Source organism: Rattus norvegicus, chromosome X (assembly GCF_036323735.1).
Source record: "Rattus norvegicus strain BN/NHsdMcwi chromosome X, GRCr8, whole genome shotgun sequence".
Lineage (NCBI taxonomy): Eukaryota > Metazoa > Chordata > Mammalia > Rodentia > Muridae > Rattus > Rattus norvegicus.
The window spans coordinates 152,233,828-152,351,687 of record NC_086039.1 but is presented as its reverse complement, the minus strand read 5'-3'; the positions used below and the strand labels follow the sequence as shown (position 1 = coordinate 152,351,687).

Below are 117,860 nucleotides of genomic sequence, written 5' to 3'. Positions count from 1 at the left end.
ATAGAAATTGGTACCAGGAGTGGGGTATTGCTGTGATAGGCCTCTGACCATGCCTTTGTTTGGAAGAATGCATGTTTGAGGACTTTAGAGCTTGGAAACTGCAGAATATTTTAAGTGGAGCTTCATGAGCCACTCTAGTAGAAATATAGAAGACTATTGCTGTGAGTGATTTGAGCATGCAGAACTGGCCCAAGGGGCTTCAGTGGAGAAGAATTTCAGTACATGGCCTACAGACTATTTCTGTAATATTTGGGTGAAGAGTATGGCTTCATTTTGCCCTTGTCTGGAGTATACCTGGGGCTAGGGTAAAGAGATTTATACTAATTGCATTAACAAAGGAAGTCCCTGAAATGCCCAATAGACTTTGTTCTCTGGTTAAGTCTCATGAAGAGTACTTTAAATAAGCATAGCAAGCTGAGAAAGTAAAATATGAAATATATATTTCAAGTATTAAAAGGGCACCAGGAAGTGAAATGGAGCTGAATCCTGTGTTCAAGGATATTAAATTGAATTAAGGGAGTAATAACCTTGGGGCAAGATCCCACCCATCTTTGTTTAGGTCCAGGTATCATGGAACACACCTTTAATCCCAGGAGACAAAGCCAAGCAGATCTCTGAGTTGAAGACCAGCCTAAGAAAGAACAAGTTCTATGTGGAGAAAAGCTTAAGTCCAGGCATAGTGGTACATGAGATTGGGAGAAGGAGATCTCTGAGTTCAGGGTCAGCCTGGGACAAAGCAAGTCCCAGATCCAGTTGTGGTGGTACACACCTTAATCTGAGCCACATACCTTCTGCTGGAGGCCTACCTAAAGACACTGGAAGAAGGAAGATTCTCACTTTTGCAACTGCTGATGTAGGACTCAAAGTGAGTCTTAACTACCAGGAGATACCACCACCCCCCACCACTGCCAGGTGAAACAGGAGAATGGAGTTCGATGCAAATGCAAGAGGTTTATTTTCAGGCGAGTTGGGATCAACCCTTAATCAGCCCCTTGTGGCGAGTGACTAGAAGGCAACCCCAAATGGCTATAACAAGCAGCAGTTTTTATATTTTTTTAGGGGTATAGGTTACATCAGCAAGGTTATAGTTTAAACTTGTTGGCCAACCATATTGACCTTTGAATCTATTGGCTAGCAAGCATGAACAGATTATAACATGCATTTGAACTCTATCTGAGACCAGAGAGTGAGGTGACTATCATTCAGTACATTCTGCAATTTTTCAAGAATGTTCCTGTTCCTACTGAGAACTTTGGGTAGAGAATGGAACGTGGCCTAGCCTTAACCTGTGTAGATGTAAGGCTGGCAAAATCCTCTAGGGTCTTTCATTCCCCCCTTTTTCTTGTACAAGCTCCAAACTTGAAGCTACACTCAGGGGTCTCTGGTGACTAACTCATATTCTTCAGGTCCTATCCTCAGGGTCTCATATTGTTGTCACAGGACCATAAGCTGTACTGCACCTATTCTCTCTTTTATGAAGGCTATAAGCTTGTTCAATATGCAGGGTCCAAAGGTCAACAATAGCAGGAAAACAGGATATGGATTTATCCAAGGTGGATATGACGGTAGTTAATCAAGGGGAGGAGTTAAGCCAGACTTGAATCAGCCCTAACTCTGCTCTTTCTCTCTTCCTTTTGGCTGGCCCTTCTCTCACCTTGGTCATCTTTACACCCCAATTTGTACAACCTGAGTCCCCAAGTTTTTCCCTTTAGCCATTCTGTTGCTTCTTTGCCTTTCTGAGTAAATCTGATTATTATTGGGTTAAAGGTGGTGTTTATACAGAAGGTATCCCAATACCGTTGGTCTCCCTGTTAGGGCCCCTCAGTGGTATAATTCCTTTTTACTGTGATCAACTCCCAAGAGGAGAAAGGGCTCCAGTAGGTGTCTCCTGTTTTCCTATTTCCCCAGACAGCTCAATAAAACTGATCTGGTCTGGACCCCTGAATCATTGAACTTCTGTCCGGTTTCTTCCAACTCGAGGGCAAATGTAAATGGGGGTCTCCCGCAGGTAATACCTCCATGCAGGGAATGCACATCCTATCTCCCCTGGCAGCCCACCAGAGCCCAGAGCCCTCATTTGCCATATGAACAGTTTGTTTCCTCCAGTACTCCCATCATGGGCGCTGCCACCAGCTGGAAAAGCAAGGTCAAAAGTGAGGTTGGGCCACCAGTTGTTGAGGGGTTTAGAGGCCATCAGGGAGGTGACCTCATATCCAGTTACAGTGGAAACTACAGTCCAGGTTTGACAACAGCAGGGGTTCCCAGGGAACAGGGCGACTGCAGGTTTCACCTGGAACACATGCACCCAGGCTACAATACTGTCCACCTTAAGAACTGTGGGATGGTTAACAGCACCAGAAGGGGTCCCTTCCACCAGGGTTCCAGCAACTGGGCCCAATGTCTCCAATGTAGACCCAGTCACCAGTCTGGAAACAGTGAAGGGTCTCTGGCATTCCTGGAGCATAAGGCAGACAGTTTGGGCCAAATTTCTTGTATTGACTGAAGGGCTTGGAGCCTCAAGAAGAGGTTCCTATTAGTGAGTTGGGATACCTCCAGGGAGGGCCCAGTGAACACCAAGGGAGTTGGGGAACCAAACAGGATCTCAAAAGGGGTTAGGTTAAAATGATAGGGGATGTTCTGGCCTAGAAACAGGGCCAGGGAAAGACCACCACCCAGTCAGCACCAGTTTCCAATGTCAATTTAGTTATGGTCTATTTTAGGGTTCTGTTCATTCTCTATACCTGCCCTGAGCTCTGGGGATAGTATGCACAATGGAGCCTCCAATTAGTCCCCAGTATCTTTTCCAATCCCTGACTTACCTTAGAGACAAAAGCAGGACTCTTGTCCAATCCAATTACCTTGCGTACTCTGAACCTTGGGAAATTTTTTTCTTATATCTTCTTGGCTGCCACAATAGCTGTTTCCTGCTTGGTGGGCAAAGCCTCAACCCATCCAGAGAAAGTATCTACAAACACTAGGAGATATTTGTAACCGTATTTTCTTGACTTGACTTCTATGAAATCTATCTTCCAATATACCCCAAATCGTTCACCCCTAGGTCTCTTGCCCTGTTTGCTCTTAGCTGCATAAGCATTTACATGCTGCCATACATTACACTGATTTACTGTCTCTCTGGCTAAAAGCCCAAGGTCTATTACATATACCCTACATCCCATGACTGCTTGGATGAGCTTCCTATCCCCTAAATGATTCCATTTGTGCATTTAGCCAAGTGAGTCTTTTGCTTGTTCCCTGGGGAATATAGTTTTCCCCTCTTGAGTGTGCCAGTCCTTCCTCCTCTTTAGTAATAGTTGGTGGGGTGGCTAGCAATTTGGGCTTTTTCTTCTGCTATATATTCTAAGTGAGACCATCTCTTAGTTTAATCCCATTTCCCAACGGGTGTCTCTTGCAGGCCCATAACTGGGATAAGTTCCTGCATAGCCATTTCTCCAGCCCCCGGATCTGCCTGGTTATTGCCCCAGGCCACTGAGTCTCTTCCTTTCTGATGCCCTGGGCAATGAATAATATTCACAGTTGCTGGCTTCATCAGGGCATCCAAAAGATCTGAGATTTCCTGTTTGTTTTTTATTTCTTATCCCCCTTATGTGAGCAGTCCTCTTTCTTGGTATATAGCTCGTTAGACACAGGCTATGGCAAAGGCATACCTGCTATCTGTGTAGATGTTAATTTTCTTTCTGATCCCAAGTCCCAAGGCTTCAGTTAGGGCAATTAGCTCTACTTTTTGCACTGATGTACTGGGAGATAGAGGTTCAGCCCAGATGACAACTGTGTCCCATGGTAGCACCTGCTCATCTCTGACCTTCATGAAGAAAACTGTTCCTGTCTATAAACCAGGTAGCCTCAGCTTCTGCCAGTATTTGACACTTGTGCTGTGGTGACTTGAAGTCTAGATCGGGCAGCAAGATGGCCCATTTGAGCCAAACTCGTGGAGTATCTGGTCTATGTCAGTTGACTGATGGTCCCATCCTTTGGGTTTTTCCATTCAAAGACTAAATATTCTTGAATTTTGGATACCAAGGTTAGGCAGAAGAAGCATTTTTCAAGTCTAAGACTATACCAAATTCTGGAAGGTGGTGAAGAACTCAACAGAGTGTAGGGGTTAGGCACAGTATGTCAGCCACTCTACTTACAGTTTACCTCTCTTAAGTTCTGTGTGATAATTGTTAGTGCCCAGCTTCTTAACTGGCAGGAGCAGTGTGTCCCAGGCTGAATGGCACTAAGCAACACCCCAAAGTGGAGGAGCCTGGAGATGTGTGGCTTCATTCCTTCTCCTGACTCACTCAACATCAGGTACTGGAGCACTGAGACAGGATTAGCCTGGGTCTTAAACTCCACATACACATATTGCATGGCCTGGTTGCAATCCTTATCTATAGGCCTGTAAGCTCAGAGGGAGAGGGCCACTGTTGTATCACATGTAGTAGCCCTTTTGCTCTGGGTCCCCATGGCCTATCCAGGTTCTGAGGGTCCCTCCCCACCCTCCCCCCTTGCTGGAGCCAGAGGAAGAGGGTGTAAAGGGACACTAGATGAGGGCTCAAGGGATATCCTTGAGGAGGGTCTATAGGAACTGGGGCCATGGTAGCGGGATAAGGGGGTGGAGGATCCATCAGTATCAGATCCACTGTGGAAGGGTCCTAGAGGATGTCCTTTACAGACTTGTTGGTCTCTACAGGGTTCTTCTCCTTGATGGCCAGGACCTGTGAGAATCTCAGAGACAAAAAGTCTTTTATCTAAGAGGAGGGGTCCTCCACTAGATCCCTCCAGGTAATTATATAGGACAATTGGTCTGGATGCCTGAGGAATCCTGATCAAAAAATTCCTTCTTTTACTCTTTGATCCCCTGCAAATCAAGGGTCCCTACAGGTGGCCACCCTACTCTGAAGGTGGGCCATTTGGAGGAGCAGAGAGTAACTAACCTGCCCTTCTTTACTACTATTGACAAGTTTTCTTCTTTTTTCCTAACTTCCCTCCAGTGGTTAACTAGGATGTTCAATGGAGTAGATTCAGTCTGTCCCATGTCCAAATAATGTCAGTCCAAGTTCAAGAACGCAGAGAAAGACAATCAACACATAGACAGTTCACCCCCACCACAGGCACAGAGCAAGACTCTGTCTGCTCCTAACAATAACTGAAGTCCAAGAACAGAGAGAAAAATAATCAACACACAGACAGCTTGCCCCTGCGACCAGCACAGAAACCAGGTAATCAGGCAACTTGCAGGTATCAAGTTTAACAGGTTCTAAAAGGAGTGGAGTTCTCTCTACTTCCTCTAGAGGGCCTGAAGTGTCCTCCGGACTCCCTGCAGTCACAACGTCTGCCCACCACAATTGACCACACCAGACCAGAGGCTCTTTCAACCTTACAGACACTCACAAGCAAGCCAAAACAAGATAGGCATCACAGCAACATGGATATAGACAACCAAGGTTCCTGGCATCAAGCTGTACCTCAGACCATCATTTCTTGAGATCTCATGGGGTGGGGGTCTGGCTTCTTCTTACATTTGGGGTCTACACACCAAATGTAAGACTCAAACTGAGTCTTAAGTACCAGGAGACACCCCCCCCAAGTGAAACAGGAGAATGGATTTCGATGCAAACACAAGAGGTTTATTTTCAGGTGAGTTGGGGTCGACCCTCAATCAACCCCTTGTGGCAAGCAACTAGAAGGTGACCCCAAATGGCTATAACAAGCACTTTTTGTAATTTTTAGGGGTACAGGTTATATCAGCAAGGTTAGAGTTTAAACTTGTTGGCAAACCATATTGACCTTTGAATCTATTGGCTAGCAAGCATGGGCAGATTATGGCATGAATTCGCACTCTATCTGAGACCAGAGGGTCAGGTGACTATCATTCAGTACATTCTGTAGTTTTTCAAAAATGTTCCTGTTTCTCCAGAGAACTGTGGATGGAGAATGGAACTTGCTCTAGCCTTGACCCGAGGCAGGAAGCTGGAACTTGGCCTAGTCTTGACCTGAGGTGGGTGGGTGTAAGGATAGTGAAAGTCCCTAGGATCCTTCACTAGCACATCTGTTGGAACTTCTAGAGAAGATTAACAACTCTCTTTTCTTTTCTTCTTTTTTTTTGGATATTTTATGTATTTACATTTCAAATGTTATCCTCTTTCCAGGTTTCCCCTCTGGAGCCCCCTATCTCATCCCCCTCTCCCTGCTTCTATGAGGGTGTTCCCCTCTCACCTACCCACTCCTACCTCACTGCCCTGGAATTCCCCTACATTGGGGAATTGAGCCTTCACAGGACTAAGGGTCTCTCCTTCTATTGATGCCAGACAAGGTCATTCTCTGCTACATATGCAGCTGGAGCCATGGGTCCCCTTACGTGTACTCTTTGGTTGGTGGTTTAGTCCTTGGGAGATCTGGGGTTCTGGTTGGTTGATATTGTTGGTCTTCTTATGGGAGCAAAACCTCTCAGGTACCTCAGTCCTTTCTCTAAGTCCTCCATTGGTCATCCTGTGCTCAGTCCAATGATTGGCTGTGAGCATCTGCCTCTGTATTTGTCAGGCTCTGGCAGAGCTTCTCAGGAGATAGGTATATCAGGCTTCTGTCAGCAAGCAATTCTTGGCATCCACAACAGTGTCTGGATTTGGTGTCTGTATATGGGATGGATTCCCTCTTACAAGCAAAAATGTTTAATTGGGGCTTGTTTATAGTTTCAGAGGTTAGTCTATTAGCCTAGTAGGGAGCATGGCTTGAAAGCAAGGCTGCATACAGATAGGCATGATATTAGAGTTAACTTAGAGTTCTACATCAATACTCACACGCAGCTGTGAGAGTGACACTGGGCCTGGCTTAAGTATCTGAAACCTCAAAGCCTACCCCCAGAGACACAGTATCTCTAACAATGCCATACCTATGCTAACAAGGCCATACCTCCTAATAGTGTCACTTCCTGGTGACCAAGAATTCAACTCTATGAGTCTATTGGGGGCCATTCTTATTCAAACTATGACACAACTATAACAGAATCTTATAAATTACCAGATATAAATTAAAAATTAGTCACTGGTTTTCCTTTCTTTCTATTGTGGTCAGCTTTCAATCACTATGATAATATACTGAAGAAAATCACCTTAATGAAGGAGAAATTTTTTTTCATTTATGATTTCAGAGATTTCATCCTGTAGTTGACTGCAGTGGTTTGAATAAGAAAGACCCATTGGCTCATATATTTTAATTCCAATTACCAGGGTGTGGCACTATTGGAAAGGATCAGAAAAATGAGGACATGTGGCTTTGTTGGAGGAAATATTGACATTGAGATTTCAAGAGCCCATACAGAGCCCAGTGTCTCTGCATGCTATGTATCAGGAAGTAGCTCTTACTTACTGCTCCAGCATCTGCTTACATGTCACTATGCTTCCTGCTATGATATTAATGAACTAAACTTCTGAGATTGTAAACAACTCCCCAGTTAAATGCTTTCTTTTATAAGAGATGTGTTGGTCATTGTGTCTCTTCACAACAATAGAATAGTGACCATGACAATAGCTAATTGCTTTCAAGAATTTGGTAAGGAATTTAAATGACAGCATGTGGTTGAGCAAAATTGCTTACTTTATAGCAGCCAGGAAACAGAGAAAATGAAAAGAAAGATACAAAGACAAATTTCACTGTTCCATATAATGGTAATAGGCTAAACCCCTTTGGCTCTCAGTGAGTTGAATGCATGTACCCACCCAGGAGATACCTCAATTGGAGAATCAAAAAGGCACACAAACACACACACACACACACACACACACACACACACACACTCCAGTTAATTTTAATGTGCCTTCCTTGACTAGCTCAAAGGCTGAACAGTTCTTATCCTTCCCACTGTTAACAAACACAAACTCCAGTACTTTAAGCTAACATTTCATCTCTGCTAACACAAACACAATTGAGAAAGTAGCCAGTGGGGCCACTTTCCCTGATTTTCACGTGTCAGCATTTCAGTGGGCCTTTAGTTCTGGTCTTTCTTCTTCCCTGTCATGGCAATCTCTCCCTTCCCTCTCCCCTTGTTCCTAGCCCATACAAATCCCCAGGTCCTGCCTCAGTCTACCTGCCCAGCCATTGGCTGTATAGCAATTCTTTATTGCCAATCAAATCCAATTAGGGGCAGAGACCCTCAGGGTTGTCCTTTGGGTACTGAATTGAGTTAAGACAGCATTAGAACCAACCCCTAACATTTCTAGGCATCACCCCCAATAACCTACTTCTCCAACTAGGCCTCAGCCCCCAATAGTTGCACTCCATATGAACACTGTGGTAGTTTGAATGAAAATGGTCCCCATAGGTTCATATGGAGTGCAACTATTGGGAGGTGTGGTCTTGGTGTCATAGGTATGTCATTGTTGGAGGTAACGTATCACTGGAGGTGGGCTTAGAGGTTTCAGATGCTCAAGCCAGGACCCATATCACTCTCTCTTCCTGATGCTTGAGGATCCAGATGTAGAACTCTCAGCTATTTCTCTAGTACCATGTCTGTCTGCCTGCATGCTGCTATGCTTCCACTATGACAATAATGGACTAAACTTATGAACTATATAAGCCAGCCCCAATTAAATGTTTTCCTTTATAAGAGGTGCCTTATTCATGGTATCTCTTCATAGCAATAAAACCCTAAGATGTGTGTATACCCACAAAAACCAAATTAAATAAAAATAATTTTAAAAAATTCCAGTAACATAAGTGGGTTACTTCTTTTATAGGTGTTGGGCTGTAGGGTCTTGTGGACTCTAAATGTCTCAGACTATTTCAAATAGTTTTGGTTACCCTCCAGAAGTTGAAAGTAAGACCCTATTGTTAAAAATATCACATACTTGAGTAAAACATGAAGAAATCAAGCTGGTACTGACCTGAAAGCTTTATTTCTGCTGGCTAGCTTTCAAGATGCTAGAAAATGTTAAAATGTTATGTCCATTACTAGAGAAGAAGAGGAATCATCAATTTTACCCAACTGTGAACTGAACATACTACCGTAATGACTTAGCCTGCCAGCTGGTACAAGTATTGCACGGAGCCATATTGGATTTGGGCCTAGCCGCTTTTTGACTGCATGGTTCAAAGTGACTCTGGGCTGTTTGGCCACAGAGACTCACCCCTAAGATGACTGCCATAAGTCTTAAGATTGTTGGACAAAGCCTCTCTCATGAATTTACGGCACAGGAAACATAGATACACAAGATAACATTCAAGGGATGCCTCAGCTCGAGCAGATACCAGTGATCTCCTCAGTCAACACCCAGTGTCTCCACCACCTGACCTCATCGCCTGACCTCTTTGCCTCCAGCTATCACTGCCTATACCCTCATCTCCCCCCTCCTTCATATTTCACAAAGGTCACTCCCCCTACCTGAAAGCCTTAAAAGCTGTAACGTTCATCCCAATAAACGAGACCTTGACAACAGAGTCTTGCTTGGTCTCCTTCTTCTCTCGCCCCCCATTTAGGCCCAAGGGTAGTGCCCCTTCGGGACCCTGAATAACTGGGTCCCCACTGGCGGGGACAAAGTATGACACAGATATCATAAGAATGACCAATCACTTTCTGATTGGATTTAAGGCTCACTCCACAAGATAAAAGCCATACCTGGCACCATTACCAGACTAAGAACCTATAGCTAGTCAGGTTCTACATTCTAAGAGAAAACCTAGTACTAATATTCTGCTGAATTGATATGGTATTAAACTGAGCCCTGGAGTGGAGAGATGGCTCAGTGGTTAAGAGCACTAACTACTCTTCCAGAGGTCCTGAGTTCAAATCCAGCAACCAAATGGTGGCTCACAACCATCTGTAAATGAGATCTGATAGCCTCTTCTGGTGTGTCTGAAAACAGCTACAGTGTACTCATATATAATAAATAAATATTTTTAAAAAAATAAAAAAATAAACCAAGCCCTAATGACACGTAGACTAATGTATCAACTCTCATCAGAGAAACTTCTTTATATAGTAGATAGTGATACACAACTAGATACACAGATACAGAGATACACAACTAGCCAAGGTACAGAAAGTAAAAGACTTCAGACTGATTTTGCCTTAATGTATTACTTATACTGCAACCCCTCCCCGACACACACACACACACACACACACACACACACACACACACACACACATACAAAGGCTTAGGGGAGTATTGTGGAAGAGAAAGGAAGAGCTGTAAGGAGACAGTGGATGGTTACAAAGAACAATGTCAGCTAAATACATCAGGACAGAGCAGGGAAGCTGCACATATAAACGCACAGCAGTTATGACAGCATGGAAAAGGCCTCATTCAAGCTCAAGCCAGACCAAATCCAACATGGAGAGGGGAGGTAGACATGAAATCCTCCCTCTAGGTGAGGAGCTAAAGGCAGCTCTCAGCAGCTGGTAGAGGGGGGATCGGTTTTCTCTAAGAGTGTTGCCTTTGATAAGTTGACTATATGCCAGTGGAAGGCCACACATCCATATGGGCAGCACAAACTGGTCTTGATAGAAAAAGAGGACACGGAGTTGGGTGGGTGGGTGGGTAAGTAAGGGGACGTAGCTCTGGGAAGAGTTGAGGGTGGGAACATGACTGTAGCGGCTTGTGTTCTCAGGCTAATTATGTTATCCAAAAACCTGTTTGCAGTGTCCTACTTGTAGGACTGAAACTGGTCAATAAAGTTACCTGCAGCCAATGGCTAGGCAAAGAGACAGCAGCAGGACTTTTTAAGACACCTGGGAGGGACCTAAGAAGGAGGAAGTGGGGATTCTGTCATGACAAGGGCTTAGGAGATGGACCATGCAAAAGGTGCAGGAGGGAGAGACAGCCTACATGTAGGTAGTTACAGGGGGAAAGCAGTCTAAGCAGGGCTGCCCAGCAGGGTTCAGGGTAGCAAAGATGAAATATAGATTTAATAATTGTTAACTCAGGAATATCATAGGGGAATGTGTACTAGCAGAGAGGAGTTAGGGAGCAGCCCAACCATTGAGCTGGTTAGGACATACTAAAAATAAGGCTGCTTGTGTGTATGACTGCCATTCTGGAATCCAGAGTATTTGGTGGTAGCGAGAAGCATGCCGCTGGTGGGAATTCAGAGCAGAACAACAAACTACTATTTCACATGAATATGAGAAAGAACATGTATAAAATGCTCAAAGGACTAATAAAAATAAATGAAATTTAAAATTAATAAAAGTATTATAGTGTAAGCCTGTAATCCCAGCACATGGAAGAGAGAGGCAGAGAGACCATAAATTAAAGGTCATCATTTGTCCTAGTAAATAGAGGACAGAATGGGATATGTAAGAGACTATCTTAAAAAATACAGTTGAGGACTGGTCCTAGAGTTCAGTGATAGAGCATTTTTGTAAAATGCTGAGTTCAGTTCCCAGCATCACCAAAAGAAAAGGAAAATGTCTAAGTAAAGAAAATGAGAATGAAGAGTGCTTGTCATGAATGAAGCCGAAGAGAGACCAGGATGAACTAAAAGATCTGACAGATGAAAGATTTTTGATTCATATAAAAAATTTTGGATGTGGGGTACACAGAGAACATGGACTTGGGTAATTCTTTTGTAAGAGATTTATTAGAAGAGTTGTTAATGCCACAGACTGACAGAAATATGGCAGGGACATGGAAGAGAAATAGGCTCACATGGCAGAGTGGCAGAGTGAGTTAGGGTCCAGTAGAATTTTAGAGGTAGGGGAACATGATGCAGATTGAAAAGTTTTCTCCACCTATCTGTTGTTGGAATAATCAGTGAGCAGTCAGTGAAAGAGTGTTTAGTGATGATACACATCTTTCTTGGCAGGCCATTACCATCAGTCCGCAGGGCAAGAACCTAGACAAACAAGTTACTTTAGTTGTAGAAACCAGATGACTTACTTCTACTTGCAGGAATTGTCACAGTTCATCCAAGACCACATAGCAGTGGCTTACAGCTTTATAGCTTTACAAAATGGATTGGCCCTGGCTAACATCAGGCATGGTAATTTAAAAACAAACAAACAGAAGTCCCACACCCGCGGATCCCGTCCCGCAGCAGCTCTCTGCTCCCAGACCCGGTGAGAGAGAGACCCAACCGCCTGGTCAGGTGGGCACTCCTGAGGCTGCAGAGCGGAAGAGACCACCAACACTGCTCACCCCTGCCCACATCCCTGGCCCAAGAGGAAACTGTATAAGGCCTCTGGGCTCCCGTGGGGGAGGGCCCAGGAGCGGCAGGACCCCTGCCACAGACACCGCCGGACCCTGAAGGAAACAGACCGGATAAACAGTTCTCTGCACCCAAATCCCGTGGGAGGGAGAGCTAAACCTTCAGAGAGGCAGACAGGCCTGGGAAACCAGAAGAGACTGCTCCCTGCACACACATCTCGGACGCCAGAGGAAAAAGCCAAAGACCGTCTGGAACCCTGGTGAACTGAAGCTCCCGGAAGGGGCGGCACAGGTCTTCCTGGTTGCTGCCGCTGCAGAGAGCCCCTGGACAGCACCCCACGAGCAAACCTGAGCCTCGGGACCACAGGTAAGACCAAATTTTCTGCTGCAAGAAAGCTGCCTGGTGAGCTTGGGACACACGGAAGCAGAATTTCTCTAGAACCGGGCACATTCTGTGTTTACCGGAAGTCCCACACCCGCGGATCCCGGCCCGCAGCAGCTCTCTGCTCCCAGACCAGGTGAGAGAGAGACCCAACTGCCTGGTCAGGTGGGCACTCCTGAGGCTGCAGAGCGGAAGAGACCACCAACACTGCTCACCCCTGCCCACATCCCTGGCCCAAGAGGAAACTGTATAAGGCCTCTGGGCTCCCGTGGGGGAGGGCCCAGGAGCGGCAGGACCCCTGCCAGAGACACCGCCGGACCCTGAAGGAAACAGACCGGATAAACAGTTCTCTGCACCCAAATCCCGTGGGAGGGAGAGCTAAACTTTCAGAGAGGCAGACAGGCCTGGGAAACCAGAAGAGACTGCTCCCTGCACACACATCTCGGACGCCAGAGGAAAAAGCCAAAGACCATCTGGAACCCTGGTGCACTGAAGCTCCCGGAAGGGGCGGCACAGGTCTTCCTGGTTGCTGCCGCTGCAGAGAGCCCCTGGACAGCACCCCACGAGCAAACCTGAGCCTCGGGACCACAGGTAAGACCAAATTTTCTGCTGCAAGAAAGCTGCCTGGTGAACTCAAGACACAGGCCCACAGGAACAGCTGAAGACCTGTAGAGAGGAAAAACTACACGCCCGAAAGCAGAACACTCTGTCCCCATAACTGACTGAAAGAGAGGAAAACAGGTCTACAGCACTCCTGACACACAGGCTTATAGGACAGTCTAGCCACTGTCAGAAATAGCAGAACAAAGTAACACTAGAGATAATCTGATGGCGAGAGGCAAGCGCAGGAACCCAAGCAAAAGAAACCAAGACTACATGCCATCATCGGAGCCCAATTCTCCCACCAAAACAAACATGGAATATCCAAACACACCAGAAAAGCAAGATCTAGTTTCAAAATCATATTTGATCATGATGCTGGAGGACTTCAGGAAAGACCTGAACACACTTAGGGAAGCACAGGAAAACATTAATAAACAAGTAAAAGCCTACAGAGAGGAATCGCAAAAATCCCTGAAAGAATTCCAGGAAAACACAATCAAACAGTTGAAGGAATTAAAAATGGAAATAGAAGCAATCAAGAAAGAACACATGGAAACAACCCTGGATATAGAAAACCAAAAGAAGAGACAAGGAGCTGTAGATACAAGCTTCACCAACAGAATACAAGAGATGGAAGAGAGAATCTCAGGAGCAGAAGATTCCATAGAAATCATTGACTCAACTGTCAAAGATAATGTAAAGCGGAAAAAGCTACTGGTCCAAAACATACAGGAAATCCAGGACTCAATGAGAAGATCAAACCTAAGGATAATAGGTATAGAAGAGAGTGAAGACTCCCAGCTCAAAGGACCAGTAAATATCTTCAACAAAATCATAGAAGAAAACTTCCCTAACCTAAAAAAAGAGATACCCATAGACATACAGGAAGCCTACAGAACTCCAAATAGATTGGACCAGAAAAGAAACACCTCCTGTCACATAATTGTCAAAACACCAAACGCACAAAATAAAGAAAGAATATTAAAAGCAGTAAGGGAAAAAGGTCAAGTAACATATAAAGGGAGACCTATCAGAATCACACCAGACTTCTCGCCAGAAACTATGAAGGCCAGAAGATCCTGGACTGATGTTATACAGACCCTAAGAGAACACAAATGCCAGCCCAGATTACTGTATCCAGGAAAACTCTCAATTAACATTGATGGAGAAACCAAGATATTCCATGACAAAACCAAATTTACACAATATCTTTCTACAAATCCAGCACTACAAAGGATAATAAATGGTAAAGCCCAACATAAGGAGGCAAGCTATACCCTAGAAGAAGCAAGAAACTAATCGTCTTGGCAACAAAACAAAGAGAATGAAAGCACACAAACATAACCTCACATCAAATATGAATATAACAGGAAGCAATAATCACTATTCCTTAATATCTCTCAATATCAATGGCCTCAACTCCCCAATAAAAAGACATAGATTAACAAACTGGATACGCAACGAGGACCCTGCATTCTGCTGCCTACAGGAAACACACCTCAGAGACAAAGACAGACACTACCTCAGAGTGAAAGGCTGGAAAACAACTTTCCAAGCAAATGGTCAGAAGAAGCAAGCTGGAGTAGCCATTCTAATATCAAATAAAATCAATTTCCAACTAAAAGTCATCAAAAAAAGATAAGGAAGGACACTTCATATTCATCAAAGGAAAAATCCACCAAGATGAACTCTCAATCCTAAATATCTATGCCCCAAATACAAGGGCACCTACATATGTAAAAGAAACCTTACTAAAGCTCAAAACACACATTGCACCTCACACAATAATAGTGGGAGATTTCAACACCCCACTCTCATCAATGGACAGATCATGGAAACAGAAATTAAACAGTGATGTCGACAGACTAAGAGAAGTCATGAGCCAAATGGACTTAACGGATATTTATAGAACATTCTATCCTAAAGCAAAAGGATATACCTTCTTCTCAGCTCCTCATGGTACTTTCTCCAAAATTGACCATATAATTGGTCAAAAAACGGCCTCAACAGGTACAGAAAGATAGAAATAATCCCATGCGTGCTATCGGACCACCACGGCCTAAAACTGGTCTTCAATAACAATAAGGGAAGAATGCCCACATATACGTGGAAATTGAACAATGCTCTACTCAATGATAACCTGGTCAAGGAAGAAATAAAGAAAGAAATTAAAAACTTTTTAGAATTTAATGAAAATGAAGATACAACATACCCAAACTTATGGGACACAATGAAAGCTGTGCTAAGAGGAAAACTCATAGCGCTGAGTGCCTGCAGAAAGAAACAGGAAAGAGCATATGTCAGCAGCTTGACAGCACACCTAAAAGCTCTAGAACAAAAAGAAGCAAATACACCCAGGAGGAGTAGAAGGCAGGAAATAATCAAACTCAGAGCTGAAATCAACCAAGTAGAAACAAAAAGGACCATAGAAAGAATCAACAGAACCAAAAGTTGGTTCTTTGAGAAAATCAACAAGATAGATAAACCCTTAGCCAGACTAACGAGAGGACACAGAGAGTGTGTCCAAATTAACAAAATCAGAAATGAAAAGGGAGACATAACTACAGATTCGGAGGAAATTCAAAAAATCATCAGATCTTACTATAAAAACCTATATTCAACAAAATTTGAAAATCTTCAGGAAATGGACAATTTCCTAGACAGATACCAGGTATCGAAGTTAAATCAGGAACAGATAAACCAGTTAAACAACCCCATAACTCCTAAGGAAATAGAAGCAGTCATTAAAGGTCTCCCAACCAAAAAGAGCCCAGGTCCAGACGGGTTTAGTGCAGAATTCTATCAAACCTTCATAGAAGACCTCATACCAATATTATCCAAACTATTCCACAAAATTGAAACAGATGGAGCCCTACCGAATTCCTTCTATGAAGCCACAATTACTCTTATACCTAAACCACACAAAGACACAACAAAGAAAGAGAACTTCAGACCAATTTCCCTTATGAATATCGACGCAAAAATACTCAATAAAATTCTGGCAAACCGAATTCAAGAGCACATCAAAACAATCATCCACCATGATCAAGTAGGCTTCATCCCAGGCATGCAGGGATGGTTTAATATACGGAAAACCATCAACGTGATCCATTATATAAACAAACTGAAAGAACAGAACCACATGATCATTTCATTAGATGCTGAGAAAGCATTTGACAAAATTCAACACCCCTTCATGATAAAAGTCCTGGAAAGAAAAGGAATTCAAGGCCCATACCTAAACATAGTAAAAGCCATATACAGCAAACCAGTTGCTAACATTAAACTAAATGGAGAGAAACTTGAAGCAATCCCACTAAAATCAGGGACTAGACAAGGCTGCCCACTCTCTCCCTACTTATTCAATATAGTTCTTGAAGTTCTAGCCAGAGCAATCAGACAACAAAAGGAGATCAAAGGGATACAGATCGGAAAAGAAGAGGTCAAAATATCACTATTTGCAGATGACATGATAGTATATTTAAGTGATTCCAAAAGTTCCACCAGAGAACTACTAAAGCTGATAAACAACTTCAGCAAAGTGGCTGGGTATAAAATTAACTCAAATAAATCAGTTGCCTTCCTCTATACAAAAGAGAAACAAGCCGAGAAAGAAATTAGGGAAACGACACCCTTCATAATAGACCCAAATAATATAAAGTACCTCGGTGTGACTTTAACCAAGCAAGTAAAAGATCTGTACAATAAGAACTTCAAGACACTGAGGAAAGAAATTGAAGAAGACCTCAGAAGATGGAAAGATCTCCCATGCTCATGGATTGGCAGGATTAATATGGTAAAAATGGCCATTTTACCAAAAGCAATCTACAGATTCAATGCAATCCCCATCAAAATACCAATCCAATTCTTCAAAGAGTTAGACAGAACAATTTGCAAATTCATCTGGAATAACAAAAAACCCAGGATAGCTAAAGCTATCCTCAACAATAAAAGGACTTCAGGGGGAATCACTATCCCTGAACTCAAGCAGTATTACAGAGCAATAGTGATAAAAACTGCATGGTATTGGTACAGAGACAGACAGATAGACCAATGGAATAGAATTGAAGACCCAGAAATGAACCCACACACCTATGGTCACTTGATTTTTGACAAAGGAGCCAAAACCATCCAATGGAAAAAAGATAGTATTTTCAGCAAATGGTGCTGGTTCAACTGGAGGGCAACATGTAGAAGAATGCAGATCGATCCATCCTTATCACCCTGTACAAAGCTTAAGTCCAAGTGGATCAAGGACCTCCACATCAAACCAGACACACTCAAACTAATAGAAGAAAAACTAGGGAAGCATCTGGAACACATGGGCACTGGAAAAAATTTCCTGAACAAAACACCAATGGCTTATGCTCTAAGATCAAGAATCGACAAATGGGATCTCATAAAACTGCAAAGCTTCTGTAAGGCAAAGGACACTGTGGTTAGGACAAAACGGCAACCAACAGATTGGGAAAAGATCTTTACCAATCCTACAACAGATAGAGGCCTTATTTCCAAAATATACAAAGAACTCAAGAAGTTAGACCGCAGGGAAACAAATAACCCTATTAAAAAATGGGGTTCAGAGCTAAACAAAGAATTCACAGCTGAGGAATGCCGAATGGCTGAGAAACACCTAAAGAAATGTTCAACATCTTTAGTCATAAGGGAAATGCAAATCAAAACAACCCTGAGATTTCACCTCACACCAGTGCGATTGGCTAAGATCAAAAACTCAGGTGACAGCAGATGCTGGCGAGGATGTGGAGAAAGAGGAACACTCCTCCATTGTTGGTGGGATTGCAGACTGGTAAAACCATTCTGGAAATCAGTCTGGAGGTTCCTCAGAAAATTGGACATTGAACTGCCTGAGGATCCAGCTATACCTCTCTTGGGCATATACCCAAAAGATGCCTCAACATATAAAAGAGACACGTGCTCCACTATGTTCATCGCAGCCTTATTTATAATAGCCAGAAGCTGGAAAGAACCCAGATGCCCTTCAACAGAGGAATGGATACAGAAAATGTGGTACATCTACACAATGGAATATTACTCAGCTATCAAAAACAACGAGTTTATGAAATTCGTAGGCAAATGGTTGGAACTGGAAAATATCATCCTGAGTGAGCTAACCCAATCACAGAAAGACATACATGGTATGCACTCATTGATAAGTGGCTATTAGCCCAAATGCTTGAATTACCCTAGATCCCTAGAACAAACGAAACTCAAGACGGATGATCAAAATGTTAATGCTTCACTCCTTCTTTAAATGAGGAAAAAGAATACCCTTGGCAGGGAAGGGAGAGGCAAAGATTAAAACAGAGACTGAAGGAACACCCATTCAGAGCCTGCCCCACATGTGGCCCATACATATACAGCCACCCAATTAGACAAGATGGATGAAGCAAAGAAGTGCAGACCGACAGGAGCCGGATGTAGATCGCTCCTGAGAGACACAGCCAGAATACAGCAAATACAGAGGCGAATGCCAGCAGCAAACCACTGAACTGAGAATAGGTCCCCTATTGAAGGAATCAGAGAAAGAACTGGAAGAGCTTGAAGGGGCTCGAGACCCCAAAAGTACAACAATGCCAAGCAACCAGAGCTTCCAGGGACTAAGCCACTACCTAAAGACTATACATGGACTGACCCTGGACTCTGACCCCATAGGTAGCAATGAATATCCTAGTAAGAGCACCAGTGGAAGGGGAAGCCCTGGGTCCTGCTAAGACTGAACCCACAGTGAACTAGTCTATGGGGGGAGGGCGGCAATGGGGGGAGGGTTGGGAGGGGAACACCCATAAGGAAGGGGAGGGGGGAGGGGGATGTTTGCCCGGAAACCGGGAAAGGGAATAACACTCGAAATGTATATAAGAAATACTCAAGTTAATAAAAAAAAAAAATAAAAACAAACAAACAAACAAAAAGAAACAAAACAAAACAAACTAAAACCCCAAATATTCTACCATACTTAGAAGTATTTCTAAATTAAACTTTAATAATCATTTCCTACTAAAGGATGCCTTCCTTTCCTTTGTGATACCTTCAACTCAACTCTTTTTGATTCTATATTACTTATACCCAATTAGACTTTGCATGTTAAATTTGCTTAAAAATTCTTCTCGAGCCCATCTTTCTCTCTTGTCCCTGTATCAATAGTCCTAGATCAGAGCTGTGTTACTTCTCCTATATAGAAAAGTTTCCTTAATCTCCTACCCAATTTGTGATTTACTAGTTATAGTAAGTTTCTCTTCCCACCCTGACTTATGCATCTCTACTTGAATTACTCATAAGCACTTAAGATTGCTAACAGCCAAACTTTAATGATTGTTCACCAAAAACTCTACACTTTTCCACTGCCCTCTATGTCTGCCATGTGTAATACAGCTTGCTCAAGTGAAGAATCTGACTCTTTCTCAATTACTCTAAATACTTCAAAGCCCACTGTTGAATCAATGAAACTTCTGTCTCTCAAACTACCCCAAGTGGTGAGTTTCAGGTACTATCTTGGCTAAAACATAGAGCCTTGTTATTTTTCCAGACATTAGCCTCTGTGCTACTTGAAGGTATTTTCTAGATTTTTTTAAAAAAAAATCTACAATCGACTTTAATTAAAGAAAACTACTCTGCCTTTTCTAATTTCTTAGAAAACCTTAAGAGCAAAACTCATGTTTCATTTCACACATCACATTAAATTCATCACACTAAAAAATGAAAAAGTATTATACCTTAAGCAATCCTAATCTGGTTGTAAATTACACTTGATGTTGCAATGCTTAAATACTTCTTCCTGGGTTAGCTGTGGAGAAATCTGACTGAGGAATGACAGCCCTCATCTATCACACTGTTTGCACTGCCTCCTGCTTCTCATTCCCTCTACCATACCGAGGCTTTTATAAACAGATAGCAAAGCAAATCTAATTGTGTTAGTCCCTTTTTAATGCCTCTCCACAGGAGGTAATCACCCTCATTGTGTGGTTACAGCAGGGAAGACAAAGACACAGCGACCTCAGATAGAGCATCAATAGACCAGAGAAAGGAATCCACCCAATCATCCTGGAATACAAAGAGTTTCCTCTGTTTACTTAAGGGAGCAATAACAATACAAAAGGAGCTCTACTGTGGGATCTGGGTGTGGGTGTCCTCCACTAGCTCAACCTCTGACAGCAATGCTACAGAACATTCCCAACTTCCAGTAAATCTTCCACCTCCAGGACTTACTAGCACTCCCAAGAATACTTGCAGCTGGGGCAGGATCAAGGGGTGACCAGAAACTTCCCAGAAACACTTTTAACAGCCTCATTTGCATTATCAAAGGCCTAACTACCAGCCGCATTGTTCTGCTTATTTTGTTGGAGGAGAGACTAGGTGTTCTCTTAGCTCCAAGTTACTCCTTATCCTTAATGGTGATGGCCTCAGCGAGCTGGTCAAAAGTAGCTACAAAACAGTCCTGGTGATTCACATATCTTTACCTCGTTTATAAGAACTCAGCATTGGCTACTTTCTTATTCCTTCAGATGTCTATGCCAAAGTTCCAGAGACTGATAATCCTACCTCCACCTTTTCTTACACTTTCCCCTCCTTTTGATTTAGCTAAATTTGCCTCTTCAAGACTCAAACATCTGTCTCCAACCCTAAAAATAGGTTCAATGCCCTTCACATACTTTCCCCAAAGATCTGGCATCTAATGATTAATAGTTATTGACTATGAAAAAAGAATACATAGTCATTTTAAGGAAAGCTATGTTCAATGGTTGCCAACTTTTCTGTTCACTGGGAGCCTTTTCAAGACACTGTATTTTAAAGTAGTCCTAATCCAGCTGGCAGCTTTTGTGCCTATTGAGTTGAAATACCTGCTTTCAATGATTGCAATTATAGTAATCATTACCGCAGCACCTTAGGGGATTCCAATCTGATAAGAGAAACCAGAAGGTACAGGGTTGCAGGAAGAAGCTTGATTATGTGGTTTTTTTGTTTTTTGTTTTTGTTTTTCTGTTGTTGTTATTGTTGTTGTTGTAGTTGTTGTTGTTGTGGTGGTGGTGGTGGTGGTGGTGGTGGTGGTGGTGGTGGTGGTGGTGGTGGTGGTGATAAATGGAATTTCTGGTGAGAGTCCTAAATTATTTCAAGTTTATAATTGAAGGGAGAGTGGCCATAAGCAAATGTTAATTGTGTTGGAATTTTTGACTCTCAGTTGGTAAAAAAGCTTCACCCAGACTTTGCTATACCAGTTCTTCATTCTTCCTTTAAATGTCTTTCTTTTATGCATTCCCATTGGATCTTCCTTGTAAGCTTTTAGTCTCATACGCAGGGAAGTTTTTATTGGAGTCTGACAGAATTCAGCAAGATAGGCAAGTAGGGAAGAGATTTATGCTGTGTGTGTGTGTGTGTGTGTGTGTGTGTGTGTGTGTGTGTGTGTGTGTGTGTGTTTTATTATTGTTGTTTTGTTCATCTGTCTTTTGAGACAAGGTTATATATATCCCAGGTTAGTTCCCTCAGCCCTCATTCCAAAGTCAGACTGACTGTGTCTCAAGTTTGTCTAAAATGTTTGTAGAAAGATGATGGAGCTAAAAAACCCTAAGTGATTAATTAGCCCTTATACGTAGCTTCCTGGCAGGGCCAACACAATCCCTTCCAATTCATGAATAGAATATATGTTTCAGGTTCCCTAGGAAAAAATGGTTATATACAAGGAGACAAAGCTAGTACCTGGTACCTATTTGAGTGACTGTTACAGCAAAAATGAAACATTTTGGAGCCCAACATTTTGGTACCAAAAAATGTTAATGCAAAAACTCCACTCTTCCTTCAAAGGGAATAGACATACTTTATTTTGGAGGCAAATATGAGCAACCCAGGAACACAGATTCAGATTACCTAAAAATACCTTTTTTCAGTGTGGTAATAACTCCACGAGGTTTTATAATAGTAGGACAAAGATAGACATAAATAAAGTCACCTTTAAAGTATATTGATAGAAAGATCAGGCAGGCAGATAACAACAAAGGGAGAAATCTCTATTTCCAGCTTCACATCCTTTCTGACTACGCTCTTTATTGTTGGTTCAGTGAAAGGTAGGGGTCTGTTTGTACATTCCAAGATGATTACCAGAAAGCACAAAGACAGAGTTAGGCAGTGAATGGAGTCAAAGATAATTTGGCTCAAAATATACATTTATGGGAGTTCTAAGAATCCTGAGAACTGGTGTGACTTTTTTCCTGGGCACTTCAGTTCATAACACTAATTGTATTTCACTGACTAGAGATAATGTCCCAGGCACCATGTTAGCATTATGTTAATCCTCCATAAACTTTGAGATAACAGCTAACATCTGTATTTGTGACAAAACTGAGGTTCAGCAACTTTGCATGGCTTGCATAAGGTTAAAATTGTATGAACTGGTAGCTAATGATCCTCTCCATGTGCACCGAAGGCAGTGAGTCTGACCCTCTCAACATCAAATGCATTGCTTATGCTATAAAACACTCAATGGCTGCCAAAAATGCCATGCTTTCAGGATATTTGAAGAAAATACATTTCTAATAACAAAAAGTGGCAGGGAGGAGGAAGGGAGGGACTGGGGATCTACTGAATCTCTATAAAGTCCTGATGACAAATCAAGGTTCAATTCCACAAGGTTCCCCTTGGGGAGCCAGTGAATTTACTAGGCTGATTTACAGAGCATGGGTGAGGGGTTATGAACAGGAGCTTTGGTGATCCTATAGCAATTGTACTATAAGGGATGTACCAAGACCCAGATGGAACGTGCTTTTCATAGTTTTTTTTCCAGCCGACATATTTTAGCCCCTCCCTGAGATCCCGAAAATACTTGCAGTTAGGGCAAATTTGCACACAATTGATTGGAAAGAGTACTCCAGTGTGGGTTCAATGACCTTCTCCACATCCTCTTCCTTTGATTGATGTGAGAGAGCCCAGACCACTGTGGGTGGTACCATCCTCTGGGCTGGGTGTCCTGGGTTCTTAAGAAAGCAGGCTGAGCAAGCCAGTAAGCAGTACCCCTCCATGGCCTCTGCATCAGCTCTTATGTCCAGGTTCCTGCACTGAGTTCCTGTTCTGATTTCCTTAAGTGATGGACTACAATATGGAAGTAAGTGTAAGCCAAATAAATCCTTTCCTTCTCAACTTGCTTTGACAATACTGCAGTTCTATAACAGCAATAGCAACCCAAAATAGGACAGGGGGCAGAACGAATACAGGACTTAGTGAATGGCTAACAGTGTTGTGAAATGCTGCCTTTAGGACATGGTATAACCATGCACACATAAGCTCATAGCATCTATGATCGAGACAGCAAATAATTTTGGCATGGATGGCAAGGGGCTCCCAAGAACAGACAGCTAAGGAGATGTTGGCAAGTGATAGCTACTTCAGGAATGAAATCCCCCTTTGCTTTGGGGATGTTGCCACTGGTAGGTTCTCCGTCCCTAGTGGATGACTCCATAATCATGCACACACGGGTATCATCGGTTAGACTGAGTGGCTTTTAAAAAGGAAGACCTGAGTTTGGAAGGGAGATATGATAGGGAGACTTGAGAAAAATTGAAGAGGAGGGAGAGATGGATGTAACCAAGATACAGAGTATACGTGTTTGAAATGGTTAAAAAAAAAACAAAACAAAACACATTTTTTCAGTTTTTAAAATTTAAAGGTTTTAAACGTTTACATTATTTTTCCTTCCCTTCCCTCCCTCCCGCTCATTCCATGTACTCCCCTTGCTTCCTCTCAAATTGATGGTCTCTGTGGTAATTTGAGTAAAAATGGCCCCCATGGGCTCATATATTCACCAGGGAGTAGAAATTTTTGATAACATTAGAAGGATTAGGAGGTGTAGCCTTGTCAGATTAGGTGTGGTCTTGATGGAGGAAATGTGTCCCTGGCAATAGGTTTCAAAGTTTTAAAAATGCAATGCCAGCCTTAGTACTTGTCAAGCAGGATGCAGTTTCTAGCTATTTCTCTAGCACCAAGCCTGCTTGCCACCAGGATCCTTGTCATGATAATGGACTAAGCCTCCCAGTTAAATGCCTTCTTTTATAAGAGTTTCCTTGGCCAAGATCTCTTTACAGCAATAGAACATTGACTAAGACATTCTCTTTTTCTTTAACTATCATTGCATCTGTCTGACTGTCTGTCTGAATGTCAGTCAATCTATCTATCTATCTATCTATCTATCTATCTATCTATCTATCTATCTATCTATCTATCTATCTAAAATGACGACTCTATTTAGTGTTGCTTGTGTGTATATATTTTTATGGCTGACCACTTGGTATTGAATAACCAAATAGAGGATTTTGCCTGACTGATTCTCCCTCTCTGAGTGGTTAGTTGCTCATAGCTCTTTGCCAAAAGGTGGGCCCCCATGAGATTTTCCCCGTCCACAATAGCATGTCTCCTAGCATTGTACAGGTCTTTAGGCAGTCATATTGTTGAGGTCTCATGGGTGTAGCTTCCCTATCATTACTAGGAGACATGATTTCATAGTAGGTTTCCTAGTCTTATGGCTTCTTTTGTGATGTTCCCTGAGCCTTAGAGATAGTCAATACAGAAGAGAGTTGGGGTGAAGAAAAAATAATTTTAAGGCTGCTTGAAAGAAATAAGGACTTCTTTCGTTACCATTTGCATAACCATGTGATAATCTATAGACCTAGAGAAGCGAGGTAGCAAGGAGGGCTCAAGAGGGGGACACATGACTCTCCCTGGGAAGGGGAAATAGAGTAGGCATCTGGAGGGTGGAGGGGTTGGTGGGCTGTGGAAGGGAATGTGAATAAGAAGGATCAGGTGAGGAGAGGATGGAGGCAGAGAGTACTGGGGGAGACAACTTTAATTGGTGGGCATCTTGGGGATAAGATCAAAACCTAGTGCAATGGAAACTCCAAGGAATATATGAAAATGATCCTAGATAAGACTCCTAGCAATGGAGGATACAGAGCCTGAACCAGATATCACCTTGTAAGTAGGCAAGACTTACAGAGGAGGGATTGGGACACCAACCTAGTCACAAGACCTTAAACCTACAATCTGTCCTACCTACAAGATGTGTTGTGGTAAAGGTGGATCAGAAATTGTGAGTGGCCAACCAGTTGACTAATATAGAATTAAACTCATGCCCCTGGAGTAAGCCCACTCCTGACATGGTCTTGTGTCCAGGATCCAGAGGCTGGATAGCCTGACTAAGGATAGAACCAAACATGACTGGCTCAAAGCTCCTCAATGAACTGATTTCTAATGATATTCTGCTATATTCATAGACTGGTACCTATAGTCCAATTGTCATCAGAGAGGCTTTGTCCAGCAACTGATGAAAAGAGATGCAGAGCGCGGGGAATCCTGCAGAAGAGGAGGAGGAAGGAGCCAGAGGGGTAGAGGATACCACAAGAAAACCCACAGAATCAACTAATCTGGTGTCATTAGGGGCTCACTGAACCTGAACTAATAACCAGCAAGTCTGCATGGGATTGACCTAGGCCCTCTGCATATGTTATGTTTGTGTGTTTTCTTGTGTGACTCCTAACAGTGGGAGCAGGGGCTGTCTCTGACTCTTTTTCAGGCTTCTGGACCCCTTTCCTCCTACTGGATTGCCTTGTCCAGTCTTAATACAAGAGGAGGTGCCTAGTCTTACTGCAACTTGATATGCCATGCTTGGATAATATCTGTGGAAGGGCTGCCTGTTTCTGAAGAGAAATGGAGGAAGAGTGCATGTGGGGGAAAGGACTGGGAAGACAAGGGAGGGGAAAATGTGATCAGGATTTAAAATAATAAAATAGAAACATAAAAATAAAATGTCATGAAGAAATCATATCATTTTTTATTTACATATACGTGTGCGCGTGTGTGTGTGTTCCCAACTATTTTTGGATTAAATGAAGTTATACCACTTAGGCTGACAATGCTACTCCCACAAACCATAGACTAACAAAAGCCCTAATACTAGGCATGAAAATGTCCCTCTCAAGTTGTTGGTCAGGAAGTCTAAGAGACTCCCCAAACAAAACAGGCTACTGCTTTGCCCATGGTTACCTCCTAGAAGTTAAGGTAAGTTCCTATTGCTGTACAGACCATCTACAGGTGGACACAGGATCAAGTTAGATCTGACCTGAAAGTCTCCTCCCTGAAGACTAGCTTTCATAGTACCAGAAGATACTTTACATGCTTCCAAGGGAGGGAAGCAACCAATAGTGTCACCTGCAGACTGTAACAATGGGGGTGGGATATCCTTCAATGTGAAATAGTAGCACTCTTATTTTGGCCAGTAACCAAGAATAATCTAATTGAACTGGTAGCCCACTCAACAGGAGGCGTGTGGATCTGAATCCCCTAAGCACCCAATTCAAAACCAGTTGCACTCACATTTCTCACATTTGCTCCTTCCTCACAGGTCAGCTGCCTAGCTAATCAGTCAGGCAAAAGTAAATCATGCACGAAAGAAGTGATTTTCAACCTTCCTAATACTGTGACCCTTTATGTAATGTATTCCCTGTGTTGTGGTGACTCCCAACCATAAAATTATTTTCACTGCTACTTTTGCTACTCAATGTCTTAGTTCCTAAGACCACTGGAAATAATGTTTTCTGATGGTTGTGACCCACAGGTTGAGGACTGTTGCTTTAAAGCCATAGGCTTCACTTACTTCATAGGTGTAAGATCTTCATCATATAACAAAATCAAACCTCAAGAGTGCAGTGTCCATGTCTAGAAACCCAATGCCCTGTTAAGTTTATTGCAGCCCCACAAACCATGACTTACTCTCCTACAAAGACCTGTGGGTGGCACACACTGCCCAAGTGTCAACTCAAAGTTTAGGTTGCATTGGCTGTTTCAGTGGAAGTAGGGGCTGAAAGTGGGATCTTTTCCTACCGCTATTATTTTTTTTTTCCTAAGGATTTCAAGGGCTGGCAGCCTTGTAAAGGAGCGACAAAGGGTTAAATTATTTCAACCTACCTCCTGTGTTAACCTTTCCAAAGTCTCTGCCTAGTAATGTCATAAACATGTTCACCAGAAATTTTATCTCACATTTATTTGCGATGGTTTTATATACTCTAGACTGACCTCAAACTTTTCCTCCTGCCTTCACTTCCTGAGAGCTGGCTTCTAGTTGTGTACCATACCCAGTTCATGCAGTATTGGGAGAGAGAACTCAGAATATCCTGAAATGCTAGGTAAGCACTCCACCAACCAAGTGCCTCTCTGTGCCCTCATTTTCATATATTGCCACCAGTCCTGTAAGGGTACTCATTTATGCAAGGTATGGTTCTGTTTGATCCCTTCTATAGTTTCCAAAGGACAAGTAATAAATAGTTTGTACCAGTTAGGCATCTTCTGAAAATTAGTGGGTTAAAGCAAACCACATAGCATATATAAGAAATGAAGGTTTAATGAGGACATCTTATTAGAAAAGGGTCAGAAGGAAGAAGCACATGGATTCATTCCATTCTTCCATGCCAACTCAAAGGCTTATCTGGCTACATCTGTACCCCAAGAGTGCTTCTTTATGAGTATCTGTCCACAGCACAAGGCCTGCCTTGTAATATGAAGATTCAAATTGGGGCTTACATGTCAATCAGCCTGAGTCTAGATGACTGCTTTCAGCAGTTGTTTGTGAACACCAGCTGCTAGCAATTGTAACCTTGGGTGTCAGAGTGCACTGCAGGACACTTAAATTGGCCTAGGATTTGGGCAAAGCCCTGTTGGCAATCAAGACTGTCATTCCTTTTGAACTCCCACACTTACCTGCAAATCTGATTGTTTACAGTTCTACAAAGGCTTTCCTCACATTCAACTTCAGTTTGGCTTTTTATATCCTTAACAGTATCTCCTCACTTTGAAATTTAAATGCCTTAGTTATACCAAACTTGAAATTTTCCTGAAAATACTGGGTTTTCAATGTATAAATAAATACTACAGGCAAACCTGTTTCTCTTGCCTTTTTCACTGACTCCATGCCAGTCCTGTTTGGATTGTGGCCCTCTTATGTGGTTCATCTAATTCTGTGTGACTTGGCAGTGAACAATATACAAGGGATATGTACAGTCCATTAATTCAATAACTTTCCCATCATAATTTTATCTTTAAGCTTTCTCCACATAAAATGTTAATGTCCAATACAGAGGTTAATGATAGCAGCAAACCACTGAACTGAGAATAGGACCCCTTGGGGGCAATTAGAGGAAGGATTGAAAGAGTTGAAGGAGCTTGCAACCCCCTAAGAACAACAATACCAACAAACCAGAGCTTCCAGGGACTAAACCACTACCCAAAGACTATACATGGACTGACCCAGGGCTCCAACTGCATATGTAGCAGAGAATAGCCTTGTTGGGGCACCAGTGGAAGGGAAAGCCCTTGGTCATGCCAAGGGTGGAACCCCCCAGTGCAGGGGAATATGGGGGAGGGCAATAAGGGGGATGTATAGGGGGAATACCCATATGAGGGAGGGAGAGGGGAGGGGAGGGAATGGGGGCTTATGGACAGGAAACCTGGAAGGGGAATAACCTTTGAAATATAAAATAAAAAATTAAAAAAAAAAACCGTCGCACTGATAAACAGGCTGGGAGGGATGGCTCAGCAGCTAAGAGCACTTACTCCTCTTCTATAAGATCTGGGTTCAGTTTCCAGCACCTACATGGTAGCTGACAGCAACCTATATCTTGAGTTTCAGAGGATCTGACTCCCTCTTCTGATCTCTGCACACACACGCATGCATGCACGCACGCACACACGCACGCACGAAAAAAAGGACCATGTAAAATGATCATTTGCTTTGAATGATAAGTATCTCCTCCAATCCCAACACATTATTTTTGTCATTTGTGCCGAAATTTAAAACCGGAGCAAACATCTGTCACACTAGTATTTTGCTTTTTCATAAGTGCAACTTTTTAATAAAAATTTACATCTAGATAAGATAAACAATCTCCAGATTTTTGAAACTTTAATAAGATTTTAAAAACATGACTTTGAACTGAAAAACATACACATTTTGCACACAAATATTGTAATATGAATCAACTCCAACTCCATTTGAAAACATGTGAATCAAATTACAGTTTTAGAAGTTAGTAATTCACATTTAAGCAAGTTAGCGCCTTGCTGAATTCAGCCTTTGTAAAAAAGAGACTTAGTGCATATTTTAACCGGTACATTGTGACTGTGTACCAATTGTTGATATTTCACCTTATTAAACAAGATTACGATCTTGAAAGTTGGTAAATAACGGCTAATCTCCTATGACATGTGAAATTTCCAATGGTAACAGTTACATTTTGTAACAGAACACTTTCTATAGATTTCTTTCCTATCTTAAAATTTTTAAAAGCAATCATTGTAAAGATTGCATCAACATCAATTTAGCAGAGGAAGATCAAACTTTATTGAAACTGCTTGCATACAAAATATATTGCACTATAACCAAACAAATGTCAACATAAAATCCAATCTGTTGTCGCTAATATGTACAGAGAATATTGCCCAAGAGCAGTTACATTACAAGGTCATTCTACCTTGGTTAATTATCTACAGTATTTTAAACTGAACAGCTTACAGATGATGTGTGCAAGGTACCAATTTCTGTTTTCAAATACTATACATTCCCAGAATAAATAACTAGAAATCAACATTAAATGTTTGGCAATACTTTTTAAAAGACATTTTAATATTTGTGAAATCATGTGCAGTTTGTTGCCATTTTATATGCTTATTTGTATGCAAGGAAAACTAAATGAAAAATGAAAAATTCAAAGAAACAAATTCACAAAGTACATCAGAGGCAGAACTTCGGTTTGTACGGCTCTGTACAGTTTCAGTGGTACCCCTACTCGGAGTTATTTTTTAAGAAAAATATAACATCTCAGAGTGAAGGTCCTTCACATATTTTTCTTCAGTAAATTTCATTCATTAAAAAGAGAAAAAAAACAAAAAATAAGACTTGACACATCAAAAGGAAAAAAATGAATTATTTTTAACTAATTGTAGGCCTGTTTTTCAGTTCTGCTTATACATTAGACTTCGTATTTCAAAGCTACAAAACATTTAACCTGCTTTCAATGTTTCTCAAACAAAGTACCTATATACTTTTGAGGGTTATTATGTATTTATGAAGATGACCTTCATATCTCCCCAAAATAAGCTTTAATGTAAAATATGAATGAAAAACTTGACAAAACTTGGGGAGGACAAAAGAAAAAGGTTCTAAGTTGAAATTCGTCATCAGGCCAAAGAGCAGGCATATCCTACTAACTTTCGACCAGGAAGATTTGCAAGTAGCTGAAAACATCTTTAGCCTCTCCCAAACGAAAAGATAGTTATTTCTTTTCCTGTCTATACAGAAAAATTACACATCCCTTCCAATAACACTATTTGTCATACTTCAGTGCAACAAAACAAAAACGAAAAACAAGTCCTATTCTTTATACTGCCTAAGCTGATGTTTATGTAAGGAAAAAAATATGGAAAGCATGCATTCTTCTATAAAGTACTAATGTTTGACAGGGTTTGCTACATCTTTAACATTTAGTGTTTCCAACTTATCTTCCCTGAACTCTGCATCCAAATATAATATTCCTACCTGCCAAGATATAAAAAAGGCACAGATCATACAACTTTTTTGCTAACAAAAATAACAAATGTCACATCACACACATTTCAGGGTCCACTAAAATACTGGAAAAGCGGACCAAAACATAAACTGACACAGGACATGAAATGGCACAGCACTTCATGGAGACTTTAAATGGGACTGAAGACAGAGATCTAGTATGATTACCACAAATGTGATTTACCCAGAAAGACTGAAACGTACTGCTGAGTTATATAGCCCAATGCAGGAAAATGGTCCTAGTTAATAAAGATCACTGCTTAGTATTTTTAAAAAATAAAGTAAAATCCTGCCCTGAAGTGTTAAGTGTACTTAAAAGTTATGCTTCAAATTTCAAGATCTTTTTGTGCAAACTTGGAAGATTGTTGATTATGGCCAATATCCAAAAAATTCTTTGCAGAATTTGTGTTCACCTCATGCCCTGTGCCATCTTGCCTACTATTTGTCTTTGGCCTAATAAAGTTTTCTAAAATGGAGTAAGAATTACGGAAACAGTAGAGGAAATATAACTTCAGAATTATGTAGTTTAGGGTACTCCATTCACGAGTGGTTGCAGCCCATCCACGCTGTCTGGCTTTTCCTTCTTCTGGTTCCGATCTTTCCCGGTGCGCAGCCGGCTCCCTTCACTGGAGGTGCTCTGTAATGGTTTAGTAGGGACATTATTGCAGTTAACTCTGACCTAAAACAAGTCATAGCTGTCATATATACATACACACCAGATGCTACATAAATGGCCTCACAAGAAATAGTAAGCCTGAAATACACATTCCACCTGATAAAGGGGGAAACTGAGGCAGCTGGATCTCTGAGTTCTAGGCCACTCAGTGCTATATAAGTGGAATCCTGTCTCAAAAAAAAGGGGTGGAATGCAGATGAAAATAGAACTATAAGGAATTAAAGCAAGGTAGGCTCTTCATGGGTTTAAGTTTTTAAAACAGTATTATTTAGCTTGAAAACAAAACAGTAGCTATCTCAGTGTGTCTAATCTATAAGAAAAAATTCACTTTGTATTCTCCAACCTTATATTCTAAACAAATAAAAGTGAGATTATTCAAAACAAATTCCTATTATTGGCTAATAGAAGATATATATGCTATAGGGAAAGTATACAGCATACCATAAGGATACTACACATGCACACACTCAGAGCACACATCACAAGAACATATTTCAAAAAGAATGACTTATTCTGCAACAACTGTAAAATCCAAGAGAGACAAAAAATATTGTCTTCCTAAATTGAAGAAGACCTTAGAAGATGGAAAGATCTCCCATGCTCATGGATTGGCAGGATTAATATAGTAAAAATGGCCATTTTACCAAAAGCGATCTACAGATTCAATGCAATCCCCATAAAAATACCAATCCAATTCTTCAAAGAGTTAGACAGAACAATTTGCAAATTCATCTGGAATAACAAAAAACCCAGGATAGCTAAAACTATCCTCAACAATAAAAGGACTTCAGGGGGAATCACTATCCCTGAACTCAAGCACTATTACAGAGCAATAGTGATAAAAACTGCATGGTATTGGTACAGAGACAGACAGATAGACCAATGGAACAGAATTGAAGAACCAGAAATGAACCCACACACCTATGGGCACTTGATTTTTGACAAAGGAGCCAAAACCATCCAATGGAAACAAGATAGCATTTTCAGCAAATGGTGCTGGTTCAACTGGAGGTCAGCATGTAGAAGAATGCAAATCCATCCATGCTTATCACCCTGTACAAAGCTTAAGTCCAAGTGGATCAAGGACTTCCACATCAAACCAGATACACTCAAACTAATAGAAGAAAAACTAGGGCAGCATCTCGAACACATGGGCACTGGAAAAAATTTCCTGAACAAAACACCAATGGCTTATGCTCTAGGATCAAGAATCGACAAATGGGATCTCATAAAACTGCAAAGCTTCTGTAAGGCAAAGGATACTGTGGTTAGGACAAAACGGCAACCAACAGATTGGGAAAAGATCCTTACCAATCCTACAACAGATAGAGGGCTTATATCCAAAATATACAAAGAACCCAAGAAGTTAGACTGCAGGGAGACAAATAACCCTATTAAAAAATGGGGTTCAGAACTAAACAAAGAATTCACAGCTGAGGAATGCCGAATGGCTGAGAAACACCTAAAGAAATGTTCAACATCTTTAGTCATAAGGGAAATGCAAATCAAAACAACCCTGAGATTTCACCTCACACCAGTGAGAATGGCTAAGATCAAAAACTCAGGTGACAACAAATGCTGGCGAGGATGTGGAGAAAGAGGGACACTCCTCCATTGTTGGTGGGATTGCAGACTGGTACAACCATTCTGGAAATCAGTCTGGAGGTTCCTCAGAAAACTGGACATTGAACTGCCTGAGGATCCAGCTATACCTCCCTTGGGCACATACCCAAAAGATGCCCCAACACATAACAAAGACACGTGCTCCACTATGTTCATAGCAGCCTTATTTATAATAGCCAGAAGCTGGAAAGAACCCAGATGCCCTTCAACAGAGGAATGGATACAGAAAATGTGGTACATCTGCACAATGGAATATTACTCAGCTATCAAAAACAATGCCTTTATGAAATTCGTAGGCAAATGGTTGGAACTGGAAAATATCATCCTGAGTGAGGTAACCCAATCACAGAAAAACACACATGGTATGCACTCATTGATAAGTGGCTATTAGCCCAAATGCTTGAATTACCCTAGATGCATAGAACATATGAAACTCAAGACGGATGATCAAAATGTGAATGCTTCACTCCTTCTTTAAAAGGGGAACAAGAATACCCTTGGCAGGGAATAGAGAGGCAAAGATTAAAACAGACACAGAAGGAACACCCATTCAGAGCCTGCCCCACATGTGGCCCATACATATACAGCCACCCAATTAGACAAGATGGATGAAGCAAAGAAGTGCAGGCCGACAGGAGCCGGATGTAGATCTCTCCTGAGAGACACAGCCAGAATACAACAAATACAGAGGCGAATGCCAGCAGCAAACCACTGAACTGAGAATAGGACCCCCGTTGAAGGAATCAGAGAAAGAACTGGAAGAGCTTGAAGGGGCTCGAGAGACCCCTTATGAACAACAATGCCAAACAACCAGAGCTTCCAGGGACTAAGCCACTACCTAAAGACTATACATAGACTGACCCTGGGCTCCAACCTCATAGGTAGCAATGAACAGCCTAGTAAGAGCACCAGTGGAAGGGGAAGCCCTTGGTCCTGCCAAGACTGAACCCCCAGTGAACGTGATTGTTGGGGAGAGGGCAGCAATGGGGAAAGGATTGGGAGGGGAACACCCGTAAAGAAGGGGAGGGGGAGGGATTAGGGGGATGTTTGCCCGGAAACCCGGAAAGGAAATAACATTTGAAATGTAAATAAGAAATACTCAAGTTAATAAAAAAAAATATTGTCTTCCTATGACAGCTTCACCTGAATGAAAACTCAACTAACCATTTCAAAAGCTAACCTTTAGTTCCCACCTTTACATGCATCATGGTATCAGTAAGTTTTCCTATACTAAAAGTTCCACCCGATCCTTTAGAAATCTCTTTTATAGCCGCTTCAAAGTCTAAATAGTAGGGGCTGGGAAGATGGCTCAGCAGTTCAGAGCCCCTGTTGTTCCAGAGGATCTGGGTTCAGTTCCCATGTGCCCACATGGTGGCTCACAATCACCTCTTAACTCCAGTTTCAGAGGATCCAATGCCTGATGTACCTACACACTCATACACATAAAATACATACATAAAAAAAAAAAGCAAAAAGACATTGAAATTCCAAATAATGTTCTAGCATAAATTTTTGATCTTAGTTTGTATCGGTCTAGGAACCTGTACTTCAGTAAGAAGAGTCAGATGGTCCTCTAATTTGAATAACTTGAATTGTGAGGAACAGAATGCCAAGGGGAAATCTGGGAACAATGATTTGTAGAACTAAAATCCCAGGAAGGTTTGAAGATTAACGTAATTTAAAAATAACATTCTAAGGGGTATAAACTATTTTAAGTTGTCAGTGGTGAACACTATTTGCCTTTTTAATCTGGTCCTTCAGAAAGGACCATGTCATGAAGTTAAAGACTCTCTTAGAGTTGGGATGGATTCAGAAGATTCTACTTTAACATTTTTGAGTTAAAATTAGCTAATCATGTGTGTTGGTTTCTAGGCAGAAGGAAACACTTATTACTTGCTTTAAAAATTCAGAGTTAACATTACCAATAAAGTGAATGAGAACATGAGTTTTGAGACGCAGATACCAATGTTTGAATGGCTATCACTGCACCACATGCTAGCTAAGTAACTGTGGACACTGAACTGCAGCCTCTGCTTACTCACCTATAAATTGGATATAAAACTTCTTACCTCAGTGGATTACTGTAAGATTAGGTGAGATAAAATACACATGAAGCTCTTAGTAAAGGTGCCTGGATATATTCAGGGAATAAATCTGAAATTACTTAACTATTTAAGCACTGACAATAACTGATTTGAGAAGGGATCCTCAGACTAGATTGTGCATGTAAATAAACAGCAGACCTAAAGGGTATGGATACGAGCTGGACACCATAAGCCCTATCTTACCATGAATACAAGACAGATGAGGAAAACAGGCTATCCCTGCAATTAAAGGGAGAGGGTAGCACATTTCATTCAGCATATTTTGTTTGCTGTAAATGTAATGCTGTAGAAAAGGTATTTCATATAGTATGAATTTATGAAATCTTTGAACATGCTGAAAAATAAAGCAAAGTAACCTCTCTACTCTCAAATGGCCATATTCAAACTACTTAGACAGAAAGAATCACATAAGCTTTACCTGCAGGGATCCATCAGTTGTTCTTCCTTTAGTCTCTCTTGGATTACGTGGACGATTATCTGTTCGGGAATGATCGTCATTTCCTATATATTTTAAAAAATGTTTTAACAGTTACTGACTCTAAAACATTTGCTCAAAATTCTCTAGACCCATCAGACCAACAATAGAAGCTAAGATGTAGGAAAGCGCCTATCAATTCCAACTATCCAAGTTAATAATCTAGTCTGGTAACAAGAAACAAAACATTTGGAAAGTAAAGCTTATGAATCAACATGTCAATCTGGATTAACAATTGGATACCGGTTAGGTACTGCAAAGAAAGTAAATTAGTTATCTCTAGTTATTCATAGTTTCCATAAGTCATAAGGAAGCCTGTCTAATATTCTGTCATACAAATGAAAAAGGAATCATTTGTATGATGATAAGCATAAAACAGTACCTAGCACCAAGATTTTTCACTTGGCTTCAAACAGCTAACAGTTTACTTTTAATCTTTCTCTCTCTTTAAAAACACTGCTGCATTTTTATTATTTGGGGGTGTATCTGTGTAGAGGCACATATCCCACAGCTCATGTATAGGCCAGAATCTAAGTAGTAGGAGTCACTGCACTCTTTTCACCATGTGGGTCCTGGAGATTGAACTAGGGTTTCAGGATTGGCAGTCAGTACCTTTATCCACTGAGCCATCTTACTGGCCCTTAACCTTTACTTCTCAGATATACCTTTGAAACCTCCTCCTCTTCCTCTTCCTCCTTGTCCTCTTCCGCCTCCTCCACGCCGCCGTCCGTCTCCTCTGCGCAGGAAGCTCTCCCTCTCTTCCTCTGTTGGAGCTAATGACCAATCACTGAGTTCGTCTCTGTGGTCAGATTCTGTTTCAGAAGCATTTGATGCTTCAGAATTAGTTCCTATCGAGAGTTAAAAGTTATATACCATTGTCTGATATAAAAAAAAAAGGTTAACAGAAGCTTCCAGAGATGAAGTTTCAGGGGTGATTCAATATTCTATTTAGAAGCCTACCAAAGAATATACTCATCCGTGTTTTAAAACAAGTAATTTTAAATTCAAAGTGAAGGGCTCGCCATATTTGAAGTAATTTTTGTTATACATTTTTCAAAAGGTGTTTTGTTAGCTGCCTAAGTTCAGATCTGAATGTGCCATATCTTTAAATAGCTGTTATCAATAGAGGAAAAATTGTCTATAATAATGTAATACTTTGATAATCAAAACTTCTATAATGAGAGCTTTTAGTAGACACAGGGACACATTTTTGCCAACTGTAAAAGCACCCAATAAAGGCCACCATGATTGTTGTGTCTCAGGGAAGAGGCTCTTGTGGGATTATCCCCAATGAAAGGGGATATGCATTCCTGATGCATGGCCCACAATCTCCCTCCCACTCCCAGTGGAATGACTGAACAAAGAATCACTATAAGACAACTGTTTATGTCTGAGGGGGTTAATGATATAGGGGATGGGAGTGGGGGAAAAGAGCTCCATAGTGTGGTGGAAATTCATTGGTCAAAAGAACAAACTGATGGGAGGAGGGTTAAGGGTTAGGTTCAAAGTTGGCCTTTTGAGTAGGTGTCTTTCCCCACTCTGGAATATCACCTCTACTACCTCTCTCTTCCTCTGTTGGAGCTAATGAGCAATTATAGCTTCACCATTATAGCGTCACTCCTGTGGATCTTGAAGGCTTTTCCATCTTAAAGAGTTCCCTTTTGAAATGCAAATATTTGTGAGATGGATTATACCTTATACCATCATTAGCAAGTTACATAGTAGATACATAGTTGAGCAAGAAAGACAGTAGGAACTCGTAGCTGGGCACTGGTTTCACTGAAAGTTACTGGGAGAAAAGAAAGAAGCACGGATAGAAGAGCTGGGAAGGCAAAGAGACACTTCGCCTACTTCTTGACTGTGCCTATGGCTGACTTTGGCCATGCCACTCAAAATCATCTTATGAGCCATAGGATGCAGACCCCTGATTTACACAGTCCATCCAGCAAGTATGACCAGCACATGCCTGACAAAAAATGAGCCACAGTACACAAATGAAAAAAGTTTTGGCTATACAGTAATAAAATCAGGAGAATTCTTAAGTCATCAACACACAAGGGCTTAAGCGGATTTATCCCCAATTAGAATATGGACAGAACTTACAACTGCCCTGTGAACTATGTGTGTCATTAACGGGCTTTTACTCTACATGTCTCTTAAAACACAATTTGACCCACTGTGAGTTGGAAACCATGTAGTGAGAAATTGTTATAATGGAGTATTCTAATGAATATTAGAGATTAGCAGCTATTAAGTCTAGGAACAGATAAAGTTACTGAGGAAAATGCTTAGTTTGTACCTGAAGTATATCCAGGACCGCGTCTGCCGTGCCCCCTATTTCTGTAAGGTCTACTACCTCGACCCATTCCTTGACCATCATCAGTCACATAGCCTTTTTCCTTATCTGTACGATTTGGTGGTGGTCTAGAACTAGCTCCAATTTGTCGCAACTGCTCATCAATTTGTAATCTCTCCAAACGCAACTGGTCTACTTCCTATTTAAAATATACAAGATAACAGTAAAAATAATTTGACATTTTACTTAGTAATACCTTTCTCCTTTTCATCAGATAAAAAGTATACTGGAAATATGTCAATTTCAGTTCTAAATTTATAGTAAACACTGTTAACACAGAATTATTAGGAAATTGAATGGTCTCCTCAAAAAGAAAAATTACTGTAGATACACTTACTGATGTCAATACTTAGAAATATAACAAAAACACTCAGTTTTAAAGTTATATTGAGTAAATTTGAGTGATTTGGCACTGCTATTCAATTAGTCTATGGATAAGGCAGAGATACATTAGTTTGGGGACTTTTTGATATAAGATTGACTAAAACAATACTAAAAAGTATAAAAATACAGATAAATGACAGACATTTAAGGTTCAATCAACTAACCTTAAAAAAAAATCACACATAAATGAGCTCAATGAAATTATTTTGTCAGTTAATATTCTAATTTACTACGTATTGTGCTTGGGATATATTTTTAAAAGAATATGTACTATTTTGGATATAATTATATAATTATGGATCACTTATTTTCAATGGATTAAGCATGCTAATATTCCTTTCTATGAAGGGGAGGAAATCTCTAGGTTTCACATCAAAATACCTAGCTCTTCCATCACACCTTGAAAAACTCTTAAAATATTAAAAATATTAAAACTCTGCTTAAACAAGTATTGCAAACAAAATATACTGGGTTGAACAAAATATATCAACTCCAGGATCCACTGATAGACCCTTATACAAAGTATGTACAATAACATGGGATCTGTCAAATCCAGATGAAACTTCCCCTTTAATCCTTGCCTTTCTAGCATATCCATGAGCATCCCACTTATTAGCTACCGGGAATGAGATCTGTAACTATAGCAAATATTCAGTGTGTCTGTCAAGAAAAGGTCATTGAAACTAAGTTGTCAAAATCTTGGTTCTGACATGTGGGGGAAAAATGGTCAGACTGCAAATTCAGAGAACTTTACTTGCTCTCTAAACCAGAATCTATAATAAACTGGGTAGGAAAAAGGAAAGACTAGCTGAATGAGTGGCTTCCTGCAAATGTATATTTCTAGATAATAAAATGTGTTATCTAGATATTGCATAAGAGAATGGTATTCCAGTTATTCTACTTAGGCAAAGCGGTAAGTTTGGTGAGATGCTAGACCCAACCGAAAGATGATTTGGTGATGATAAGAATGGCAACGGAACAGCTGCCAGTAACAGACAAAATATTCAATAGAGAAAAATAAATCAAAATATCTAAGAAAAAGCATTAATTGAAAGACAAGGAACATGATATAATGTAGCCCTGTCTATCTAGGTCACAATAATTATTTTTAGTGAAGATTATAAAGGAAAACATACAACAGATTGCACATAAAACACTGTCCAACAAAAAAATAAATAAGCAAATCAAAGTGGCATCCTACCCATGCAAACCTTGCTGGATGAAACCTTCTCACTTTTATTTATTAACTGACCACTATTAAGAATGAACGAAATGACCAGGTACTGCACCATCTTTTCCTTTCACTCTCACTTACTAGCAGACTGATTCACATTTTATTCTTTAAATGAGCAAACATATCTTAAATTAGTATCATAAATAAGATAGATCTTAGATTATTTTGTAGACTTTTTAAAAAGACCTATAGAATAATTCTGGTGTATATTTTAACAAATAAGACATTGTAACAATGAAAACAATTAAGATTTCATTCCATTAAATTTTATATTTGGGCCAAAGAGAAATTGAAAAAGCATTTAGTGTAGGGCAGTGACTAGCCTAGAATCAAGCTACTTCATAGATGTATTGCCAATCCCATGCTCTTTTTACTAATAGCCTCTGGGTTCCTACTTCCCAGCTTGCAAGCTAAAGGAGGCATAACAATGAATTCAGTAAGATGAGCTTATACAAGAAAGCACAAGTAGTTTATATTTTGATTAACAATATAGAGAAAAGTATGAAGAGTAAATATTTAAACAGAAGACTTCACAAAATGCCAGAATTTCCTTGATAAATAACATAGGAGGGACAACAAAGGCAAGTACACACAAAATTTAGATTGGAAAACACCCATAAAAGCTAGAAGTTTCAAATATGTACATGCATATATGTATATATATATATATGTATATGTACATATAACAATCATTAATTGACTCTAAGGGTTTAACATAAGTATAACTATAAATATAGGAATGTATTGAGAATTGGGATATTACCCCTAGGGTGCACAATTAAAAATTAAGTTTTTAGAAGAAATAAACTAAAACAATGTATTTTATCTATTATTTTTACAAGGTCATATACTGTTATGCACAGCTTAAAAGGATCCTAGTTTTGGAAGGATTTACTATACAGTTTTTAATAATTAAGCACAAGAAGATTATAAGTTAAAAGTCATCCTGTCCTCACCTTTAAGTAGTTCAGGTGATAATCCAAAAGAACAGTGGCATTAGCGATGCTGTCTTTTGTTCCCACAAAAACAAATGGTACCATCCCCTGAAAAAGAAATCGTAACAGTGAACCTAAAGAACTAGTGATGGTTAATCTGAAAACAAAAACAAAACCCTAATGACTAAATCCCTAGCACAGGGTCTGCTGAGCAATGAAGTATATTTCTCTAAAATATAAATCAATATGCAAAATGAAGGGCAGATCAATATAGTGATTTCTTAAATATCATATTGTTTAAAGACTACCATTTAATGTTGGCAACATAATAAATACTCAACTAAAAATTAGGCAAGTTTTATCATGGTAAGTAAGATGAATAGTTATGCTTTAATTCACTGACTGTTAAGATTTACCTAAATCAAATTAAGTTTAAAATCAGATACCAAGGATACAAATCTAAAAACTCAATTTTGCCAACCAAATTAGCAGAATTCATATCATGAACAAAAATTAAAATTTAAATTAAAATATACTTGAGTACTTTGTATAAGAACAAAAATCAAGGCAAAATCATAAGCATAATATTTAATAAGTGTAGAAAATTTCAAAAATATACTAGAAAAATCTTACAAAGTTCAATCATAAAAACTTTGATCTTCTATGAATACCACTTTAATATAGTGGTTATTTAAAAGGTACAATCTAATTATTTGTATTTCTCATCAGCATAAGAGAAGGAAAAAAACCCAAACCATTCCATATCACAACCAGTAGGGAAGTCTAGCCACAGTGTACAAAGAGGGGACAGATAAGACACAATCTAGGCTGAGAATAGTTTAATCATTTTGCTATCGAAGAAATACATAGTTATTGATACTCACACACAACTAATAAAAAGTGTTACAAGTGATTGGCAAGGTGTAGGAGACCGAGAAGCTGTCCCTTGAGCAAAGTGTCACTCTTTCCTAAAGAACATTTCCTAGAACATGTAACTATTGTCGGGATGCTTTCCCTGGTTATATTCAGTATACAGTAGGCTCAGAATAGGAAGGAAAGGACACAGGATTTTCTATATCCTTGTACAAGAATGTTACTTTGATGAAGAATAAAACTGAACCACCCGAAAATATTGCTTATACGGTAGGCAAGGCACTGCTTCCTAGTAGCAGTGACTATCTGAACTACCAGGTGCTGAAGAGAACTTTTCTTTTTTGCACTACAATATAAAAAGTGCCCCCCCCAATATCATTCTTTTTCTCCCTAACATAGTCACCAACACAATAACTGTACTATTTCCACATGCTAACTATCAAGTCATAGAATACTACCTGCTTTCCAAGAAATCACCAAAATAAGCTTTTAATTCTGTGCTGTAGATTTAATTAGGCTGAATTTGAAGAACATCATTTAAACCTACTTTCTCTTATAGCATGGTACAAACTATTAGAGTATCCAGGGACAACTCAAGTGTCTAATCAGAAGATCTAAATAAACTGGAAATATAGAATACCAATATTAAGACAAAGTGATTCTCTTTTTCAAGATGACAACAGGAATGCCCAACAGAAAGGAGTATCCAATTCACTTGCAGTTTTAGTTCTTTGTATAAAATGAGATTTTTGCTTTTAGTCTTTTCTGAGTTATACCATCCCTAATTTAAGCAATTCTCATATACCAGGCAAGGGACCCTGACATCAAGGAGCTTACAATGTGGTTGAAGAGACCAACAAGAAAACATCTAAAAACATGCTCTTGGGTGAGCACACAGGAAGGTGGAGCAGGTGGGAGACCTGTGGTAGGTACACAAGGAAAGCTTCACACACAACAGGGTCAAAATGATAAGGCAAATGCAGGAAAAAACCAGTCTGGGTAGAATAAACCCACACTTGGGTTTCTAGTGTGCACATCTAGATAGCAGCAAAGCTGATAAGTTTTAGAGAATTCCAAAAACTTCAGTAGGGATTAAACTTCCTAGAAGACACAGCGGGAAGACTGGTAGAAAATGACACTGGACATGTAAGGGAAGAACTTCTAAGTGGAATGATTGAGATTTAGCTCAGGGCTGTGGATTCAAATACCCACAAACACTCCTCCACCAGCCCCCAACCATGAGGCTCATTTTTAGTCTTTCTTAACAAGGGGAATAAACATTAAAATATCAACTTAAAATGTATTTTTCAAGGAATGGTTTCCTACCTGCCAAGCCTTGGGTTCAGGTTTCTGGGGTCCCCCTGCTACAATTGATGAAACCACTAACACCTAAAGTAGTATAAGGAATGCAAGTGATGTGATTAACTATTATGAATGAAACACAGAAGCCTGAACGCAGGACTTTCACTGCAGGACTTCTAAATCCATTTCTAAATAGTTAGGTTAGTTCAAATAGTGAAAACCACTTTCTAAAATATGGCTTTAAGAAGTAACTAACATATCTAATAGAAGGTACACTTTGAGTTATAACACCTGCAAAATTTAAGGAGTTATAGCATGAAAAAAAAGTCCACCCTCAACAGAAAAAAAATGACCCCATTAGGTTTATAGCTTAAGATTTGTCACTGTGAATAAATTGAAAAATTACTTGTTTTGTAATCTCATATGGTATCAATCCTATGTGAAAACCTAGAGTAAGAGTAGCCTACAAATCTAACCAGAGAGAAGAGCCCAAATAACAAATGTGGAGTCTCTGTCAAAGAAATTACTCTCGGTGTGGTTAGAGGTGACAAGTTAATTCTTACCCTCTGGACTTTTGTACTGTTAGGTTGAGAAAAATGGGTGTTTTCCTTTGTATCTAAATGTTTCTTTTCTTCAGAGGAATTAGATCCAACCCTTGAATTATTGGAAGGTAGGGAACTTGGTGGCAAATTTTCCTTGATAAAAAATATAAAACACAAAAACAATTCCAATTTTATGAGTATTTAGTTCTATTACCATGTCAATGACGGGTTTTGTTAAGCATAGCCACTTAAATATTTATAAAGAAATCTGATAATTCTACATATTAGGAACAAACAGTTTAAAATTCACATTTTCCATTAACAATGATGTTTAAGAATATACTTTACTAGAAAGTATTTTGACATATATAAAGCTACAGGGCATAAAAATTATGTAATTAAAAAACAAGTCAGGGGGTAGAGAAAGATGGCTTTTAGTAGAGGTTAAGGGAATACACTGTTCTTGCAGTGGAACCAAGTTTGGTTTCTAGTACTTGTTGCAGGCAGCTTACAACCAAGTGTGCTAGCGCTCTCTCGCTCGCTCTCTCTCTCTCTCTCTCTCTCTCTCTCTCTCTCTTTCTCTCTCTCTCTCTCTCTCACACACACACACACACACACACACACACACACACACACACACACTTTACTGAATAAAAAATAAACCTTAAAAAAACACTAAATGGATTTAACTTCAATGAAAAGACTGCTAGTTGATATGAAAATTAAGCTTGTGCATGGACAGTACTTTCAGAGTACAATTGCATCCAGGGTTATGCTGTGCCTTTCCACACTCCATACAAGTACTTAAAAGGTTACAACAATAAGCATATGTCCAGATAGATAGGGTTACAGAAGTCATGTCGGGGGAAGCAATCTTATATGCAAAAAAGGCACACACAGAATGAAAACACTTATCACATAACCCTTAAACAAAAGCATTTATAAAGGTTGTCTATGCATGCTTTTTGTCATTAATTGCTGAACCAGGGATATACACTTTATAGTAGCAAACTCATGACTATCCATAATAAGATCACAAATACAGGTTAAAATTACCCATCTAAAGCCCAGCCTTACAAACGTATAGTAACTGGGTGGTAGTATACACTTTTCGTCCCAAAACTTGTGAAGCAGAGGTAGGTAGTTCTCTGAATTCGAGGTCAGCCTGGTCTACAGAGTGAGTTTCAGGATAGCCAGGGCTACACAGAAAATTTGTTTTGAAAAACAAAAAGCCAAGCCAAACCAAAACAGATAGTCTAGTATCCATAGTATTAGGCATGTCCAATAATTTGAACAATTATCAATAGTAGTAGAGTACATGCCCAGTAGGCTCAACATCCTGGATTTGATTCCAAGTATCACAAAAAGAAAAAAAAAACACATGCACCATTACAGGAGCCTCTGTATTAATACATTAAAAAAATAAAGTCAAGCAAACAAAACTCTTTCCTCTTAGATAAACCAGAAAAATAAGCACCATTACATACCTCTTCTTGTGGGACACTTTTCTCATTTTCAGCTTCGATCCTCACCCTCACAACTCCTGACTTGTCCACAATCTCTTGAATCAGTTTTCCATTTTTTCCTATTACTTTGCCTAAAATAAATAATTCACATTTGGCTCTAAGACATCACTTAAATCCGACAAGCACACTCCACCATGAACCATCCTACACATACACATACGCATTCTGGATTATAAGATTCAAAACAGAAGCTTTTTAGGAAGATAGTTTAATTATAAATTAGTCTCATTGATTAGGTCATTATTTAAACTTGTTTCGTCTGATACTATAGCGGATTAGTACTTGTGAACTGATGGAGTAATTTTGAAATTTTAAAGGTAATTCAAAGAAAACCCTTTGTCTCACATAAGAGTGTATACTTTAAACTCACTGGTACTATGGTATTTGGCACTCTATAAAGCTCTATAAAAGGAATTAAGGAAAAGAAGGCTAATAAAAGTATTTGCTTATTTGACAATTTCAATTCTCATCTAGCTCTTACTCACATTCCCTCATTTATACATACAACCTATTATTAGAATTATGCACGACATATTTGCAAATGATGGTCTTAAAAGTTTCAAAGGAGCTTAGAAAGCTATCTAAATATCTAAAAGGAACAAAAATTCTTCAGGCCAATGTTACTATCAGAGTATTATTTCTATGTATTAGTCACAATATAGAACAGCATGTTCATAGGTAAAGCATACTTTCAGATAACTCAAAACTACAATGAAAAGGCTTGTACGTATTCTTTAGTAAACACCTGTTGAAACTCAGAAAAAAAAATCTAGTAGTAGTAACTGTCTCACTGTAAAAAAAAATCAGTTATATATAAAACTAGGAGATGGCTGCTTTCACAGCCACCATTATGTATGAGTGTAAAGCAAGAATTTACAAATTAAGCGCTACTAATTCTAGAAACCTACACACAAGGCATACCAGATTCTAAGGGGAACCTAAATCACTTATATGAGCCATAGCTGAAATGCTGCTATATTCTTATTTTGCCTCACTGGAGGCAAAATTGGTGAAAAGGGAAAAGTTGCTTCCTAGCTATTTTAAATAAAACACTAGCAAAAGATCTTGCAGAAGGATTCATAGTTCTTATAATTAGAGCCACAGTTTTGACATTATTGCTGTGTATGGCTTCCTTACTCTTTTACCTTGAGCTCTTTTTTCTGGTCAGTGGTAGAGAACAAAACTCATGCTACTAAACCAGGATTTCTAATCTAAAATCTGTGATTATTCTGTTATTATTTCTGCTCTACTCTTCTTCAAATGAAATGTAAGTACATACAAAAAAAACCTACCTGAAGTCTTCCCAATTTTTTTTTCTGTAAAATCCATACATCCTCATGACAGTTGATTTTAATAAAGGTGTAAATTAGCATAAAGAAAAGTAGGATTTTGGTATGCTTCTATTAAGATAGTATCTTAACTACCCTAAGTACTTGTGTCATTGTCAAAGTGTAGAAAGAACAAGCAAATTTTTCAGGAAGATAAACTGGTGTACATACTGAAAAAGGCTTGTGATTACTGTTTGGATCAGTCAGTAGGTGAGACTCGAGAACACTCAAGTAACAGTGATTAAGATATCACCCTGAACTCCTTCCTGACAAACCTTACAAAAACTGATTTCTGAACAAGCCCAGTACTCTTAGTGTTGCAGCATGTCTCATCAAGCCAGAGTTCTCTTGTTTTACTAAGTATAAACTAAAGAAAACTCAATTGGACTGATTGACTGCAATGGGCTTTTTTTTTGGTGTAAAGTAACCTTAAACACCCTCTACATTTAATCCAAGTTCTTCTTTGGTAATTTAATCTAATCTTATATATTGCAGTTACTTCCAAATTCCAACAGAACAATTTACTCTAAGTCTGCTGTAATAAAATAAAGAAGTTATGAATAAATGAAAGAGAACATGGAGTTTCCTTCTGTGCCCAGAATTGTGCTAAGTACTACAAATAACAACACCTCATTAAGCAACTAGACCATGAATTACCACATTGATATACATATTAAGTGAAGGGAAAATATTCTTCTCTCAAGAGCTAAATCAGTCACCCAAAGTCACAATGGTACCAAATATGTATAAACATTTTCACCTACTATAGTACCATCAAAATAAATTTTAACGTACATACATGTTTTTGCCACAATTGTCAGTTCATTCTGTGTTATGTATGTACCATCTATACAATGAGTAGTGTGTTGATAACATTACATTCACATTCTTGTGTTGTAGCATACATGTAAATTAGTTTCACTAGCATTTGTACTTATTAATGGTAAAAAAAGAATACCATGACTCTTGGACACATTTTGGAGTGAGGATCTTGCTATGCCTAACCCATGCTATCCTTGAATTTGTGATCTTTGTGCATCTGCCTCTGTTTCCAGAATGCTGGGCTATTGGCTCGTAATTTTAAATGACATGCTGGAAGATATTACAATTCTATTTTGACAAAATATAGCCTATGAATGTTTTAAGCTATATACATAAAATACATAGAAAGTTTGTTCATTTTATTCTTTTATAAGTGAATTAAGAATGTACCCCCAAATCATTTATAAATTCAAAACATATTTTTAAAAGTACACCTGTGCCTGTTTTTAGTTTGTTCTACTAAAGACAACTGAATAATTTGGGAATGTTAATACTATGTCTAAGCAAGTCATATCCAGATCTTGAGTTCAGAGATAACTGACACAAATGCTATTATTTTATCAAATATCACCAAACTATAAGGAAAACATTCAATGCTATGATAAAAAAAAAGTATGGTTTGAGGCTAGGTAAAAATGATCCTTTCAGACATTTATAAGTCTGAGCTAACAAAGTATTTCTTGTATATCTTCTGAAAAACTATAATCTTGGAGTATATATTTTCTATATACTGTAAGAACAGGCTACATTTCCAAGACTGCTTCAATCAGATTACACTTTTCAGTGATGAAAAGAAATTTAGTATAGAAGTTGTGTACTAGAATTTTATTTTTTGTGGTATATATCAATAGTTATTTTTGACTTACCTACTAAATTTCGTGGAACTTGTATGACATCTTCAGCAAATTCCAGAAAGCTTCTAGCCTTTTTGACTGCATCTTGATCCTAATAAAGAAGGGTGAGTGGGTGTAGTATCAAGGCAAAAAAAAATTGGCATTTGAAATACTGTTTATTTGCTTCTCTGAGGGGGCGGCAATTGGATTTTATAGTGAAATATTTACCTCTCCATAAATATGAAATGTGCAGGTATCCTCATCTAAATCAATAGCAGTGACCCCAGGTACTTTTCTAGCTTGCTGAATATTAGCACCATGAGTACCAATAGCTAGACCCATCAGATCTTCTCGTACGATAAACTGTTCATGAAATCTTGAGGCAAGCTGCCTTGAACTCTGAAGAGAAATGCACAAGTGATTAACTTGTTTTACCAATTATTAAGTCAATTTCATTTAGGCCAGCCATGTAAATTATCTTGACCCTATATATCAGGGTCCTATAAATTGTTACAATAGAAAAACTAATTTTAGAATCATACATAAGTTCTTTTGAGGCTACTGAAGGTCTATGCCATTTAAAAGGTTTTATTGTTGTTGTTATTAACAGAAAAGAGCTTATTGACAGTTTTTCAAGGTTATGTTTGTAAACCTATTTGCAAGGCTGCCTTTGTTAATCAATGATATCCACAATGTAATAATTAAGGAGCAGACAAAATATTCCCAATTAAAAATAGCTCACCTGGTCTGACAGACTCAATTTAATTTAAGTAACAAATAAAAATGTATCTTAAATAAAAAAAATATTTACTGCACTTACAATGGATATATAAATACTTTTTCTAGAAATGGTGACATTTTCATAATATGTTACCAGGTATGGTGGATCTAAACATCCTTCTGTTGAAATGTGGCATTAAGACAACACCCCCGTACTCCCCAAACACAAGGAAAAAAAATCCTAAAACTTTGTGGTTTAGCAGTTAAGAGAACAATCCCAGAATATCGAAATCGCAATTTTTCATTACTTATATGTTCAGAGTCTGTAAGACTTTGTGATCTGAATCCATAAAAGCTTGATGAACTCTTTAATATTCAGCAATGACAAAACGAAGTTCCAATGATACCTCACATATGTGGATAATCACTGTCTTTAAGAAGCATATCAAAATTGAATGTTTAGTTCTAGCATGCCATTAATGAAAACTAAACAGATTAGTGGCTCATGTTGAAAAATGGGTATTTTTTATAAGGATTTATGAACCTCTTTAATATTAGTAGTGAAGAAAATAGGCATGCACATATCATTATTCAACACACCAGATAATTTGAATGAATGAATATATCTAATGTAAACAAGTTTAAAAGAATAATAATTGTTTTAAAGGTAATGGTAGTAAGTACACAAAATCTTCTAGGATTTTCCAAGAAGTCACATTTTTAGATCTTGATTCATTACCCTGCTTCCTTCTTCCCATTGCTAATTTATGGATACATGTAAACCAAAGGTATAGCAAAGGATATTCAAGAAGAATTAGATGCTTAAGAAGAGGTATATGAGTTCATAATACTCACAATGAAATTAAGAAGGCTGCTGTGGCCTAAAAGTTATGAGAAAATCACTAAACCACAAAAGTGTGAACATGGGGGACATCAAGAAAGAATGAGATCAAAAACAAATAAACAAACAAACACCAATCAAACAGACCTCAACAGCCATTTGGCATACAAGTAAAATTTTCCTTTTCTGTTAAGAGTTCATCAATCACACAACAAGTTGAAAAGTGGCAATTTTCACAGTCTTGACTACCTTTTTTCTTAAATAGAAATCTGAAACTGCCCCTTTCTTTTGCTATAGCAACTGATGATTTCCCCTAATGAATAAATATGAGGGACTCTTCAAATTGACAGTAACCTACTTGAGTTGGTACATTAAAACAAAACCTATTTAGTTTCTATGGTAATGAATGGAAGTACTAGATAGTTATCAATGAAAGTAAATGCATGGTGATGACAATTATTGGAGAATTAATAAAAGTAGATAAAATGCACCTTAAGAGACGAAATAGTAAGTTAGGGAAATAGCCTCTGGCAGGAATCTGAAGACAGGAGTTTTAAAGAGTGACAACCAATTAGAATGAAGAAGTTCTATACCCTTTTAAACAGAGATAAACATACATAATGAAAGGAATAAGATTAGATATTTAAATACTCTCTAGTACTTTAATGATAACATGTTACATAGAAGCATTGTCTCACTTTATAGCAGCTTTGACACACTTTTAGTAAAAATGAATGTCCAAAATTTCCTTAAAATATATGACTGCTCTGTAATTTCAAAACATCAGGCATGAAAATTTTAGTATGCTTATATTTTGTACAATTTAAATTTCCAAATTAGAGGAAAATAGGAAATAGTAAATAAACAAGCTGTCCATACTTAAATTTGAGAACCATACAGTTATTTCTGGACAGCCTTACCAGCAGTGCTAGGGAAAGGAACATACCTCCAGTTGTTTACTGGCTTCTTCATTTCTCAGTATAAGAGACAACTTGGTGCGCAGACTTCGAAAGTGCATGTCAATTAACATGTGGGCTCGCTTTGAGGTGACTTCATTGATGGACTGAGTGATTTAAAGTTAACAAGATTATTACCAAAGCAAATGCCCCAAATGAAATAAACTCAACTAGACAAAAAACACTCACCAAAATTACCAGCTGATAATTTTCTGGATCATAAGTTACAGAGAAGGCACCAACTGCCTTTTTAAAATCCTTATGTGCCGATTCTTTGGCACACCTAGAAATAATACATATTCATTATTAACATGAATGATCACCAATCGCTAGCACAAATATATGCAGATAAAATTATGTACTAAGAACCTAGGATTTATACTAAATTTCTTTTATTGTAAAATACTAGCTCTATTTACAAGGTATGTTCTTTTACTGCACATCTTTGAAATAGTTAAAGCAAACATTTGATACAATAAAGGTTAAAAAAGCAGCTAATTAAAACAATTTTATTTTTTTGGAAAATTTTATGCATGAACACTCCTTCCATATACCCTCCCATCTCCTGTGTCTCTCTAGCTATTTTTACCATTTATTTACCCATGTGTTTCTATGTGTACACATGTATGATGTTATTCTAGATTAGCCTTAAACTCAATTACACAACCAAAGCTGGCCTTTGCCTCTCAAGTGTTGAGACAAGAGACATGTATCACATCTGGCTAAACAGTTATGCTCTTAAGGAATCACTATTAGGGCTAGATTACTGAAGAAGCTACATTTATAGGAATCACTCTTTTCTGTATAATTCTTGATTTTGTTTATGTATATGTCAATATATTTTTGTGGGCAATCTGAAAACTTATGGAGATAAGCTACAAGGTATCTGAATTCTCCTTTTTCTTTTAAAGAGCAGCTATGCCTGTTGAAAGAGATGAAAACATAAAGATGACTTGTATACATCACCTCTAGAATTAAAAATAGAATTTTTATGTATTCTGAACTATATGACATTTATCTAGGGTGGTAGTCCACATCAGACTTACTATACCTTGAAAAATTAACCTCTTATCTGAAGTGTTTATCATCATTACAGATAAAAGATTACAGACAGGGCTTTTCCAAGCCTCTTCAGCTCTAACTTAATATGTATTTTTCTGAAAATATTGTATCTAAAAGGGAAAACATCAGGAGAAAACTTTGTAGTCTACAATGTGACTTTTGATAGAATTATCATTTTGTCATTTTCAAAATCTTAGAACCTTATGAAAAAAATCTGTTTATAGAACTCAATGTAGGTTTACACACTATAGCCATATATCAAGTAAGTTTAAACAAATACAGGACTTGCTTGATTATATAACAAGGAAAAATAATTTTTTCTTCACTACTGCAAAGAAACTACTTCTGCTAAAGTTAAGATACAAAACATTACTATTTTAAAATTTACATTCTGAATTAGTAACCCATATCAATATCCTAATTTATATGTATGTAGGAAACAGTATATAATATTTTAATTTATATATGCATAGGTATGTGTATATAAAACTGTATATTTGTCAGAACACACGCCCTTGCATGTTGCCAGAATTTCTTCATATAGCAGTATTTGTATATCAACTCACATTTGTCGTAAATCTTCTGGCACTTCCAGCTTGATCTTATGGAAAGTATCTTTTGTAGCAGGTTTGTTGGGATTAACAGATCGTAGACGCTCAATTGTGACAATTTCATTGTATGTAGCATCACATGCTGCATATTCTATCACATAAAACTGAGAGAAATAAACAAGTCATTCTTAGCAATATTTTTAAAAGAACGGAAACCTATATAATTTTTCCTATTTTTTTTTTTTTGGGATAGGATCTCACAATAGCCAGACTAGCCTAGTACTTACTATATAGCCATGGATGACCTTGAACCCCGATCTTTGTGACTCAGCCACTGAGTACTGGGATTAAGAGCATGCATCACCATGCCCAGCTCCTATCATTTAAAATATAAACTCTTGGGGGGGGGGCTTTAATCAACAGAAACACATAGCATATAGTAAACCTATAATGAAAACATTTTTATAAAATGACTTAAAATTAGGCAGTAATTAAAAATAGATGTCAAAATTAAAATGTGAGTTTAGAAACTGTAAATAGTATGAACAAATATGCATTTTCCTACCTCACCCTTTATCATCCTCACTTTAGCTAACCACCAACAGCAAGGCTCTTTTTCATTTGCTCTGGAATAAACCTACACAAAAATTATAAAACAGAATATTTATGGTTAACATAATTTAGAAGCAACAGACATTAGACACTGAGGAAATCTTAAAAAGTCCATATGTATCTTTAAAATTGTATGTCATATGACTTTAATCAAACTGTACATATATGCTGACTTAGACAAAGATACATAATTGGAAACAACTTGAGAACTCACGGTTAAAAGCACTTTGCTTACTTCTCTGATCTATGTCAGAAATACTTAGCACTCTTGACATGGACACTTGAGAAAAGCTGTTATCCATAATATGGCTAGATTTTCTTCTGTAGGTATTCAATAAAAATGTATCTGAAATCATGTAAGCATCATTTTATTTTATCATAACAAGGAAAACCAACCTAAAGTTACTGACAAAGGCAACAACTATGTATTCACTAAGCAAATACGTTCATTGACCACTCAGCTTACTAGGGTCCTGGCCCTCATCTCTTCTGATGGCTACTCTGCTTTTCTGGCGCCTCCTTTGAAAAAGAACAAATCTATTCTGGCAATCTTCTGTATACCACTTTTCTGACTTTCAGACACTGCTCTAATAACTATCTCTTAGAAAACCACTCCAAGTTCATTTGCAATGTGTAACATGCAATCTTTTGTGAAGACATAACAAATAAGTATTAATAGAACACAAGCGCCATGATCTGCTATGCCATCTCACTAAGCTTCTGAGGTAAGTTTTCTGATGCATCTTATTGGGCTTCAACTGCTGTGCAACTTAATAACAAACAAACTTATAAGCTGGCCTTTACACAGCAAGAAGCCCACAGGAAAGGAGATACCAGAGGGTTTTAAAAACGAACAAATACATGTATTTACTTGGTGATGTTATGGGTGCACATGCGGTGGTCAGGGGGCAATCCCCAGGTATCTGCTTTCTCCTTCTATCATATCAGCTCTGGGGATCTAACTCAGCTCATCTGCCCTGGGAACAAGTACCCGTATCTACTGAGCCATATCAGCAGCTTAAAGGCCTGTAGAGATTTAGATAACAACTGTATTTACAATTAAGATCTCTTGCAAGACCAAACCCAGAATACAGTAAATACAGTTTTAGGCTAACAAGTAATATGTTATTCCTCATTTAAATTGCAGCGAAAAGAACAAAGGTTTGAACATTCAGAGACCTCCAACTAAACTCTGACATGTCATTGCTGCCCCTGTATTATCTTCCACTTAGCTTTCTCTTCCTTCATATGACTTTCACCTGTCATGACATTAGCTATCCCAGCTAGAATGTAACCTTATCAAAGGGAAAAGACTGTCCTATTTTTATGTACTTGGTATCCAGAGCAGAAAATTAGCATTTAAAGACCTAATTTCACATTGCTTACCTCTAACAAGTACCTATTTATTTGCTTTGTTCATACAACAAGTATGCATGAAACCATAAAAAGTAATGCATTATACTAAGCCCTGCAGAATTTTTAAAAAGAGCTAAAAATGAGGCTTGGGAAGTAGGAGGTAAAAAGAGACTACAAAATTGTAAGATAAATTGTAAGATAAGTAAGACTATAAGGCAAAAGTATATCACAAAACCAATTTTCAATGAGTAGAGAATCACAAATACAATGATTTTGATCAAGTTTCAATAGCACCTTTTATTCCAAGAGCTCATTGGTAGATGAGCAGGTAGTTTACAGTTATGCCCTGTAAAAGGACATTTGGATTATATATGTGATATAAAAGATATATATAATATATATATATATATATATATATATATGAGATACTGCTACTAAAATAAATTTTAGATTAATACTCAATTAAATAAAATTATTTCTTTTTGCTTTTTGAAACATGGTCTCTCTATGTAGACTTGGTTGTCTAAGAACTCAGTTCTGTAGACCTGGTGGGCCTCAAACTCTTAGAGGTTCACATGCCTGTTTCCTGAGTACTGGATATAAAAGCCATGTGCCTCCATACCTGGCTCTAGAATTCTTAAAATAATTTCTTTTATTGGTAAGGCTCTCATTTATGAAGAACTGGCCTCTAACTTGCTATGTAGCCTCCACCTTCCACCTCATAACAGCTGAGATCATAGGCATATATCATATTCATGTTTTGTTAGAATTATTACTTTCCTTTGTAAAACTATTTTTTCCAAATTCATTTTGCATAAAAAGTGACTATAATAGTAACACATAAAAAAGTATTACCTACACAAAGATTTAGAGATGGGGCAAGGGTCTACTAATGAGGTAAAGGAACTTGGGATAATAACAAGATATTCCCTGAGTGTGGTTGAATAGCCAGTATAAGTACTACATAACATTTCAAATCATTAACTCAAAGGAATACTCAAAACAATATGTCCATTTCAACTTTAACACTCAAGGCAGTTTACATACTGTTAAAAAGCAAGGTATATTTTAAAAGTCAAACAAAAGATGCCCTCAGTCCTTGGTTATTTCATGGCTTGGGAACTCACCTCAACTTCATCACTTTCGTTTATATCTTTATTATAACCTACAGGTGGTGGGAATCTCACATCATGGAAAGGAATCTGTCTCTCTGGCTGCCAGCTGCAAATAAACAAAATATTATTTGACATGCTTCTGGTGTTTAATGCAAATAGTGAACATGCTGCAATCAACTTTGGTTAAGTGTGACTCTTGGTTTAAAGAAGCAAATGCCTTCAAATGGCCATTTTTTTTTGTGCATAATGGCAATGTAGAGACATTTAAAGGAAGTCTACATGCAGCATAGCAACCTAGGCTTCCGCATAGTTTTTCTAAAGACAACAGATCAAAACTATTACTCAAAAGGTTTTTCTTCTAATAATATTAACTCTGAGACTTTAAAAACTCAAGTTTACAATGGAAATTCCTTTGATGCTTAAATTAGTATTGACAATTGTTAGTAATATCATCAACATATTTCTACTTGCAAAATAGTTCTGATTACATTCCATCAACCACAGTAACTATCCTCTACTTCCCAAAGCAAAATGGCAGTCAGCACATTAGCAATTCTCGACTCACTTTTCCCCCTTTAAATTTTAGATCCCACGAGGTAGTCAATTCTTGCCATAGGTAGCTGGATGCTGATCTACTGGTATGATGTATCAGCATGGACAGGGTTGGTGGGGGGTCTCCTAAACCATAGAAACCCAATAGAGACAGCCTACAGGAGTTCAATTAAGTTATCTAATTTTCTTAATTTAAAATATTGAATAGCTTTAAAACACCATATTTTTTTTTACTTACAAAGACATAAAATACTAAGTAACAAATTTTATAAAGACACTAGATGATTTAATCACTTAGAACAGTCATTTTTTCCATTAAGAAAACAGATCTGTTTTGTGTAAAAACTTCTGTGCCTGTGTGTCTGTTAATGTGCATGGACAGAGGCCAGAAGAGATTCAGATAGCCTGGAACTAGTTTCAGGTGCTAAGAACTGAATTCCAGTCATCTGTAAGAACAGTAAGTATCCTTAACTGCTGAATAATCTTTCTAGCCTCATAAAATGTCTCTATTTTGATATAGGAAATTCTAATAAAACACTATTGAGGAATACTTATTTGTCTTTTTTTCTGTTCTATTGTACATGAGGACAAATAAGTCAGAATTTGTGGAAATCTGTTGAATGATGAAATTAGACTGACTCCCCCACTATGACGTATGAATGCATTTGAAAAGAGTATAACTAGAATAAAGCAGAATGGCTTTTCTATACTCATTGATTACTAGTGATTTTTAACATGTTACATACAAACTGACTGGTACATTTCACTTGTAAGGCATACAATGAAAAATATAAATTTCTTGGTTCCAAAGAAATGACAATGACTTTAACTCTAAGTACCAATTCAAAGATGTTAAACATAGGTTAAAAACTAAATCACGGGTTGGGGATTTAGCTCAGCGGTAGAGCGCTTGCCTAGCAGGCACAAGGCCCTGGGTTCGATCCCCAGCTCCGGAGGGGGGAAAAAAAAAACTAAATCACCCTAACTGAGCTATTCTTTCTAAATGAAAGAATCCTATCCTATAAAATACTGTGTTTTCTTTCACACATTACTGATCAATCTACCCGTCTTTTAGATGGAAAGCCAAAAGGTAAGCACAGAAAATACAAAGATTCTGTTTAACAGTTTACAGGAGAAGCTAAGATAGTGAATCAAAACGCCCATTTTTGAAAACAGTGTTTTACTAGTGAAGGAAATAAGCAGATAAAATTATAATTGCAACAAAGGTAGAAGCATGGCTAGCCATTAAATAATGCTTACAATGGACCTGAGTTGGTTCTCAGCACCCTTGTTGGGCAATTTACAACTGCTTCTAATTTGAGCTCCAGAGATTTGATACCTCTAACATCCATCAACATTTTCACTCTTGTTGCACATACTCACATACATTCATGTACATAATTAAAAGTAAAAAAAATAGAGTTTAAATACAAAAAAGATGAACCACCAAATTATCCATGATACCTTCATTAGAGATGTGATATTATAGTTGTCTATTGTTTAATGATGAAAACTTAAAGTAAAAAGGCAATTATGGAACTTTTGTCTTTACACATTCAGGCAAAGATATTCTAGTATTTAAACTTGTAAACTAACATTATTAGTCTAGAGCATGGAACAGGGTTCAATATTCTGTTAGTCCTTTCATCTATATCCTTCTAAGTGTGTAATAGGCATCAAAAGTTACTACTTTGTCCTGTCAGTAGCTTAAAGAATCTAAGTTTACAGTCTAACTTCAGATTTTTCTGAATTGTAGTGAATTGCAGGTCTACACTTAATATTTTAGAAGCAATGTATTTGTTTTTAGTGTTTAGTATCTCTGTGTCGCAGACTGCAGTTTGAAAGATTTACTGAGATATTCACAATTCAATAGTGTGTAGTATGTTCTCAGATAATATATAATTATTGTTAGTGAACTGTAGTATATTTTTATCTCCACAACAGGAAGTATTTTACACTTTAGATATGGCCTTTCTCTCATACCCCTAACAAGTCTAAGCAATCACTATACTACTTTCTTTTTTATTTTTACACTCCAGATTTTATTCCCTTCCTGGTCCACCCTCCAACTGTTCCTTTTTATTCCATTTTTAATCTACAGATTTTCAGTTTGCCTTGGACGTACTATTATTATGGTAGAGAAAAGCTAAATGTTATAACTGTCATGTACCACAGTTTAGTAAAAATCTTTTTTTTTTTTTGGTTCTTTTTTTCAGAGCTGGGGACTGAACCCAGGGCCTTGCGCTTCCTAGGCAAGCGCTCTACCACTGAGCTAAATCCCCAACCCCTAGTAAAAATCTTAATACTGATACTAAACTTATGTGTACTTCAGAGTATCAAATGGCTACCTAAAAGAATGGCCTTTATTAATACTCAATGAATTTAGTGACTAGACTTTTCTTCCCCCAAAGAAATGATAATATTTAGACTATTGACTTTTTCAGACAGCCATATTACTAGATTTTTAAGTACTGTTTTATGATCTAGAAACAAAAAGCAGTAAAGATTACCTGTCATTATTATTAAAAATATATGAAAAATAAAAATAACCTAATGAGGAAACATAATTTCTTCTGGTAAAATAAACCATATAATTAAAATCACTACAACCATTTTTATTGTAAACACCCATAAATTTCCACATTTTCAACTTTTAATAAAATTACAAACTAAACTTTCAACTCATTGAGAAAAATGTGTCTTTTGTTTTTATAATCAAATGGACTTAAAGATCAAGATTATATAGTAAGGACCTCTGAAGTAGCAAAAGAGAGCCTTCCAATGATTTAATACTGAGATCTCTGGGAACTTTGTTTTGTAATAGGAAAAAACACTCAAAACAGACTTCAATTTAAAAAAATGAGGAAAAAGGGAATGGGTATAAAATATTAAAGGCCTTCAACATTAAGATTATATAGTGAAAAACTTACTTGTTTTCAAAAGCAACTGTTATAGAATCTTCATGGACATCTTTTACAAATGCCTGCAAGAAAAACCACAACAAATTAACTTTTAAGCTTCAAGATCATTTAAATTAAACTTTAAAAATATTTAAGGATAAAACGGAATTTTGAATGAAAATCAGTTTCTTTTTTTTTTTTTTTTTTGAAAATCAGTTTCTGATGTTCCCATCTTCACTAAATCTATTTTGCCAGGTACTATAGATTAGGCTTTAGGAATACAAATAATTACAACACTAAATAAGAAAAACTGACTCAGAGTTTAGCATCTCATAATTCAGTGTTGAGAATGAAGTTAAAGGTACACTTTAGGCTACATTATTAAAAATTAAGAAACTTATTCTAGAACCAGATGCCTAGCAGTAAAGATAAGCCTGTAACTTATTCATAAATGATCTATTGTCCTTTCCCTCTTTTCATTTACCTATCTTCTACTTGCTTTTTAGGCTTCAATTCAGGTAGAAACTACAACTAAGTTAAATTTAGTTAATGTACTATTATCTTGGAATACTTAGAATAAATTCAATGAACATCTAAGTGGACTGTTGCCTAAGATGTTCCTCTCCTAGCTCTGGTTAAGGTCTGGTTTTTGGTAGTGTTGTTGCTTTCAAAAGGGAAGATATACTGGAAAGGTGAAGTTTCTATTGACCTTTAAAGAAAAGGATGAATTAGCCAAAGACAGTAGAGGATGGAGAAGCAAGAATAAAAACATAGACAACAAAAAGCAACTTGAGATTGCAAAACAAAAAAATCAATAAGAAAGCTGAGACAATGAATGAAGAATATAATTTTAACCCCATGATGTGTGTGTGTGTGTGTGTGTGTGTGTGTGTGTGTGTGTGTCCCCATATGGGGGTTGGATGGATATCTCTACAACTCAAGCAATAAATATTCCTTTGAGAAGACAGCAGCATCAGGGAGCCTATTTCATAAGGAAGCATGTGTCCAGTGTGCTCAGGTATTATTTGTTCTATTCAACAACAAATGTACCTGATTTTGAATGAAAAGTTGTGGGAACTGGATCTTGGTTTTATATACTATGGAATAAAATTGAGGAATAGGGGAAGATGTCCTTTGTCCTCACAGAGTAGCTAATACCAAGTTAATAATGTATTTCTGGGGGAGATTATTAGATTGCCAACCAAAATCAAGACTTCCATTATCCTTCATTTACTAAGAAAAGGAAAAGGTAACTACTCTCCTCATCCTCATGAAAGTTGTATGCTGTTTGCATTCCTTGGCAACAGCACAAGAGTGTACATAACAGCACTAGCTCTTTACAGTACATAAAATATTGAAAAAGCTAAACTCTTTAGTCAGCAAACTGAACTTTGGTACAGCTGGGTGGAAAATTGTCCTTTGTAAAGCAAAGTCTTTCAAAAGCTGGTCTTTGCTGTTTGTATTGTCTGTGGTAACCAGAAGTGACCTATGGCTATTTACATTAAAATTAATTACAATTAAATTCACCTGCCACATTTTGAGTGTTCAAGAGCTATGGATGGATCAATGGCTATTGTAGGGTACTATTGATTTAAAACATTTAGAAACATTAAGAGTTCTCAAACTAACCATAAGAAAACACTCTAGAAGTCAGCCTTAGTCTTCTGACTATATGGCTATATTCTTATTTCTCCCTACTTGCCTAAATTATTATCTAGTTTAATCATATGCATTCAGTGCATTTGCCTATTTCCTAAAAATGAAGTGTTCTTTCAAAGGAGAGCTGTAAATGGTATAACTAAAAAAGAGAAGACAGCAAAAAAGCCAAAAAATAAAAGAGGCAAAAAGAAATGTTTTCACAGTCCTAGAATGTAATTCGGGATGAAAACTGTCAAAAATAGTTTGAGTAATCATCACATCCCAACAGGGCCACTGCCTCTCAGTTAATGAGGCTTATCTATGTATAGATATTTGCATGATTGTTTCAAAATCAGTCATTTTAGTAACTATTTATACACTAACTGATATAGAAAGCATTTAATACCTTCTGGTTACTGCTTTACTAAGTAAATAAAAGAATCTAATCTGTGGACTCTGCCCTGCACACACAATAAGGACAATACATCCTGTCAGCTCTAAAACCTTTTAGCAAAACTTCTCCACAGGATTCATCTTTCCATGTGTTCTCATCATACTTCTTCCAATGATGCTTTTTAAAAATCTCTGACTCTCTCTTAACTCATGCACTAGGTTCCTCCAGAGAGCTATCACCTCATCTACCAACTTGAAATACTTCATTTTGCTATGATTCGTTCCTATCCTGCTAAGTTGATGTAAAAACAAGAGACTGAGATGATTTCTGTGACATATTCAAAGGCAGATTAGATGAATGCCCAAAGAGCGTCACTGCACCTGACAGGTAGGGTTGTTAATGGGATCAGAGAACTTAGAAGTTGAATTTTGTTATGAATTAAATATAGGCTCAGAAATCTTGGCTCTATAATATAATAGCTGCAGGATTTGGGAACCTCAGATTCCTCATTTTTAAGTGAGGACTTAGACTAGCCTTTTAAGGTTGTAATTTAACTATATACATATATAATTTTCATAAAAGATTCAAAACAATAAATGCCTTTGTATTTCAAAATGTTAGATTCTCCCTCTCTATTTTAAAAAGGGCTTTAATGGGGCTATCAAAGTAGAAGCTCTTAAGGGCACAACTGAAAATTCCAGTTCTCCACAGGATGTCAGTCACTCCAAAGTGCTAATGTTTTCCTAAGGAGAGATGAGACTTATCCACTCACAATCATGACAGATCCAAAGACTGTTATCTAGAAAACTAAATGAAAAGTCTTAATGGTCAAATAAAAGCTTAAAAAGTAAGATAGAACAAAATAGGGATAGTCCTACAAAATTACTAAATAATAAAGGTTATTTTTACTCTGGGAAGAAAAAAAAGGCTTTAGGGTTTGAAAAAAGTGATAAAAAAATAAAGCAGTGACCAAACACACTAAGGTTGTTTTGGGGAAAAACAGAAATTTTAAGTCATCATAGCATCCCCCTTTTAAAGACAATTAGGCCAAGTCATAGTCTTGAGGATATATAATAACCAGAACTATCTAATGCAAACACTGCTTTATTAAATCAGTGCAAAGGACAAAAAGCCCAGTCCTGTTTGGGTAAACTTTTATTCCCCTATTACGACTTCTCCACATATCTTAAGTTTTAACATATCTAACTAGGGGTGAGGAAACCTAGCACCTACATTCCAGCTCACAACAATCTGTACATCTCTACCCAGGGAACCTGATACCCTCTTCTATCACTTCCTTGGTTCACATACATACATGCAGGTAGAACACTTATACATGTAAAATAAATTAAAACTTTCCTCCTAGAGATAAATTATAGGAACATATAAGATGTATGATTCAAACCCAAGGTTTCATATATACAGCATGTTTTTATTCTCCTCATTTCACATGTAGGCGCTAGCAATATAAAAGAATGAATAACAAAACAGCAACAGTTCATCCACAAATTCTAAGAAAAATATGATTCACTCTGACCAAAGACAACAGGTACAAAGAAAACAGCATCCACTGACTTGTTTTCCTGATGTTTACATACTGTTCATATAAGTTACACTTTTTCAGGTTTAGAGAGTTCCTACAGTAACTAACAAAAGCAATCTCCACAGCAGAGTCAAAGATTTGTAACTTTACTTTCATTAGTAAGAATTTATAGGAAAATATTTCAAACCAGAGGGTTAATAAAAAGAACACCGATACATAAACTGGAGATTAATGACATCTTTGTGTCCACAGTTAAAAAAAGATAATACAGGGGTTGGGGATTTAGCTCAGTGGTAGAGCACTTGCCTAGCAAGCGCAAGGCCCTGGGTTCGGTCCCCAGCTCCGAAAAGAAAAGAAAAGAAAAAAAAAAAGATAATACAACAATTGTAGTTATAGGATGCTAAGGTAATGTCATAGTAACAAATATGAACAAAGATTATAATGAAATTGAAAAGTGGGCAACAAGTAGAATCAACTTTATTTCTTCAAACTGAATTTTATCATTTCATTGTCAAAAGTCTGATTTCCAATCCCAGATCCAAATCTTTCAGCATGCTGACAAGCATTAGTAATTATTTATCGCATCTCCCAATATATCAATACCCCTTATATAAATTAAAACGGCAGGAGGAAGTTAATAGAGGCAAAGTAATGTCTAAGACTCTACACCTGGGAATTATTACCATAACCATAATCCCAACCATCTTCCAGAGTGGGCCAGAATCTGAACTCCCAAGTACCACACTGGACAAAATTTTGCACAAAATTAGTAATTTTGGGGTTATCAGAATACAAGTATGGAACTGGAATTGCACATTTCCAAGGTGGGGTGTTACATCCACAAGGACACTAAATCTTACAAAGGGTTTGTAGATTTGGGAGGATAAAATGTGGTAATTTACATCATTCATTTCTTTAACATGTGAGTTAACACCCATACTTGAAGATTGCTGGATTTCAGAGAAAACCATGAATATGAGTTTATTTAAATTCTATGTAGGCTTAAAAATTTCTTTTTTTTTTCTTTTTTTTTTCTTTTTTTGGGGCTGGGGATCGAACCCAGGACCTTGCGCTTCCTAGGCAAGCGCTCTACCACTGAGCCAAATCCCCAACATCCGGCTTAAAAATTTCTAAAGCTTGTGAAAGTTTGTGGTAAAACATCTATTTCTATAAGCCAATGTAACTAAAATGATATATATGACGGGCACTAAAGACTTTGTTAACCCCCTACGCCCCTGCTTTTAAAGATAGGGTCTCACTATGTAGCCTGCATTTAACTCAAGAGATCCAACAGCCTCTGCCTCACAGGTGTGATCCACCAAACCTGGCATTATAAAACTTCTTGACTGTATATTAATAAACTACTATATATGGTAACAATATTCAGCTAAAGGGAGTCTATTCTCAGATGCCGAGTTTAAAACTAAGATGACAATATATTTGTGAATTTGCATAATTATACACACTTAGATATTAGCCATTATAGTTTGAAATTTAAAAGTTTTATGTATGTCTCTAACATGGTTTACTATTTTTGATTCTAGAATACCTAGAAATCTTTGCATATGGAGTACCCACACATCTGAATGGCACACATTCTACATAAAAATGACCTTAATGCATTATCATTCTCAACATACCCAAATTGCAATACACAAAGAAAAACTACATGGAGCAGATGCACCTTGAATAAAGATGTATAGCAGTGTTTTGCAACATTACTGGTTTAAGCAGTGCTTTTTAAAGATCATGTGAGATACAAATCAAAGTTTCTTCAGATTTTAAACATAACTTGTCTGAAGGGCTCAAAAACTAGTTAGTACGTGTTACCAACTTTTTCCAGGTTAAAGAAAAAAAAAAAACTAAAAGTAGTCACAAGGGGGTTGATGGAAAGGAGGTATGGGATGGGGAACAGTGTGGGGCTTTGGGGGTGGAGAAGACAGGGAGGTCAATAAAGTCTAACTGTCCAAAAAGAATTAAAGAATAAAAATTTTTAAAAATTAAAAAAAGTAGTCACAAATCTAATAGTTTTAAAAATTAAACAATAAAAGAAAAAATCCAAATCAGAACTGGTTGGCTCTTACCATGCCAGAAGCATGATTTGTGAATCTGAAATCTTCAATTTATTGATGTTTTAGAGAAAGAATCAAATCATTCCTAATATGTGTTCTATATAGTTATTCTGCAAACTTAATGTGCTCAGGGAATGTACAACTACCCTTTACAATACAGTAGTTCTAGTAAGCAAATCAAAAGCTGAATTCAATTATACTGAATTTGACTTACTTCGCTTTAAATTTTTACTTCTACCAATTTAATGAACAGGGTTCCCAGTGTTTCCATAATGGTCTTTACTTCTCATCTTTGTCATCAATCTCACCAGAAAAGGACTCAGCATGCTTCCACTTTATTTTCTCCTGTTCACAGTCAATATTCTAAGTGATGTAAAATTTAAACTTCTTTCAGTATAGCCAGTACCCTTCCTTTAATATAGACCAGTTGAAACTTAAAAAAAAACCAAAAAACAAAAATAAACTTAAACACAATAGCAATTCTTCAACACACACTTTAAAAGAGTACTACATGTCCCCTCAGGGAATCAAAGGATAATTCAAAGTCTATTCATTTTCGTTCATCTTCAAATTAAGAAGTTGTTGAAAAACAAAGCCAAGAAAAAAGCAAGGGGATTAATAGTGGAAACAGTGCACTTTTTAAAAAATATTCCAGTCAGTTTGCAAGCAAAATTACTGGGGCCAATAAATCCTTCAAGAGTAGGATGCACTACTTGCCCTCAATGGCAAGCCAACTTCATTAAAAGCAACTAACAGTGGACTCAAATCTAAGCTGGTATTAGAGATGAACAAAAATACTACTTAACTATTATCCCTTGCTCATCTGTGTCTCAGTGCCCCAACTCTAGCAATTAAAACTGTCATTCTAGAAACTAGAAACCTTCTAATGCAAAATAACCAAAACTAGAAACCTTCTAATGCAAAATAACCAAAACTAACTGGAACATTTTTTTATTACAGCAAATTGAAAAAACTGCACTGATAGAATTAGCAACAAAAATGCTGCATTCTTTCTGTCTCCCATGCTACAACAAAAGGGTATTTTTAGTATAAATTAGTATTTTACAAATTTCCCTCATTCATGAAATTTATCTTCCACTAAATGTCTCCATAGACTTGATAAAAGCATAATTTATCTTCTACTAAATGTCTCCATAGACTTGATAAAAGCATAATTTACAAAAGTCACTTTCCTGAGCTTAGCCTAGTACGTCCCATTTGAAATGCTCAAGTTCTTCTACAATAAACTTAAAACGGTTGGACAATGGCAAAAGCTATTTTCCATGCTTCCTTCCACGTGCAGCTTCTGTTACTAAAATATTCTACTGAGGTGGGGCCTTACAGAGCTTGTAAACATTAAAAAAAGAGACTTTATAATATTGCTAGATCTACATCTATGCAGTATCAGGAATCATACCACATTACATGTATTTTAAGGTTCCTTTAAAAAAATATACGTTATCTGATATTCAATGGTATAAAAAAAACCCCTCAGTAGTTCCATGAATGCTTATTTAAAACCTCAAGAACATAGCCCACTGCAACACCGCAAAAGTCAAAGCGAATATACTCAAGTTTATGCACTTCAGAGCACAAAACAAACATTCCAAACCGTCCTGGTAAAAATTCAGTAGCAATCAGACAGTCCCCGTTAATTTCCTGAAGTTCTGTGGCACAAATTCGGGTCCTTGAGAACTTAAACACAAAGGAAAATTTAAAATAAGCAGACTTGGTAATATTTTTAGAAGTCGCGACATGTTTATCCCTGAATTTCCCCCAGTTACAGAGGGTAGGAGGCCATGGATATCAGCTTTGGCTAGCGTTTTAAATGGCTCTCTCAGATGTCATGGTCTTTCAGAAACTTTTAGGTCTAAAACCCTCCTTCGAAATTCACAAAGAGGCCACTAAAGAGCAGTTGCCATTGTGATTCCGGACTGCCAAGGGCTTCTTAGAACTCGCTCCACTCCGCTCGCCCAGAACAGGGGAGCTCTCCAAAGTCTGGACTGTGGGCCGACAACCCGGAGCCCAAGACTCCGAACCGCCGTCCGGCAGGGCAGGAGGCGGCGGGGCTGAGGCGCCCCCGGTTCCCTCACGGCTCCCCGCGTGTCAGGCCCCGAACCCACTAGGAGAGGATTATTTGGGAAAGCAGGACTAAGCCGCTGCCGCCACTTCACGCGGCACCGGCCCTATGGCCAGATCTACTGTCCTCGCATTCCCGCTTCCCTGACTGAACTCGGCCGCTCAACCACCCTCAGCTCCCGCGCTCCTTTCGCGTTCCGCCGGGCGCCGGGGCCTCAGGCGGGAGTCAGAGCGCTGAGGCGGGCTCTAGGCCCTGAGTCCGCCGCTCCCTCACGACCTACCGCCCGCCGCTCCCGCCGCGCCCGAGGGGCCCGCCCGCCGCCCGGGACACAAGGGAGGGAGGGAGGCCGAGGACCCGGCCTGTCCGGTAGCCCGTTACCTTGTAGAAAGCGCCATTGGAGCCCCGCACTTCCACCACCAGCTCCTCCATCTTCTCGTCCTTCCTCGCGCCGGGAGCCCGCCTCCGAGAGGTGGGCTGCAGGCGCTCGAGGCCCAGCCGTCGCCGCCGCCGCCGCGTTACCGCACGCCCCCCGGCAGCGGCGCCGCCGTCACTGACACCGCCCGCGCTCGCCGTCCGTTGGCTTCACTGCCCGCCCTCTCAGGCGCGGCCCCTCACCGGAAGTGAAACCGAAACGCTCCCCAGCGCAAGACTGACTGAGGCCGAGGGCTCTGCCGCGCCTCCTGTAAACAGTCAAACGACACCACGTGACCCTGGCGGCCCCTCCCCCATGGGCTCCGCCCCCTTCGCTCCGCCCTCTCTCTTGGGCAGCTGAGCACGCGCATGCGCCGTCGTGGGTACCTGCCTTGGGGTAACTGGGCAGATACTTTGGCGCGCGCGCTGGGTGAACGGCGGGAAAGCGCAAAGGGTAGTAACAGGTCGTGCTGCCTATGGCCAGCCGTGGGGACTAGAGGCCTTTTTTGTACAGGAGGAAGCGAGGACGTGGGAAAAGGCCTCCAGTTTTTGAAAATGGGGCCCAACCAGAAGTGGAGGGGCTTTGGGTACATTTTTCACTGCGCTGGCGTGGGACCTGATTGAACTGGAAGTCGCGGCGGGAGGGGAAGTTAAAGTGATAACTTCGATTGGAGAACACTTTGATGTAGGAACAGTTATAACTACACTGACCCTGACTTCTGGGACTTTTATGGCCAGAGTGCAAAATAAATCGCTATACTACCTAGCGATTTGGGGAAGCATTGTGGGAACTTTTGAGTACTTTTTAAGGGCCAATGGAGTGTGCCAGACCTTCAGGAAATGTTAGCCCTTTCTCAGACAATGCTGTCCCGCACACTTTCCTTTCATACTTTTACTTGGATTTCGTAATAAAGAGAGCTCACTGAAAGAGGGAGAGACAATGAATGTGTTAAACAGTTGTTAATTTCCTTACAGTTGGCTTTTGCCTCTTCTATGTGCACCCTATACCAGAGAGAGGGCATCAGGAAAGCAGTCATGGAACCTGTCTATGCACATCATTGTGTCCACTCCATGCAGCTCTTTTCCTGTGCCTTCCACAGCAGAACCAAGTCTAGCCTTTCACACCTCCTCCCCCTTGGCCTCTCTACTGGGCTCCTATCCAGCCTGACCCATGCTCCCTTAATCCAGAAGGCTTGCATCCAACTGAGAAGTTCATTAAATGCCTACCATGTGCCAAGCACCATACTAAGTACTAGTGAATCCTTGGTGAGGTAGCAATAAAAAGACTGTCATTGTTGACATTGGAACCTACAGGAGTAGATGGGCAAAATTCAACCTCTCAAGACTATACATATGGGACTGGAGAAGTGGCTGGCTGTAGTGGGTAAAGCATTTGCTATGCGAGCATGAAATTCTGAATTTTTGAATTCTTAGAATTCATATAAAGCTTGGCTTAAGTGCCTAAATAATCACTCCCCCAAAGTTGATTCTCCAGAAGTTCACAGTTCAGTGTGACTTATCCAGCTTCGAACAACAAAAAGACTGTCTCTGGGTAGAAGGCAAGGACTGCATTGGAAGAAGTTGTCCTTCGACCTCCACACATATCCTGTGGCATTTGTGTGCGGATACTCTCACACATGGATTCATATACACCCATACACACATGAAGAAACATATAAATCTGTAATTGCTACTGTGAAGTCTATAAAGTGTAAATATATCTTTCACAGTTGGATATGAATCTGTCTGTGGCATGGGATAAGTGAGGACAGAAGCAAGATGAGTCCAGGTGGAATGGCACAAAGAAGACTTATTTGGAAGTGTGCACTTGGAAGACAAAGGGTGAGGTGCCCCAGGCAGGTGGCATAGGATAAAGAGTACTTTAGGCTTCCAGTTCCCAGACTGCCCCAGCCAGGACAATCTCAGTGCACTTGGAACTCCAGCTTTAAGACAGTGGATCAAGGGCCATATTCCTTGAGGCTATAGTAAACAGAAATGACCCATTGAACTAGGGTCTTTGGAGTAGCCACAACATATTAAGAATCCAGTAGGGCCCACTACAAATCTCACCATAGACTAGGGGGCATAACATTAGCTTTAACTTTGAAAGCTCAGGGCTTTCAAACATTTCAGTACTTCACAAAGTCACTATCCTTAGACATAGTTTCATGATTTTCATGATGTTCATGATTTTCTTTCCCTTTAAAGTTATTAGGTAGTTTTTCCTATTGTGTAGTTATTTCACTTCAGGTACACATGTTTGAGTGAGCATTTCTTTCAATTCTCAGCATGCTCACCATTAGTTCTTACATGGCCCCTCTTTGCTCATATTATTGTATTTGTTATTGGTCTCATTCTTCTAGAAACCAGTTGTAATGTTTGACATATCATTAATAGTTTAAGATAGTGTTTTTAAGGACAGATTTTCTTGTATGGCAGGGTGGCCAGAACTCACAATTAGTACAGCCTATCTTTGAGTTCCCTATTCTTCTAGAGTGCTGTTATAAAAGACATGTCCCATCAAGTGAGCCACAAGATAAATAGTATATGTGCATGGCTTTTGCATGTGCAGAGATGCTACTGGACTACACATCTGCTTCTCATTACTACCATTAATTTTTTTACTTTTAAAGTTTATTTTGAGACAATGTCTTAGTATTCAGCCTCGACGGGCCTTGAACACATGGTGATCTGTTTCCGTCTGTCACCTAGCTACTGGGAATAAAGGCATGTGCCACCATTCCCGGGATCATGAAAACTCTTGCAATTGTCTTCATGTACCATGGCAAGAATTTTGTGTGAGGAAATAGTCTCTCTCCTCGCTATAGCTGTTTGAGGGAAGAAAGAGTAAAATCCCCTGGTCTTGAAGTCCTGTAGCAATCATTTTAAAGTATTTCTGCCCACCATATTGCTGGAAGAATCTCTAATGTGGTCAAAGGCTACATTGAAATTGCACTGAGCCAAACTTGTCACCAAGAGTCTATTGGTCACCATGATGCTGACCACAGAGGGCAGGGAGGGCTTTGTGGTGAAGGTCAGAGGCCTACCCTGGTTCTGATCAGCTGAGGAAGTGATGCTCTGCTTCTCTGATTGTAAAATCCAAAATGGCACATCTTTCGTCTACAACAGAGAAGGCAGATGAGTGATGAAGCATTTGTTGAGTTTGAATCTGAAGATGAAGTGAAATTGGCTTTAAAGAAAGAGAGAGGCCTTCTGCTTTCTGCCTGCACCCGCCCAGACCTGAACTGGTCCCACAGCTCTGTGTACCCAAATCCCATGGGGGAGAGACCTGGACTCTCAGAAGTGCGGACAATGCTGCTCACATTCCTGGCCCAGGAGGAACTGGCCTGAAGCCCTCTAGACACAGGAATCAAGGAGCAGACAGGGGCAGGATCCTTCCGTTTATGGCTGTGACCAGAGCTGAAAACCAGTCACCAGGAGCGATGACACACTTCAGAGCAGAGGTAACACAAACTCTTCTGCTCCTAGCAATCCGCCTGAAGGCTTCCGGCCACACAAACCCAGGAGCTGACTGGGACAGAACCCTTCCGGTTTCTGCCTGAACCTGGAGCTGAAACTTTCCCACAGCTCTCTGTACCCAGATCCAGCTGTAAGAAAACAGGTCTACACACAGGCTTAGGGGAGGGTCAAGCCACTGTGAGAAACAGCAAGAAAAGCTAACACCAGAGACAACCTGATTGTGAGAGACAAGCACAAGAACCTAAGCAACAGAAAGCAAGACTACTTGGCATCATCAGAGCCCAGTTCTCCCACCAAAGAAAATACTGGATATCCAAACACACCAGAAAAGCAAGATTTGGATTTAAAAATCACATCTCATGCTGATGATAGAAGGACATAAATAAATAAATACAGGACAACACAGGTAAACAAGTAGAAGCCCTCAAAGAGGAATAAAAAAAAAATCCCTTTAAGAATTACAGGAAAATACAACCAAACAGGTGAAGGAATTGAACAAAACCATCCAGGATTTAAAAATGGAAATAGAAACAAAGAAAGCACAAAGGGAGACAACCCTGGAGATAGAAAACCTAGGAAAGAGATCAGGAGTCATAGACAGAAGCATCACCAACATAATACAAGAGATAGAAGAGAGAACCTCAGGGGCAGAAGATACCATAGAAAACATTGACACAAGCATCAAAGAAAATGTAAAATGCAAAAAGCTCCTTGCCCAAAGTATCCAGGAAATCCAGGACACAATAAGAAGATCAAACCTAAGGATAATTGGTATAGAACAGTGTGAAGACTCCCAACTTAAAGGATCAGTAAATATCTTCAACAAAATTATAGAAGAAAACTTCCCTAACCTAAAGAAAGAGATGCCCATAGTCATACAAGATGCCCACAGAACTCCAAATAGATGGGGCCAGAAAAAAAAAAAACTCCTCCCATCACATAATAGTCAAAACACCAAAACAAAGAAAGAATATTAAAAGCAGTAAAGGGAAAAGGTCAGGTAACATATAAAGGCAGACCTATCAGAATTACACCAGACTTATCAACAGAGACTATGAAAGCCAGAAGATCTTGGGCAGATGTAATACAGACACCAAGAGAACACAAATGCCAGCCCAGTCTACTATATCCAGCAAAACTGTCAATTAACATAGTCAGAGAAAGCAAGATATTCCATGACAAAACCAAATTTCCACAAATCCAGCCCTACACAGGATAATAGATGGAAAACTCCAATACAAGGAAGGAAATTATATCACAGAAAAGGCAAGAAAGTAATCTCTTTTCAATGAAACCAAAAGAAGAGAGCTAAAACCATCCAGTGGAAAAAAGATAGCATTTTAAATTAATGGTGCTAGTTCAACTGGAAGTCAGCATGTAGAAGAATGTAAATTGACCCATTCTTTTTTCATTTTTTTGTTTGTTCGTTTTTTTATTTATTTTTTCCATTTTTAAAAAATTGGGTATTTCTTATTTACATTTCAAATGTTATTCCCTTTCCGGGTTTCTTGTCCATCAGCCCCCAAACCCCTCACCCTTCCCTTCTATAAAGAAGTTCCCCTCCCCATCCAACCCCCCTTCTGCCCCCCCCGACAATCCCATACACTGGGGGTCCAACGTTGGCAGGACCAAGGGCTTCTCCTTCCATTGGTGACCAGCAAGGTCATCCTTTGCTACATATGCAGTTGGAGCCCTGGGTCAGTCCATATATAGTCTTTGGGAAGTAAATTGACCCATTCTTATTGCCCCATACAAAGCTCAAGTCCAAGTGGATCAAGGACTTCCACATCAAACCAGATACACTCAAACTAATAGAAGAAAAAGTGGGGAAGAATCTCAAACACATGGGCACTGGGGAACATTTCCTGAGTTTCGGCTAAGGAATATCAAATGGCTGAGAAACACCTAAAGAAATGTTCAACATCCCCAGTCATCAGGGAAATGCAAATCAAAACAACCCTGAGTTCCACCTCACACCAGTCAGAATGGCTAAGATAAAAATCTCAGGTGATGGGGTTGGGGATTTAGCTCAGTGGTAGAGCGCTTGCCTAGCAAGCACAAGGCCCTGGGTTCGGTCCTCAGCTCCAGAAAAAAAAAAAAAAGAAAGAAAAAAAAAAACTCAGGTGACAGCAAATGCTGGTGAGGATATGGACAGAGAGGAATGCTCCTCCATTGCTGGTGGGATTGCAAACTGGTACAACCACTCTGGAAATCAGTCTGGAGGTTCCTCAGAAAATTGGACATAGTACTACCTGAGGAACCCAGCTATACCACTCCTGGGCATATACCCAAAAGATGCTCCAACATATAACAAAGACACATCCTCCACTATGTTCATAGCAGCCTTATTTATAATAGCCAGAAGCTGGAAAGAACCCAGATGCCCTTCAACAGAGGAATGGATACAGAAATTGTGGCACATCTACACAATGGAATATTACTCAGCTATCAAAAACAATGACTTTATGAAATTCATAGGCAAATGGATGGAACTGGAAAATATCATCCTGTGTGAGGTAACCCAATCACAGAAAAACACACATGGTATGCACTCATTGATAAGTGGCTATTAGCCCAAATGCTTGAATTACCCAAGATACAATTCTCAGATCACATGAAGCTCAAGAAGAAGAACAATCAATGTGTTGATATTTAGTCCTTCTTAAAAGGTGGGATGAAAATATTCATAGGAGGAGATATGGAGACAAAGTTTGGAGCAGAGACTGGAGTAGTGGCCATTCAGAGCCTGGCCCACCTGTGGATCCAGCCCTTATATATACAGCCACCAAACCTAGAAAATATTGATGAAGCCAAGGAGTGCATGCTGACAGAAGCCTGATATTGCTGTCTCCTGAGAGGCTCTGCCAGAGAATGACAAATATAGAGGTGAATGCTAGCAGCAAACCCTTGGACTGAGAATGACATCCTTATTGGAGGAATTAGAGAAAGGATTGAAGGAACTGAAGGGGCTTGCAACCCCATAAGAATGACAATACCAACTGAGCAGAGCTCCCAGGGACTAAACCACTACCCAAAGACCATACATGGACAGACCCATGGCTCCAGCTGCATATGTAACAGAGGATGGCCTTGTTGGGCACCAGTGGGAGGAAAAGCCCTTGGTCCTGCCAAGGCTGGATCCCCCAGTATAGGGGAATGTCAGGGGGTGGGAAGGAGGGAAGAGGGGGGTGGAAAGGGAGTGGGAACACCTTCATAGAAGGGAGTGGGGGAAGGGATAAGTAGCTTATGGATAGGAAACCAGGAAAGGGAATAACATTTGAAATGTAAATTTTAAAAAAATCCAATAAAAAAGAAAGACAGAGAAACCATGGTACACAGATATGTTGAAGTATTCAAATCCAGCAGTGTTGAAATGGTTTGGGTGTTAAAGCATACATTTCCAAATGGTCCTGTTACTGCCAATGATGGTTTGGTACAGCTCAGAGTACTCCCATTTGACTGTAGGAAGGAAGAAATTGTTCAGTTCTTTTTTAGGGTTGGCAGTTGTGCCAAGTGGGATGACACTGCCAGTGGACTTTAAGGGATGGAGCGCAGGGGGAACTTTTGTGCAGTTTGCTTCACAGGAGATAGCTGAAAGGGTCTTAAAGAAACAAGGAAAGAATAGGGCATATGTACATTGAAATCTTCAAGAGTAGCAGAGTTGAAGTCCGAACCCACTATGATCCCCCTCGAAAGCTCATGACTATGCAGCACCCAGGTCCTTAACATGCCAGGGGCTGGGAAAGGGTATAATAGCATTGGCAGAAGAGCCAGGTTTGAAAGAATGAGGCGGGGTGCCTATGGTGAAGGGTATGGAGGCCATGATGACTATGGATGTTATAATGACAGGGATGGTTTGGGGTCTGATAGATTTGGAAGAGACCTAAACCACTGTTTCTCAGGAATGTCTGATCATAGATACGGAGATGGAGGGTTCAGTTTCCAGAGCACCACAGGGCATTGTGTACACATGAGAGGGTTATCTTACAGAGCCAATGAGAATGATATTTACAATTTTTTCTCACCTCTTCATCCCATGAGAGCATACATTGAAATAGGACCCAATAGGAGAGTTCCGGGTGAGGCAGATGTTGAGCTTGCTACTCGTGAAGATGATGTGGCAGCTATGGCAAAAGATGAAGCAAAAATGCAGCACAGATATGTGGAGCTCTTCCTGAATTCTACGACAGGAATGAGTGGAGGAGCTTATGATCATAGCTATGTAGAGCTCTTTTTGAATTCTACGGCGGGGGCAAGCGGTGGTGCTTATGGTAGATAGTGCACATAATGGGAGGGATGGGTTTATCCAACCTGTATAGTTATGGAGGTCTGGCCAGCCAGCAGTTGAGTGCTGGCTATGGAGGTGGTTATGGTGGTAAGAAAAGTATGGAGAAGATATGACCACATTCTTCAGGAAAACTCAAGTGACTATCAGTCAAACCTTGTGTAGGAAGCGGGGAGCATCAAAGAGCATCTACAGGAATAAAAAGTACATTAGAGGAACTGAATACAGTAGCATGGATGTCCAGCATATCCAGTATGATTGGTAAATGGGAAATACAGTTGCTTCTGATCACTATTGGTCTGCTTCTTTCTTTCTTCTCTCTCCTCTTTTTTAAGAGAACAAAATTTAAGTTTAACAGTTTAGCATTACAAGCTTGTGATTCATGCTTACTGTAAAGTGAAAATTAAGATTGTTTTCAAACTTTAATCTCAGCAATTTTCAACACTGAAAATATTCATCGAGGATGTAATAACAAGTCCAGTATTGACCATAATTGTCAAATCCACTTTCAGCTTTCCTGAAGTTAGTTATTTTATATGAGTGTACTTAGACAGTAAAAGCATATTTAGGTTTAAAGCACTTTCACTTATGTTAAATGTTGCTCTCATACCATAACACATCGAAAGCTTCAAATGCATGTTGAAAAACATGCTTTTCTGTAAAAAAAATATAGGACCTGTGTCTATTGTTCAAAGTGACAACATTTGGCATGTTTGTTAATTCTAGCTTTTTGGTTTAATACCCTGTAAAGCACGTGAGTGTACACTTTTTTTTTTAAGGATCTGAGACAATTTTGAGATGTGATACCAATACATTAGAAGTTTGGTCACGTTATTTGTATGGAATTTTGGGGCTTTGATTTAAATGTCACCTTGTATTGTGAATTCCATTTAGATGTATTGTACTAAGTGAAACTTGTTAAATCTTCCTTTTAAAAATTGAAAAAAAATTGTGTGAGTGTGCTCTTACAGAGTTGTTTATATACTTCCTCTTTCTTTCCTTTTTTTGTTTTGCACTGGTTATAGAACAGGCTCTGAATGTTTAATATTTTACTGTCATTTATAATACAGGAGAATTATTTATTTACAGTTAGTTTTTTCATTGGACTGCTAGTAGTATCTAGGCAGGACAATGTCTTCTTCACCCTTGTACTTTAGGTAAATTGAAAGTGTGTGGTGTTTGTCCTCACTACGGGGATATGTTGTGGCATTATCTTTCGTCTTTTGGATTTCTCTGCGATGCTCATACGCTCCGTCCCACACTGGGGGTCTCTCAGTCCTAATCACATACCGAATTCTTTCAGAGTCCAGTAGCTACTTCTCATCACTCCTGCATTATCCAGGTTTTCATTCTCTCACCTGTTTTCCAATAGCTACCCTTGTCTTCTTTTAATTAAGTCTCAACACAAAATAACGTCCCTCCTTGTGTACCACACGGATCATATTGCCACCCAAAACACTCCAATGGGATTTCTGGCAAGATTTCTTGGGGAAAAACTCAAGTCATTATTTCTTCAAGTCTTACTGCTTTATACATGCTGGCATCTTTTATCTCTTCTGCTTCACATTCTAAATTTCACAATCATGATACTTCCTTTGATGTCATGAAAACATCAAGCAAGTTGTTAGTCTTTCCCACTAGAACATAAACTTAACTTTAAAAAATGTCCAGGAAACCAAGAAAGGGGATAACATTTGAAATGTAAATAAAAAATCCAATAAATAAAAAAGAAATAAAATATCCAATAAAAAGAAATGTAAATAAATTATTAATACTAAATAAATAAATAAAATTATGCTACAAAAATTATTTATCTTTTGCTTATTGCTTATGTGCTTGTGTCACCAATGTCGGGAACACTGTAGATAGTTTCTAAATATTTATTGAATGAGTGAGTAAGTGAATGAATGAATATATATGGAGGACTCAGCAGAAATGATATCTCCTCCATGCCTTTACTTCAGCATGTCTGGCCCTACTTTGGCCCCTACCTTCCATTAAATAACTGTCTGTTGTCTCTGTATTGATTTCTTCTATATTTCATGGTTTTGTAACTTGAGCCTTCTATGCTTTTTTATTCCTCAATCCTAGCTGAAATGCCCTATAAGATACTGCTTTTTTTTTTTTCCGGAGCTGGGGACCGAACCCAGGGCCTTGAGCTTGCTAGGCAAGTGCTCTACCACTGAGCTAAATCCCCAACCCCAAGATACTGCTAAAGTTAAACTTTTTTATTTTATTTTTTGGACAGGTACAAAAGAGGACTTTATTAGTGAGGTGAGGTGGGGCAGGAAGAGAAGGACAAATCACAATCGCCACTACGGAATCACACAACTACGAGTTCCACCTGGAGTAGGACAGCAAATAATTTATTTAGATTCATATCTTCCCCTTTATCTTTCTTGTCTTTTGTGTCGCCCTCCTTGGGGTCCGATTTGGCATTGTTCTGCATGGCCTTGGCAAATGCTTCCACATCACCTTTGTTAGAGGCCTCTACAGCCAACAGTAGGAAGACCAAACTGGCCCACGAGAGGGTCAAGCTGTCGTGAGGCCAAGGCTGCACTGAATATACCCAGGGTCTGCTGGAACTGGTGCAAGTTTAATATGTTCTGGATCTCCTCTGCAGAGACTCCGCAGAGGGCAGGTAGGGCAGCAGGCGCTCCTGAACATTGCATTGGCAAGGATGGGTGCCATGATCTCTGGTGTCAGCACACTTAACAGATCCAGTGGCTGGCAGCCTCCTGGTCCCGCCCACACGTTCATAGTGGCCAGAATGCTCTGGAGGTCGCTCAGCTGGATGAGCTGGGTCAGGCTGGCTGCTGTGCTGTTTCCATTACCTGAGCTGGGTACTGCACCCAGGCTGGTTGTTGAGGCAGCTACTGGGGCAGAAGGGGCTGGGGTGGCTCTTAGCAGAAGAGGTGGTAGAGGATGGGGTGATTGTCAACTGGCTCCAGGAGTTGGATGAAGAGCTGCTGGACAGAGGTCCACTGCTCCCCAGCAAGCTGGCCAGGTCTGGCCCAGTAAGGGCCCTAAGCCCACCTAGTCCTCCAAGGCCAGCTGTCGGATGAGCTGCATAAGCTTACTGTGACTCATGTTCCCCAACGGGCTCTACAGGCTGTCCTCACCACCCAGTGTTGAAAGCTCATGGCCACTACTCCCACTTGCTCCCAGTGCCCAAGGGGAGGGAGGGGAGTTGTTCAGACACTTGACTTTCCTGCAATTCTCATCTTAGTCAGTCTTGAGCTCCTGCATCCAGAAGAAGAGTCTTAAACGTGAGCACATAGACCCTTCTACTGGGGCACTGAGGCACCTGCTTGAACTATTAGGAAAGATAATCAAGTCATCCTCCTTGATCCCAGAGGTCCTGTCTTTCCAACAGAAGTGAATAAGGGAGTTGTCTGTCTGCTGGATGTACATGAGCCCTTTCCGGTTATCTGGGATGACCATAGTTCCGTTTAATGACATTTTGCCTGCCAGGAACTCCACCAAATACTTGGTAGAAGACCTCTGAGAGCAGGGCACCAGGCTTGGGAACAGAGCGCCCGCCTGAAGTCCTCTTCCTGGCCATGCTCACACTCGACCCAGGGGCACTGTAATGTCAGATTTCTTTCATGTCATTTTCTCTGAAAATGTCACCTCGATTTGACCTCTCCTTTAAAACAGTTATTTGAAAAAATATAATGCGATGTGTTTTAGATGCTTGCCTCCTAAACCCAGCCCAGCATGGAGGTAGAAGCAGGAGGATCAGAAGTTCAAGGGCGTTCTCAGCTGTAGAATGAGCTTCTGCCTAGCAGGTGCAGACCCCATCTAAAAACATACCAAGGTAATGCTTGCTGCAGAAAAACATTAACCGGCAGTGTTTTTGCATTTAAATGATAACAACTATAGTTAGAATGGATGGTATCCAAACCTTCTGAGAGACTCCTGTGATATTTTCACAACTGATATCTAGTCACATTCAGAAGACTCAAGGAAGAAAAAGATCGACATAAGTTTGTTATTCACGAGAAATGAATGAGATGAGAGGCATGTCATGAAAGAACATATCTGGAATAGGTACTTCAGGCAAGTGTGGTTTAGAGTTAGAGGACACCTTAGGACGATGAGACTGATTCAAAACTTGATGTAGCATTTGCCATTCAGATTGTGCTCTGGGTCCCTAACCATGGCCTCCTGATGAAATTCAACATCTAAGAGGAGCAGCTAGAGAAGCTATGCAAGGCATAACTTGCACTTGGCCTAAGTTCTTCTCCAAGCAGTGGAGCTGACACCAACTGTTTTTGTATCAACTAGCGAGAGTATGCATCTTGAATTGCTTCATGGCAGTGGCTTGGCTTGTGCACCCGTATAGGAATTCCTGAACACAGATGACAGCATTGATATAATTTGAAGACAGAGATATTAGTAGGCATTGTTTATCTGGAAGTAGTAATAGAGTTTTAGAGATAAGAGATATCAGAATAGGGACAGGAAAAATAGAAAGTACCATCAGAGGAGAACTCATTAAGCATTACTAGGGGACTCTTCCGAAATAGTTTTAAGAAACAGAAGAGACTACAATATTCTCTGGATTATATGGGATGAAACAGGTCACAGAAATGCAATTGTAGTATTGCTATTATGACTCCTATTTTTTACATCTAGGCTGATATGACTGAGAATAAATATACACAAGGATGCATGCCACTAAGTCTTGCAGCAGAATTGATTGCTATTTGATGGGTTCCTTTAGTACTGAAACCTGACTTATGAATGCTGACTAAAGTACAATATACTGTCAAATAGAAGGAAATGAAAGTCAGTTTGGCTTGAAAGATTTATATTTGATAATGCTTTCACCTGGTAAATGGTAATTTTGTCACATAAATAAGAAAATAATAATATGCACTTTGGTTAGACTATTATTATTCATTGAAACTGACCAATTAATTATTCAAAAGAAATTAATTCTTCAAAATTGAGGCTGGGAACTGGTTTTAATCTGATCACTGAACTTCTGAGAAAGCTATATAAATACTAAACATGGAATAAATCTTGTAACTTTTAAAATCAGGATCTTTACAGCAATACATTTGAAGATGCTTCTAATAAAATGGGGGAAAATTGGGCAGAATTTTAAATTTTGAAGTCAATTTATGGTTTGATGTTTGTGCATTACAAAGCTGTGCAAGTGAAAAGAGATACTTGGATACACAGTCTCAACTCCAATCTCTCTATGTCTCTTAGGAAAACAGATGTTGTAACTGCCAATTGTTGGGAACATATCAAGCCTTGGATTCTTCAAGAGTAAATAAGTTGATAGAGAATTTTCTCCTTCATGAGCTGCAGAAATATGTGGACATTAGCATCCGAGATCATTGGACCAAGGAAGAGAATGCTGTACCAATTTTCCTGGGGTGGGGACAACCTTGATTGTCAAAACAAGAGGGAGGTATGCTGCTTAAGTTTTCTTACCTTGACTCAAACTGGGAAATCACCAGGGAAGAAGGACCGTCAATCGAGGTATTGTCTTTGTCAGGTTTCCTGTAAGCAAGTGCTGCATGGTTTTGCTGATTGATGTGGGAGTGCCCAGCCCTCTGTGGCTGCTATCACCCTGGCCAGGTAGTGCTAGCTTGTATATGAAAACTGAGGAAGCAATGGGGGCATTCCCCCACAACTTCTGTTGTAGTTCCTACCTCTGGGTTCTTGCCTTGAATTTCTGTCCTAACTTCCTTCAATAGTGAGCTGACCTGAAAGTATGAGTCAGATAAACCAGTCCTTCCCCCAAGTAGCTTTTGGTTGGAATATTTTGTCACAGCAATAGAAAACAAATTAGGAGGGAAGCTATGTCTACTTTCTACTTACTTTCTATACTGTTGTTTCACAGGGAGTCTTCTTGATCAGCCTCGACTTGCCTCAACCTGAAGTTACATTGCATTATACTTTTCTAAAATCCAGAAGTGAAGTCCCCCAAAGTGAAGTTACTGCAGTACAAGCAATCACCTCATAGACTCTGCAGTCAGAAAGAAAATTCAACAGGCACATCCAGGTAAGTAGACTTGCTAGGAAGCATAGGATGTTTGGAACAGAAATGAGTATAAAACATTTGAGAAAGTGTGAGAGCAACAAAATTGATAATTTAATACCCAAAATAAAGAACAGAACTGTCACTGTTGACATTAAAAGATTATAACCCAAACTCTAAATCAAAATGTAAAACACAGAGAGATGGTCACCATAAATAATCAGGATATTTGGATGAAAGATATAGGAAATTCAATAGGAAAATTGGTAAAATTTCCAGGGGAAGAAGAATATAGAGAGCAAATTGTATAAACGTATAGAAGAGGTGGGAAGGGCAGTTCCAGAGTCAGCATCTAACCATCCTCTGTCTTCTCTGATCTGTAGAGAAAGTTTAGGAGGACTCTCTCAGCCCGATGGCAAAGCAAGGCCGAAAATGATGCATTTGTTTTTATGCTATAGAAAACATCATTGTTGCTTTTGTCAAACATTGCTAGTTCTTTTTAGTTACAGAAATATGAGAATATCTTATGTCTGAGTTCATTCTTTGTTTTTGTTTTTTGTTTTAGTCTTTTCCCTTTCTCTGTGAGTGTGATGTGTGCACAAGTGTACAACATAGATGAATGAATGGGTGTAGAGGAAAGAGATAGGCACCAGTTGTTTCCCTCAACGGCTCTCAGTCTTATCTTTTTGAGAACTCAAACATCTCCCCAACCATCTTACTTTGTCATTTCTATAATTTCTATCTTTTGTTTTGATATTAGAGAAATGGTCTCCTGTGTTGCTTTAGCTAGCCACAACTCATAGATATCCCCCTGACTATACTCCGACGGTGCTCAGATTAAAGGTGTGTACTACTAGGCCTGGCTTATTTCCATTTTGTGAGGGTTTTTAATGCTTAATTTTTGTGTGTATGGTTTATTTTATTTTATTTTTTCACCTGCATGTATGACTATGTAATGACTACTTACTTTCTATACTGTTGATGTCTGATGCCTACAGAGACTGTTATAGGGTTTTGGACTCTCAGGAACTGGAGTTAGAGAAGGTTGCAAGCCACTAGGCTAATGCTGGGACATGGGACTTGAAGAATTGGGACAGGGTGACATCAGAGATGAAAAAGTTTTGAATTCCATTGAGTTGATGCTCATAGAAATGGCATGAAACATAGCGATTACAAAAGCAAAGGATGCTTAATTTTTTATTACTTAAAATAATTTTAAATGTAAATATATCTTCCCCTTCCTCAAGTTCTTCCTGATCCTCAACTCTTCCCCTGATCCTCTCTTCCTCTTCTCTTCCCCTGATCCTCTCCTCCTCTCCTCCTCCTCTGATCCTCTCCTCCCCACTTGCTGAACTCTAAGTTTTTTTCTCAAAAAAAACCCCCAATCATGACAAACAAACAAACAAAAACAAAAAAACCCAACCAAACAAAAACCAATACAAGAGAAATCTCCAAAACCAAAACTAAACATCCAAAAACAAAAAACAAAACAAACAAAAAACCCAAACAGAAAAAATTAAAATCATCAAAATACACACACACACTCACTGACAGACACACACACATGCACACACACATACACACACACACTTGCACACACAAACACACACACACATGCATGCATGCGCACACACACACACACACACACACACGTGTACAAGTGGAATTTATTGTATGTTAGTCAACTGTTTCTGAAAATGAAGCCTTCCCTGGAGTTGTTGATGTCCCATGTGTCACTCTATTGTAGAATACTGATTTTCCCTCTTCTAGCAGGTATAAATGATACTTCAGGTTTTACCTTTACCCTGGAATCTAAGTATTCATTCATTCATTGTAAAAAATATATAACAAATAAATGAAACTATGATAAAACAAAAATGATCATACTGAAATTGGACAGGACAAACCAACAGAAGCAAAAGAGCCCAAGAGAAGGCACAACAATCAGAGCCCCACTTGTTCGCACACTCAGGAATCTCATAGTATGACATCCAAGGAAGCTGAGTCTTGCAGCCTCTCTGCATGCTGCCTAGGTGTCAGAGTTGATATGAGCTTTACTCAATTGACTTAGAGGGCCTTTTTCTCCTGGCTCTTATACTCACTCCACCTCCTCCTTAGTGGAGTTCCTGAGCCCCGAGGGGAGGGATTTGATGGAGACATTCCATTTAGAACTTGTTGTTCAAAGGTCTCTTACTCAAAAGCAAAGGATTTCAATAGCTGCATTTCTAAATGTGGCATATTATAATGATAATGCTAATAAAATTTTAAAAATCTTTGTTTTAATTGACTTTTCCAGAAAAAGAAGGCCAAGAAGGAAATTGGATCCAAGTTAAAGATTTTTGTAGAGAGTATCTCTATTCAAATATATATTAAAACTTTTTGATCTTCAAAGCAACTTGGATCTGATTCATAAACGTGAAATTCTGTACTTTTTAAAAAAATCAAGAATTCAGGAATCACTTTCTGCATAGAATAGGACCCTCCAAAATATACAAATGAGATGTAAATTTCCACTCCTTAAAGGTACCAAAGTAATTTCTCTGTAAAAATTTATTTGTAAGGTGAAATGATCCATGTCATTGTCTGGGAAAATAGATCAGACAATATTTAGATTATTTATGAGTCTGAACAATTGGTCACTAAGTCTCTGGGTTTTTAAAGTGTTCTCTGCATCCTATGTGTAATGACTTAGAGACTTACAGGTACTTCTTTATTCAATAACTTTAGAAAATTAAAATCAAATGCTTAATGATTTTATTTTTAAAATGAGTTGGGTATAACTGGCATTGGGGCATGGGTAAATTCTAAGTCCAGATAACTGTTACTGAATAGTTCCATGGGGGTGGGGATAATAGTTTATTTATCTCATGTTTTCTTTGCTTTAACAACTCAACTTTTGGTTATTTGTGAGTGGACAAATGAAGAGTTTGGCTGTACCTTTAACCAATAATAGAAATATTAGTTGGAAACAATAGGACGGAGTGTTAAGTGGATACCATTGGACTGGAGGGCAATCTCTTGTATTGTCAGTGTGATAGTAGTTCTGGGATTGAACACACAGCAAATGTGTAAACTCAGCAAGAAATCTGAGATTCCCCTTTCTTCCTCCCCTTGCTAGGTCACAATGTGTTCCTTTTGTATGTGGACCCAGAAGCAGCCACAATGATAGATGCTATCATACAGATAGATGAAGGGCACCAAACAACTACATCCGCTCTTATCCAGGGAAGAAAAGTGTCCTTTCTATCTTACCTTCTAAAAGTTTTATAGGGTTATCTTTGATGAATTCTACCTTGCATTGTACTTTCTCTTTTGTATGTGGTTTGTTGTACTGATTTAACATAAAGTTTTATCAAATGGATAGTACATTGTTTCTGGACCACATGCAAAGATTATGTAGAAAGATTGGCAGTGAGAGGAAATAAAAACCTTTCAAAGGACAGGGAGAGGAAGATAGACTGGAGTGAAAATATCCTATATGTTTCATCTTACTGGAATGGGAAAAATGAGAGAAGGAATGTTACATGTTGACAGAAGCAACACTCAATATCTTACTCAAATGAACAGAAAAGAAATATCTGTCAGGAGAAGAAAATTAGCAAGCAGAATGCAAAAATAAATAAAGAATATAAAGCAAGATAGAAAACACAAAACAAAAGATACTAGACACCATGTTCTATTTGAGTAGATGGATATTTTCCAGTAGAATACAGCACAGTCCCCAGAAGATGTTTTATCAAAGTTCTTTATTCATTGCCAAGATATATGATTTCTCCTGGAATCCCAGTGAATCTAGGATGATTTTACCCGTATCAGAAGGCAATATGTAAGTGTGGCAGATGGCAGAGACCCTTTGTAATGATGAAGACACCAAAGGAAGTATGGATCCAGAAGTACAAGGATCCAAGTCATGTTTGTACTTGGGATTTTAGATCCCCTCACCTTGAAATGGACTTAACACTGATTTGAGACACAGAATTTGTTTAGTTGTCTCACTACAATAAGTGTCACAAATAATGTCATTAGTCCAAACAGTGGGTGTTTAATAAATCTTAATTGGAGAGACTTAATTCTATGAAGAAACAAACATATTTACGTTTTCTTTGGGAAATTTCTAACAACAAACCTAGGTCTAAAGTAGGTTTAGAAATGAAACATGCTATGTGTTGTTATTTCTGTCCTTAACCTGTATCCTCACATTTTTCAGACTAAAGGACAGAGTGAATAAAGAATCAAGACAAGTGAGGTATGTGTCTGAGCCATGAAGAATAAATATTGAAAGATATCATTTTATTTAGGAATTACAAGAAATTCAAGTTATATAGATTTCTACTTTAATCCCTCTCACCTGACTTTCCAGAATGCATATTTCCCTATATCAACCAGTCTCCCATTCATTTTTGCCAGTTCAGACAACATGTTCCTTCTTCCCCAAATATTTTTGTTTGTCAGCATATGTCCTAGATTATTTTCATATCATTCATTTCCTTTCTGTAAAATGATTTTTGTGATTTTTTAAAATCTTGTGACCACCAAGTTGAAGGGATGTATGTTTTTTATCTAGGTTGTGTACTATAGGTGAACTGTCAAATTGAGAAGAGTGAACAGCTACTTTGTATTTGTTTTTTAAATTAACGGTTAATAAGATTGACTTTTTAGGGGCTAGTGTTTGTCTACTTTAGTTTTATTAACATCTGCATTTTGGTTGCCCATCTCACCATCAGGTTTGTTACTTTACATGACTAACTATGTAAGTGGTTATAATGAAGTATATTTCTTGTCTACCTAAGAAACTGTAACTGTACTTTAAATTTTTTGAAGTTTTCCATTTTCATGTGAAACTTATATAGTTTAGCATGTACTGTTTTTAATAGGCTATATTATACAGTATCTAATTTTCTCAGCAGGATTCACTGAAATCTATGCTATCTCTGTTTATCATTACTGACATGTAAAATTTCTATTTATTCATAGGTCCATTTTCTATATTATGTTCCACTTGATTGTTCTGTTCATTGTCCCTATACCAGACACATCACATTCATTGTTGTTTTATTGCCATTTCTCACATGCAACACAGCAAGGCAAGCCATAGATACTGAATATATAAATAAATTTCTTAAATATATGAAAATTTAAAGGTAATGAAAAGAAGCAATCCATCAGGGTTGTGGATGTGGCTTCGCTGGTAAAATACTGATTGCTACATAAATTGGGTGGGGTAACGCATGCTTAAAATACAAGCACTTGGGAAGTGGAAGCAAGGATAATCAGAAGTCCAAGGTCATCCTCAGGTACATTGTAAGTCTGAGTGACGAGAGGACTCGATTAAACACACACACACATACACACACACACACACACACACACACACACACACACACACACACAAAGGAACCAATAATATCTTTTGGGAGCTGCACAGATGGCTTAGTGAGTTAAGTTCTGTGCCAGAATGAGGACCTGATTTCTAATCCACAGCACCCATACACATAAAAGTCAGGCATGGCAGTACATGATTGAACCCAACACTAGGGCACAGAGACAGAAAACCTCCCCGGCTCACTGACCATCTAACCTAACCACTACAGTGAACTCCAGGTTGAATAAGAGAACCTGTCTTCAAATATAATATGTAGAAGCAACTGAGAAAGGCATTCCCAACATCTGTCCCTGTGTGGCCATCCATCCATCTGTCCATCCGTCCGTCTCTCTTTCTCTCTGTCTCTGTCTCTGTCTCTGTCTCTGTCTCTCTCTCTCTCACACACACACACACACACACACACACACACACACACACACACACACACACACCCACGCGTGCGTGTGTGCATGAGCACCCACTGGAACTTTAGTTAGAATTACATTTTATTACATATTGCTAGGAATAAAGGATGTCAGAAGTAATTATAACACAGTATTAAACCATGCAGAATTGCATTGTCACAGATCACACACCTAAAATATTGGACCCTGCTCACATGTCATCTTTGAGGTAGCCATTATTGCTTCTATGGGCATTTTATCGGCAATACACTCAAAAATTAGTAGAGCTCTTAATATAGTATAAAATGTCACCTAGGTAATTAGATGAGAACTAAAACTAACAAAGATCAAAAGTCAGGAAGATGTATGAGGACCAGAAGGGATCATGGGAATTAAGTGTTTCACTTTCCTATGAGGGCTATGAGGGTGTTACCAGATTAAAAAAAGAAAGAAAAAGAAAATGAAAACCCAAAAAACAAAACAAAAAAAACCCAAACAAAACAAAACAGAAGCTTAAGCATATCCTCCACATTTGCAGGGAGTGAAAAAAGAAAAATAAGAAAAAAAGGTTTGATTAGGAATAGTGTTTGAGGAATTTGAGTTCTGTGGCTTTTTGTCAGTATTTTCTATATTCTTTGACTTGATATCATTTGGACGAATTACTCAGCCCTCAGATGTATTCTCAGTCCTCTTGAGCCCCTGAAATATTGACTTTTCCACCTTTGACTGTGGAAATTAATCCTCCACCGTCTGCTAAACAAGCAGTGACTTTCTCTGAAGGAGATGCTAGACAAGTCAATACTGATGTCCCGCAGGGCCCACACTAATAGACCTATAACCATATTTAAGGCAAAGCAGTCTTCTAGAGGGAGGGTAGAAAAAGTATAGCCCATGAGGAAGCACTCTACACTCCTAAAGAACGTATTGAGTTTGTAAATTCATTCAGGCAGAAGTCTGGGGAATCTGTGTAAGGATAGATTTGAAGGACAGATTTGATAATGGTGGAAGGAAGTGAAAGCTGGAGCAGGCTTGGTTTATTGAATATGGGCCCACTGAGTGCAGATTCTAGGTTTAATATGGAAGCCCATAGAATTAAAAAAAAAGTGTCAAAAGGGTCACAATCCCTTTGGTGGGTGAACAACCCTTTCACAGGGGTCATCTAAGATCATTGGAAAACACAGATATTTACATTATGATTCAGAACAGTCACAAAATTATAATTATGAAATAGCAATGAAAATAATTTTATGGTTGGGGGTTACTAAAACATGAGGAACTGTATTAAAGGGTCACAGCATTAGTAAAGTTATGAACCACTGCTTTAGGGCATCTCTTCATGATGCAATGTTTTGTGATTAAAGCCAATGGGAAACTACAAAAAACTAATCTAGGGAAGATCACAAAAGGCATATACCCTTCAGGAATGAAAGTATGGGTCACTCCTCAAGAAAATAAAAGCCAAGATCTGCTGAGGTGCTTACTGAGGGTGGAGGAAATACAGAATGGGTAATAGAGGAGGGCAGTTATAAATACCAGCTAAGGCCATATGAAAAGCTGTAGAAATGAGAATTTCTATAATTGACATGAGAATTTCTGTCATATTGTGCTAAGAATGTGTTTGTACAGATATTTGTAACTTTCCTTATCTTCTTTACCGTGTGATACAGCAACAATTAAGGGAATATCAGTGGGTATTGTATTTAAATTTAAGATGGTAAAAGAGTATCCCTCAAGAGACATTGACACCTATTCTAAAATTGATCATGGTTTTGTAGTTTATGAGGGATAGTTTTATCATGCTAGGCATTATTGTGGTTTGGTTAAATATATTCTACACTTGGGATTGTATGTGGGATAGCTATGTCATGTTAGGTGGAATTAAGACCTAGTTGTTGTTTTCATTTGGAAATTAAGCACAACATAAGGACACATGAGTGTGTATCACGTTGACAAGGAGTAGAAATGTGATGGTTAAGAATAAGTTTTCAACTTGACTACATCTGAAATTAACTAAAACCCAAGAGCTCATGTACCTATGAGGCAGTGTTTCTTAATTAAATCATTTGAAATGGGAAGACCTGCTTTGAATCTGGATCTTTAGAGGTGGGAAGAACCACCTTCAATATGGGTCAAACCTTCTATTGGCAGCCTATGTAACATATATGGAAGAAGGAAGCTTGATTTTTTTTTTTGAGGTAACTGTGCTTGTTTATTTCTTACATAGGAATCTTGGCTGAGCATGTAACACTACAGGGCTTTGCGGGTTTGATAGATGACTTGACTTTATAATCATTAATGCTGAAAACACCACATAAACAGGTAGTACAAAATTACAGAAGAATGTTCAGAGCCATTTCAGAAAATTTTAGAAATTCTGTCCAAATATCAAGTCCAAACTCACTGAATGTTTTTTTAAATGAAACCCAAGTCATCAACCCAAACACTACGTTTTAGAACCAAACATTCTAACATGTTACAATCCAAAAATATAATAATTCAATACTTAGAAAGGATGGTAGGAGACTATATGAAGTCTGTTTTCCATAATCAAGCCGTACAGATTCTATAAGAGCAGACAATCTTGTATGTAAACGTACAACACAGTAAGTTTTAACATGTAATTGCCATTTTTCTGAGTAAAATGTTGCAGACGGGAGTTTGCTGGCACTGCATAGAGAGAGGCATGCACAATACAAAGAACACTTGTGTGTTCACACAAAGGCTACAGTAACTCTTATGGTACTAGATGGGTGAGAATTTCCAGAAATGCCTCACTTTCATTATGTATTTGATTTTCAATTTTTTAGGCAAATGGATAGAACTAGAAAATATCATCCTGAGTGAGGTAACCAAGACCAAAAAGGACTTGCATGGTATGTGCTCACTTATAAGTGGATATTAGCCATAAAGTACATAAGACCCATGCTGCACTCCATAGATGCAAAAAAGGTAAACAAGAAGGAAGGCCCAAGAGGGGATGCTTAAATCTCTCAAAGGAGGCAAAGAGGTGGTGGGAACTGAGTGGCAGAATGGATGGGGAGGTCAGGATCAGGTGCTGAGAGAGAGAGAGACAGAGACAGAGAGAGACAGAGAGACAGAGAGACAGAGAGACACACACACACAGAGAGGAGATAGGGCCAAAGGGAAGCTTGCTATCTTTGCCTGCTTGGCTCTCACTTCCACTAACAAATCTATTCCTTGACTGACATCCATTACATCTTTGTGATTCTGGCATACCTACTGCTTCATGGACTGAACAACTACTGGAACATTCGAACTTCCACTGGTAAACATCAATTATTGAACTAGTTGGATCACAGTCTGCAAGCCATTCTAATAAATCATATACATACATACATACATACATTCCTTTAATATATATGTAAATTACATACATATAAATATACTATATTAAAGGAACTTAAAGTTCAATTGGCTAAGTCTTCAAAATTATTTAGAATCTATTAAAACTTCTATCAATTCTGTTCCTCCAGAGAACCCTGGCTAATATGTTACTTAAATAGCACCTGAAACAAAACCCCTGTTAACTTCCTATAGATAGTAAAAAAACGTTTTAGAAGTATGTCTAGTACTGAAGAAATAGTGACAGAAAGCAACAAGTTCATATATTCTGATTTCTAAATCAATTTGAGGATTTCAGTCTTGAGAAGTAATACATGTTTTATTAGATTGTTCATTCTAGTAATGTATAACTTTAAAGTTCAAAGATAAAGGTATTGGATTCTTAGAAAGTTCTTTCCTTCTGAGATACTGTTTATTTTGTTGTTTATTTGTAAGATTGTATTTTATTACAACAATTTTTGCCTTTCTTTCCTTTTCTAAAGCACCCTATATGCCACCCTCCTCGAAATTCATAGACTGTCTTCTTAATTGTTATTGTATATACATATTTTATTGGATTATTTTTATTTACATTTAAAATGTTATCTGCTTTCCTGGTTTTCCATCCCTAATCCACCTATCCAATCCCTCCTCCCCCTTCTTCTATGAGGGTGTTCCCCCACCTATCCATCCAATCCTTCCTGCCTCCTGGCCCTGACATTCCCCTACATTGGAGAATCCAGCCTTGGCAAGACTAAGGGATTCCCCTCCCTTTGGTGCCCAACAAGGCCATCCTCTGTTACATATTCAGCTGGAGCCATGGGTCTGTCCATGTGTAGTCTTTGGATGGTGATTTAGTCCCTGGGAGCTCTGGTTGATTGGCATTGTTGTTCTTATGGGGTTATAAACTCCTTCAGCTCTTTCAGTCCTTCCTCTAACTCCTCCAATGGGGACACCATTCGAAGTTCAATGGTTGGCTGCAAGTGTCTGCCTCTGTATTTGTCATGTTCTGGCAGAGCTTCTCAGGAGACAACTATATCAGGCTCCTGTCAGCATGCACTTCTTGGTATCTGTGATAGTGTCTGGGTTTGGTGGCTGTATGTATATGGACTGGATCCCCAGGTGGGGCAGTCTCTGGATGGCCTTTCCTTCAGTTTCTGCTCCAAAATTTGTCTCCATATCCCCTCCTATGAATATTTTTGTTCCCCCTTCTAAGAAGGACTGAAGCATCTGCAATTTGGTCTTTCTTCTTCTTAAGCTTCATATGGTCTGTGGATTGCATCTTGGGTAATTCGTGATTTTGAGCTAATATCCACTTATCAGTGAGTGTATATCATGTGTGGTTTTGTTGTGATTGGGTTACCTCACTCAAGATGATATTTTCTAGTTCCATTCATTTGCCTATGATTTTCATGAAGTCATTGTTTTTGAGAGCTGATTGTGTAGATGTACTACGTTCTTTGAATCCATTCCTCTGCTGAAGGACATCTGGATTCTTTCCAACTTCTGGCTATTATAAATAAGGCTGCTATGAACATAGTAGAGCATGTGTCTTTGTTATATGTTGGAGCATCTTTTGGGTATATGCCCAGGAGTGGTATTGCTGGGTTCCTCAGGTAGTGCAATGTCCAATTTTCTGAGGAACCTCCAGACTGATTTCCAGAATGGTTGTACCAGTCTGCAATCCCACCAACAATGGAGGGGTGTTCCTCTTTCTCCACATCCTCGCCAGCATTTGCTGTCACCTGAGTTTTTGATCTTAGTCATTCTGACTGGTGTGAGGTGGAATCTCAGGGTTGTTTTGATTTGCATTTCCCTGATGACTAAGGATGTTGAACATTTCTTTAGGTACTTCTCAGCCATTCTATATTTCTCAGTTGAGAGTTCTAGTTTTAGTTGTGTACCCCATTTTTAATAGGGCTATTTGGCTCTCTGGAGTTTAACTTTTTAAGTTCTTTGTATATATTGGATATTAGCCCTCTATGAGATGTAGGATTGGTAAAGATCTTTTCCCAATCTGTTGGTTGCTGTTTTGTCCTAATGACAATGTCCTTTGCCTTACAGAAACTTTGCAATTTTATGAAGTCTCACTTGTCAATTCTTGGTCTTAGAACATAATCCATTGGTGTTTTCTTCAGGAACTTTTCCTCAGTGCCCATGTGTTCAAGACTTTTCCCCAATTTTTCTTATATTAGTTTGAGTGTATCTGGTTTTGCTAACTTTGCAGACAAGCAGGCCTTTAGCATATAGTTTCCTCAGCTGTGTTGCTGCTTACAGGTCCAGAAGAGTTCTCCTAACCTGCTACTTAGCATTTTCTGAGATAGAGTTGACTGTAGCTTCATTTGTGCAATGTGGATTACTGATCAACTGTACAAAAGTATACACTCCTGACAGAGGGGCACAGAACTGTGGGACAATGGTTTGTCTCCTCATTGGAGCATTAGAAGTTTCCAAAAGAAAATATAAGAAAAACAAAACAAACAGAAATTTAGACTACATTCACTTTGACTTCTATATTCTAAAATTTCTCAGGAATGTAACTTATGTGGCTTTATTTTCGTCTACTAGGTTGAGTACTTACTGGTCCCTTTTAAGTTGGAAACACATCTGTCAGTTGTGGCAATTGTTCCTATATTTCCTTCCAGAGGGTCCTGAGATTCTGTGTTGTACATTTCATTGTTAGTTTCTAGTTTGGATTCTAGTTTCTAGTTTGTTTCTAGTATGGATTTGAAATGAAGCTCTACTTCTAAGTTACCACTGAAGTGCTTTCTAGCTTGCAAGGTTGCATGGCTGTTTTTCCCTTATGGTTAAATTTTTCTTAAAAGTTTGCAAAATAATATTTTTATTGCTGTTTTATTGGGCTTTCAGGGGGAAGTAAAAGCAAATTTGGGCATTCAATCCATCATCATTACTCAAAAGTTCCACACATACATTTTTAAATAAGTTCATGCTATATAAGACATTTCTATTATCTGCTTTTATCTTCAAATTCTAGTGAATATTTATATATTTTTCATGTCAATAAATAGAAGTTCACGCAAGTGGTTCTTAAGCTTGGCTGCATAGTGGAATTAGTAGGTGGTGGGGGTGGGGGTTGCTTTAAAACGTACTTATGTCTGAGTCCCACCTCCAGAAGACTTAATTTAAAACATCTGAGGTATAACTGGTACTATAAATTGAAACATTTCCTTAGGTGATTCAGAAACACAGTTGTACATCTACCCTGTTGTTCATCCAATATCCCTTGGATAGTTTTCACTGCAGTCAACTTAAAGCAGCCCTTTTCTGGATAGATGTTACTTCCTATTACTTGGCATTAGAAAAAAATTGTTCTTATGAACATCATTGGACATAAAACATTGCGCTTTTTAATTACTTTATTGGCTGTATTCCTAGAAGTAGAATCAGTGTATTTAAATACATGAATATTTATAAGACTTTTGGGTACAATTGACTACCGTTTTCCTCTAATGTGGTTTGACCAATTTAGATTACTCCTCCCTCAGTGCATATGAAGGTCTGCTTTCTTCATACTCAGAAACACCATAGACCACTATTAATAAGATACAATAAATGTTTAAAATGTAGCCAGTTTTAAATTTCTAAAACTGATTGCAGTGCTTTCCCATGATTTTACTGTGGTAAAATATACATAGAATAAAATGAACTATCTTTGCCTTTTTAACTGCGCAGTTCAGGTTGTAGAGTACATTCATGTAGTTATATAACCATCAACATTTACATTTTCAAAACTCTTCTTTCCTGTCTAAAACCCTGCACCCATTAAACAATGGCTTTCAACTAACCTCCATCCCACCAGTCCCTAGCTACCATCATTCTTCTGTCTTTATAATCTGCAACATATTAGGGACTCCATAAACATGAAATCAAGCAGAATTTGACCTTTTCTGTCTATCTCTTTCACTTTGAAGAATGCTTTAAGCTTGATATCTTGTTGTAACTATATATATATATATATATATATATATATATATATATATATATATATATATGGTGAAAATCAATAACATCACCGCATAGAAGAAGATTTACTATCACAATTTGCTCATGGGATTATGGAGGTTGCTAAGTGTTATGGTTTGGTATCTACAAGTGGGAAGTTCAGGAAAAACCCAGTGTTATAATTGATCCAAAGTTCTTACACATTTGTTTCCTTGTTGTTTTGTTTAAGACTTTCATAATTGAATGTTCCCACTTGCATTGGTGAGGTGATCTTTTTATTCAGTTTACCAACTTAAATGTTAATCTCTTCCTGAACAAACCTTTTCAGATACACTCAGGAGTAACATTTTATCAGGTAACTGAATATCTCTTTTTAAGTTGGTTTGCATCAAAGAATTCACCATCACAGAAATGAAACAATATTTGTAACTCTTTTTGTGTGTGTGAATTGCTTAAAAATAGGAGAAAGATACAAGAAATGTTCTGTGGTGTAAAGTATATGGAAACCCCATTTACAGTTGTTTAATAAAATTAGTTTTTTTCACCAAATAGGTATCTTGATGTAAAAAGTTGTTTGTATTGGTCCAGTGGATGAAAGCTGAGCATTCTACCTCTAATTGTCATTTCTTTGTCCAAAGTGGGAAGAAGAACACAAATAAGATATGCACCATCTGTAATTTTAATCAATTAAACCAAGCTTCCTAGAAATTTCCCTCCCATATTATACTGGACCCCATAAGTATATATAATTATTATACACTTAGAAAATTTAAAAGAAGCCCTAACTGCTGACTGTTTTCCCCTGAGAAAAATTAAAGAATCATTAGGTCTTACTTCAAAAGCCTATATTTCACACAAAATGGAAAATTGAAATGAAATGAATGATTTTCTACACAGATACCAATTACCAAACTAAATCAAGATCAGGTAAACTATCTAATCCTATAACACCTAAGGAACTAAAATCAGTAATTAACAGTCTTCCAACTAAAAAAAGCCCTGGGCCAGATGGTTCTAGTACAGAATTCTACCAGACTTTTAAAGAAGAGTTAATACTCTTGAAATTATTCCACAAAATAGAAACAGAAGGAATACTGCCAAACACATTCTATGAGGCTGCAGTCACCCTGATACCTAACCCACACAAAGACTCAACAATGGGAGAGAATTTCTGACCAATTTCCTTAATGAACATTGATGCAAAAATACTCAAATCCAGGAGCACATCAAAAACATCATTCACCATGAACCTAGCATAATTGTCCTTTGAAATGTTCCACTGAATAGCCGATGGAGAGATGCAAAGACTCACGCCCAAACATTAGATGGAGCTTGTGTAATCCATGGAAGTTGGGAGAAGGATTGAGGGACCTGAAGAGGACAGGGACTCCACAGGAAGACCAACAGAGTCAATTAACATGTATCCTTGAGGAGTCCCAGAGATTGAATCAACAATCAAAGAGCAAGGTCAGGCTGGACCTAGACCTCCTGCACATATGTGGGTCCCAAAAACTGAAGCAGTGGTTGTCCCTGAGCCTATTGTCCACCTATGTATCCTGCTTCTAAATGGACTACCTTGTCTGGACTTAGTGGGAAAGAATGGGCCTATTCTTGTAGTGACCTCATGTGCAAGGTTGGGATTGTGGGGGTGTTAGTGGGGGTGACACCCAGAAGGGGAGCTCCATTTCTCAAGAGAAGGGGAGGGTGGAATGGGAAGGGGATTTCTATGAACGGGCTACTGGAAGGAGATAAAAGGTTGATATTGGGTTTTAAAGTGAATACATAAATAAATAAATAAATAAATAAATAAATAAATAAGTAAATTTTAAAAAGAAACTAATTCTGGCTTTTCAGTCAGAAAAGGAAGGAAGGAAGGAAGAAAAAAGACAGACAGATAGACAGACTGACAGACAGACAGACAGAAAGAAAGAAAGAAAGAAAGAAAGAAAGAAAAAAGAAAGAAAAAAAGAAAGGAAGAAGAGCTAAACCCTGAAAGAGTACCTGGAGAGATAGATCTGTGAGGAAAGACACTTGCCACAAATCCTATGACCTGAATTTGTTTCCTGGTTCCCCACATGGTGGAAGGAGAGGATGTTGTCTTTGGGTCTCCACATATGTGTTGTGGTATAGTGAACTTTCCCCATCCCAGATATATAAATGATTGAATACCTAACCAACAAACTAACTAAACGTAAAAAGAAAGTTTAAAGGTATTAAAGGAGGTGGAACTGTCCACTGCCTTGATTTCATCATCACATCTTATATAGGTAAGAAATTTTCTGATTGTTTTATTAAAATTTAATTTGACAACTGTATCATGTGCAAATTCCTTCATAAGTTTTTAAAATTATAATAATGTAAGAGAAGCTCTCCACTTTTCCAGTGGAAACTTGTCACCCTTCCCTCTATATAATTTTCTCAGGCACATGCAGAATGATTTATATTGTCAGCATACAAAGGACTTTATAACTTAATACAGAAAGGCAATTTGACAGATAAACAGATAAAGAACCATGCAATTATTGACCAACTCATCAAGTTATTTTATTAACTTTAATTTTGTGTCACATATTTTAATCAATGTTTCCCTATTTTTGTGATCGCAACTTAATTTTGTTTCAACATACAAAATTTTTTTTGTCATGTTCATATATCCTTGATTTCATATTTTGTCTTCTCATTTTTGTTTGTAAAAACATATTCCATTCTTAGAAAAAATTAATAGTCTTTCCTATATTCTTCTTGATCCTTTGTTGTTTTATTTTAATCTAAACTAGTTGGGTCCTCAGGATAGCTGGCAAGACTGATAATTACCATAACTTTCAGATCATATGGTGAAAAGGGATAACAAGTTATCCTCTGACTTCATCCCATAACTATAGCATGTGCATGTCCCACAGCCAACAAACAAATATAGACAAAATAAATAGTGAGGTAGCTGGAATGATATCCTGTTTGATTTTGGAGAATGGGGAAGGAATGTTTCAAAGGAAAAGAGGAGGCAAATTTAATCTACTCCTAGACATCTGAAAAACAAAGAGAGCTTTGCCAACTATGTAACAAATCATGTAATGTTAAATTTTCTTGGTGAGGTAGTTCTTACGAAAGGAAGGAAAAAAACCTGACCTCCTTATGAAGCTCTTTTCTATGTTGTGTGTTTTCTCTCCAGTGGATTAATGTAGGCCGGGTAGGTTCGGTGTTCCACAAGAAATTGTTTTAATTTGGCAACCAACTATCCCTGTATATTAATGGGAAACTATACAAATATACAAGATATCTGAGACTTAGAAAAGCCTCTCCCTGTGTGTTTTCATCTAATGTCTTTGGCAGAGGAAGATGATAAACTAAAACTTTGAATGAACTTCCCAGGCTGCTTCTAATCAAACTCCTAATCAAAACTGGGATAGCCTGGCTCTCCACCCTATTATGCTTCGAAGTAAGACTGAAACTGCAAGATCACACATGTGTAAATAATTCTGTGATAATGCAATATTTCCCCCATCTTTCAAATTTCTTTTGCATTGTGTCTATTGTTCACTTGAACTCATGAATATTTTGATATTCATTAAATTTCACCTTTCAATGGGACTTACAAGTTATAAAAACCCATCTACCTCTCTCTCTCTCTCTCTCTCTCTCTCTCTCTCTCTCTCTCTCTCCCCCTCCCCCTATCTAAATTGTTTATTTATATTTAATGTCTGTGTGGTTGCATAAGCACAGGTATGCCACAACACAACACAAGTGTAGCGGTCAAAGGACAACTTGCTAGAGTCCTTTCTCTTTTTCTACCATGTGGGTTCTGGGTTTACAACTTAAGTCATCAAGGACCTTTATTCCTGAGCCATCTCACCATCCTCCATTTGCTCATTGCAGATGAGCTTCCTTTTAAATTTTTTGTTATTTTAGTTATTTACATTTCAAATGTTGCTCACCTTCCTAGTCTCCTCTCCATGAATCCCCCACACCATTCCCCCTCCCCTTTGCCTCCAAGATGGTGCTCCCCCACCCATCCACTCTTGCCTCACCCCTCTAGCATCCCCTTCTCTGGGGTATCAAGCCTCCACCGAACCAAGCACCTCCCTTCCCACTGATGCCAGATAAGGCAGTCCTTTGCTACATATGTAGTGGCAGCCATGGCCTTGCCCATGTATGTTCTTTAGTTGGTATCATAGTACCCCTCTTTTCCCCCCTTCTCCCCTCCCCCTCACCCCTTCCCTCTTTCTAGTGCACCCCTTTCCACTCACTAGATCTGCAAGCTCTGGACATATATGCCATTTTCTGGCTTGGTACTTTGGAACAAATAGTCCAATTGTTTAAAGTGACTCCATACTATTTTTCATGCAAATAGATCATTGGCTTTTAAAACACAACCTCTGGCTTAGCATGTACTTAAATTATTAGTATCAAGTCTTAACAACATGAAAATAACTTTTCATTTTGTACTATGTGTGTCCTTCTACCAGCAGCATCAAAGAGGTCAGGCATTAACAAGGCTGCAAAAGCATGGCAAATCTGTGAGATGACAAGAGGGTAATACTTGATTAGAAGCGAGCTGAGGCTTCTTAAATTTCCTGTTTGTATTCATGACCTTCTTTGCAAAGATGAAATTGAACTGTTTCTGCGTTATTGATTCATTCTATATAACCCTGGGAGAGACAACAGAAAGCCTCATGGTGACGGATGGGGACTTCAAGATGATAGACACTACAAGTCTGAGCTGATAGCTTTCCTCCTAATGGCTTCATTGTCTTCAGGCTTACTTGGGGATGCTTTTGAGCTTGAGGGAAAACAAGAAGGGAGGGAGGAGGAAGTTTGAGAGACAGATCAGTGTGCAAGTTTCCCTAAGCTCATTCTTGAAAGCTGTAATGAAAGCAGGTAGGTGATAAATGCTGAAGTACTGCATGTGTTCACAATTATATGAAAAAAGCGCTGCACAACATAGGGAAATTAACAAACATGTTAACAGTTATTGTATTATGGGTGGACATAAAGTATCTGGCTTTTTAATATCTACTTTGAATTTCTCATATGTATGTTGACTAAGGTGTTGTTTTATAACTAACAATTTTTTCTACATTCAAAATTTAAAGAAAAAGGTCGTCCATATCCCAAGACAGATTTACCTGTTGCTTTAATATAAATATATTGTACTGTGAAAAAATTACTAACATGTTCTGCTGTTAAGAGTAAACAACATCCTAATTTCCTTAACTTGATTGCCTTGTCTGGCCTCAATGAGACATTGCTCTTAGTTCTATGGTTATGATGTGCTGGTGGGGGGATGGTACTGAGGGGATCTCCCCCTTCTCAGAGTAGAAGGGAGGGAGGAATGTGGGAAGATCTGTGTGAGGGGGTACTGGAAGGAGAGGGGGGCTGATATTGGGATGTAAAGCATATGAATAAATAAATGAATAAATAAATAAATAAAATAATTTAAAAATAGCAAACATCATCACATTTTGCCCCAGTCAGCATTGTTTAAAACAAGCACACAAAGGTACACCACTGACTTTAACTCAAGACAGTGCTTCCAAAGAAATTTGAGAAATCCAGGAATAAAAAATATTTAATGTAGAATGGCTCTCTGCATATGCTGGTTGCCAAAGAGCATGCACAGACTGCACCTAGGCCTCCCTGCTCATATGTAGCAGATGTGCAGCCTTGTCTTCATGTGATTTCAGAACAACCAGAATGGGGACTATTCCAAAAGCTGTTGCCTGAACGTGGGATGTGTCCTTCTAGCTGGGCTGCGTTGTCTATCCTCAGTGGGAGAGGATGCACCTAGGCCTGAAGAGACTTGATCTGCCAGGGCGGGGAAATATCCAGGGGGGCCCCACATGCTCAAAATAGAAGAGAAAGGGAAGATGGGGGGAGGTTTGTGGAAGAGGGTGACTGGGAGGGGGCAGTGAGAGGGATGTAAAGTGAATAAGTTAAAATATATATATTTCTAAATCTATATAATTAATTATGTAACTATATACATAATTAAATATAAATTAAATATAAAATATTAAACTATTATATATTTAATTATGTGTATAGTTACATAATTAGTATAATTTATATTTAATTAAAAAAAGAACAACAACGAACAGATAAGTTGGTTGGAATAAAAACCACATGTTCATTTGTATCAACTTTATTGAAATGCGATTAGTATCTCATATTATTCACTCATGCTAGCTGGGGAATTAAATGGCTTTTACTATATGAACAGTGTTTGGGAAAGTATCACTAGAATCACTTTCACAAACTTTCATTACCACCAAAAAAAACCGTGTCAAAAGCTATCATTCCCTATTGTTCTAAGTCTAATACAACAGAGGACAAGTTTGCCCTTTCTTGTTTTTCTTATCCCATAAATGTCATAACATGTGGCTTCCAATGACTTGCTTCTTTTACTTCTCTTCATGCTTTTCAGGTCCATCCACGGTGTAGGAAGATTATTACCTTACCTAATCTTTTCTCTCTTTCTTTTTTTCTTTTCTTTTTATTTATTTTTTTTATGAGAGAGTCTTACTATATAGCTCTGGCTGTCCTGGAACTTACTATGCAGACTAGGCTGGCCTCACACTCACAGAGATCCTCCCTTTTCTGCCTCCAGAGTGCTAGGATGAAAGGCATGTGGCACCACACCCAGCTAGTACCTAATCTTTTAATAGTACAGTACCTATGCTATTGTGCTATATGGATATGATGCATATTTATCTTTTCTTCAGTTGGTAGACATTGCACTTGTGTTTACCCTGGAGAAATATGAATAATGTGCTGTGACTATTGGTCCAAACGATTTTGCAAGAATGTTTGTTTTCAGTCCTCTCTAGTAAGCCCTACAAGCAGATTTTCCTATAGTGTTGGCTTGCTGTGTTGATGCTTTATACAAGAGCCAGGCCGTTTGACAAAACTCCTTCCTCATTTTACAGTCCATCTAATATGGTCTGAAAGTTCTAATTTTTCCACATCTTCATTCACAATTGTTAGTAACAGTCCCTTTGATTATGACCAACTCATTCTCAGTACTATGAATCAAAACCACAGAAGAGGTTCAATTTAATTCTTGGGAAAGAGCCCCCAAATGTAATGGAGATTTTAAGATATGATATGCTCTCTTCATTCACGTTGTAATACAATACTGTCTATCTTGTCAGGTGTCCCGTGAACATTTCTGTGGTTTTATTGAAGATTTCCTTCTTTTTAAGTTTTCAAATAATAAGAAGGGTTTAGAGATGTACAGTACTCAATTTGAAGTGAAGTGCAGGGCCTGCCTCTCTGAGAAGTACTTAGTAAGAACTATTCTTACTCTTTATCTTGAGCTGTAGGGAACCAGGCAACTCCTTGACGTTATGGAGCCCTCTGTGAAGATCCTAGCTTGTATTGTATTTATAGTCTTGGGTATTTGAGGTGTACTAGTTCCTGTGGCTTTGCTTCAGACATTTTATTCTCTGATCTGGGTCTTCCTCTTCCTCCTCCTCCCCCTCCTCCTCCTTTGAAACCCACTTCTCATTCTTTATTTACTTTCTCAGCATTTCTGATCTAACTGCCACTTTAGAAATAGACTGAGACTATAAGGGGAATCCAGGTAGCAAAATCAGTTGACTATCACAATTCAAAAGCAGAGCTCTGAATCAGAGGTCAAAAGTCAGCTTCCCCACCTATGGCCCACTAAAGTGCACAGCTTTAGTTAGGATTGTCTCACAGAAGGCTCCAGACCCTTTTTACTCTTTTTTCCAAGTCTAGATTAACCCTCTAATGTTATACTTCTAGCCAAATGGACTGTTGTTAATAAGAGTTTCTGTTTTATTTTCAGTAGTCTATTAAGGTAATGGGTGAACTTTCAAAATTCAAAACCACCTAGGATTAAACATAAGTAAAATTTGGCGTAAAAATTAAAAATATTCACACCCATCACACTCACAAAATAAATCTTCAACGAAAACAAACTCCATAAACTGGAAAGACCTACTCAATTTTTTATTTTAACTCCAAATCCCTGTATTAAAATTTACTTGTCCAAAGGTAAATCACTTTGGTCTCTCGATGGAAAATATTACCTTCCAAGTGCTTATTCAGGTGCTTGGGTCAGCTTCCAGTAATCTTTGTAGAAAGAAATTCTTCTCCTGTCAAACATTATTTATTTATCCTTTATCTGAGTGCAACCTGCAGTCCAGCAGAAAAGGTTTTAATGACAACAATTCCAAGGTTCAGCTAGGCTCCTGTTCAGCATGAAAGGGTTAATTGCACTGAATAGGGCTTCCTAGTCTTATTTTGGAAACTTATGTTTTGAGGGGTGGGCTGGCCTGAAGGTGCCTGGCTGTGTCAGATCCTATGCTGTTTGGTGTATCTGTTCCAAATAGTTTTCAAGGATTATAGGATTATGTTTTTGGTCATGAGACCAAAACTGACTTGAAAATTTTCTGACAGTTGTAGTAGATGTGGGGCTTACTAAGCAAGCCTATGGGATGCAAGGGAACTTGGTCTTGGAGATTTCTGAAGCCAGGTGTCACTTCCCTTGGGGAAAACTCTGACCTGTTGGGTCAATTGCTGGCACCAGCATGACTGGAGTGAGTTTAGCTGCAGGCAAGAGTTGGCCTGAGTGACCCCACAGCTGAAATCATGATCTACCAGAGAGGTAACTGGGGTAAGGATACTTTAAGGGAGCAGTGTCTATTGGGAAGGCATTCTCTCTGGATGGTTACTTGAAGAGTTGGCTGTCAAGAAGTGTGCATCCCAATATAGCAGGCACACTCTTCCAGGTCCTGTTTCTATCTTACTTGATCCCATTGGGGTTCGTTATTTCATGCCCCACAGCATCATAAAATATTGCCATGGTAGGCTAGGTTGCAGTTTTATTTAGTTTTATCCTCTTTGTGAATGTGCTATTGCTTTATTTTTGGTGTTTCTGGAGATCAATCCCATGGCCTCACACATGGTTGGAAAGCACTCTAAAACTGACCTACATCTCCAGCCTGCTCTCCTTGTTTTGGATTTCACTTGGATTCTTCAGGCACCTTTTCAGGATCTGATGAAAAATCATGTTTTATGTTTCCAGCTCACTGCAGCTGCTCTTCTACATCTGCTGTTGCTGCTGCTTCTGTGGCTGCTTTTATGGCTGCTGCTGCTTGCACGGTTCTCCCCTTTGTGGTGCGTGCGTGTGTGTGCGCGCGCGTGTGTGTGTGTCCTCTCTTAATGCTGAACTTCTCTTCCAAAAGGTGAGACTAGGTCCAGTATTCTTTCCGAGAAGCCATTTCCTCAGCTGCTTGTCTAAAAACTTCCACTCTCACTGGGAACACTGTTTTCTTCCCCAAGTCCTGCTCTGTCCAGGTGCCACTGGCTCAACCGTGTATACTCCTGGCTTGTCTTGCTCCCACACCGGACATCCCAGCCTTGAAAACTGCTGACTTCCATGAAGCTCTGTTTCCCACCACAATCCGCCTCTGTTTGTTGGATTCAGCTTTTCATCTTCCCCATGGTTTTAGCCAGGAAGGAACAGCAGCTTCTGGGCAGCATGCCATAAGCAAGACTATTCCCTCAGGAGCACCACTTCTTCTGTTTCTCATTTTCCAATGCTCCTACTTTAAATCTTTTCTTCCCCAGCACTGCACACGGCTTGCATTCTGCTCTGCCTTTCTGCCTACAATAGTGACTAGTCATACATATATACCTCAGAAACAAATTTCCCTCTGTATAAGCATGGTTGCTGCACTGGGTAAAATAAACCTAATTAACAAATGAAGAACAAACAATTTCTGAGAGATTTTAAGAATCTTGATCTGGTATGAGTTATAGCACAATTTATTCCAGGAAAAATAACACCCAGAAAGGAATGAAGGGCTGTGAATAAAATGTACTGATTCTGTTAAGATGAGTGCTTAAGTACTTCATACAAGAAACTCTAGCTGAACTTTCTGTACATAGTTACTGAAAGAAACCAATGAAAAGAGTTTGCTTTTTACTTCTTCATTAGTGAGACTTTAGTGCATACAATTGATAAAATAAGCACACAATGACAGCTTAAATTTGGTTCTAAATACAAAGGTCTCTCACTTCACAAAACATGCACTTTCCTGAAAAGCTTTGTGTAGATACACTTTGGAAAATCCAGTCACATCTTAAGGGCACTGTGGGAGCAAGCTATTTAAAGGAACTCTGTATGCAGTGAACATTTTGTTGCAATGTGAAAGAGTCCTATCTATTTTCTTTATTACATTTTCTTTATGGGATGGGCCTTTTCCTTTTTGTTTTACCCTAATGTTATATACTAGAAGACTTGAAACCAGAGATTTAAGTTTTAATTATTTGCTGATTGATGTAGAAGCTGACGTCCATAATCATGCCTAAACAAATCACTGTACACCCTGAAAGAACAACCACCCATTTAAGAGAATCTATGAACAACAGAGAGCAATGGAAAACTTTCTCTTTAGTGGTTAGGCCACCCAACCAACTTTCTTCACAGCCCCATGCCACTCTTGACTGCTCCCAAAAAATCTGATTTTTAATATTTGAACTAGAACTTTGCTGCAGAAGAAAAAATAGCTTTCAACACAAAGCTTTAAAAATGGCCACAAAACAGAGCTTCCAGGGACTAAGCTACTACCCAAAGACTATACATGGACTGACCCTGGGCTCCAAATTCATAGGTAGCAATGAATAGCCTAGTAAGAGCACCAGTGGAAGGGGAAGCCTTTGGTCCTGTCAAGGCTGGACCCCCAGTGAACAGTATTGTTGGGGGGGCAGTAATGGGGGGGCGATGGGGAGGGGAACACCACATAGAAGGGGAGGAGGAGGGGTTAGGGGGATGTTGGCCTGGAAACCAGGAAAGGGAATAACAATTGAAATGTAAATAAGAAATACCCAATTTGCAGTTTCTAGCTGGCGCCCCTGGATGATCCCAGCCCACAGCTCCCTGCTCCCAAAGCCTGTGGGAGAGAAAGCTCATCACCCAGATGTATTGGCAATCCTGAGACTGCAGGACAGGAGAGTGCCACTTCTGCCCACCTTTGCCCACATCTCTGGCCCAAGAAGAAACTGTATAGGGCATCTGGGAACAGGAACATAGAGACACTCAAGCTGCAGGAGCCCTTCGGTCCAGATTGTTCCTAGATCCGAACTGACCCCGTCAAACAACTCCCTGCACCCAAATACCATGGGAGGGAAAGCTAGACGTTCAGAGGGGCAGACACGCCTGGGAAACCAGAAGAGACTAATCTGCCCATATTTCTGACTCTAGAGGAAAACACCTAGTGCCATCAGGGCCCACTGCGCACAGGGACCCAGAAGTAGGGGCGAGCCCTTCTGGCTGCTGCCCTCACAGAGAGCTGAAACCTAGCCCCAAGGAGCAATTTCAGGCCTGAGACCAGAGGTAAGACAAACTTTTCTGATCTAAGTGACCTGCCTGGTGGACTCAGGACACATGGCCAAAGGAACAGCTGAAAGCCAGTGGACAGGAGTGACTACATGCCTGAAAGCAGAACAGGAAAAGAGATCTACAGCACAGGCCTATAGGACAGTCAAGCCACTGTCAGAAATAGCAGAACAAGGTAACACCAGAGACAACCTGATGGCAAGAGGCAAGCACAGGAATCCAAGCAACAGAAACCAAGACTACATGGCATCATCAGAGCCCAACTCTCCCTCCAAAGCAAACACTGAATGTCCAAACACAGCAGAAAAGCAAGATCTAGAATTAAAATCACATTTGATCATGATTATAGAGGACTTTAAGAAAGACATAAATAACTCTCTTAGAGAAATGCAGGAAAACACAAGTAAACAAGTAGAAGCCCTTAGAGAGGAAACACAAAAATCCCTGAAAGAATTACAGAAAAGCACAATCAAACAGGTGAAGGAATTGAAAATGGAAATAGAAACAAAAAGAAAATCACAAAGGGAGACAACCCTGGATATAGAAAACCAAAGGAAGAGACAAGGAGCAGTAGATACAAGCATCACCAACAAAATACAAGACATAGAAGAGAAAATCTCAAGAGCAGGTGATTCCATAGAAATCGACACAACTGTCAAAGACAATGTAAAACGGAAAAACATGGCCCAAAACATACAGGAAATCCAGGACTCAATGAGAAGATCAAACCTAAGGATAATAGGTACAGAAGAGAGTGAAGACTCCCAACTCAAAGGACCAATAAATATCTTCAACAAAATCATAGAAGAAAACTTCCCTAACCAAAAGAAAGAGATTCCCATAAATATACAAGAAGCCTACAGAACTCCAAACAGATTGGACCAGAAAAGGGACTCCTCCTGTCACATAATAGTCAAAACACCAAATGCACAAAGCAAACAAAGAATATTAAAAGCAGTAAGGGAAAAAGGTCAAGTAACAAATAAAGGCAGAACTATCAGAATCACACTAGACTTCTCACCAGAGACTATGAAAGCCAGAAGACCCTGGACAGATGTCATACAGACCCTAAGAGAACACTAATGCTAGCCCAGCTTACTGTATCCAGCAAAATTCTCAATTAACATAGATAGAAAAACCAAGATATTCCATGACAAAACCAAATTGACACAATATCTTTCTACAAATCCAGCTCTACAAAGGATAGTAAACGGTAAAGCCAAACAAAAGGGGGCAAGCTATACCCTAGTAGAAGCAAGAAACTAATCGTCTTGGCAACAAAACAAAGAGAATGAAAGCACACAAACATAACCTCACATCCAAATATGAATATAACAGGAAGCAATAATCACTATTCCTTAATATCTCTCAACATCAATGGCCTCAACTCCCCAATAAAAAGACATAGATTAACAAACTGGATACGCAACGAGGACCCTGCATTCTGCTGCCTACAGGAAACACACCTCAGAGACAAAGACAGACATTACCTCAGAGTGAAAGGCTGGAAAACAATTTTCCAAGCAAATGGTCAGAAGAAGCAAGCTGGAGTAGCCATTCTAATATCAAATAAAATCAATTTTCAACTAAAAGTCATCAAAAAAGATAAGGAAGGACACTTCATATTCATCAAAGGAAAAATCCACCAAGATGAACTCTCAATCCTAAATATCTATGCCCCAAATACAAGGGCACCTACATATGTAAAAGAAAGCTTACTAAAGCTCAAAACACACATTACACCTCACACAATAATAGTGGTAGATTTCAACACCTCACTCTCATCAATGGACAGATCATGGAAACAGAAATTAAACAGATACATTGATAGACTAACAGACGTCATGAGCCAAATGGACTTAACGGATATTTATAGAACATTCTATCCTAAAGCAAAAGGATATACCTTCTTCTCAGCTCCTCATGGTACTTTCTCCAAAATTGACCATATAGTTGGTCAAAAAACGGGCATCAACAGGTACAGAAAGATAGAAATAATCCCATGCGTGCTATCAGACCACCACGGCCTAAAACTGGTCTTCAATAACAATAAGGGAAGAATGCCCACATATACGTGGAAATTGAACAATGCTCTACTCAATGATAACCTGGTCAAGGAAGAAATAAAGAAAGAAATAAAAGACGTCTTAGAATTTAATGAAAATGAAGGTACAACATACCGAAATTTATGGGACACAATGAAATCTGTGCTAAGAGGAAAACTCATAGCTCTGAGTGCCTGCAGAAAGAAACAGGAGAGAGCGTATATCAGCAGCTTGACAGCACACTTAAAAGCTCTAGAACAAAAAGAAGCAAATACACCTAGGAGGAGTAGAAGGCAGGAAATAATCAAACTTAGAGCTGAAATCAACCTAGTAGAAACAAAAAGGACTGTACAAAGAATCAACAGAACCAAAAGCTGGTTCTGTGAGAAAATCAACAAGATAGAAAAAACCCTTAGCCAGCCTAACCAGAGTACACAGACAGTTTGTCTAAATTAACAAAATCAGAAATGAAAAGGGAGACATAACTACAGAATCAGAGAAAATTAAAAAAAAATCATCAAATCGTACTACAAAAGCCTATATTGAACAAAACTTGAAAATCTGGAGGAAATGGACAATTTCCTAGACAGATACCAGGTAACAATGTTCAATCAGGAAGAGATAAACCAGTTAAACAACCCCATAACTCCTAAGGAAATAGAAGCAGTCATTAAAGGTCTCCCAACCAAAAAGAGCCCAGGTCCAGACGGGTTTAGTGCAGAATTCTATCAGACCTTCATAGAAGACCTCATACCATTACTATCCAAATTATTCCACAAAGTTGAAACAGATGGAGCGCTACTGAATTCCTTCTATGAAGCTACAATTACTCCTATACCTAAACCACACAAAGACCCAACAAAGAAAGAGATCTTCAGACCAATTTCCCTTATGAATATCGACGCAAAAATACTCAATAAAATTCTGGCAAACTGAATCCAAGAGCACATCAAAACAATCATCCACCATTATCAACTAGGCTTCATGGCAGGTATGCAGCGATGGTTTAATATACGGAAAACCATCAATGTAATCACACAAACTGAAAAACAAAACCACATGATCATTTCATTAGATGCTGAGAAAGCATTTGACAAAATTCAACATGATAAAAGTCCTGGAAAGAACAGGAATTCAAGGCCCATACCTAAACATAGTAAATGCCATATACAGCAAACCAGTAGCTAACATTAAACTAAATGGAGAGAAACTTGAAGCAATCCCACAGAAATCAGGGACTAGACAAGGCTGCCCACTCTCTCCCTACTTATTCAATATAGTTCTCAATGTCCTAACCAGAGCAAACAGAGAGCAAAAGGAAATCCAAGGGATACAGATTGGAAAGGAAGAAGTCAAAATATCACTATTTGCAGATGACATGATAGTATATTTAAGTGATCCCAAAAGTTCCACCAGAGAACTACTAAACCTGATAAACATCTTCAGCAAAGTGGCTGGTTATAAAATTAACTCAAATAAATCAGTAGCCTTCCTCTACACAGCAGAGAAACAAGCTGAGAAAGAAAGTAGGGAAACGACACCCTTTATTTTTTTTCCATTTTTTTTTATTAGCTTGAGTATTTCTTATATACATTTCGAGTGTTATTCCCTTTCCCGGTTTCCGGGCAAATATCCCCCTCCCCCCTCCCCTTCCTTATGGGTGTTCCCCTCCCAACCCTCCCCCCATTGCCGCCCTCCCCCCAACAGTCTAGTTCACTGGGGGTTCAGTCTTCGCAGGACCCAGGGCTTCCCCTTCCACTGGTGCTCTTACTAGGATATTCATTGCTACCTATGAGGTCAGAGTCCAGGGTCAGTCCCTGTATAGTCTTTAGGTAGTGGCTTAGTCCCTGGAAGCTCTGGTTGCTTGGCATTGTTGTACATATGGGGTCTTGAGCCCCTTCAAGCTCTTCCAGTTCTTTCTCTGACGGCACCCTTCATAATAGTCCCAAATAATATAAAATACCTCAGTGTGACTTTAACCATGCAAGTGAAAGATCTGTACAATAAGAACATTTGAAATGTAAATAAGAAATACCAAATTTAATATAGATGGGAAAAAAGAAATACCCAATTTAATAAAGATGGAAAAAAATGGCCACGAAAGTTTAGCATGATTAGAAAGAATGTAGAAAGAAATGTTAACACTCAAATAAGTATGTACAAGGCCATGTACAAACACCCTTTTTAACGTTTTATCAGTTCATTTAACAAATATTTATTTTGACATGTGCAGATAGATAGATACTGTATTTGTTTACATATGTTTCCCTCTTATTCACATGCATATAATACATACAAATTATACTGAATTAATAAATGCTCCTCTGTATATACCTGTATGTATATCTCTCCTTCCTGGTGTCTTTCGTTCAGCTCAGGATCTACATGTGAGGTTAGATATACAGTAGCATTGTCCCATAAAGTTCAATATAAACCTCATGTATAAAGAAAGTTATCTAACTACTTCAATAAGTAAATGCATAAGTTAAAAAAAAGGGAGGGTCACGATTTCTCTGTGTTGCCTTGGCTGTCCTGGAACTCTCTCTGTAGATCAGGCTATCCTCAACCTGAGAGAGATTCACCTTCCTCTGTCTCTCATGTGCTGAGATTAAAGCCACAGGCCACCACTGCCAGGCTAATAAGTAAAAATTGTAAAAATATTATCCTTTACTTGGAGAAGCATGATAGAAATATACTAATGTGTAGTTGTTAAATATTTATGAGTTGGACCTGGTGGTACATACCTCTAATCTCAGCCCTTGGGAGTCAGAGAGAGCAAGTTTGAATATAGACTGCTCTACATATCAAGTTTCAGGCCACTCAGGGATACACGATTAGACCCTGTGTCAAAAAATTTTTTCATGATGCATTTGACACTCTTTTTTGTTTTAAAAATTATACACATTTCATCTATAATTTACAGATAGCACATAGCCACCAAGCTAGGAAACTGTCAGTGGAGGCAGTGAAAAATAGTCATATAAAAGAGTAAAATGTAAATAGGATATTTAAGGGTAAATTAACTATATAAAATGTAGTAGAATTACTTAAAAATAAAATTTAAGGTCTCAAAAGCCACATGTGGTTATGTACACGACCCTGAACAGTGCCATCCTTCCAGCTCTGAAGGCTTAGCTGCAAATGTCCAGCTAGAAGATGAGTGTGCTATGAAGTATGTGGTGCGGTGTGCTGGTATTAACATAATCCCTTAAGTAAAGCAGTAAAATGTTCTCCTCAAAGAAATCTATTTCCCAGTCTAACATTTCCAGCCCTTTAAATGCTGACTTTTTGTATCTTTTACAAGCCTCTGTTGGAAAATGTTCAGAAATTTAAGGGAGTGAACAAGACCGAACTGCAATAGTAGAAATGTACCACAAGAGGACCTGCAAAGACAAGCTGAGCTCAAATTACAGCTTTGCCTGTCTTATTAAACTGAAAGATAATTAGCAAAACCTCTCACAGTCAGGATTAATGTGCTAGTTTGCTTACAATCTTAAAAGGTAATTTGTTCTAATTTAACTTGAAATTAGACCATGGTGTGGGGATAATATCACTAACTTGAGGCTACCAGAAATAACATTTTAGCAAGAATTAGGAGAAGCAATGCAGCGCTGAAGATCATGGAGTATGAAGTCACATGGCCCAAACTGAAAACCTTAATTCTGTCCCACATGACCTTCATTACCTCAGTGAATTCCTTGATTATATAAAAAAGCAATCATAGTATTACATCCTAAGATTTGTTGAGTATTAAGAAGATGACATATTTAAAGTGCTTATCACAGTATACTTTTATGAAGTGCTTAAGAACACCAGTAATTATGATGGTAATTGGTTGTTACTAACTCCTATTCTTCTGCAGATTTCTAACAGCTCTTTGGTAGGGAAGAGACACTGTGTTTAGATTGATATACTTTCCTTCTGTATATGTAGGGACAGGCACATACACATTGTGGTATTTATTATGACAAGAAGGGACCATATGATTTATTTGAGGCTCCCAGGTCTGCCTAGCTTTAGTTAATAATTACAATTTCTAGGGTTAGATGTGAGTCATATTCTTTGATTTCTGTCCCTGGCTATTCCCTATAGTTTATACTTTCACTTCCATTTGAACTGTGTACTTTTGAAGTTTACTGCTGGGTACTATTTTTTCTGCTGTGAACTTCAGGCATTGGATGCTGTACTATTGTCTTGCTTATCTAAACACCTTTCCCAGTTTCGTTTGGTAATAGTATACCAAAATTGTGTATAGGTACATTTTGAATAATCAATAATCCAAATATCTTAGTAATTATATTCTCACAAATATGATATATCCAGTTTGATGTAATTATGTTCATTTCTACATAATCAAACCACTTAAACATTTTAATATTAATTTTTCTTTATTCTTAAGCATCTCATCTTTAAAAGTGTCTTTTAGTCACAGACTATAATTGTTGTCCCAGAGGCTTACTACTGAATAAGCTTACCCTTTCTAATTGTTTCTGAATTCTGGCTGGCTTGTTCAACTTAGTTGCTCTGGTTCAAACGCTTCTCTAAGTTGACTCAGTCTGGTTTCTCTCAGCTTCTCACTGAATTACTTTGATTGGCCTCAAACTAACTCTTGTAGTTTGTGCTAATCTTCTGGTTCATTCTTATTCTCTAGCTTCAACTGCCTCTGCTGACCTGCACTAAAATAAACTACACAAATTGAACAAACTCAATTGCACTGCACAAACTACACTCATTAAACTGATTCCCAAATGACTCCCTCTCTTTCTCTGTACTGGTCTTAAATAGATTCTCTTTCTTGTACTATCTTGTGAGAGTTAGGGGAAGGCCTGAAGGCCCGAAGGAGATAGGACTTTCACAGGAAGCCCAATAGAGTCAACTAACCTGGACACTTGGGGTTTTCAGAGACTAAGCCACCAAGAGTATGCACAGGCTAGCCGTAGGTCCACCCACACATATGTAACAGGTGTGCAGCTTGGTCTTCATGTGGGTCCCCCAACAACTGGAGCAGGGGCTATCCCAAAAGTTGTTGCCTGTATGTTGAATATGTTCTAGCTGGGCTGCCTTGTCTGTCCTCTTTGGGAGAGGATGTACCTAGCCCTGCAGTGACTTGATGTTCCAGGGTGGGAGGGTATGGGGGGAGCACCCTCTCAGATCAGAACCCGATGGGGATGTGGGCGAGGGAGGGAATGTGTGAGGGGAAGACCTGGAAGGGGACGGTGTTCAGTATGTAAATAGAACACTCAATCAATCAACAAATATTTTAAAAAGAGTTGGATATATCCTATCTCTTCCTCTTTCTGTACTTCCAATATGCACTTTGTCTGCACCTCAATTAGATGTCACTTTCAAACATGACTGCTTCATTCTATAAACGAATTTTACTTAAAGGTGTGTACTAAAGGTGTGTCTATATTCCATCCAGAGGGATTAAAGGTGTGTCTGCATTCAGCCTAATCATACAGAACTATGTCTTTAGATGTGATCCCTTGCCAGAGCAGCCATGTTGTTGGATTAAAATTCCTCTACATCATCTATGTATATAATCGCCTCCCATTTCCTTGTCTAAATTCCTCCAGACTTACTCCAACACAGTCCCCTTCTATCTTTGTGTTCTTTCTTTTCTGGTGATGCCTTTTTATTTGAAAAATTTTAATACAATAGATTTTGATCATATTCTTCCTCAACTCCTGCCAGATCCTCTCTACCAAACCCCACAAAAACAAGCAAAAATCAGTAAGACAAAGAAATACCAAAACAAAATGAAACAGAAGCTTCCCACGCCACCCCACCTGAGATAGAAAAAAACTCCACACACTTGATTTTCTGTTGGCTACTGGTCTTGGAGATGGGACTGCCCTGGAGTTTAGTTGATAAATTCCATTGGAGAAAGCTGGTTTTCCATTTACCCTGAGGTATCAATTGCAAACAGCTTCTTGGTTAGGGATAGGACTTTGTGTCTGCTTCCTCACAGTGATAGGATTTTGTCTGGTTTGAACTTGTACACAGGTCTCTGTGACTTCCTATGTGCGTCACAGCCTTGTTGTTTCTGTTTTTCGTTTCCTGTTTCCTTTGCCTCTGGCTCTTATCATCTTTCTGTCTCCACTTCCACACACATTCCTGAGCCTCGGGCTAAAAGGCTTTGTGTAAGATGTCTCAATTAGAGCTAAGTGCTCCAATGTGTCACACTCTCTGCACATTGTCTGTTTGTGGGGTTTTGTGTTAGTTACTATCTACTGCAAGAAAAAGTTTCTCTGATGGGGGTGGAGCAATGCACTTACCTAGGGGTATAACAATATGTTATTAGAAGTCATTTTATTGCTGTGTATTTTAGCAGAAAATAGGACTAGGCTTCAGGTTTTTCCCCAAGTCCATGACTTACCTAATCTCAGGTTCTAGACCATATTCTCAGTATCAGGTCTGAGCTCCATCTAATGTTGTTTCTTACATCCAATCACAAGTGATTGATTATTCCTATAACATCGGTGCCATGATTGCACCATTGTATCTTGCCGGCAGGTCACTGTTGCAGATAGTAAGCTTGTAGCTGGTTGATACTGATGACTACCTTTCTTCTCTGGTACTGTGCAAAGTACCTGCCAGCACCATGAACTCTAGTCAGTAGAAGTGATGCTACTGGGCACCAGCTAGACTTCTCCATGTTTGCTGACATAAGCTAGTGTGATCCTAAACAATAAGACCTTACCATCAGGTTGTAGAGAGTAACCAGTATCCATGGTAATGACTATGTTTGTGGTGTCCATGGGACCACTTTGACTAAGAACTCACTAAGATGTAACACATTCCTGACAATGGAGGTTTTACTTGCTGGCATAAGATGTCTATATGGGACATCTATCCCCCATTATATAGTGATTCTATTTAAATTCCTTCCATATGTGTAAATATTTTTAGGAAACCTCCACAGTACTAGGTTTCCAATTTTTTTCAAAAGCCCTTTCTTGTTAGTTGTCCATTCCCATATTCTCTCTTTTACCATGTGCTCCCTCCCTGTCCCCACTTATTCATCCTCTTCTAGTCTCTCCTTTATCTCTCTTTTTTGTCCATTAACTTATCTATTTGCTTTATATTCTTATTGTTGCCCCCTGTCCTAGTATCCCCTCACACAGAGCCTCCTCCCAGCCACTCCCCTTTTCCTCTGATAGGGAGAAGGCCCCCCTTGGTTATCCTCCAAACCCTGGTACTTCAACTTTCTGTAAGGTTAGACCCTTGCTCTCTCTCCCACTGAAGCCAGACAAGGCAGCCTAGCTAGAAGAACATATTCCACACACAGGAAACAACTTTTGGGATAGCCACCACTCCAGTTGTTCAGGACCCACATGAACACCAAGTTGAACATCTGCTACATATGTGTAGGAAGGTCTAGGTACAACCCATGTATGTTCTTTGATTGCTGGTTCAGACTCTGAGAACCGCAAGTGTCCAGGTTTGTTGACTGTTATCTTCCTGTGGAATCTCTATCCTCTACAGAGGCTGCAATCCTTCCCTCCACCCTTTATCTTTTTATAATTCTATATTTTATTTTTCTTTCCTTGGAAGTCCTCTTATCCTCCCTGGTCTTGAGGACTCCATTCACATATACAATGAAATGTGACCATATCTGCCCCCCATGCTCCTGTCTAACTCTTCCCAAATTCAATCCAACATTACCCTCCCAACTTTGTGCCCTTTGCCATTTTAAAGAATAACCCAGTAAGTCCAATTATTATAGACACATTGAGGGCAAAGGTCAGGATCTCAATTATGTAAATTCAAATCTTTTATTTCATACCTTACATGAGAATGCTTCCATTATTCATTTTCCCTCCTCTTCTTTCGCCATTCATATCTCACTCGGCTGCTCGACTTCTAAAGTCTTCTTTATATTTTGGAACTCTATGTCTAGAGGTTAGCTAATAGATACTATTTCCTGAGGAGCAGTGACAGAAATGAAATTCGTTTCAGTTTTGATGTTTATATGAAATGAATCATGTGGTTTATAATTACTATTTTGCTTTTCTGAGATCAGCTCATTTTACTTAATTTTATAATTTTAGATTCATTCATATTGATATATGTGGCTGTAGTTTGCTCTCATAACTGTCAAGTACTCTATGGTTTTAAAATAGCACTATAATGACACATTTCTGTTGTTTCTTTGTAACAATTATCTCAGAATTAGTAAACACTGATTGTGGTCATCTCAAAGATGAAAACATTTGTATTTACTGTAATTTTAATTTGTACTATTTTGCTTACTTCTATTGGTCACTTCTTTTTCATCTGTAAAATCTCTCTATATATATTTAATAACTTTTATCATTCTTTAATTTCTCTATAGCAATCATTTGTTGAACATACATATTAATAATGTTTGATTTTTCAGTATTTTCATTAATATTTTGATTTTAAAATTGTCAATTATAATTTTTAACCTCAGACCATTTTTGCCTTGTTTAATAAATTCTGCTTTATACCACCATTTGAGGTATATGTTTTCTGTATTATTTCTGGAACTTTTTAGGTTCTTGTAGCATCTGGACTTGATTTCTGTATGGTGTGAGGTAGAGGTACAATTTCACTACTTTCCCATATGGATAGCATATTATTGTAGCAATTCTCATGGAAGAGCTTTTTTTATTACCTTTTCTGTGCAATGTCAGTTCTGTTATATGTCAAGTTTCCACATGTGCAATGGCTTATTTCTGTGCTCTTCATAGAATTCCATTGGCCTACTTGTCATTCCTTGTGTTACCACCTCACAATTTCTGATTTCCCAATTGATACTGGTTTCTAAGAGGGCAAATTATAATGATTATGAGTCAGATTGTTTGGAAAATGATTTTCATTAGTTGATGTTTGCTTCTGAAAATGGATGGACTAGAAGGATATTCTTTAGTTTGGTTTGATGTCCAAGTTATCTCTTTGGGAAAGCCTCCTCTTATCCTACAGGCAAAAGTATTAATGCTTTAATTGTGTTAATTTTAGTAAATAATTTTGATAATTAATAACTCATAAACATTTTGAGTTCCAGTGTAGTCTGTTTTATTTATTCATTTGTGTATTTATTCCTTTTGTCTTTTATTAATTTATCAAATTTTATTAGTTTCATACCATATACAGAGTACAGTACTATAAGGTAGATACTATAATTAAATGTATTATTCACCTAATATTGAGAACTATATAGTGGTAAAGGTAACATCTACATAATAATAATTTTTACATGTATATAATATTTGTTATTTTTAATTTTAGTTCTGATATAGTAATGGTTAGGTAATAGAACGAGATGAATAGAGAACAGATATATTTTATAAAAACAAATTTATGAGTAGTTTTTCAGCAGCCTGAGCTAAGGTGACACAGGTTTTACTAAGTGGACAACTGCTAAAATACCTAAAAATGTGTAGGCAGCTTGGGAGTGCGTTGGCAGTGAGTAGAGAACAATAGAGGTATGTTGTTGCTCTTTTATTGGTTATTTTATTTATTTGCATCTCAAATGTTACCCCCTTTCCATTTTCCCCCCACAAGCCCCTTATCCTTGTCTCTCTCCCCTGCCTCTATGAGGGTGATCCCTCACCTGCCCTCCCACTTCTGCCTCTCAGTAGCCTAGCATCACCTGATCCTGGGTCATCAAGCCACCGCAGAACCAAGGGGCTCCCCTCCCAGTAATGCCAGATAAGGCCATCCTCTGCTACATATCCAGCTGGAGCCATGGGTACCCCCTGTGTACTCTTTGGTTGGTGGTCTAGTCCCTAGAAGCTTTGGGGGGGTCTCATTGTTTGATATTGTTGTTCTGTCTTCCTATGAGGTTGCAAACCCTTTCAATTCCTACCGTCCTTGCCCTAACTTACCCATTGGGGTACATATGCTCAGTCCAATGTCATGTCACCATCACTCCTGTCAGCAAGCACTTCTTGACATCAGCAATAGTGTCTGGGTTTGGTGTCAGCAGATAGGATGGATCCCTAGGGAGGACAGTATCTGGATGGCCTTTCCTTCAGTTTCTGCTCCACTCTTTGTGCATTTCTTTGTTGACAGGAGGAATTCTGGATTAATATATTTGAGGTGGTTGGGTGGCCCCATCCCTAATCTGGGGGCCGTGCCTATCCACTGGATATGGTCTCTACAGGTTCTATCTCCCCTTTGTTGGGTATTTTGGCTAAAGTCCTCCCTGTTGGGTCCTAAGAACCTGGCATCTGGGACTTTCTAGTGGTTACCTCCAGTTCACCCTCCCCTACTGCTACACGTCTACTTTCAAATTCCTGTCCCTCTGTACTTCTCCCTCATCTCCTCCCATATGTGAACTGCCCCCTTTCCCTTCCCCTTCTCTCTCCCTCCCAGATCCTTCTTTCCCTTTACTTGCCAGAGATTATTCTCTTCCTGCTACTGAGTTAGTACTGTAGAATCCACAGTTTGGTGTGATCTTCCTTCTTGGGTTTCATATGGTCTTTGAGTTGTATCATAGGTATTTTGAGCTTCTTTTTAGCTAATATCCACTTGCCAGTGAGTACATACCATTTGTGTTCTTTTGTGACTGGGTTACCTCACTCAGGATGAGATTTTCAAATTCCATCCATTTGCCTGTGAATTTCATGAAATCATTGTTTTTAATAGTTGCATAGTACTCCGTAGTGTAAATGTACCACATTTTCTATATCCATTCCTCTGTTGAGGTTTGTTTCATTCTTCTCTCATACAATACATCCTGACCACAGGTTCCCCTCCTTCCCAGTTCCCCTTTCCTGGCACTTAACACCTCTCCTTTCCTTCAGATCTGCTGCTTTTCTGTTTCCCATCAGAAAAGACCAGGCCTCCCAGGGTATCAGCTCAATTCGGCATAACAAGATGCAATAAGAGCAGGCAAAAACCTATCAAGGCTGGGCAAGGCAATCCAGTAGGAGTAAAAGCATCCAAAGGGGAGACAAAAAGTCAGAGACACCTCTACACTCATTGTAAGGAGTCCCACAAAACTTCATGCTAAATACCTACAATATATAGGTACAGAATTTAGCATCGACCCATGACATCTCCTTGATTGTTGGTTCAGTCTC

General features: G+C 38.8%; 1 protein-coding gene and 2 pseudogenes across 10 annotated transcripts; 1 reads left to right on the top strand and 2 right to left on the bottom strand.

The window, feature by feature from the left end:
- Positions 1 to 29,001: 29,001 nt before the first annotated feature.
- Positions 29,002 to 66,831, bottom strand: Fmr1 (fragile X messenger ribonucleoprotein 1). 10 transcript variants are annotated; one of them, XM_063279814.1, is made up of 19 exons: positions 66,527 to 66,817; positions 64,283 to 65,763; positions 58,452 to 58,504; positions 55,535 to 55,647; positions 54,982 to 55,075; positions 52,452 to 52,523; positions 51,902 to 52,050; positions 50,463 to 50,556; positions 50,264 to 50,380; positions 47,985 to 48,155; positions 47,790 to 47,868; positions 44,735 to 44,844; positions 43,269 to 43,400; positions 42,730 to 42,792; positions 40,552 to 40,638; positions 37,921 to 38,116; positions 36,287 to 36,469; positions 35,565 to 35,647; positions 29,002 to 31,379 (listed from the first exon to the last, which is right to left on the bottom strand). In XM_063279814.1, the coding sequence occupies exons 6-19, from the start codon at positions 52,464 to 52,466 to the stop codon at positions 31,269 to 31,271; spliced, it is 1,590 nt and encodes a 529-aa protein (XP_063135884.1). In that variant the 5' UTR covers positions 52,467 to 52,523; positions 54,982 to 55,075; positions 55,535 to 55,647; positions 58,452 to 58,504; positions 64,283 to 65,763; positions 66,527 to 66,817; the 3' UTR covers positions 29,002 to 31,268. The 10 variants fall into 10 exon arrangements, with proteins under 10 accessions (XP_063135884.1, XP_063135886.1, XP_006229592.1 ...); XM_063279816.1 differs by lacking the exon at positions 64,283 to 65,763 and having other exon boundaries at positions 66,527 to 66,541; XM_006229530.5 differs by lacking the exons at positions 55,535 to 55,647; positions 64,283 to 65,763 and having other exon boundaries at positions 66,527 to 66,830.
- A 2,720-nt stretch (positions 66,832 to 69,551) lies between these two features.
- On the top strand, positions 69,552 to 74,440 carry Hnrnph1-ps3 (heterogeneous nuclear ribonucleoprotein H1, pseudogene 3; annotated as a pseudogene).
- A 2,207-nt stretch (positions 74,441 to 76,647) lies between these two features.
- Adrm1-ps2 (ADRM1 26S proteasome ubiquitin receptor, pseudogene 2) lies at positions 76,648 to 80,480 on the bottom strand (annotated as a pseudogene).
- Positions 80,481 to 117,860: the final 37,380 nt, after the last annotated feature.

Excerpts from the sequence above, each read along its gene's own strand:
- Fmr1 (XM_006229530.5), bottom strand. The coding sequence starts at position 66,577 with ATGGAGGAGCTGGTGGTGGAAGTGCGGGGCTCCAATGGCGCTTTCTAC. Across the intron at positions 38,117-40,551 it reads ATCACCTGAACTACTTAAAG|GAAGTAGACCAGTTGCGTTT; the intron begins GTGAGGACAGGA and ends TATTTTAAATAG. Across the intron at positions 36,470-37,920 it reads CGGTCCTGGATATACTTCAG|GAACTAATTCTGAAGCATCA; the intron begins GTACAAACTAAG and ends AACTCTCGATAG.